The sequence below is a fragment of the Xenopus laevis genome, chromosome 8L (genome assembly GCF_017654675.1).
Source record: "Xenopus laevis strain J_2021 chromosome 8L, Xenopus_laevis_v10.1, whole genome shotgun sequence".
NCBI lineage: Eukaryota > Metazoa > Chordata > Amphibia > Anura > Pipidae > Xenopus > Xenopus laevis.
The window spans coordinates 104,513,748-104,657,926 of record NC_054385.1 but is presented as its reverse complement, the minus strand read 5'-3'; the positions used below and the strand labels follow the sequence as shown (position 1 = coordinate 104,657,926).

Here is a 144,179-nt window from a genome sequence, read left to right as displayed (position 1 = left end):
AAAAACATTGGTGGTCAGAGTCCCCCATAAAAGTTTTTAAAAAAAATTGGTGGTCAGGGTCCCCCAAAAAGTTTTAGAAAATACATTAGTGGTCAGGGCCCAATAAAGGTTTAAAAAAAACATTGGTGGTCAGGGTCCCCCAAAAAGTTTTAAAAAATACATTAGTGGTCAGAGCCCCCCCTAAAGGTTTAAAAAAAACATTGGTGGCCAGGGTCCTCATAAAAGTTAATAAAACCATTGGTGGCCAGGGGTTTGAAAAAAAAAATTGGTGTTTAGTGGAACTTACCTTTAAAGGTCTTCTTCATTCTTCTCTTCTTCGTGTTTATTCGCCGATTTTCGGCAGGTTCTTCTCTTTTCCGGATCCATCCGGCAGATTTCGGCTCCAATTGGTGGCGTTCTCCTCCTTTCATGTCGTTCAGTGACTTCTGGCGGCTTTGGCCGACTTCAGCAACTCAAGGAGGGCCCGGCTATTGTAAGAATTACAGCACAGCCCCCCTTAAACCACCGGACCCAGTACAGTTGTGCCCCCTTTGCCCCCATAATGGCGGGATGATAGGGATGTTCAGGTTGACAAAAAGTCAGCGCACATACAAACCTAACCTGTCACTTCACCACCTGCACCCAACCCTAACCCATTGCTCCTCCATATGGCATCATGTGGTGGCGCTATGGCATCATGGGGTAGGGCCACACAGGGGCAAGTCTATAAAAAGCACTTACTGGAGGTGGAAGCCTACACAATAAGGCAGGGAGAGTGGAATGAAGAGTTTAACCTGAACCCTCAGGCACAGCAATTGGGTGCGGAAGTCACTACTGTATAGTTTTCTACCTGCTTTATAATAACTCTAAATAAATTCCACTACTGATCAGAAGGCTCGCGGCTTGCTGGACAGATTCTATGAGCAGACACTTGATGTCACTTGTTTAATAGATGGAACCCTTTTACTATAACATATAATTCATGTCAGCACATGGATTTGCCATCAGCTGCCCCTGGCTGGAACACCATATCCATGTGAAAGGATAAGAGCTTTGTTGGCTTTCCCTTGTGCTATAACTCACGCCCGTTATGCAGTCAAACAGCTGTTCTGTACTCCTAATCTGGAACCCAGCCACTTGTACACAGAGTTAAAATTCCCACTGTGTGTCACAGAATGGCATGCCGTCCCCAGGCTACCGAAGGGGTGAATGGGAGTGCGCTTGTCGCAGGCATAAAGCCCTATGACTCTATTATCAGAAGACAGCACAAGCAGATTTATATTGTTATACTTTCTATGGAAATTAGCATAGCCTACCTTTAGAAACCCATAACCATTTCAAAGGTACAGGTTATCAGTATTCTTCACTAACTGACGGTGCACATAGGGGGGCATAATCATGGTAAAACATAAAGACATAGGAGTGTATGCCTTCAAGAAAAAAAAAAACCTTAAAAGGCACCTGTTGTGCGGAAAATAAAGCAAAACCACCTCGTAGAAATCCAGACAGACAGGGAATGAAATAATTTTACAGGTGTAGCTATAGTCATGCCTATCTTGCTGGAAATTTCCTCTGAAATATTGGTATTAAACAAAGGATTATGCTTTATATAACAAGGGTCTAATCCTTTTTCTAATCTAGAGGCAGTCACCATATGCCAGATATGCCTGCGTGTGCCCATGCTTCATAAAGGTCATATAAAAAGAAGCATTTGTTAATGTCTAGATTGTGAGCTCACTGAGAGCCCGAGACAGTTTTGATGTTGAACACGGATTAATAAGAAAATAGTTTTTCTTGTGTAAAGTCTGGCTATTGGTGACATAATACTTGGTTTGGTATATGGGACCTGTTATCTAGAATGCCCTGGACCTGGGATTTCCCAGATAATGGATATTTCCATAATTTGGAGCTTCATACTTTGTCTACTAGAAAATCATGTAAACATGAAATAAACCCAATAGGCTGATTTTGCTTCCAGTCAGGATTAATTATATCTTAGTTGGTACTGTTTTATTATTACAGAGAAAAATCATTTTTAAAAAAAAATTGAATTTGGATAAAAAATGGAGTCTATGGGATGTGGTCTTTCCTTAATTCAGAGCTTTCTGGATATTGGGTTTCCGGACAACAGATCCCATATCCAATTACTGTATATCCACACTGTTAACTCCCACCACACACAGAGATTTGGTTTAAAAATAATTACTCATTAGGTCTGGACTGTAAGCTCTTTGGAACAGAGATCGATTTAATATGGCCTGCGTTGTGGCTAACTTTGTTTACTGATTGTGTTTTTTAAACACCCAGGCAATTGCTAATTAATTTTGTAGTGCGCCACTTATACTCTCTCTCTCTCTCTCTCTCTCTCTCTCTCTCTCTCTCTCTCTCTCTCTATATATATATATTTGAAGAGGGATATGTGAAATGCAAACTATGGGATGTTAGCACTCATCTTACAGTCAGATAAACAGGATTCCATAAGATCGTATTCTTGTTCCGGGGCCAACCTTTGCTTCCTTGAAAGATTTTCAGATATCCATTTGCACTTTCCTTTCCAAATCCATCTGTGAAAGAGCACAAAGTTTCTCAGCTTGAGATAGTTCCCCAGCACTAGTTCTCTCCATCTGTATGTGCCGTTTGCTCTCTTCAAAACCCCTTCCTATATCGAGCGCACTACATTCATTTATTAAAATGAAAATTGCAAATATGTGAAATGTTGTATGATTCTTGTGTATGTTGGAATGTGTATGTGTGTCAAAGAGCTCACAGTCTTATGACTGATGTCACACACATATAGGTTGTTCAGCTGAACTTATATCATGCTTATCTGTGGGAGGACAGGTCCATATGATCACAGAATTATTGCTTTGCCAATCAATCGCTTTATGTAAACAAGGTGCTCTTTAACTGTCCGAGAAGTACAATACTGTTTTTTTTGTTTTTTTTTTACAAGGCAGTCATTTGCTGCTACAGGTATGGGGACCTGTTATCCAGAATGTTTGGGACCTGGGGTTTTGCAGATAAGGGGTCTTTCGATAATTTGGATCTCCATATCTTAAATGTTTTAATGAACTGGGAAAATAAATTAATAAAGATGTTAGAGACTTTTTCCATTGACTTCTAAAGGTTCTGAAGAATATTCTCAAGTATATTTGCATTTTTGTGTTTTTTTTTCTCCATGCCATGTATTGGTCTTGCAGTCCTTAGTGCTGCAGTACTTGAGTCTGTAGCATTGATAAATTGGCTTTGTAAGTGTTCATTGAATATAGGAGCAGAGAGTGGAAACATGGACATATTGCAACTGAAGGGGCAAGTTTTTGTCACTTATATATACAGCAATTATTGAAGGGTCCATAGATCCACCAGGGTGCTATATTTATTATTGACATGTTTTAATTGAATTTAGTCACAACACAGATGTGGTACCTGCTGTGCTTTAACCACCCTCATCAATGATTCTCATACCCCCCTGATCAGTGAGTAATCCATTAAACACTGTGAGTGTGCGACAGATGTAAAAATGTCATCAGTATGAGCCATGTGCCCAGTGTACTCCTCTCAATAGCACATCCTTAGATTGTAAGCTCTACAGGCCAGAGACCTCTCTCCTCTTGTCTCTTTAACACTTGAACCTGAATGTACTGTATCCTGCAGTTATTGTATTGTTCTGCATGCACAAGTAGGGCTCTATAATACATACAATAGCAGCAACCCCCAATATAATGTTCTTATATGTATGTATGTGTCTAGGGGGGAGTTGCATTACATAGTTTCCTAAACAGAGTAGGATTTCAGTGGTAGCTGGGATCCCCATTGGATCTAATAAATCCTATTAATAACTTACTGCTGTAGAGCCTGAGCATTTGCTTGTCTGAAGGTGAGGACAGACGTTTTAACTGAATAACATCACGATGTCCACTCCTATATATGCAAATATATATGATACCCATCGTGATATTTTAATAAGTATTCCCAAACTAATAAAAGGGGAACATTAAAATGCACTTTAATGATTAGTACTGAGCCAAAAATGTGATAAGCATAAAGCGCATGCAATCCATTATGGGTTAAATGATTCAGTCCAGGCAGCTAGGACTTCTGGGTAAATCTTACCCCCGAGCATCGTGTCCTTATATCAAGGCAGCCGGCTCTCATTTTGTGCAAATGATAATTGCCAGCTATATGACAATGACTCTCAGCATCTTATTCTCCTCTCGCTCCCTCTTCTTCATTTTCCTGGCTGCCTCTCCCAATGCTGGCATTTCCGCCACTGTGATAATCAATGTATAGGGGAACATTTATCTTTCTTAATGCTCTTCGGAAAGGCACATCACCTTCAAAACCGTGTTTTAAAGCCTGGCACAATCCATAAAAAGCAACTGTTTTTCATTCATGCTTATTACACATCATTGGAAGCCTTTTACATCAGGATGTTAGATCTGTAGCCCTTGAGCTGTTGACACAATGTAATTCCCAGCAAACCTTCCCCTTCCTTCAGTCGCAAATAACTCTTCTTCTGACAGGTTTTGGGCTTGTAGTCCAAGAACATCATGAAGGCCACGGAAAAGTTTTCCCAACTGTAAAAAATTTTTGGGACTAATTTATTGTTATAGGTGCTACATTGCCCCAGGGTAAATATCAGTGGCGTAACTACAGAGGAAGCAGACCCTGCAGCTGCAGTGGGCCCAAGAGGTGTAATAAATATTAGTAAAACAGGTCAACCTCTAAATATTTTGGGGGCCTGAAAAATGAAGTGCTGTGGGGCCCAGTAATATCTAGCTACTCCACTGGCAACTATCCATAGCAACCAACTGAATTGTGCCTTCATTTTATGAAATGTAGGTAGACCCAGTCTGACCCTGGTCATAACCAACCTATATCCAACCTTTTTTCTACCTGTCTATCATATTAGGATTCTAGTCTAGTAATCTTAACTAAGCTTTCTGTTCCAGTTGCTTCTGTTTACTTTATATGAGGCTTTGTCAGCCCCCACAAACATTTCTGTTAGGATGTGTCCTCTGTACATACTGTATAAATAACTTTCATAAGTCACTCCCCTGATTACAGTTGCTATCTCATTATGTTTTTTACTTCATTATATATAGGGTGCTGGTAATTTCATACAGTATAAAAATGAAAAATGTGTTGTGTATTGTCCTAGGGTAGAAATGAATGGGGTAATTTACAAAAATCTTCAGGGCAGTTGCACTTAGCTTTTTGTAAATAGGCCCTACAGCAGGTTAATATATATGGAAGATAACTTCCAGGTATGTATGTTTGTATGTAATGATGTCAACTGTAAACTTGTGTGTGCACAGGGAATTATCTGAAGGACTATAATGTAAAGTCATACACCTGGGATGTAAAAATATCCAAGCCACTTATACCCTTAATGGGACTGCACTAGGCAAATCCATTATGGAAAAGGACCTTGGAGTCCTTGTAGATGATTAACTTGGCTGTAGCAAGCAATGCCAGTCAGCAGCATCAAGGGCAAATAAGGTCTTGAGCTGTATTAAAAGGGGCATAGAGTCACGGGAGGAGGGGGTCATTCTTCCACTGTATAGAGCACTTGTAAGGCCCCATCTAGAATATGCCGTACAGTTTTGGTCTCCAACACTCAAACAGGACATTATTGTATTACATAGTTACATAGTTACATAGTTAAATTAGGTTGAAAAAAGACAAAGTCCATCAAGTTCAACCCCTCCAAATGAAAACCCAGCATCCATACACACACCCCTCCCTACTTTTAATTAAATTCTATATACCCATACCTATACTAACTATAGAGCTTAGTATCACAATAGCCTTTGATATTATGTCTGTCCAAAAAATCATCCAAGCCATTCTTAAAGGCATTAACTGAATCAGCATCACAACATCACCCGGCAGTGCATTCCACAACCTCACTGTCCTGACTGTGAAGAACCCTCTACGTTGCTTCAAAAAGTTCTTTTCTTCTAGTCTAGTGGCCTCTGGTACGGTGATCCACTATTAGAGAGGATACAGAGAAGGGCAACTAAGCTGATAAAAGATATGGAAAATCTTAGCTATGAAGAAAGACTGGCCAAATTGGGGATATTCACGCTGGAGAAGAGGCGCTTAAGGGGTGATATGATAACTATGTATAAATATAAAAGGGGATCATATAAAAATCTCTATAATGCTTTATTTACCATTAGGTCTTTCCAGCTGACACAAGGTCACCCATTCCGATTAGAAGAAAGGAGGTTCCATCCTAACTATTCAGAAGGGCTTTTTTACAGTGAGAGCTGTGAAGATGTTGAATTCTCTGCCTGAATCAATTAACTTTTTGATGTTACTGGTCCTTTAAAAATGGGTTGGATGGCTTTTTAGCAAGTGAAGTAATACAAAGTTATGAAAGCTCATAGTACATGTTGAGGAAGGAATCGTTTCCCCCTCTGAGGCAAATTGGAGAGACTTCAGGGGTTATTTTTGCCGCCATCTGGATCAACTAGTGGTTTGGCAGGTTTTATATAAACATAAAAAGTTGAACTTGATGGACGTGTGTCTTTTTTCACCTAACTAACTTACTAGGTGACTATGGCACATAAGCTTTTGACCAGAGAACAACAGTCATATAAACTCCCCTATCTACCTGTAAGAAATGTAAATCAATTAGCCTTACAGCATCACAGAGTTGGTTACAGGATCACATTCTGTGTGGTTACCTGTCTGTGAACTTCTCACACTGATCCCAATGTTACTGCATAGCCTGTACAAGCATAAAGGGCCACCTCTATAATACATACGAGCACTCACACCAGGAGACCAAGTCTATGTAGCCCAGTCTATCAATGCTGACCTGGTTAACTCATGAGGGATAAACTGGCTCAATATAACATTGTCTCAGAATAACACCTTTTTCAGCCCTACAAGCGCCAATGTTATAGTCTTATTTGTAATTTGGGCAGGTTTCTTTTTCGGCCCACGAGGGGGTAAATTTATCAAAGAGTGAAGTTCCGCCACTAGAGTGAAATTCCACAGCTCTCAATTCATTTATATGGGATTTTTAAAGTGAAAGTTCACCCTTTGATAAATACGCCTGTAAAAATCCCATAGAAATGAATGGAGAGTGGCGGAATTTCACTCTAGTGGCGGAACTTCACTATTAACTTCATAGTTAGTTATAAATATACCCCTAGTTCGGTAACAAGTTGCTCACCAACCCCTGGATGTTGCCCCCAGTGGCCTCAAAGCAGGTGCTTATTTTTGAATTCCAGGCTTGGAGGCAAGTTCTGGTTGTATAAAAACCATGTGTACTGCCAAACAGAGTCTCCTGTACGCTGCAAGTCCACATAGCCAATCATAGCCCTTATTTGGCACCCCAGAGACTTTTTCGTGCTTGTGTTGCTCCCCAACTCTTTTTACATCTGAATGTTGCTCATGGGTAAAAAAAAAGTTGGGGATCCCTGATCTAGGTAGAAATGTTTTCAGTTGGAAAACATTGTGTCGGAGGAAGGTATAACCGCAACGACTCTGCTGCTTCTCCCTTCATTATCCTCACATGGACAAATGTGCATATCGAGCAACTCTGCAATGACAAATAATTCTCTTTCTGGAGAGATATAAGCAAAGCAGTTGTCATTATATATATCTTTTATTGCAGCCCATCAAGGTCCCCTTGTGAAGCCAAAGTAAATACATGCATTCCCCACTTCCTCTCTTCTCAGCAGGCACGTTTGAAGTCACATGTCTAGCCCAGAGCGTGTCGAGCCCTGCAAGGCATTGCCTGTGGCCAGCACACCGCACAGCTATACAAGGGAAGGAGTTTCAAAGCATCTACTCTGCCTTTAATAATGCATCAGCCCTGTCTGCGCCGAACATTTCATACAGAACAGAGTAAACAAAAGGCAACACAGTCGAGAGCCTGTTGCAGCACTGTCGGCCGATGGAGCTTGGCTTTATTAAGAGAAGTGTATTAACCACCATGCTTCCAAGATCTATAACATGGATCCCTTGATGGAAGTAATCACATCAAATTTGCTTTCTTTTTTTGTAACATATTTTTATTAAGTAATTTTTCAGCTATATATTCACACAAAACAGTATGAACTGAAAAAGGAAAAGAAGAAAGCTAAAACAAAAAAAAAAACATAAGCAATTGTTGGTTGTAGAGAAAGCAAAAAAATACTAGCAATTACACATTCTCTACAGAGTTCAATCAGTTATGTCAAATTTGCTTTCTTTGCACAGACGCTTGCATTATTTAAATTGTCTCCATTCGGGAATTATTTTTTTTTTTGGGCAAAAACTCAACATTTTTAGAGGAAAAATCAAAACTCAACATTTTTAGATATTTCTTATACCCTGAAGCTGCAAAAAGTCCAAATCCGAAAAACCTCCATCTCAAACCTGTCGAGGTCATGTATAAGTCAATGGGAGATGTCCCTTTTACAATTTAAAGATATTGTGATCCGCAGTGGGTTTTGTTAGAAAAATTTGGGTTTACAGATGATAACCCCAAAAAAATGAGCGATTCGGGCATCAAATCCGAAAGATTTGTACAATGCGGGTTTTCCACTCAATTTTATTGAGTCTTTTTTTTACCGACCCGACTTTTTTAAGGTATTTTATTGATAAATAAGATGATATCATGGATGAGAGTTTGGCCGAGCTTGGTTAAATAAAAATATGAGATAACGTTTTAGTAAATAACCCCCTTAGTGTAGTGTACACTCTATACTTAGCGCCATATTTAACATAGTGTTCCCTTGTCAGCAATATGCTGTACAACTAAGCTCCATTAAGGGTTATCCAATTCCAACTCAAAAGGGCATTAAAGGCAAACTTGCCAACAGTACAGCAAGTACAGGTATGGGATCCCTTTTCTAGAAACCTATTATCCAGGAAGCTCCAAATTACAGGAAGGCCATCTCCCACTGACTGTATTTTAATCAAATAATTCTTAATTTTAAAACATATTTCCTTTATTTCTATGCAGTACCTTGTAATTTACACCAAATAAGATATAATTAATACCTACTGGAGGCAAAACAATCCTTTTGGGTTTATTTAATGTGTAAATAATTTTTTAGCAGATAAAGTATGGAGATCCAAATTATGTTATTTGAAAAACCCCAGGTCCTGGCACGGATGATCGTTCGTCAGACACCGGCTATAATCTGCACATCTATGGCCAGCTCAAGTTGTAGAAATGTTACTATAGGATTTTATCGTCTGGTTCCATTGTCAGGAAAACAAAGCTTGGATTCGTTGCTTATTATCAGTTATGTGCAGGTATAGGATCCGTTATCCAAAAAGATCGGAATTACAGAAAGCCCTTCTTCCATAGACTCCATTATAATCAAATAATTCATTTTTTTATGTTTTCCTCTAGTAATGAAACTGTACCTTGTACTTGATCCCAATTGAGATATGATAAATCCTAACTGAATGTAAAACATTTCTATTGGGTTTAATTATTGTATAAATGATTTTTAGTAGACTTAAGGTATGGAGATATAAAATTACGGAAATATCCCTTATCTGTAAAATCCCAGGTCCTGAGTATTCTGGATAACAGGTCCCATACCTATATATATAGTGCCTTTTCTGCTTGTACATCTCCCGTGTTTCCTGTCTGTTTTTACCCAAATTCTAGCTCAGCCTTGCTATAAAAAAACCCAGCCAGTGTTAAGAATTCCCTTGGTTTTCTTCTATTACAACACAGCAGCCTAATGATTTGTTTACACTAGAAGAGTGAAAGAGATTAGAAAACAAATAAGAGCATCTGAATATTGTCACAACGTGAGTAACACAAATAATAACGGCACTAAGCACAGAAGGTAGGGACAAACAATTTCTTTTAATTTAATTCCTTATAAACTATAGGAAAAGCATATTAAAGTCCTCCGTTCTATATCCTCATGGAGGAGGAGATGCTAAATCCATAAATGCAAATTTTAACTGCAGGGTACACAGCCTGTTATATTCCACAAGTAGTGAGTCAAACAATATTGTGTATTACTTAACAAAGGTGTTAATCCCCAGTGGCTCATGAGTTACATGTTGCTCACCAACCCCTTGGATGTTGCTTCCAGTGGCCTCAAAGCAGTTTCTTATTGTTGAATTCCTTTGTTCAGGCTTGTGTTGCTCCCTAACTCAGCATTTGAACGTGGCTCACATGTAATAGAAAGAGATAGACACTGTGCAAGTCCTAAGTGTTACAACAGAAATGCCAAGGAACCACAAGGAACACATTCATGAGTTAGTATATTCTCCAAACTGTAGGGCTTATATTATAGATAGTATCTGTGATGGCCTCTGGGATTGCTAAAATGAAACATAACTGTGGTCCAGAAGGGTCAGTACCAGCTAGGGTTACTACCTTTTTAGTGCAATGAAAACGGGCAGGGGGGCGGGGAGGCAAACAATAAACAGCGATGTGGCAATGGCAGAGCTCATCCCATGCACGCCAGCTCCTGCTAAGCCGCAGCTCTCGCGATGTGTCAGCTCCTTCTGACTACTACATCAAACCACTGTTACCGCTGCGGAGCGCTGATCAAAGCATTCTTAGAGTCTGGGGGGCGGGGAGGATGACAAGGAGGGCCAATGGTGTTAGGGGCAGGGCTGATGATGTCAGGGGCGGGACTAAAGATGTGGTGATCAGTGATTTGGAAATCCAGACAACCACTTTACACATGGACAGCCCTTCCTTCCAAAAAACGGGCTGACCGGGTGAAATCCGAACAGGTGGCAACCCTAGTCCCAGCTCAGGGCTGGATTTATTACACAGTTGGGAGGGGTACTGTTTCCCTTATCAGGTTAAAGTGTTCCCTGGAAGTTCTGTAGTTGGCCAGGCATTACCGTTTCCTAGTCTTTAAAATGGGAAGTCACCATGTGCTCTGGCCTCTTTGGATCCTATCTGCTGGAAGTGGTGGATGGTGCTCAGAGCTTCAGGTGGAGGTAGGAGTCAGCAGGAGTAGCTAGTGTGAGGATAGACTCACTCTAGGAATGAGAGTTAGGATCAGAGTAGCTAGTGAGCAGTCTGATGCTCCAACTAGGAGAGAAGAAGGATTATGTTGGGTTTATGGAATGCTAAAGTAGACCAATACCAATCATAAGAATTTCTTTGTTAATGAGACATAGAGAACTGAGCAAAACAGATATAAAGCTCTGAAAAATATCTTTTGAAATCTGTTCAGCGATCATTGTAGTAACCTGCTTGTGTGGACATTTTGTTTAAGGGCATTCCTGCTGTTTTGCCATAGTCTTATGATTCATATTCCCGTTCCTGTTTCCGTCTTCCTGTCTAAGCTGAGAGCAAGTTTGGAGCAGGACAGTCTTAACGGTCATGTTGTCATAAATGTACCGAAGGTTCCTGTGCTTGTCTGACCGCTTCACCTGAACTAACACAGCAGAATCATTTAACCCACTGCTAGCCAAGCAGTTTATAACAACCATGATGTGGGAGTAGGAGAGACACAGAAGAAGGGTTAAAGCTGGGGTGGGTAATTCAGACATAGTAACTCGAGATGAAAATTATGCAGCGTTTACAGAAGAAATCTGCCTATAAAAGCTACTTATTTTCAACATTAATGACCCAAAAAATATGATGCCACTTGTGACTTTTTTCATTTACTGCTGCCTCAACTCCTAAGCATTTTTTTTTTCTTTACAAATTTTCACAAGCGAAAGGAGGCAGCAGATTTCTATTTCATTAAATGTCATTCAATTATTGTCTATAATTGTTTAATGATTTGATGTGTGTTCATTCTACTGTGAGGTAATTAAACTTAATAAAGTTGGTGCAAATCTTAGATATTGTGTATGGGAAATATAATCTTTGTTTTCCATTCCTTCTGCCTCTGCCTGTGTGTGCGTCTATATCTGTGCCATTCAAGAGTATTTCTGACCGAGCAAAGGTGGTGCAGAATAGACTCAGCGCATAAAAGGAGATTGTAGAAAGTGTTGATGTTTAAAGGGGCTGTTCACCATTGAGTTAACTTTAATAGTATGATGTAGAGTGATTTGCAACTGGTTTTCATTTCTGATTATTTGTGGTTTTTGAGTTATTTAACTTTTTAGTCAGCAGCTCTCCAGTTTGCATTTTAAGCAATGTGGTTGCCAGGGTCCAAATTACCCTAGGAGTAATGAAAGGTAGCAATAACAATACTTTTGTAGTTTTACAGAGCATTTTTTTTTAGATGGGGTCGGCGACTCCCATTTTAAAGCTGGAAGGAGTTAGAAGAAAAAGGCAAATAATTCAAAAACTACAAAAATAAATAATGAAGAACAATTGAAAGGTTGCTTAGAATTGGATGATAATAGCCTTTATCCCATTCTCTCATCTGTGTCAAAGAATAGTATTTATGAATATAAAAGGCTTACTGTGAGTATGAAGAAATCTCTACCCTATACTGCAATACCTAGACATTCCAAGAAGACAATTCGTCACAAACTTCTGTGTTTCGCTGGCGGCAAAAATGTTTGAGAAAATTTGCCAAGCACCTCGTTTCGGTTTGCACGACAAAAAAAAAAACGGTGCTACAAAAAAAGACGCAATAAAAAAAAGGCAGGTGCAATAAACACATATGTAATTTTATCCTTCCCCTCTACTTCCATATCAACCAAAGGGATCTGAGCCATCTATATAAGAACATACACATAAATATATTCATTTTTAAAGCACCCAGATATTATGTCTTGGTGGTCAGATTTATTTATATATAGATTATATAGATTAGTTGTATCTGTGTTTGTAAATTAGTAGTAGTAGTAGTAGTAGTATACAGGACCCGAAGGGGGCCCGGCAGTGCTGCACTTTTGAAAGAGTCGGGCCCCCCTTGACAGCGCCGAAACCCTGCGGCCATTTCCGAAGTCCTGAATAGCTGAAATGCGGACACCCGAAGTCCCGAAGTAGCGAAAAGACCTGAAGCCACGAAAACAGCTGAACTCCCGAAGCGGCGAAAAGACCCAAAGTCACGAAAGGAGGCGAAGTTGAAGATCTGAAGTCATGAGTTCAATTCTACTGAACACCAATTTGTGTTTTTTTTTTTTTTTTTTTTTAATCCCCTGGCCACCAATGTATTATTTTAATATGCTATAGGCCCCTGCCACCAATGTTTTTTTTTTAAAAATATTCTTTGTGGCCCCTAATTTTTTTTCACTTGTAAGGGGGGCCCTGGCGCCAATGTTTTTTTAAAAAATATTCTTTGGGGCCCCTAATTTTTTTAAACTTGTAAGAGGGGCCCCTGTGTGTGGGGGGTTACCTTTTTTAGTGCTGATGTCTGTGTGAACTTTTAACAGTTGCGTGGAGTGGGCGGGATCTGGGGTGGGGCTGGGCCAGGCCCAAGGGGCCCTGAAAATTTCTAATGTCAGCCCTGGTAGTATATAAACTATAGTTGGTACTTTTTGCTTAAACAGCAACATAGTGTAGTAGTAGATACCACTTCCAGATGACCAGAGGTAATGACAAAAATCACAGACGTGTTTTTAAGAAATTGGCAACCTGGGAGCCTTTTTTTTCTATTGAAAAAGCCATTGCAGCCTAGTGGAAAGGAGGTCCTCTAACAATATGTGTGTAGCAGTATACTGAGTGAAAATGCATGTGATTTTGCCTTCCCAAATTTTATTGGTAGCCCCAAAGCAGAAACAATGTGTCACGGAAAAAATGCCCATAGACTATAATGTAGTTTGCTACGCAAATTATGCGTGACAATTTTTTTCAAAAAAACGAAAACGTTTCTCTAATCTTTCATTGTTTCATGAATAGTGATGGGCGAATTTGCGCCGTTTCGCTTCGCCGAAAAATTCGCGAATTTCGCGCGAAATTCGCGAAACGGCGAAAAATTCGCGAAACGACGCCGGCGCCCGTTTTTGACGATTTTTTTCGGCGAATTTTCGCGGGCGTTTCGCGAATTTATTCGCTGGACGCAAATCGCGCAAATTCGCCGCGAATTCGCGCCTGGCGAATAAATTCGCCCATCACTATTCATGAATTTTTCAGAAGTTTTGCACATTTTGGACTCCTTAGGACTTCTCGAACAGAGACATTGCCTTAAAAATGTTACTTTTAAATTGAAAATGAATATTAAGGGGCTGATTCACTATGGGTCGAATATCGAGGGTTAATTAACCCTCGATATTCGACTAGAAATTGAAATCCTTCGACTTCGAATATCGAAGTCGAAGGATTTAGCACAGAAAATTCGATCGAACGATCGAAGGATTATTCCTTCGATCAAACGATTAAATCCTTCGAATCAAACGATTCGAAGGATTTCAATCCAACGATCGAAGGAATATCCTTCGATCAAAAAAATTTAGGCAAGCCTATGGGGACCTTCCCCATAGGCTAACATTGACTTCGGTAACTTTTATCTGCCGAACTAGGGGGTCGAAGTTTTTTTAAAAAAAAAAGTACTTCGACTATCGAATGGTCGAATAGTCGAACGATTTTTAGTTCGAATCCTTTGATTCGAAGTCGTAGTCGAAGGTCGAAGTAGCCCATTCGATGGTCGAAGTAGCCCAAAAAACCTTCGAAATTCGAAGTTTTTTTACTTCGAATCCTTCACTCGAATTTAGTGAATCAGCCCCTAAATGTAAGTGCTTTAATACAGTGGCTAGCATCTAGCTAACAACCATGTTGATTTGTACTTCTCAAAACCTAGGCAGACGAATAAAGGGTCATGGAATCTGCTAATAATATCCTGTACTAAAAAACTGATATGGGATCTGTTATCTGAAACTCGTTATCCAGAAGGCTCTGAATTGCTGTAATAAAAAACAGGTATGGGATCTGTTATCTGAAACTCGTTATCCAGAATGCTCTGAATTGCAGGAAGGTCTTCTCCTAAAAAAATTACGTTTTTACAAATGATTCTCTTTTTCTCTGTAATAATAAAACAGTAGCTTATACTTGATCCCAACTAAGATATAATTAATCCTTATTGGAAGCAAAACAGTCTTATTGGTTTTAAATAATGTTTGTGATTTTTAGCAAACATAAGGTATGGAGATTCAAATTACGGAAAGATTCCCTTATATGGAAAACCCCAGGTCCCAAGCATTCTGGATAACAGGTCCTATACCTGTAATTATTCTATCAATTGATATTAGACTAATTATTCTATAGACTGACAGCCCATAGAGTGTGACTTTACTTTCTATTACAGATTTTGCCAAGAAATAACAAAAACCCCACATACATCCAAATTAAAGCAATAGCGTAAAGTGTGATCAGTACAAGCCCTATTCATTCCACTCATGTTAAAAAATGGGGGGTACATTGTGTCTTTAAAGTGAATGCATGTCTTGACCAAACAGTGACACTTACAGAATAGAGTAGAAATGGAAAGGTATAACAAACAAATCCAAAGGCTGATCAGATCAAATAACAATTGCTCATATAGCTTTTTTTTTCTTTAGTTATTTGGCCTTAGATAAAATAGAAATGGAATGTATTTTCCCCATAGGAATTCAGTCAGGTTCAATATTTGTTGTTGAAAACCAGAAATGATTGAATCTGATTCATTTTTTGGGACCTCCATAAAAATGTCTTATCACATCCATTCTGCCACTTTAACGCCAACAGGGAATCAAAAATAAAACAAGACCTTATGGTTCTGAAAGAAAATTGGAATGTATCGGTTAAGCCTTGGTGTATTATTTCCCTACTGTGTTTTAAAGGGGAAGTATACCTTTGTACAGGTATGGGATCCTTTATCCGTAAACCAGTAAAGCTGAGATTTACAGAAGGGCCGTCTCTCATAGACTCCATTTTCTCCAAATAATCCAAAAAATATAAGAATGATTTCCTTTTTCTCTGTAATAATAAAACAGTACCTTGTCCTTGATCCAAACTAAGATATAATTAATCCTTGTTGGAAGTAAAACCAGCCTATTGGTTTATTTAATGTTTACATGATATTCTAGTAGACTTAAGATATGAAGATCCAAATTACTAGGAATGCACCAAATCCACTATTTTGGATTCGGCCGAACCCCCGAATCCTTCAAGAGAGATACGCCCAAATACCGTACCGAATTCGCAAATTAGGGGTGAAAAGGGGAAAACATTTTTTACTTCCATGTTTAGTGACAAAAAGTCACGAGATTTCCCACCCCACCTCTAATTTGTATATGCAAATTAGGATTCAGATTCGGTTCGGCCAGGCAGAAGGATTCGGCCGAATCCGAATCCTGCTGAAAAAGACCGAATCCTGGCCGTATCCTGAACCGATTCATGCAAAATGTCCAGAGGATCTGAAGCTCATCTCTGCTTCATCTGTCACTCTTCATGCACTGACCATTATGACGTTTTCAAACCCGTTGTATTCTCCAACCAACCTATTGTATATGCACAGATATGTATACGTAAATGATATAGTGAATAAAGTACCCCCTATTGTAAAATATAAGGATATTATAAGACACCGAGGGGTTCCATGACCATATAGAAGCACAAAGCCGAAGGTTTAGGGCCTTTATACAGGTCATGGAACTCTGAGGTTACAACTAATATTCTCATATTTTCCAATAAGGGGTACTTTATCTATTATAATACACAAGTTTTAGTGAGTCATGTGACAAAAATGACATTACTACTCACTGTTTATAAATGATGACATCACTAGTCACCGTTTATAAGGATATAATTTACAAGATATTCATGGCTTTTGTATAAGGGCGTATAGTGGCCCTTAAATGCTGACTAGTCTATGCCTCCACTGTAATCTGCTGCTATACTTTACAGTTATGTTGCTGTAGGAATAAATGTTAATAGCAAGGTTTATAAAAACGAATTTAAAACCCTGTACGTTTCACAACACTGCAAGAGCTCATTCAGCATTACAAATCCAGAGCACCGTTAAGATGTTTTATATGTTTTTATATGTGAGTGCTTCCTGCATACTTAGCAGCAGCTATAAAACAAGCCTCGCCGATACCCGGATCCCACGTGTTCTTCTTATCTAGAAGAGAAAAACATTTCACTTTGAAAAGGAATTGTCAGGGTTCCGCTCTCATTTCAGTAAGGAGTGTGGAGAATAGTAGCTCACACATATAAACACTTACATTCTGCTGAAAAAAAATGAATTAGTTACATCGGGCTTCCAATCACATGAAGTGCTTTGAGGCAAGGAGTCTGGCTCATCCTGCAGAACTGAGAAGCCTCAAATGACATTGTATATGACCTCGCAGGGCAATGGCTTTTGCTATTAGAGCTGGGCGGGGGGGGGCACTGAACGAAATGTAGGAAGACAATATCAATAATAACATTTTAATAATAAAGGGAATTTAAATACAAACATACCTGCAAGCAAATGTGCATAGATCCTATCCTAAAATATTTCTGTGTGATTCCCATGGTGGTTTATGTCTCCAAGTAGTCTTCTTTGACACTAAGGGGCAGATTTATCAAGGGTCAAAGTGAATTCGAGGGAATTTTCGAAGTAAAAAAATTCGAAATTCAAAGTAATTTTTTGGATACTTCGACCATCAAATAGGATACTAACTACGTGAAACTCAAGCAGAGCAAACTAAATTAAGAAGTAACCAGGAGCTGGAGTGGCTGGGGTGTCCGCAAACAATTAATGAAGTGTAATTAAGCCAAAATTGGGACTTAACCCCCAAAGACTCCTGCTGCTGGGTAATGCAATATGACAAAAGATATATCAATATAATATTAAAAGGCAATATTTATTCACAACTATCCCATGAAAATATATATAAAATCATGTTAAAAACAAGCAGTAATGCATCTGAAAGGAGGGAATAGGATACTACGACTTCGAATTTACTTAGACTTCGATTCAAAGTAAAAATCGTTAGACTATTAGACCATTCGATAATCAAAGTACTGTCTCTTTAAAAAAACTTTGACTTCAATACTTTGCCAACTCAAACCTGCCGAATTGCTGTTTAGCCTCCTGTGTGTTTTGCTAAGTTTTTTTAAGTCAAAGGATTTTTTAGGAAAATCGTACGATCGTACGATAAAATAGTTTGAATTGTTCGATTCGAAGTACGATCGTACTACAGTCAGAAAACGATCGTACGATGTATAAAATCCTCCGACTTCGAATTCAAATGTCGGAGGACTCTGTTCGATGGTTTTTTCTACTTCGAAATTCAACCCTTGAATAATCTGCCCCTTACTCTGAATATAAAAAACCCCTTCTTCAGGACACTGTCCACAATCCAACAATAAGGTTACAAGTAGAACTAAACGTAGTAGCAGATTCTCCAGCCAATAACAGCTAATCCCCTCCCCAAGATGAATTATTTTTGTACATCGTTTTCAACACCTCTTCCAGTATGTCCCACTATAGTCCAAATTGGTGGAAAAAAACAACAAAATAAAATAAGCACTAATTTAAGAATGCCTTTACTGCCAAACCCTGTGCTATAAAGTATTGTAGTATAGTAAGTTTATACAGTTACATTTTTAAAGTGATTTGACATGATTGAGTCATTTTGGTGGAATATTACATTACAATAATTACATCACATTACATTATTATGATAGGCACCCATCATAGCAAAATGTTTTCTCCCACTGGAGGTGTGGGCTAATAAAGCCTGCACTCCAGTTAGGGAAACAATACTATATTTGGCAGATATACCACTAGTGAGCTGTGCTGTCACATTGAAAGGGAGTTCCCAATTCAGACGGCCATGTTGGATCATGTGCATAATTAGCAAGTCCTCCAGCATGATGCACATGTATAATCACATGCAATAGGCTGGGAAATGTGCTCATTATAAGAATTTATTGTTTCTCCCAACAGGACTGTGGGCTCTGTTAGCTCTTTGGGAGAAAATATTGTTGCTATGATGTCTTTAATATTAAATGGGCCATTTAAATCCTTTTTTGACATGAGATCTCTGAACAGGACTTGTGCAGAATATTCTTTTGCCTGTTGTTTTAATTTGAAAAACTGTATATATGGTTTTGATATTTCTTGCACAAAACCGGGAGAATCTATCTCCGGGTTCTTACAAGCAAGATAAAATAAAAAAGCACCAGTTCACTGAGAAGCCCTCTGTATAATGAGCTGCTCCTTATCTGAAAGCCTAACAAAGGCTGAAGCTGATGGAAGAGAGGGGTTTCTTTAAACGAACAGGCAAAAAGTCCTATTCAATGGACTAATGTTGAAAAGGGGGTGTTAGCAGGAAACCCACATGTAGATTCTACTGAACTGAAAGCAGTCATCTTCCATAAACTCATCCACATTATCCAAATTTTTTAAAACAGTACCTCGTACTTGATTCTAACTAAGATATAATTAATCCTTAGTGGAAGCAAAGTAATCCTATTAGGTGTATTTAATGTTTACATGATTTTCTAGTAGACATAAGGCATGAAGACACAAATTACAGAAATATCTGTTCTTTGGAAAACCCCAGGTCCTGAGCATTCTGGGTAAGAGATCCCATACCTGTATACAGTATGTATTTTCTTGGCCGTTGCGTTATCAGAAACATATCAATGATAAACTATTAAATAGAAAAAATGAAAATATCTTCCATGTCAAAAGCTTATTCAAGTCAAGATCTCAGGCGAAAAAAGATTTGGCAATAGAATGCATGGGGCCAATAACAAAGCCCAAATGGTCTTACTGAGTATCCATTATCCTCCAGTTAAGTCCAACTTGATGTAAAAAGGAGTCTTTGCCCACTTGCCAGAAAAGATCTGCAGTCCCTAGGATTGTGGATACTGATTCTTTTAAGTGTGATTTCATAAAAGACTGCATAAGCAATGTATCTCCCTAGGGTGCTCTTCTTCCTTTTAATAAAGAAAGGAAAAGTCCTGGTGGGAGACAATGAAAGGCAGATAAACATTCCTTTGTAGTTCATCATTCTCAGGGTTGGTTAAAGGGGTAGACTTAACTTGTGGGAGGGGAGGTTCCATGCAAAGAATAGTATTTTATTGTATTATATTTATTTATATACATATCACCATTGCAAGTGTTGCAGGGCTTTACAGGATGTAAAAGGAAACAGGGGCAGAGTGAGAAAAAATGAAACAGTGAGAATACATATACTGTAAGGGCTAGGGGTTGCAAAACACAGAATTAGGTCCCTGCCCAGAAGTAAAATGAGGAGAGGAATAGTGGCATACCGGTAGTTACACAGAGAGTGAAAATAAATGCATTGGGTTCAACCTACTGAAGTTCCAGTTGGATGCCATCAGAAATCTTGGGGCTTCTTGCAAGTTAATTTCAGTGATCCGCCACCAACACATGCGGGTAGTACTAAGAAGACTTAAAAAAAGCATTGTGCATATGTAGATTAAATATAACTACTTCTATGGCACAAAACAAGAACGGATTGTTCCATATTGTGTCCACTTTATCATTCACCAAAGTGATTTTATATTCATTGGGGACTATAACTTGCATAGTATCTGGGTGACCATGGGGGTGGGATTTGGTTACTGTAAGGCACGCCAGGAGATTCCTTCAGAGTCTGGCAAGTCTCTCCTCGTTTGAAGCACAGGCACGCAGCTCCACTGATGTCACCAGCCAAGCGCAAGTGACGCTGGCGTCACCAGCGCTTGACACTTTGGCACCAATTCTTCTTTAAATGGGCATGTCTCCATTTTAACAGTGCCCAAGCTGGCTTCTGTTTACAGACCCTGCTGAAGCGTGATTTTTGATTACTCTGGTTTTTGACTAATTCTTTACCTCTGGTTTTTTACTTTGATTCCTGCCGCCTGCATTGACCCATTTGCCTGATTGACAAATCCTAGCCGGTTCCTCGTTTCAGACTTGCTTCTACCAAAACGCACTTATTTCTCGTTGGTTCCACAGCAGAAAGCCCTGGGCCCCAAAAGGGCGTTGCTGAACTCCGGAATTCTCAGGGGTATCCCTTATGCATCTGAGTGTACCCGCCGTCTCCTAAAGGTTCCTGATTGACAATTACGTGACAGTTACACTTTTGCAAAATTCTTTATAGGTTTGTTGGATTAACCTGCAGTGATGAATAGTTATGAGCAAACACAGCCTTCTGTTACTGCTTTATCTACCTCATCTCAAAAGGGCATTCAGATAACCTTGACCAAAATGTAAAGTCTTCATTTTATTAACATGAGACTCATTTAACCTATTAAGTGGTCAGATTACTTATACAATGAGTATGGTCATTTAATAATGATCTGGCACTCCGTGCAGAGAGCAAGTCAAATGAGCGCTAAGAGGCACACTCCTACACGTGGTTGTAAAGGACGCCTTTTATGCATAAATTAAATAGAATCGCTCAGTCCTGTTTCTAAATAATTAAATATTGCTAAAGCCACTCTGAGGAGATTAAAAAAAAAAAGATGAAGGGATCCTATCATCATATGCAGTGCTTTCCCTATTTTCAGTCATTTAATTTGCCATTAAAAAGTTCTGTATACATCAAGTGATCTTGTTTTCAAAAAAAAAAACTATTTTGTATATTTTTATAGTGTCATTTAACAATACAATAATGGTCTTTTACAAACATTCAAATATTCAAAGGACTTTTAAATGTTTATGTCCTACACAAATCATCAGATTGTTGTGCTGCAAGATAACAAAGGGGTTTCAGGCCACTGTAGCGCTAAAAATGGGAACAGAAATGTTGACCTGTAGCAATTTGCCAATTGTACCTCCAATGGTGTATAAGGTAAAATCTGTACATAACACTTGCCTTGATTAACTGGTAAATATAGGGCTGCTTTGTTGGTTACACCTATAGGTACTCATTGAGCCAGTTGAATCACACAGAAAGTAAATGTATGCCATTATCCCTAATGCCTATTGTCCCTATTCTTGACCACATTTGTTTTATGACGTCTCCTCTAGCATTTTCTATAGCTCTCTCCCCCTAATGCCAAGAAATATACCAGAAAAACATAGGAAGTATTTCCCTAGACCCCGGACAGAGGGTTGCCCCTTACTACTATAATGCACAGAGGCTATAAAGCTTGAAAAATAAAAGTAAACAGCTTTTTCCCCTACGCTACTTCTACTAAACCATGTACAAGCATGATGATGATAATATCTCTATAATGGGAACGGAGAAGAAATGCAATAGAATCTTATAAAGCCAAATAGTTCTGGTATTCAATTAATTAAGTCATCCCTGATATTCAGTTCTTATTTATTCATTTCAGCCCTAACAAAACATACCCAGGTTCTCGTCTTCCTGTAATTGTTTTTGTATATTTTCAGTGACCACCTGCCTGATGAAAAAATTATATTTTCTATTACTATTATTATTATTTGTATAATAATTTCAGTGACCACCTGCCTGATGAAAAAAATCTATTTACTATTCCTATTCTTCTTTTTATTATTTTTTTGTATAATATTTTCAGTGACCAAATGCCTGATGAAAAAATTATATTTTCTATTACTATTATTATTTTTATTTTATTTTTGTATAATATTTTGAATGACCACCTGCCTAATGAAAACATTCTATTCAGTATTCCAATTCTTATTACCCCGTATTTGTAAAGCACCAATAATTTCCATAGCATTGTACAATAACTGAACATACAGATTAAACACAACTAACTGATATGAGGTAAACAGGGCCCTGCCCTAAAGAGCTTACCATCTATTTGGTATTGGAACATTGTATGCTCCATAATAAGAGAGTGAACCGCTTTCAAAGAGAAATATCTCAGTAAGCATTAGTGGGATGGAAGGTATATTTTCCTCTACTTCTAATTAGGAGCGTGCCAAGATTGCCTAGTTCCCCTTGCCAGTAAATCACTTTAAAAATAACATGGAAGGAGGGCCATTCCAAGAAGAACAATTATATTGATTTTTATAAATAAAAAGAACTGAATGTAAAAATTAGTATAATCTAAGTATTTACAAAAAAAATAGTAGCCATTACAAAAAAAATATCAGTTGCCTTCACTTTCCACATGGTTAAGTAAATGCCAGACGGGCTGCTTAATGAAGAAGCCCTATTGATATGGCAGATGGGCTTAACAGAGTAGCACAATGCATTTAAGGACCCAAGGGCAGTGAAAGGGTTTCCTTTTCTGCAAGTGTCAGAAAAAATGCAAAATTCCATGGTATTCACTGAGCCAGCACAATTTGGGAGCTTTATCCTCAGTAATCATTCTGTTTTATGACGTCTCCTCTAGCATTTCTATAGCTCGCTCTCTGAGCAGCTGTCATTAACCTCCATATTTATGGTTCCCACAAAGGCTGCGCTGCTAGTTTTCCTAGCCCATATCAGTGCAGTGTGGATACTTTATGATAAAGATGGACTTCATATCAGAGAAAATATATGCAGGAGGGGGGCAGCAAAGGAATTTGGAGGTTGGGCAGATGATAGTAAGAGATGGGGAGGAAGATGAGAAACAGTAAAATAATAAGAATGAAAAGACAGATGGAAGAGCAACTGGCATAGTGAGAGGAGAAAATACTGCAGCAGGTGGACAGCAAGAAACAGGTTGCAGAAAGATGATAATAGTGGATTGGATAGGAAGAGAGGGCAGTCTACAATGGACACTAGGGAACAAACTGAAGGTTAAATGATAATTGAAGCAGCTCGGTGCATAGGTAGCCGCGGCGCTGAAGAAGCCTATAGACTGATGGCGTGCTCTTTTGTTTTTAGTGTATTCTCTAGGGTGGGGTTCTCATTCTCCCAGGTCTCCTAAGGAGACTGCAGCACTCTGAACATCCATAATGATTTCTGCGCCCGCCAGTGAAATGGTTAGGGCTGGCACCAAAAGCATGTCACGTAACATTACATATGGTCTTTAAATACACCGCATTGTATGCCAGAGAACTTTCCAGGCTCCATTTATTCTCGCTGAGCACTCACATATATTGCTAGAATCCCACAGGCTATTATTAAATGACATGAAAGTGATTACAGTTCTTCAAGCAGCCGACCAGAATATTGCCTTTCATCACCACCTCCTCGCAATTTGTTTAAATAAACCCCTTTCAGATTCTCGGGCACTGAAAGGGCACTTGTGGGTACGGAGCAGAACCACTTTTCACTCGCCGGCTTTAAAGAAACTATTTTTCTGTAAATTAAAAAAAAAAAAAATCTAATATGAAACGAGCTGTGCAGGATCGATGACATACTTACATTTTTCATGTTTGGGATAAAAAAAAACTACAGTTTACTTAGGTCCATCTCAAGAGTCTACAAATTCACTTGCTGTTTAATAGTGCTATAGTTTTCCATGAAGAAACCTTCGTTTCTAAAGGGGAATGATTGAAATTATCTTAAAATACAGGTATGATATCTCTTACCTGGAAACCCGTTATACAGAAAGGTCAGAATTACGGGAAAGCCACCTCCCATAGAGTCCATTTGAATCAAATAATTCTAATTTCTTTAAATTATTTTTCTCTTTAATAGTAAAACAGTAGCTTGTACTTGATGCTAAGTAAGATATAATTAATCTGTGTTGGTGACAATTTTATTTGGTTTATTTCATTTTTAAATGAATTCTAGCAGAATTCTAGGGGGGGTCATTAACTAACAATCAAATTTAGAATTTTTCTACGAATCTCTAAAAATTTGTGGAAAAAAAGTGTAAAAAAAACCACTAATACAAAACTTCGCCATGTAAAAGTTGTCGAGGTCCTATAGGAGTCAAAGGGAGTTGAGCTGATCTTTTTGGACTGCTCTAAATCAATCCGGGCCTTTAAAAAAATCTTTTGCCTGGAATTGTCAACAAAAGTTAGAATTTTTAGAGGTTTTTTAGCACTGAGTTCAGCATAATTTTCCGTTTATACTTTTTTTATTCGGCTTTTGTAATAAATCTCACGACATTTGTAGTTTTAGCGTTTACTCGTGAGTTCAAAAACCATTAAAACCACGAAAGTGAGACTGTTGATAAATAGGTCCCCACAGGGATTGAGATACTCATTATCCAGAAAATCCCAGGTCCCAAGATAACATGCCTGTACCTCTGCTTTGTGTGAAATGGTCATATCAGTAAACAAGGAACTACGTTTGGATTAAAAAATAAATAAACTCATTCATCAAGGTCCAGCACTCGATAATTAAGGCAACGATCATGTACCACATAATTGGCCCATTCAATTCGATGACAAAAAAACCTGTCTCCTTATTCAATTCCAAAAATAGAAATAGATTTCTATTTAAGTTTTTACATACAAATTAAATCTGACCCAGTAGGTGGAAGGGAATGAAAGAGGTAGGTTTCCTGGGTGGTTTAGAGAAGAATACCAGCTTAACACAGAGATCTCTCTCCAACTTTGTTTCATGTACAGGTATAGGAACTTGGGACCTGGGGCTTTACAGATAACGGATCTTTCTGTAATTTAGATTTTCATACCTCAGGTCTATTAAATACAAATTAAATCTGACCCAGTAGGTGGAAGGGAATGAAAGAGGTAGGTTTCCTGGGTGGTTTAGAGAAGAATACCAGCTTAACACAGAGATCTCTCTCAAACTTTGTTTCATGTACAGGTATAGGAACTTGGGACCTGGGGCTTTACAGATAACGGATCTTTCTGTAATTTAGATTTTCATACCTCAGGTCTACCAGAAAATCATGTAAACATTAAATAAACCTAATAGGCTGGTTTTGCTTCCAATAAGGATTAATTATATCTTAGTTAGGATCAAGTACAAGGTACTGGTTTAATATTACAGATAAAAAAAGTCATTAATCTATGGGAGATGGCCTTTCCATAATGGGTTTCCGGCCCCAGTTGAAATGATCCAAACTGCCAGACAAAATCTAGTCATGTCCTACTGGTAAAGGGCCTTATAAAGGCTACCACCTTACCTCCGTATGAACTGTATCATATATATATGTATATTGCACATTTACCTCTTTGTGTGTATGTAGTACTTCAAGATCTAACAGCGGAATAAATTTGTTTTATTTCTGGTAATTTAGAATTCTAGTCCTCTTTCCTGCCTGCATGGGTTACCTTCTTTAAGGTAATTATAAAACTCTCTTCTGCTTCCCACTGATTACAAATCAGCAGTCTGGTGATAGTTTATGGCTGTGCTGTCCCCGTGGAGGCTTGCTGACAATGCTCTCCTTCTTCATCCTTATACTTGATATATTTTGGTCTTGCTCTCAGTCATTTGTAATTAGAGTTTCATTATCCGTTTTTTTCCAATTTGATTGCTATAAAAAAAGACGGTTTGTTGCATTTTTTTTTTCGAGCTTCGAGAATGATTCAGCCTTTCAGTCCAGATTCTTATCATCTCGATTGCATTGCTTACTTATCAGTCTTGCTTTTCTTTTATACATTTTACATTGGTTCTACAAGCTTAACCAATAGTACCAACCATATTGTAGGCTGGAGAATTTCTGTTTTTGCCACAGAAAATCTGCAATTGGAATTATTTTCTTAGGCTCTATAGAGGTTTCTAAGCAGAAAAATTTTTATTTTCAGCCAGGAAACTACAGGTGTCTCCAAAGGGAAAGCTTCTAGAAGGGATAAGAGGAGTGAACATATGGAATACATTTTTGAATCAGATTATTATAAGTCTGTGCCAACGTGGTTATAAGTAAAATGGCTCTTGGCAGAAAAATTTAATAGTCTTAATAGGGGGTGAGTAGGAACTTGGACCTTGGCAGAAATATTTAATAGTCTTAATAGGGGGTGAGTAGGAACTTGGACCTTATTTTTGCTGAAGCACTTGATACAATATCATATTAGACACTACTCGGGAAATACTATACAGTAGCAAAATACAGATGGGCAGACTTCAGCAGTGCCTTTGGATCATGACATCATGTTGAATGACACCCATGTTTTTTTCATTGCAGTAGATGCTTTCATCTGGAAGGTGCTGCACCATACTGTGATTCTGATGTTTGCCCTATCTCTGCTTGGATGCAATAACAAGCTGAAAGATCAAGTACACGTCTGGGATCCGTTATCCGGAAACCCATTATCCAGAATGCTCTGAGTTACTGAAAGGCCATCTCCCATAGTCTCCATTATAATCAAATAATCCAAATTTTTAAAAAGATTTTCTTTTTCTCTGTAATAATAAAACAGTAGCTTGTACTTGATCCCAACTAAGATATAATTCATTGGAAGCAAAACCAGCCTATTGGGTTTATTTAGGGGCAGATTTACATAGGGTCGAATATCGAGGGTTAATAAAGCCTCGATATTCGACTGCCGAATGTAAATCCTTCAACTTCGAATATCGAAGTCGAAGGATTTGCCGCAAATAGTTTGATCGAACGATTTTCTTCGATCAAAAAATTGCTAGGAAGCCTATGGGGACCTTCCCCATAGGCTAACATTGCACCTCGGTAGGTTTTAGGCGGCGAAGTAGGGGGTCGAAGTTTTTTTTAAAGAGACAGTACTTCGATTGGTCGAATAGTCGAACGATTTTTAGTTCAAATCGTTTGATTCGAAGTCGTAGTCGAAGGTCGAAGTAGCCAATTCGATGGTCGAAGTAGCCAAAAAAAACATTTGAAATTCGAAGTATTTTTTATTCTATTCCTTTACTCGAACTAAGTAAATGGGCCCCTTCAAGTTTACATAATCTTCTAGTAGACTTAAGGTATGAAGATCCAAATAATGGAAAGATCCATTATCCGGAAAACCCCAGGTCCTAAGAATTCTGGATAACAGGTCCCACATCATGGTGCTGATAAGGAGATCATTCTCTAGCTGCAAAACAGTTGCTAATGAAGTTCCTTCCTGACAACACGTTTTTTTGATTTATCTATAAATAATATTTATCCTTATAGTAAACCTTTTTTTTGACGTTGGGCCCCCCCCCCACATGATGGTTTTTTTATGCCAGATGTGTATTTTCTATGGTGTGTGTTACTAAAAGTGAAAAAGTGCTTTGTTCATGGTACAAATTTGTGCAAAGTAGCATGTAATTGGAGAGAGTTGTTGTAGCTCTGGGATATACAGTATATGGAGAGCAAACCTTTCTAGCCTCTAATGAATAATCCCTTTACAATTCCTTCCTTTGTTGTTGGAGAAGCATGAAACTATTTAAAGGGAAATGTACTTCATTCCTTTTGCAGCATGTGACTTAAAATAAACATATGAACAATGAGGAACATCTGTGTGAGGGACCTCTATAGGCAACCATTTCTAACAGCAACACAACATGGGGGATGTGTGTAAAGGGGAAGTATAAATAAAAAACCTCTTGACTTCATGATTTGGGGGGGGGGGTGTAATAAAAGGAGGTTCTTGCAGTAACTTCTCTGTGGTCATTATAGTAATTAAACGCCACTTGCTAAGTGTAATGTTTTGTATATGAGCAGTAGTCAGTAAGTCTCACCCCCTATTTAAACAAGACACATATCTACAGTGGAGCACCTTAGTGGAATACTAATTAGCCTTTTGTTTTAAAGGGGTGGTTAACCTTATTTTGTTATAGAATGGCCTGGTCTAAGCAACTTTCCAGTTGGTCTTCATTATTTCTTTTTTTTATATATAGTTTTTTAATTATTTGCTGTCTGGACTCTTTCCATTGCCAGCCTCCCGCCACCGACGACTCCCCCCCCGATCGCTCGCATGAGCAGCCTTCAATTTGATGAGGCATGGGGCGCTTATATCTGAGTGCCCTGTGCAAACGTAAGGTGAGGCTGGGCGCGGCCTTGCCACAAATCTGGGCTTCACTCTTTCTGGCTTTCAAAGGGGTCACTGACTTCATTTGTAAGCTACAAATTTATTGTTATTGCAAATTTTTATAACTCGTTTTTCTATTCAGGCCCTCTCCCTTAATATTCCAGTCTCTTATTCAGATCAATGCATGGTTGCTAGAGAAATTTGGACCTTAGTAACCATATTGTTGAAATTGCAAACTGGAGAGCTGAGCAATAAAAAGCTAAATAACTCAAAAACCACGAATAATAAAAAATGAAAACCAATTGCAATAGGTCTCAGCATATCACTCTTTACATCATAACGGAATGGTGTACTAAAAGTTCATTCAAAGGAGAGAGAAAAAACCCTACCACCCTTCTTCGGTAATCTTCGGAATGAGACCAACGCTTTGGCAATTTTCATGAGTGTCGGCGCATGGGCAGTTGTCGCACAGCAGAAAATCGCTCCAACTGTGCATGCGCCGTTTCACCGGTCTCATTCCGAAGGCAAGAGCCGGAAGATGGCGCCCGTGAACTCCGCTGGACAGAATCTGCACCGAGGGGTAAGTTAAGAGTTAGTGGCTAGGCTGGGGGGGGAGGGAGGGGGTCTATGTAGGGTAGGGGCAGTGTCGGACTGGGACACCAGGGGCCTACCCAAAAACCTTAGACATGGGGCCCACCATAAAACGTTAGACCAGGGGCCCACTCTCAGTACTATTATTCTTCCTCTTTTTACTCTGCCTCTATTCTCCTAGTCTCTTTTCTTTATATACTATAATCTATTATTCCATCTATTTAACCTCTTTGTTCTCATAGAAATTGGGAATGACCATGAAATATGCCAAAAGTTTAGAAGCATGACGGCCCACTGACACCTGGGCCCACCGGGAGTTTTCCTGGTATCCCGGTGGGCCAGTCCGACACTGGGTAGGGGGTATGTTTTTTTTTATTAAGGGTTTGTTTCTCCTTTAAAGGTAAACAACCAAAGGGATGGAGCAGCAAATCAAAGGACACTCCAAAATTATGAAGCGGATAATCCTCAACCACAGGTGCATCAAAAAAAAGTGTAATTTTACTTAGAACCATAGCTCTTAGGGCACACAGAGCAATTCCTAGGCTTTTCTAGGAATAGTAAATCTTGAATGGTAAATGCCTAGACAGACAGGTCAGGTGATGATCGTTCTGGGCATTTCCACCGCTCTGATTTGGGCAATGACCATTCAAGTGAATTGAGGGGTAGTCAACTTAGTGTCCTTAGTACAACTGTGTACAGTTACATGTCAGCTGTCTAACCACAATAATATAATGCACAGTTGCCCCTATAATAACCATTTATCATAATATGGGTCTTGAAAATCTTCTAAAAATCAATACAAAAATATATCATACATTTTATTACATACAAAATCACCGGGCTTATTCTAGTATTCTGTTTGGGGGTTTACAAGGCCCTCAAATCAGGATAAAATCATTAAAAGTGGCAGCACAATACAGGTATGGCATCAGTTATCTGGAAACCCACTATCCAAAAGTTCCAAATTAAGGGAAGGCCATCTCTCATAGGGGCTTGTTTACTAAATTGTGTTTTTGTGATGTATTTTCGATATAAAGACAATTCACCGCGACATTGCCTATTTGCTGACAGTCGAGTAACACACTTCGCTTGCCAATTACCTTGTCGCTGGATAACTTTCACTGCATTTCGCCAGGCAAATTTTCACTCAAGCAAATTTTCACTCAAGCAAATTATCGGAAATCCGTTCATTTATCAAAGTGTGAAAATTTCTAATTGTTACCCTTTTCACCAAAATCTATTTGCCAGGTTTTGACTGCAGAATTAATACAATGAAGCGGCATAGCTACATCCTCAACATTATTATGTCAGTGACATCATATCCTGTATTCCAAAAAAGTCACAAGTCAAATTTTGAAGAATACGCATATTCGTCACAAAATAATGTCTGGCGTAGTTGTGCGAGGTCTGGCAGAGACTTCTGAAGCGAAAATTCATATAAGTAAATGTGCCTACATTTTTTTTAAATTACTCCCTTTTTTTCTGTAATAATAAAACAGAACCTTGTACTAATTCCTTATTGGAGGAAAATCCATCCTCTTGAGTTTAATTAATATGTAAGTGATTTTTTTAGTAGACTTAGGGGAGCATTTATTAAACCTCGATTTTTTTCTGGTCGAGGTTTTTAGGGGGGAAACTCAAATTATTAGTGTAAGAAAAACCTTGAATTTTTACAGATCCATCATATCCTAAAATACGCCTTCTCAAACCTGTTGAAGAAATCAATGGCAGATGTCCTTGAAGTTGTTTCTTGACATCGTGATCTGCGCTGGACAATCTGAAAAAATTAGTTTTCAGACGATAATCCAAAAAAGTTGAGTTTTTGCAGCGAAAACGTAAAAAAATCAAGTTTCCTGAGCGTCAGTCATACGTTTCGAATTGAAGCACGATTTTGTTGTGCTGTTTTGTCGTTTTTATTTTTTCGAGAAAAAATGATTGATTAATGAGTTGAAATCATGGAAGGGAGTTTGGTTGGATTTGTTTTCATAAAATTATTAAATTAATTCGAGTTTTAGTAAATGTGTCCCTATAGGTATGAAGATCCAAATTAAGGATAGACCCCTTATCTGGAAAACCCCAGTTCCCAGGCATTATGGATAACGGGTCCCATACCTGAACAATGAGAGACACACTAGGCATTTTCTCTGCCGTGTCCAACAGGTGGGTACACTGAGAGGCTGATGCCCTACCTGTATATTTGTTATAATGGATAGCATCCATTGAAGACTTCCCGGGAATGAATTACCCACACATACAATGCAATGCTCATGTAAGATACCACACTAATGTCTCATGTTATGTATGAATTGACGGTCAATAAGTTACCTGACTCCAACTGCAGCCTCATAGTCTTGGGGGAGATTCAATAAAGGGCGAATTGTCGCAGCGACCACTTCACACACATCGCACCACTTCACCAGACGCAAATTCGCTACCTCGGCGCTAATTCACTAATGTGCGATGTTGCGTGCCGGCGCTGAACGCTGGCGACTTTTTGCTAGCGTTACTTCGGCAGTGCGAGCGTCTAATATCGAAGATGCCATATCGTTCATTTGTGCCTAATGATAATTGCTAGTGATCTTGCGCTTAGGTCAATTTGCATACAGCATTATATGCCGTATGCAAATGTTGGTGCAAATGCTTGAAGTTACCACTTTTTCTTACAAATGTCCAGGGAACCTTAATAAAGAAGAGAGAGTTAATATAATTAGTGATGTTCGAATAAATTCGCCTGGCAAAATTCGCTGGCATCAATTTCCGACTTTTTGGTGAAAACGTTCGAATTGCTTGATTTTTTGTGAAAACGTTCGAAATTTACGGATTTTTTTTTGTGAAAAAGTTCGAATTGCTTGATTTTTTTTCGTGAAAACTTTCGAATTGCTCGATTTTAGCGAAAACTTTCGAAATTGCTTGATTTTCCCGTGAAAACGTTTGAATTGCTTGATTTGTTTTTCATGAAAACGTTCGAATTGCTCCATTTTTTTTTCGTGAAAACGTTGAAATTGCTCCAGTTTTTTTCAGGAAAACATTTGAATTTCACGATTTTTTCGGAACTTTTTGATCTCTTTATTTTTCGATAATTTTTCTCCATTTCACGTATTTTGCGGGAAATACGTGAATTTTTTTGTGAAACGGGAGAAATGCACCCATCACTAAATAAAATGCCATACACATGAGCCCACTATAAAATGAATGTTCCATATGTAATGAAATCTCTGGAGAAAACCGGTTTCCCAAAAAAAGTTTAAGTCAGGACTTTTGCAGGCAATTCAGCTTCAAAAAAGGAAAAGTCACCATCGTTTTTGGAACTTTAATGCATTTTCGTCAATGTCAACTCTGGCGAAAGAGGTAACGTTCAGTAAAATCCGTACTTTTTTTTTTTCCAAAATAATTTTTATTGTTTTCGCACAAACAATCACATGCATCAACAGAGAAATTGTACTTAAAATTACAGCACAATATGTAATAACAATCACATAGGAGACAAAACATAGGGGGGGTACCGTTTCCCATTACTCTTCCCTAATTCTCTAGATGAGATTACGGTAGTCTACGTCCAATCCTTCCTGTGTTAACCATGGCTCCCAAATCTTTGTAAATTTAGTCATGTTGCCCCTTTTTTCAAATGTTAGCTTATACAATGGAAGTACCGTATTCACCTGTCTCCGCCACTTTTTCATGGTGGGACTAACCCCACCCATCCAGTGCATAAGAATTGTTTTCCTGCCATAATGGTGTAAAATTTTAATCAAAGTACGAGTGCCCTTACTTGTATTCGGGAGATCACCAACGGCATCCAGTAATACCTGCTGTGGGTCTGTCGTCGGTGGTAGTCCCAGATCATAAAATCCGCACTTTACTGAATTTGCAGAGTAACCACCTTTCACCAGAGCACAAAGTCGCCTGGCGGTAAAGTGCAAATGAACGCTATCGACGGTCTCTTTCGCTAGCGAATTGGTGCCTGCGCCTGTTAGTGAATTGGCGATGATGCTGCGGATGGTAACGCTGGTGAAAAGTCACTAGCGCTAGCCACTTCGCCCTTTAGTAAATCTGCCCCTTGGCATCTACTTTATTTAAATTCACATATTATACAGGATAGTAAACGCCTAGATGAAAATTCTAAAGGATGTTAGACCTTCGAAGTTCTGTAACACACATAATTCCACCTCCGGCCATGTCTGGTTGTAGTCAAGGAACTCCGCTAACATCCATTCAGCTTACAGTAGGGGGTACTTTATGCCACATATATTGCACACAGCATTGTCAATTAATGGAACAGAGCAGTTGGTAAATGCGCTTTAAGCAGCTATGCTGAATCTGAAGTAGAAAACGCTGGTTCAATTTATTGTGTAACTTTATTTGCCTGAGCCCCAGGCATCGAAAATTAGAATGCAAACTCCACAGAGCCATAACTTACAGAAAATATCTTTCAGAGGAACACTGGCTGTGGCAGCCTCCCTCTTCTGCCTTGTTTTATCCTAGCGGTTGTTAACGCCGCCTGACTAGACCCCCTTAAAGCACCCACTCTCTCTGACCCTTTAGATATGTTGGGGACCACTTTCATTTTTTTGCTTGGGTGTTAGGTTGTGCAAATTCATTTTATATCACACATTCTCTGTTATAAGCCTGCATTTTCTGCCGAGGCTCTAGTGATACACAGCCCTATTAAGCAGCAGGCAGGCTAGAAAAATATGATTTTACATTTCCAGCAACTGATTAGGTTTTTTTTTTTATGGGAGGGTGGGCATACATACAGACACAAGAGTGAGTTTTCTCTGCTTTAATGACTGATCTAAATTGGAACTTGGAGATAAAAAGAATTTTTTTAGTGATGCCTCAGTTGGCGTTGATTGCTCTGAGCAATTTTGAAGCTATTCAAGGGAAAGAATAGCTAGCGTCATTCTAGATGGGACAGCAGGGGTGGAGAGAAGAGAGCAGGATTACAACAGACACCACCTGAGATAATAGAGGAAAGGTGCACGTTACCTATGACTGTGATAATGGAGCTTCAGCCTGGGGGTGTGTGACTCTACGAATGGATGGGGTAGGCCTGACTAGAAAGTCAAATACCATTTCTAGGAAGAGTAACATTGCATACTGCAGTAGATATAATACTTGTTTATTAAAGCAATTTAACCAGTGGAAAACCAGACCATTCTCTGTCTCAGCCATGGAGCTTAAAGAATAGCATTTTTTTACAGGTGTCCCTTTTGACTCCTTATTTTGGGATCTATCTACTGCATTCCAAGTAACTATGCCCAGTTAAACAGATTTGTTTGTTTTTTAGTTTCTAACAGAAATAATTATTTCATTATTCAGATTTTCCAAATAAAAGGTGCTAATATTTAATACACTTCAAAATATCGTATCACCCCAACTGCATATAGTGTCCATACTTCACCTGCTGACCATTTGTGTTTTGTCTCACAAGCTCAGAAGTGAATTTGAAAATATCTGATAATGAATGATCTGGCCACACTTAGGGCACACAAAGCTGCTGGGGGAGATTAGTTGCCCAACGACACATCTCTTCTTCTTCTTCGGGTGACTAATCTTCCCAAACTGCCTCCCCGCTGGCTAGAATCTAAATCACTGGCAGGATGGCACTCAGAGTGCTTCGTTTTCTGAAGTCGCCAGAAGTTTTGTTGTGAGGCTAGAATCTAAATCGCCGGCGGGGAGGCAGTTCAGGGAGATTAGTCGCCCAAGGAAGATTTGTCGGGGGCTTGAACTCTAATGGGTTGTGTAATAAAAAGCTCTACGTTTACCCAAGTGCAGCAACCTATAGAAACCAGCAGGTAGCATATAGTGGCCACCTGTTTCCAAGAAAACATCTTATTGGTTACTGCTTCTGGGCAAACATAGGGACATGTTTACTAACATTGGAGATAAATATCTTTCGAGATTTCTGGGGATGTTGCCCATAGTTTCCGATCTTTGCTTTTGTTCTCTAACTTGTAGGTGGCTGCTTACATTTAATTGCTTATTGCTTGCCATGGACAACATTTCTGGAGATATTTATAATGTTAGTTAACATGCCTAGTAATCCCTTAAATTACATATGGGGGCTAAACAGTGGCGTAACTAGATGTTACTGGGCCCCACAGCAAACTAATTTTAGGGCCCCAAACATATCCAGAGGTTGTCCTGGTTTACCAAAATGTATTGAAATTGTATATGAATTTGAGCCTCATGGGGCCCCTATACCTCCTGGGCCCCCTGCAGCTGCAGGGTCTGCTTCCTCTGTAGTTACGCCCCTGGGGCTAAAGTTGGAAAAACTCTGCAGATATGTATAGGCTCTTTGAAATCACATAAAATTATAAACTGTGGCTCATTCTCAGCTGAAAGACATAGTGGTGCCCCAAATATTCCCCCGTTTATTGCTAGTTTAAGGATAATGATAAATTTTCCTTGTGTTTTCTTAGCCCCCACCATCACTTGTGCAATTTAAAATTCATAGAACCTACGCTGCCATCTTATTTATAAGAGCCTTCTAGGGATCACTATAAAAGTTCACATTACAATATTTACAGAGTTGTTTATATTAAACCCACGTTGGTTGGTTTGCAAAGCAAGGTATCTTTCCATCATCCTCAAAGGGAATAAACAGCACCTTTTAAGCCGTTAAAAATATTATCTTTAAATGCAATCCAAAATGACTGAGCCATTGACTGCGACACTTGTTCTAATGCAGAGCACTCATTATGGAATCTCAGATAATAAACATTAATGGCTCTGTAAACTATAATCTCTACACCTAAGAGGAACTTTAGATCTATGGTACAGGCTGGAGAGGGCAAGAAAATTACAAATCACTACACATGAAAAAAACAGAGAGCGATCAGAGCAAAGCCAGTTGGGTTTCCCCAGCTTTTTTTGCTACAACTAATATTGTTTATCCATAAAACACCAATAAATACCTGCACTAGATTAAGTTACTAGACTAGTGATGGTCACTTACTGGAATACATGTTAGGGTAACCACCTGGCGATTTGGTGGAGATTTAGTCACCTGGCAACTAGTTACCTCTTCTTTGGGGCGACTAATCTCCCCGAACGGCTTCCCCCTGTCTTCCGCAGGCTAGAATGAAAAATCGACGGTGGCATGGCACACGTGGTGCTTCGTATTCCGAAGTTTCCTCATGAGGCAACTTCAAGTGACTTCGGAAAACAAAATGCCGCGTGTGCCATGCGCAGGTGAGTTTTCATTCTAGCCGCGGAAGACAGGGGGAAGCCGTTTGGGGAGATTAGTTGCCCCAAAGAAGAGGTGATTAGTCGCCAGGGGACTAAATCTCCCTGAATCGCAAGGTGTGCCCTTACCCTTAGATTAGAAGGCTGACCAGTCCTTGCTCTGGCCTCTAGCAACCCCATAGTGTAACATACTATGTGGTCAGAGCCTCAATGGTGGTGCAAAGCTAGACATGTTATACATTATGTACCAGCTTAGCTTCTCAGCAGCTGCTCAGAGCCCAGTTTCTCAGACACTTTCCAAGATGGTGACCCCCCTGTGACAAGTTTGAAGTCCTGGATCATTGCTGCTACTGAGAAGCTGAAATTTTAGGCTGGTGCAATAAATGCAGTATATAAAATATGGCATTTTTGGCCATATTCATTTTTAGAGTTTAGTTCACCTTTAAGTATTCTATGGTAATGTGGTTTTCATCAAAAAAATGTAGTCTTAATAATCTAGTTCAGGCATTTATGTAAAAATCTGGTGAAACTAGCAGCCCTCCAAATAATTGTGCAGTTAAATTTGTATGAAAGTTTGCTTGGGACTACTGGACATCCATTGCTTGGTTGGAAGGCTGACCAATGCTTTCTGTGGCTTCCAGCAGCCCATCCATACTGGGTTATTTAATTAGGGTACTACATCTTATACGGAAAGCTTTAGAATGCAGGGAGTTGCATTTAATTATCTTCACCTTGACCTTCTCCTTACATAAATGCTGAGAAGGAATGGGCCTTGTGAACACTAGCTCTGGTTATAAATGACATATAATTTAAGGCTGCTTAAATCTCCCTGGGTGACCCTTCTGTCAAAGACTGCACAGGGCCCTTCTAAATGTTTAGGCACCCATCTCAAAGGTGATCAGCATATGTTTAGTGAAACGTTGCCATTATGCAAAATTCAGCTGTTAAAAGACAGATGCATTAGTGTGAATATGCCCCTGGGCTAAGAGGAGAGACTACTGGATCCCAATAAGCCTGTGTAGGATGGAAAGAGCTAGACAGGAGCTACTTAATAGTTATCCCTGTGTACCTAGGCTTTAACTTTAACCTGCCTCTGGCTACAAATATAAGCAAGGCATTGCTAAAATGTTTGTAGTCTCATGCTAACAGGGGTTATCCAGATCCAGGTAATGGTATGAGATCCATTATCTGGAAACCCATTATCCAGAAAGTTCCAAATTATGGAAAGGCCATTTCCTATAGACTCCATTTTATCCAAATAATCCAACATTTTTAAAATGATTTCCTTTTCTCTGTAATAATAAAACAGTACCATGTACTTAATCAGAACTAAGATATAATTAATCTTTATTGCAAGCAAAACAAACCTGGAAAAGCAACTTTAGCTCTTAAGCTGGCCATAGACGCAAAGATCCAATTGTACGAATCCTTGATTCGTACGATTTTTGGACCGTGTGTGTAGAGTCCCAACATTTTTAGTCCCATGGAGATTGGTCGTTTGGATGATCGGACAGGTTAAAAGATTTCTGTCGGCTGACTATAATATCTCTGCATGTGTTGCCGACATGACGATTTTCAATGGGAGACTGTCACCAGCTTTTGCCGGACATAAACTTTCGTAGAATTGCTGTCAGGGGCAGAACATCTGCAGATCTTTTCTTTTACTACTTTATTTAAACTGAAGGTTAGTGGCAGGTTGGGAGATGAGGACGTCTGTTTGTTCGTTCGTCCGATATCGCAGGTAATCTGCACGTCTATTGGCACCTTTAGGGTAGTAGAAAATCTATTGAAAATGCCTTCCTATGGCTTAACATTGGATTGCTACATATAAAATGTACCACCTGTAATTCACTTGAAGTGCAATGGTGGTGCTGGTCCTCCGTTGACCCGGCCGGGTCCCTTACCAACATCAATCGTTTGGAAACAGATCCGCACACACACGAGATTATGCAGTTGGGGAGTTGGCCCCTTTTTGCGCATGTGCATGGTGTTTTTGCCGCAGCCCCCAGCCAGCTGGTCGTGGCAGGAAGAGAAAAGAGGGCAGGGTGCGGATCTGGACTGGTGGGTCCCACAAGAGATGAGGGCCCACTGGGTTTTTTGCCAGTGTCCCACCCAGTCCGACCCTGATAGGGGGAAAATAAAAAGGGGGCAATTTCGCAAAACTAATACAGATTTGCACAAGTAATATGATTTACTTGATCCAAAAGTTGAACAATAGGAAGGCATTAGTCTTCTGTAGCACATGACAAGTGTACCGTACGATAGTGTACTGAATGATATCCACCTCAAAGGTGATACACCTTACAGTATTCCAGTAGTCCCCAACTAGTGTCCCAAGAGCAACAGCTCACCAACCTCTTGGATGTTGCTCAAAGCAGGTGCAAAGCAGGTGCTTATTTTCCAATTCCAGGCTTGGAGACAAGTTTTTGTTGCATAAAAACCAGATGTACTGCCAAATAGAGTCTCCGGTAGGCTGCCAGTCCACATAGGGGCTATCAAATAGTCAATCACAGAACTTACTTGGCACCCCAGGAACTTTCTTCATGCTTGCGTTGATCCTCAATTCTTTTCACATTTGAATGTTGCTCATGTTGCTCACGAGTAAAAGAGGTTGGGAAGAAGTAGTATTCCGTCTTACATTTAAGAAAAGGCAAGTGATACATAAAAAAACATTGAACTTTACATCTTTACAATATAGTGCATGAAGGGAGCACATATCAACCAGGATGTAAGCAGCTGAACTGATCGCAAGGGTAGTGACAAGCAGTGGTTCCAACGATGGGGAGCTAAGTTTGAAGGCCAGTTAGGGTGAGCTTTGGGGAGACTTTCTATTTGCTTTCAAAAATATTCAAGAAAGCCCAGCTTGCACATGAATTAGAGTGAGAATTGAGGATGAACAGTTGATGTTATTAATGTTTATTTATAGAATGCTAATATATTCTACAGTGCTTTACACGTCAGTCCCTGCCCCAGCAGCACTGTTCACTCTCATTCCTTTTCTTTTATGTGCCCAAAAAATATATTTTGTGCGCATTTTTAAAAATGTACCTGGAGAAAACTTACAAGGACATGGAAGGAGCATACACACTCTAGACATACCTGGTAATATGACTGAGTTGCTGAAACAGCAACATCTGAAACCTTGAGCTTAAAGGGCACTAACTACAGGTTTAGCTTAAGAGGGGAGCTTGAGCCAAAAAAAAATCAGAAAACTGCTGCTTTCAATAGTGATTACTCCTTTAAGCTGAAAATTCTGTTGTCACTCAGAAAATATAATGTGAGTCAGACAAATAATAGTGGATTATAGACAGGAAAATCTCTGAAGGAAAAAATGATATAAGTAGTAGTACTTTGCATACATATATAAAGGGACTAAGCAATAAACTCTCTGGGAGTGTAATCACAAAAGCATTTCTTGGTATTAGAAGAAAAGATGCTTCATCTTCCAGTAAAAAAAAATATATTTTTCACAATGAGAAAAATTATGTTCTCGAAATGTTCTCACTGGAGTTGCTTTTCCAGATATAATAGAAGTTTCAAGGGCTTCATGTTTTTTTTTAACGAATGAGGAAAATATAATGTTAATGTTAAGTTAAACAGAATTTATTTATGTACTGATCCAATTCTTTTTTTGTAGTGAGTAAATGAACATTTTGCCATCTGAGCTCCACTGAATAGAGTTATAGGTTATAATGCATGCTTCCATAACAGAACTCAGAGCTTGGTGTACCATTTCATGACTTAGATGCACAGACTTTGTATTAATACTTGGTGGGCTTTTTATTCTATACTGTAGTTTCAACCTTGTCTGCTTAGTTAAGTCCACTTTTTCTCATATAAAGCCACATATTAATGTACAGGGACACAGAGCTTCCTACTCCCAGAGGGACTGGTCATTGTACTGATAAGAGGAGCAAGTCAACTGGCATGGTAGAGGTCTGTAGACAAACTAGCAGGTAAATAGTGGCCAGTAGAGTCTTTTAGAGAATTGTTGAATAAGTTGGAATAGACTAAAAGAAGAAACATAACAAGGACTAGATGAACACTGATGTGAACTGGTAAGAGCCTGACAGCTGGATGGTAGAGCAGGATGCTGAGATGGTTACAGGAACTGCCAGTTAGAAAGGCTGGTACAGAGAATACTTCCATGTAGATCAAAATTGAATGGATACTGTATAGCTATATATGGTAGGCTGGGACAGGATGGCATCTAGAAGTTGAAATAAGGTCATTGATACCACAAAAGCAGGACAATGCACAAAAATACAGGAAAAGGTTCCTGAGAGACCAGGAAAGCAATGAATTTATACTATGAATGGGCATAGTATAAATAGGGAGATGATGTATAACTGCAGCAGTATATAATGTTGTGCAATACCTGGAATCATTTCAGAAAAGCCTGAGAGTGGTGGAAATTAACCATTACAAATACAGGCAACTGTAACCTAACTCAAGTGACCAAAATGTCATCATGGTTGGTTTATTTCAAGCCAATGACCAACAGTCAGTAGACAGCAACACAACAGAGACATCTATACATCAGATCAAGGATCTATGGTGTGTACCCTTATGTGGTAGAAGTCCCTTTAGAGATACCATAGAGAAATTATAGATTTCATAGAGAAATTTATCAAATTTAAACTAAATAAAATGAACTTTTTTGTTCCAAAGAAAAACAGATTGCCTCTCTGCATTCTTACCTGCTTTGCTGAAGGGGAGAATTGTTTATAGCTGTTATTATAGGGTTATTGTAAAGCATAGCAAATAATACTGTAAAGAGGCAATGGAAGCCAGCCCCCACCCCTTAAACATTCCTTTATAAAGAGACTTGAAAACTTTTAAGAATTGTTGTAAAATACTCTTTCATGCACAAGCAACATGTACTTCAGCTGTCGTTTGCCTTTAATAATCATCATGCAGTGAATCTTAATTTTATGCAGGCACAGAAAAAAGAAGCCCTTTCCCAGACACCCTAAATAAAATAAAATAAAACGCAGCTTCAAAAAACGATAAAATTCAAATTCAGATTAACTCTGACTGCATAGGGACATTAATGTAGCTAAAAACACCAGGATATAGTCAATAAAAAGTGAATTTAACATTAAATGGGTTCCTGGGTAATTTGCAGAAGAAGGCTCTGGTTTATAGTAAGGAGAAAGTGAATAACTCAGCAAAAAGATATAAACAAAAAGATAAAAAGATAGAAGAAGAAATTACTAGGTCATCAAAAAGATAATGAAGTTGGAAAGAAGCAGAAAATATATGAGGCAGCACGCAGACTGTTGGTCTTCAGCTGAGCAAGGGGAGGAGGCCTTACATGGGGAGGCACAGAGATATGGATGAGGGTGGGTGCACCCTTTATATTCTTTTATTTCCAGATTTGCTGGCTGGGTATTGGTTATTTTGCTTCCATATAAAATGTATGATTATTCTTTTCCTTTAAAAAAAAAATCCAACTTACAGACAATTAATAGGATTCCCCAAAACTTTATGCCACTTTGGATTTGTGGTTTTGATTTTCAGACAGGCAAGAATTCCAAATAACATTGAATGAATTGTAAATGGTACTTGAAGGTCACGCAAGGGTGCATGCATTTACTATGTGAAAGGGGAAAAATCATTGAGAACCATGTTGCTTTGTACAGGCAACCTCATCAGGCATCGTATTTAGTCATTTAATGCAAATTTGAAAATATTCAATTGAACATTTTTAAAAAATAAACCAAATGATTTCACTAATGGAGGGGCATAGGATATTCCCTTAACTCCCTTTAGTTCCACCTACTCCAAGAATCGTGTTTGGCTGTCCTTTACGAAGAAATAAATACAGACCTCTTGATACTTCACATTGTGAAGTCCCATGTTTTTAAGTGTCCATAGTCCAGAATGTAGGTAGTTAGAGCCCAGGAAAAACTGCCACTAAAAGAATATTAATATTAAATAATATTTCATGTCATATTTATTTTGTATTATCTTATTTATAATTAAAAAAAAGGCTTAATGTACATTTTTCCTGTTTTCTCGTTTATATGAATCAGAATGTTGTAATTATTTCATTTTGCATATAATCCTATGCCAGTCTGTTTGTTTTTTGTTTCACTTTTCTTTGTACTACAACACAGTTGGAGGTCTATACACTGTATGTTCCATCTTCTAGCGTTAATGCGCCTGCATTGTTGTCCACTGAAATAGATTTATTGTGAAGAATTACTCTAATCCCGTGAGACCTTCATATTTCTACTGGAAGAAGATTGGATTGTATACCTTTAATGGCTTACTGATATACTGATTGAAAATAATTGTACAGATCGGCTTCTTGCCTGTGCTTCCTAACTAGCAAACTCACCCATCACTTATGTATGTTCCCTTTGTCTTGCCCACATACAGGGTTGCCATCTCCTCCATTAATTCTTTGTGATTTCATTGAACTGAAAGGCCCCAATTGTATTAAAGGCTAAGAAATCAGCTGTAACTGTTTTTTTACAAAAGTGCAATATTGTCTTTCAGTTTTGACTCTTTTTACCAGAGAATTGCCTTTTATAAAGAGTTATAGCGACAAAGGCATGACCAGCCATTTCAATTATAAATAAACGGGTGGTACGGGGGCTCAATGGTTAGTCACAGCAATGGGGACCTTAATTTATGAATTCAATTGGGACAGGGACTCATGGGAATGATTGGAAATTGAACATGTTGGCTGTATACAAATAAAAGATAATACTTACTATATATTGGCTCTCTTAAACAAACTCAAAATCTCTTGCCAACTTACCCATTCTATTTTACTGATTTTATCCACCCTTGATTTTTTATCAATCTATTCTAAACATTTATGCTGTCCATTATAACTGCTCTATGATGAGTATTGTAACCATTCCAAGCTGTGCATTCTATTCATTCTTTCCCACTCATTCTACCCATTTTATCTCGAGGTTCTATTGGATACATTCTAACAATATTATCACAGTCTTTATTTCTTTTTTCTACCGAATTGTACATTTGATCAATATTTTTCTAACAATAAACAACTGTGCTATAGACTAAAAATGTGCAGGTATGGAATTTATTATCCAAAATGCTAGGGACTAGATAAGGGGTCATTCTGCAATTCTGCAATTTGCATCCCCTCACCTTAAGTCTGTTAACAAAACATTTAAACATGAAATAAACCCATAAGGATTGTTTTGCCACCCATATGAATTCATGCAGTTTAGTTACCATCAAGTACAAGGTATTGTTTTATTATAACAGAGAAAAAGTAAGCTTCTGGATATGGGGTTTCCGGATAATGGATCCCATACCTGTACCATTTAATGTATTTGTTCATCAGTCAGGTTACAGGAAACCATATAGGTATCATTTGGTTTGCACAGTGAGACCAATCTGTGCATTTTTATTTTTGCATATACTAATATTACCTCGAAGTGCATATTCTGATGAGTATCTCCTCCATAGACTCTAATGTAAGAATAGGGGCCAGAGTGTAATAATACTTGATTACACCAGTATTATTTACATTTTCGGGGACACGTCTAGAAATCCCAGCTAGTAGGGTTACACTGTTGTAATTTAATTTAAATGCAGTGCAGCCCTGCAACAAGCATTTATTAGTCCCTGAATTTTTTATTAGTCCCTGAATTTTCAAGTGATCTGGTAACCTTATTCTATCCATATCTGGTATGATACCATATTTGTTATGATATATATATATTTAATCTGCTGCTTTGTATCACCCATTTATTGCTTCAGTTGTGCCCGGTAGGTATCTGAATTGGTTATAATAGCAGCTCCATTAAGACAACACCCTACCCCCCCCCCACTAAAATAAAAGTTGTGGAAATGGTCTTATTCACTGAGATACAAAAGGTATTTTCTGAAAAGCTGAATATCATTATGTTACTTTCTCCATAGTATTCAAAGTGTTAGATATTAAAAGTATAACTTGACTACTATGGACTACTACTTATGTTTTATTTCTATCACAGTATCTCCAGTGCTTACTGGTGCATCATACTTTCAAACAATAACACATTATGGTGTCAACACTTAAGCAAATATGGCAATACGAACTTAGATAGAAAAATTCAAGTTCTTAAAAATAAGCTCTTTCCTTAGATTAAATACACCCAAGAGTTAAAAGAACAAGGCCTTATTTACTAATACAGGTGATAATGTGTACATTTGCAGCATCCAATCAGGTCTTTATCTTAAAACAAATTATTGACTGGTTCCTATTGACAACTGCTCTTGCACAATGTAGCGCCTATGTTTATAAATCAGCCTTATTTGTCTGGTAACCTACTCATTAAAATATTCACTGAACTGCTAATTTAAGATGGTCAGCAACCATTCTCCACTTAAATGGATTTGGCAAAACAAAGAGAGGGATTAAAGGGATACCAAGAGCTTTAGAATTCTAAGATTGCTGTAGAGCACAGTGATGGGAATGCAGATGCATTATTGAGATTGTATTGCATGAGAGCATAGGTTAAGGGCTCTTACACATGAGCGTTTTTACCTGCGCTCCCCTGCGTTCCGTTTTTCGGCATTCAGCCGCAGGGGAGCGCAGGAATAGACGCATTTAATTATTTCAAATGGGGCTGTACTCACACAGGCGCATGTAGGCGCCGAACGCAGGTTGAGACGCAACATGCTGCATTTTTCCTGCGTTCGGCGCCTACATGCGCCTGTGTGAGTACAGCCCCATTTGAAATAATTAAATGCGTCTATTCCTGCGCTCCCCTGCGGCTGAACGCCGAAAAACGGAACGCAGGGGAGCGCAGGTAAAAACGCTCATGTGTAAGAGCCCTAAGGTAGAAGTGATGGATTAAGGAACATGTAGATGGTAAGGTAAGAGAAAGGAGGGATGTTTCTGCTTGATTCCTTGCACATGGAGAGTAAAGGTGGCCATACACGGGCCGATAAAAGCGGTCGGCAGCTTATTTGTATGTGTATGGGGCCCTCTCCGATCGATATCTGGCCGAAAATCAGCCAGATGATTATCGGGCAGGAATAAAAACCCAGTCGGATCGTGAACAGCATGTTTTCCTTGATGCTATTAGACCACCCATTCACCCATTGTAATGATCCGATCGTCGGGACATAGGGCCTGATTTTAGCATTAAATCCCACTCTTTCAGCCTTTGATTGGGCCAAATCCAAATCCTGCAGAAAGTGCTGGGATTTCCGTGCAAACACGCGAGCACTCAAGGGGCGGGAAGAGGGGGAAAGGTAAGTTGCAGCTCGTGCCTGGTCCCTTCACAGATTTTTCGCAGGGGGGTCCAGCCCGGTGTTTTTATGCCACTGGCTGGGATTCAGCCAAATCCCAAAAGAGAAACCTGGAGTCGGTGCTTTTTTTTAAAACACATCTAAGTTTTTTTTGTTTTTTTTAAGTTTAAACTACAAGGAGAATTTTCCATCTGACACAATACGCTGCATGCTGAGTCTTCATCCGATGAGATAAAATTTGATGGTGTCTGATTGACATTTTTTTCCATTGAAATACTGTACATTGAATGCCGGATGTAGATACATGAAGAACTACACCATCCGACTTTATCTGATCCGACTTTACATTCTAGCTATAGGATCAGACTTTTAGGACCCTAAAAAATGGAATGAAACACAACTCTGAACGCTCATACGAACAACCAGGCAGAATATAATAGGATCTAGGGATGCACCAAATCCAGGATTGGGTTCGCGATTCGGCCAGGATTCGGCCTTTTTAAGCAGGATTGGGATTTAGGCGAATCCATCTGCCAGGCCGAAACGAATCTGAATTTGCATATGCAAATTAGAGGCGGGAAGAGGGAAATCACGTGATTTTTGTCACAAAACAGGAAAGTAAAAAATGTTTTTCCCCTTCCCACCCCTAATTTGCATATGCAAATTAGGGGTTGGATTCGGTTCGGTATTCGGCCGAATCTTTCAAGAAGGATTCGGGGGTTCGGCCGAATCCAAAATAGTGGATTCAGTGCATCCCTAATAAGATGAATTAGATGATGTGTTATGGTGCACTGAAACCTGTATCTCACACGCATGTCAAACACCTGTGTGTAAGAACTAGGACACATGCAGTGTCTGACTGATGACTCCATACATAAATCTAATTAGATCTCCAGTCATGTGGTGCAGCTGCATCTAGGTTTTTTTTAACCTAATCGCTTGACAGGGGCACATTTACATCAGTTACAGTTCAGTCCAACATGTACCAAAGTGAATAAAATATTGGTTGGCATGGCAAGCTTTAGTTCTGAGCTCATTGTGAGTTTCCCCACACTGCAGCTCATGTGTCTCAGGCTCATAGATTGAGAATTACATTAAATACCCTTTTTCTTCACCCAAAACTGCTTCTAATTCAGCCACATCAGCTGAATTAAGTGTAAAATGAGACTATTCTTAAGGGCTCTTACACACGGCCGTTCCGACCTGCGCTCCCCTGCGTTCCGTTTGTTGGCGTTCAGCCGCAGGGGAGCGCAGGAATAGACGCAAGTAATGATTTGAAATGGGGCTGTACTCACTCAGGCGCGTGTAGGCGCCGAACGCAGGTTCAGACGCAACATGCTGCATTTTTCCTGCGTTCGGCGCCTACACGCGCCTGAGTGAGTACAGTTTGGATCAAGTACAAGCTACTGTTTTATTATTACAGAGAAAATGGAAAACATTTTTAGAAATCTGTATTATTTGGATAAATGGAGTCTTTGGGCGATGGCCTTTCCAGAAAATCAGGATAATGGGTTTCCTGATAATGGATCCGATACCTGTATCCTGATTTTAAGTTTCCCGTGAAAAACATAAAATGCAATATTACAAAAATATATACTGTGACCATGGCACAACCTGGCATATCGGTCCTGTCTTGCTTAAAGGTGGCCATACATGGGCAGATTAAAGATGACGAAATTGGTCCTTTAAGCCAATTCGGCATTTTATCTGCCCGTGTATGGGGGCTTCCGACGGGTCTCCCTGATCGATATATGGCCAAGATGTTAATGGAGGACCCGTTGGCGGATTAACCTGATATTGCCCTGTCGTAGGTGGGCATATCAGGGAAAGATCCGCTTGTTTGGCAACATCGCCTAATAAGCAAATCTTATTGTGTATGGCCACCTTTATGGCAGCACAACACATTGAGAATGATCTTATATCTGAGAGACTTAAGTTGGCCATAGACGCACAGATAATATTGTACAAAAGGAATTTTCGGTGCGCGTATGGTGGGAAAAAAGCCGATATCAGCAAAAGACTGGGATATCGGTCGGCTCGTTGATCGTGCTGGACTGAAAATTTTAATCGGGCTCCTTTGAAGGCACCCAAATATAGCCCTTTGTTAAGGTGGTCATAGACGCACAGATAATATCGTCCAAAATACGATATACGATATTCGGTGTTTGGTGGGAAACGAGCCGAATGATATCGGCAGAAGACTTGGATATCGGTCGGCTCGTCTGTCTGGCGGGATGGAAAATTTTGATTGGGCACCTTTGAAGGCACCCAAATACCGGCCATTGTTAGTGCTTAGTCGTACAAGTAGAATTCTATTGTTTCTACCTTTATATCTTACGATTCAGCTCTACACGTGTGTATTGAAATGAACAATCTTTTCCAAGGAAGATTGTAATTCTTATATCTATGGCCACCTTTATTTACAGTCATTGCTTTGCAGCTAGAGGAGGTCTTTGTGTAAATGAAGCCGGCAGGACAGGTGCTCCAGACTGAGTCGGCAGCATGTTGTCTGGTGTGTGGGTCATGGGAGGATTTATTATAATAAAGTCTTATTGACTGAGCGAAACTTATCTTATGAGAGACCCACTCCCTCCCTGTTACTGATCATGTTTACATTCTACATCACTAAGCGCCGATACAGGCTGCAGAGCCAAGCTCCGCCCAGTTAGTTTTGATTGGCTGCTGTACACGTGACCACTACTAACCAACGGAGTGGGTTGGGCTCAAGACTTGCCGGCAGAGAAGATTGAGTGAATACACGTAGTGATTGTGAGCAGAGGGATAATGATAAAAGAGGGAAACAGCAGGCTGCAGGCTTGCAGGCAGAGTAAGTCGACAGAACTGAGTTTTATAACTGCTGTTAGCTGACCTGCAACCTGCTACTGAGGGCACCTCCCCTAATCTATTCTGCACTGCGTCATTTGCTATGACAGCTCCGGCCAGGGCCCCTGACTATACATAGTGTATTAGGGCGCCCAGATGAGACTGCTTTTTAGTGAAGGAATTCTGTTTTCGTAATTTAGATACATGGAGCCTGCTGCCCCCAGCTGAAGCTTATTAAATATAGGTGCTGTTACATTATGTTTTTGGGTCCATGAAACAGAAAGCGTCCATGTAAAAGTAATATCAAAAAATCAAAAAGTGATTTAAAGGAATGACAATATCATGTACTGTTGCTCTGCACTGGTAAAACTAATGTGTTTGCTATAGAACCACTAGTATAGTTTATATAAACCAGCCGCTGTGTAGCCATGGGGGCAGCCATTCAAGCACAGGACACAGTAGAATCCCATAGTATACTATAGAGTATATCTGTTATCTGCTGTGTATCCTGTGCCTTTTCTCCTTTTTCAGCTTTGAATGGCTGCCCCCATGGCTACACAGCATCTTGTTTATATAAACTATAGTAGTGTTTCTATAGCCAACACACTCGTTTTTACCAGTGCAGCGCAACGGTACATTATATTTGTATTACTTTAAAACACTTTTATCTTTTGGTGTTACTGTGCCTTTCAAATAATAGGCAAAATACATTTCTGTTTTTGGTCAGGCCAAGCCAAAAACAAGTGAGGAGATATTGTCATCGGAAAAGGAAACCTGAACTCAATGTGTAATATTATAAAATATAACGTGACCAAGGGATTTCCTGTCTTGCTTTATGGCAGCATGCTGAGAGCGAAAGTAGTGCATTTCACTTCACAGAAAAACTTGGGAAACCACAGGAAAATCGGCAATGTGTCAAAATGACATTATATTGCATTGGAGTCAATGACAAGGCGAAATGACATTGCGTTAAGGTGTTTTTTTAGCTTTGCAATATCATATACATTGGGCTTGTTGGAGAAGCTCCTACCCACTATGCTAAAGTTGTTCTGCACTGGAAAAAAAGGCTTCCATGTTGCCAATTTTCAAACCTGCTCCTGGAAAGCTCATTAGATAAAACATCCTATTGGTTGAAGTAGAGTCAAGGGGTGGATAATAATGACCTCTGCGTTCTTTTTTTCTGGCACAACAGACCATATTTTTATTCTGCCCTTATACGCATGGTGAAAAAGTTCACTCGTCCCTACTCGCAACACTTAGAAAATCATTGACTCTCCTTTAACTAAGAGGCTTATTTACATGATCTGAAGCCTGGGAGGGCCTCTCAACTAGGCCTGGATTTAGGATTAAAAATAGGCCTTGGTAATTTAATATACTGAGATGGCCCTTACAGGCCCGAAAAATAGTTGTCTATGACATCTTACAGCAGCCCTTTTGGCATTTGACAGAATCCACAGATTGCCAGTGCAGGCCTGCTACCAACAGTCTACCTGATCTATATCTGGCTAAATGTCAGCCTAAAGGTCCCCATAGACGCGACGATTCTTCTTGCTGAACGACCGATTTTAGGGAAGCCCGATCGATCCTTCGAAATTATCGTGCGGTTAGTGGTATTCGAACGATCGTACATCTTACGATTTTTCGGCCGACATCTGTCGTGAAATTGATCGGCCAGGTCAAAAAATCTTTGTCGGTCCCAGTGCAATCTCTCTATGTTTGCAGGGCCAAGCAGGCAGCTCCCCTTTGTTTTCCTGGTAAATTGGTCTTTTTAGTTGATATTAGATTCGTACGATCGTTCTGAGAAGATCGTGGTCTCACGATCAGGATCTGATCTTTTAAAAATCTCAACATCTATGGCCAGCTTTACACAAGGGCAAGATGGGACCGAAATCAGCCTGCTGAAATCCACAGGCTGATTTCAGCCTCTGACCTCTTGCTTAATCCTCTTCTCTGTTCATGTCCAGAAGCCTTGTGATTACTACAGTGCAAACACACTTGGCGGATTTTGCATTTTGTTCCGAAATCCGCCATGCCTGCAGACGTGCTTAGAATGGACTCTATGGGAGATTAAAGGTAATGGGTTTCCAGATTCCGTATCTGTTTATTAAACCTGAAAATATATTTAAAAAAAACCCCAGCAAAGTACAAGTAAAAATTGTTTAAACATGTTTTAAAAGGCATTATAAGAACATACAATTGAACTGTGTAACAAAAGTATTTGTTTAATGGTTAGGGGCACGCCAGATGGTAAGAACTTCAAATCAGGCCGTGAGGAATTCCAAAAGCAAATCATTAACAAAAAATATTCCAAGTTGTTCCCAGGATCTCCAGTCTCCTTTCCTATGGCTGCAGTCCCTTTCCCATGGCTAGCAGAAATGTGAACATGGAAGAGGCCAAATGGCTTGTGTGGACAGATGTGTGCTGACACTGCAAGGCACAAGAAGTGCCCAGAATCAGGAATACTCCGATATTACCTGAAATCTCATTGGTATAATTGTATAGTAGAAACCAGTTTTATCAACCAGACCCTAAATAACATATGGTGACTGTATAAAATCCAAAAATATGCAGTCCTGAATTGGCCCTGTTTCTTTTCATCCAATAAAGCAGGGATTAGCCAATATTGCGTTTCAACTCTGTCTCTTGCAGAATCACAACAAACAAAAGAACATTTTTTGGTGCACTAACATTTTCACATCACAATAAAGTTTTTGTAACTGTTTATATAACCGTTTTTAAAATTTGCCGCTATTACGAAAAATCAATAAAACTTGTAAAATACCGTCTGTGAATTTGCCATACATTTTTACAATTTAGCAACAGGGCTGTGGGGTGGGAACATAAATCCTCCGACTCCCACTCCTCAGTTTATGGTACCTCTGACTCCAACTCCTCTGATTTTAAAGGAACAGTAACACCAAAAGTTGAAAGTGTATCAAAGTAATTAAAATATAATTTACTGTTTTTCAAAGTAATTAAAATACAATGTACTGTTGCTCTACACTGGTAAAACTGATGTGTTTGCTACAGAAAGACTATTATAATTCATATAAACAAGCTGCTGTTTAGCTATGGGGCAGCCATCCAAGCTGGAAAAAGGCACAGGTTACATAGCCGATAACAGATAAAACAACATTGTATTGGACAGGGCTTATCTGTTATCAGCTATGTAACCTGTTGCTTTTTTCCATCTTGAATGGCTGCCCCCATGGCTACACAGCAGCTTATTTATATAAACTATAGTCATCTTTCTGAAGCACACAGCTTTTACTAGTGCATGCTAACAGTAAATTATATGTTAATTACTTTAAACGTTTTCATTTTTTGGTGTTACTGTTCCTTTTATACACTAATGTATTTCTCATGTTGATTAACAGAAGTTAAGTACACAATATACAAGTTAAACCACATAAACCAAAAACAACTGGAAACCCTAAAACAACTTATACATGGTAAAACCTCAATTTTATATCCCATGATTTTAAGTTTTCTCTCATTTTATGTTGTTTTGAGGTCCCACCTATATATTTTTTTTATATATATTCTTTATTTTCCATTTTCAAATTTGAAATACAGACACAAGACATCAGATTTGACAAGGTAAAATTTTATAAATACAAAGCATAGTTCTAACATCATGGATACCATTGGTGTATATTCACATTTGACAGGGTATAAACCTATTTTGCAAATTTCTAATAATTATTTTCGCCTTTGCGTTTATTACATAGTTTTAATCTTATCCTCTTTAACCATGCTTGTGTCCCTTCATAAAAACATCAATAACAGGGGGGACACAGTTCCTAACCACATCCTTTTCTCTCCCTCTCGCCAATGGAGAGGATGAATTGAACCTGTACTTATAACATAGTATAAATTATTACACAGGTCACAACTTTTTATCACAATAGGCAAAAAGAAAAAGATTCCACCATCTGGCTGCAATTTCCCACCTATATATTATGCAAAATACATTTCCTTGATTTTATGTTTCCTGGATTTTACACCATTTTTTTGTGGTCCCCTGAAAAACATAAAATGGGGGTTCTACTGTATTAATTGAACCTGGCAAATAGTTGTTAAATACAATCCATAATAACTAAAGTATTGTTCTTAGAAACCAAATTGCTTCTGTCATATACTCCTTCATAGAAGCTCCTTAATCTGATTTGAATATTTTCAGTGCATGTACTTAAAGTTATTAGGAGTCGGAGTCCAAATCCAGATACCCAAAATTGCTTCCGACTCCACCGCTCTTTAGCAACTGACATTTTAAAGGGATTTTGTCACTATTTTTATGGTTTAGTTTTAATTACTAAATTACACTGTTTAAACTGCAAATAATTCACTCTACAATATAAATTTCATTCCTGAACCAGCAAGTGTTTTTTTTTTAATTTATAATATTTATTTAATAATATAATTTATTTTTTTTAATTTATAATATTGGTGTGTAGGCAGCCATCTCAGTTCATTTGGCCTGGTCATGTGCTTTCAGAAAGAGCCAGCACTTTAGAATGGAATTGCTTTCTGGCAGGCTGTTGTTTCTCCTACTCAATGTAACTGAGTGTGTTACAGTGGGACCTGGATTTTTACTATTGAGTGCTGTTCTTATATCTACCAGGCAACTGTTATCTTGTGTTAGGGAGCTGTTATCTGGTTACCTTCCTTTTGTTCTTTGTTAGGCTGCTAGGGGGGAAGGGAGGGGGTGATATCATTCCAACTTGCAGTAAAGAGTGACTGGAGTTTATCTGAGCACAAGTGAAATGACTGGGGGCAGCTGGGAAACTGACAATATGTCTAGCCCCATGTCAGATTTCAATTAAATATACAAAAATCTGTTTGCTCTTTTGAAAAAAGGATTTCAGTGCAGAAATCTGCTGGAGCAGCACTATTAACTGATGTGTTTTGAAAAAAAAACATGTTTTCCCATGACAGTATCTCTTTAAGGACTGTGTAATTACTGACACGTTTGAGCATAGCAGACATACACAAGGCTATTATGCTGTGTAAAAAGTGGAGGGAAACATTACCGGTGATGTTGCTCATAACAGACCTTTGCTTTTGTTTTAGAACTGTTGAAATCTATTTTCTGATTGGTTGCTTAGGGTAATGCTTCACTCCACTTTTTATACAGCATAAAAAATAATAATAGTTAGTTTTGTTTATTATATACTGTATGTATATTTACTATATGAATACTAGACTTCCACCAACAAGAATGAAGTTGTAACATAACATCTAATGGTGGGCTGCAGTATGGCAATTTACATAATTTAAAATCACCTGAAATAGAGCCTTCTGCTTTCACTGCAGCAGCCTTACAGTGAGGCTAAAGAGTTAAACACCAACAACTAAAACTTGGCACTATGCCCAGGTGGCAAATGTAGGATTACCCTATACATCTCCCAGCTGTTACGTACACTTCCATGTTGTTTTAACTCTTGCCTAGAGGGATGTTCCGCTTCTACTGCACAGACATGAAAAGATCTATTAATATCGGGGAGGATGCTGAGTAGGCTGACAAACCCACTGCACCTAATAATAAAAGACACCCCTAAGGAGAAATACTGCAAGAGCTGTTTAACTGTCTCCCTCGGACATAACTAGAGAGGCCATAATGAACCAATAAAAACACGTTTAGAAAACAACAGCCATTTGCTGAGACTGGACCAAGAGTGCAGCCCTTAATGCTCATTCAGACTGTACTTCTATGTCATGGGGCCCGTTCCGGTCCTTACATAGGACAGGTAGTCAAGATGGGTCCCCTTTGCAGCCTATTATGCTCTATAACTTGTGCTTCTGAATGATATGTAAGCTTTGGGACTGGAGGGTCTCAGGTAATTATGCAGAAACGTCCCCTTCATTTTCAGGTGATTACCAGGGATCGCTGCATGTAATATGTGTGGCAATTCAAATGAATTATTTCCAGCCTAAAGGGCATTCCCTTGCACTTCTGCCCAGGGAAATAGTAAAATACCCCTAACAGCTTTATTAGTACACAGGCAGAAATGTCATCAAGTTACGACACCCTTTTCCCTCATAATTCATTCAGTTCATTGGTTTCATGGTGCAACAAATCTTGACCCGCCTGTACCCAGTTTGGTCAGACGGTCTGCAAGCGGGAAACCCTGCCTTTGTCCGACGCAAAAAAAGGTTAGGTAGTCTCTTGTTATCAAGGCCGACTATCATCATCTCCATGTTGCTATGTCTATATATCGGATGGTTGGTAAACATTCGCACTGACTCTTTTCATTTACGGCAGTGGGCCGACTACTGAATAGTAAGGCACCCCTTATGGAGGCAACAGCATGACAACTATTAGCATCTGAGTACTACAACTAGGCAAAGGCATATGACAGTGATCTAATTAATTGTTGGAAAGGGTCACATGGATTCCCCAAAGCAATTGAGCCTATTAATCATCTAGTGGGGATCAGAGTGGATTGGCCTGGTAATACTAGTTGCCAAATGAAATGTATTTGGGTTCTGTAAGGTTCTGGGCTGGATAGGAGACCAAGATATAAAGTATTTTACTATGGTGGTGCCACATTGTCTCTACATAGCATGCATGCAGGTTTTGTGTTTGTAGCCCATGTTGTTTCTGGTTTGTGGGTGCAAGGCATGGAAGATAGGGTTGATGGCATTCAGGTTGGGCAGTAGACAGACACCCCTGTTCAGGTTGCAAGTATCTCTTGGCCCGGTTCTGAAGTCGTTTTCACTGCATCTTTCATAGGATGCACCAGTATGGGAACAAATTAGAGTGCAAGTTGTGGAGCACACTTTTCACGCTGTATTGTTTGTGAACAAAGCATTGGCTTCCAGTTCACTTGTGGCCATTTATTCAATCTGCTAAGCGAGAACCCTGGAATTGCTGCCAGATCCAGGCTGTTGCTAATTCTAGTTCTTTTGCTTACCACAGATTGAAAATTGTGAATAGGGTCAATGTGTTCTTAGTTTTAGTACTTTGCCTTTGTAAATGAGCCTTCATATGTATTGTATTTCTCCAGAAAGTCCTGTCTTTTGTTTGGGTCTTCGGAATCGTAAAGGAACTTGAAAATCAGGCAACAAAGTAGAGCAATTTGGTTGTGCTCAAAGCAGATATTAAAGGGGTTGTTCACCTTCCAAATGCTTTTTCAGTTGAGTTGTTTTCAGATTGTTCTATAGAAATAAAGACTTTTTTCAGTTGCTTTCCAATTTTTATTTTTTACAGTTTTTCCAAAGTCTAAGTTTAAAGTTGAATGTCCCTGTCTCTGGTGTTTAAGTCTGGCAGCTCAGTAATTCAGGTGCAGATTCTGCGCTGCTACAATTTTGCAACATTGAGTTGATACATTTCTCAGCAGCCTCTCTGGAGTATTAGCAACTATTGTATCAATTCTAACAGCTGCCTTTAATGAAACCGAGGGATTCTGCTCAGCAGAGACAAAGATAAGAAATGTATCAACTAATGGATCAATTTAGAACAGTTTAGAGAGTCGGTGACCCCCTCCCCAGAGCTGCTTTAGAAAGATGAAAAATGTGATTTATATTAGAACGGTCACACATAGAAATGAGAAAGTAATTGGAAAAAGTCTTTATTTCTGGTGAACTATCTGAAACCAATTGAACTGAAAAAAGTGTTGGATGGTGAACAACCCATTTAACCTTTCCTCAGCATCTATGTATATAACATGCATTGGAAATGCCGATCGAGAGCCAATTGCCGTTTTGCAGTAGGTACACAGGTTACCAATGGGTGCCTTTCATTCATTGTGGCCCTCTTGGTGCAAGATAGCAGTGTAATATCTGATATTCTGGTGTTGCACAGATCCATTAAAAAACGGGCAGTTGTCAGACACATGATTGAGACCGCAACATTCCTTTTTCATTGTGAAACGGTTATTTATTCAAGCAGGTGACTGTTCTAAGCTATGGTTGGATTAATAATGCATAATCATAGCTGTTTCAGGCTGTTACCTGTCCTACCTGCCTTTAGGTGCCGACCGTGGAGCAAGAGAATAGAAATGACATCTGCTTCTCACTTTCCCTTTTTTTTTTTAACAAACCCTCTTTGAAAGTGCGTGTGTTATTTATAGTCATTAGAATACACCAGGGTGCGATAGAAATATAAAATGTAATTTTCCAGTGAGCTATTAGCCCAGGTTTGGCATGGATCATGCTAGCACTGTGACCTACATAGCAGGTAGAGTAGAAGTAGGCAGCCTAGAGCCTTTGTGTGGGATGCTGGGTTGGGGATGAGCAATAGCAGCAGCAGCAGCATCCTCTCTATCCACACAGACACTTCAGACCCCAGCCAGGAGAGGACAGAACGCTGGAGCACCAGCAGTCACAAGAGAGCCAGTGTGAGCAGCAGGCAGGGGGATTATTAGGAAACAAAAGAGAGAAGAGGGGGAGGAGAAAAGCAAGGAACCAAGTCAGAGCCTGCAAACCGCACTGCTCCTCTCGCACACACATACACATCTCTCTCTCACTCTTTTCTCTTCCTCCTCTGCCCTTCTTCATCCTCCCTTCCTCCCCATCACTGCACCCTCCCCTCTTCGCTGTGTCTTCCCATCCAGCCTCCTGCTTTATTTTCCGCCTGCCATTTCTGCACTCCTCCCCCTCTCCTCTCTCCCTCTCTCTGTCTCCCTCTCTCTCTCTCCATCCCTTCCTCCCCCTCCTGGCTTGTCTTTTATTTATTTATTTTGGGCTGCTCTCCTGTCTCTCTCTCCCTCTTTCTCTGTTTTCCCCTTCTCCCTTGTATTGCTGTGTCTGTATTTTTTGAGGTGCATCTGGGGGCTCCCTTTTGCAGTGCTTGCAGTGCAGGTAGTGGGGTCCCCCCCTCACTCTCCTCCTGCCTCAGCCTGTACCCCCTGCCCCACACTGTCCCCCTGTGCTCTCAGCCCCGCTGCAGCCTGCAAAGATGATGGCAGCAGTTCCCATCCAGCAAAACGGGACCCACAGCGGTGTCCCCATAGACCTTGATCCCCCAGACTCCAGGAAGCGACCCCTGGAAGCACCCCCAGAGGCTGGAAGCACGAAGAGGACCAATACTGGAGGTAAGTGCACCGGCTGTGAGCTTGCAGAGGCTTCCTTATCTGTAATAATGGAATGCTTCCCCCCCCCGCACATATATGCATGAACCGGCCCGGTAGTCTGCACTGCATGGTTCAGACTTCTCACTGAAGCCTGTCTATTGTAATCTATGGTCAAAATGGCGTCTTCTCTTATTATTGTAGTGATTTTATGGCTCTCATCCTCATCCTTAGTGGTGCTTTCATTGCAATACAGCTGGCATTGCTGCCCTACCTCCCCTTAAGGGATAACGGGTGCAAAGAGACATGGCTTCCTTTTAATCAGTGTGAATTGGGATCAGTGGCATAGGGAAAGATGTCGAGGAAGGAGGGCCCTTTGTGAATTTTGATGTGGTGGCACCCCATTGCTGGTGAAGATGGGTCCACGATGCTGCACTGGCATTCAGCAGCACTCCTGCAACTAAGGGGTTAAACCCCAGTGCTGGAAGATGCACAGAGGAGGCAGGGACCAGAGCAGTCAGCTGCACATCACAGTGGCTGCACCTCTCCGTCCCCCTCTTATTGTTTCTGGGCATCCTTTCCTATGTAACAAGTCTAACGTTTGCCGTTCTACACAGCCCAGATTTTGGAGCAGTACTCTGTGTCTCTTTTTTTATTCACCCCATCATCAATTGTGAGCTGGGGGAGGGGGGAGAGAGTGAGAGGCTCAGCTCACAGGAGCTGGGGGGTGCTTCTTCTGCATCCTGGTGATGTGTCCCAGCATCTTCACGTTCATTCCTATTGGAGGCATAACAATGCAACGATGCAGAGGTGAATGCATTTGCTGAGGATTTGCAAGGAGGATCAGTGGGTTTTTTTTTCTTGGCTTGGATGTATGCTACCAGCACAGGAACCACAAATGGACCTGCACTTTTATCATAAACTGTACAGGGATATATATTTTCTGGAACATGTTGAGGTTATGCAAAGTCAGTGACTTGTTATCTATTAAAAACACCCCACATGCTACATTTTCTCCTCATTTCATTCAGCGTGCAGGCATTATAGCTGTTCATATGTAAACAGAATTCTACATAGATTATTTTTTGGGGTTTGATTTTTTTTTCTTTTTTTTTTGTGTCTTGGGTGCGCATTGCTTTTTGCTTGATGACCTGCACACACACCCAAAACTAACAGTAGCTTAAGCTTTAGATCAGTTAGAAATAAATGGGATAGGGGGGGGGAACGAAATCTTCTTAAACTGCTTTAATTAATAAGCTTATAGGAGGATCACGAGAGATTGAAAGCAGCTAAGGAAATACATTGGGATTAGTAGGGGAAGTGATTCTACATTACACTGAGGTTTTTTTTTCTTTCTTGGCCACCACTTAATACTTACAAATTAAACATGCTGTTCAGAGGTGAGACTTCATAATAGGTTGGTTGGTAACACACATTGCTTGTCAGATATTCCATCTTCACATGCATTCTCCATGTTCCTTCACTTTACATCCAAAAAGGTGTCATTCTGTTTGGGCAGCCTCTGCAATCAGCGAAACTGTTATATTGGGATTATTATTGGCTGCTTCTTTTATTTCATTCTTATTTTTTTGGTAGTCTTTTCATGCCATTATCAGTGAAAAGGGGCAAAATAATGAATGAACGTATTGCCGAATACAAAAGTATTGCGTTTCTATAGGTAAAAAAGGGTTTGCATTCTCACTTTGTACTGCTATTATTTACAGGTTCTTGAAAAAAAAAATTATATAGAAATTGATTCAAGAGGGATATTGAGGCACATCTATGAACTGAGCTTTGGTTTTGCTTCCCCTTTTGAACACTAACTGTTGATCTGCTTTTTCCCCCTCCCTCACCTTTCTGCAGAAGACGGACAGTTTTTCCTGAAGGTCCTCATTCCTAGCTACGCTGCTGGATCTATCATAGGCAAGGGAGGGCAAACCATCGTCCAGTTGCAGAAGGAGACTGGGGCTACCATCAAGCTGTCCAAATCCAAAGATTTTTACCCAGGTAAGAACCAAACTACTATATATATATTTATTTTAATAGCATTTTATAGCATTCTCTATATACTGCACATGGATAATGACATGTCTTACTAGCAGGTTACATCCAAGTGTCTCTTTCCCTTTGGTATTTTGAGAGTATAAGGAGGGAGTGAGTGCCTATAGTGGGGGGGGGTGTTCTCAATTAGAGGATAGCTGTGGGGGTGGATGCATATGGGAATCACACAAGTTTAGTGGAAGCTTATTTTACTGCAGGGAAATGGATTTCCTTGCTGGTAATAAGAAACTATATTGAGTTTGGATGAAAATGCAGCACAATTAGTAATCTAGTTTCTATATTACTTTGTAGATAAAGATTCATAGCATGTTGTAAAATTCATTCACTCTTACCCGTTCTAGAGATCAAGTTGTAGAATTTTTCCAACATTCTTTTTTTTTTTAGAATATAGGCATGTATGGGCAATTATTTGTATCTTCTGCTTTAAAAAAAAAAACGCTCTTCTAGCATATAGAGGGTTCATAGTTCTGATGAGCTGCTGAAGTCAAGGTGTCACCCTGTAGATTACAGTGAGAAAGGTCAGCCTGCTCATTAGATGCTGTTACTTTCTAGGCTCCTGGGCAGAGCCAGGCAATAAGTCAGTAGGCCGAATTTAAATAGGGAAGAGCCATTTTTTTTCTCGGTCCATGGCTCGAAGACATGTGCAAAACCCTTCAAAAATTTAATTACTGGATCTGTTATTTTAATGTGTTTGAAGATCCTTCTATTGGAAATCCAAATGCACACGTTTTCCTGAGTTCGAAGAAACAAAATGTCTTATCTATATTTCACTTACAGCCCTCGCGCTTTACAACTGGCATCGTGACAATGTTTTACTATTCTAATATCTTCTCTTACTACTGGAAAGTATGCACTACAATTTTAACTTCCTTATCGCCAGCCCTTCACCCAATGTTTACAAGTCTTCCATTATGAAAACTATGAGCAGCTCTTACGTCTCTTAATTTGTGATTTTCTGCTAATGAAATCTGGCTGTGGGTAATTATCCAGGTATTTTTGCCTTCATTTTCACAAGTGCTGCGCTGCTTACTTTTAACCCCCTTAGCTGCAGAAGCCCATCTGGAAATACAGTAATTATGGGGTTTTTTTGTGTGTGCAATATAGACGTCTTTGTTAACTTGTCAATCCATCGTATGCAAAATGAACCTCCTGTTGGCACGGTATTCTGGGTCATTTGTTGCACTGTTTTATCTATGGCAGGTTGAAGATTAGCTAGGTTCCCAAAATATATATATATATATATATATATAATATATATATATTAGCAACATACCTTTTACATTAACAGACTCCACTATGGAGGGATTTTTGCAGAGCAGGGATTATTTGCAGAAGAAAAACATAGTTATCAAAACACTGGCTAAAACTGCATTAAATAAAATAAGGGGGGTATAATAAGGTTTATCTATTTGGCAGGCAACTGCTCAGTCAAATTGAATTTGCTGTTTAACAGCTGAAAATGAAATAGCATTTTGTACATTATACATGAGGTTGCCCATCAGATGTACTGAGCTATTGGAGGAAGCTGGAATTTACACAAGATAGCCTAAATTGCTAATTGAAAGGCTTTTTTATTGAGCTAATGCTGTTTAGTTCTGGAGAGGGTACTGAATCCTGACACATTTCAGCATCTCTGTGCTGCTTACTAAGGCTCAGATGAGCACTCATGCCTGTATTCTTTACCTAAATCAAACATATACCTAAATATATATATATATATATATATACAGTACATACCTATAGGTTCTGTTAAATTTTTAATCAAAAAACGGTTTACATTTTTATATTTAAAGGCACTCGGTAGCCGGCGTGAGGTAGCCCAGCCCTTGTCAGTTAAGAAAAAAAAAACAACTGGCAGATTATTAATTTCATGGTTTTCTGATGGTGTGTGCGCTCGCTCTACAACGTGTAAACACTTGACGCATCAATATACAAACCTTAATGAGCAGGAGGCATTTGCCATGTCTTAAGCTTTGGGGCCTAATGTAAAGTAGCAATCGGATCCATTGTACTAACAGTTTTCAATCCATTTTATTTATTTTTTTACTGTTATAGTCTAATGGGTGGGCTTTTTTTTAAGGATTGGGGACACAAAGTATTAGCACAATTAAATCTTATGCTAAAGAGCATAGTCTCAGTAATCAGGTAAGGGCTAAAAACTAAACAATACCATATAAATTCTCCAAAATCCAAGACTCTTTTGACACTTGTTTCCGTTAAATGAAACAACAATTTAACACTGTTAATACTTTGATGTAGTGCGTACTTTAATTTAGCACTAGCATTTAATTTTCAGAATTTGAAAGAATTTTTCATGAAAATGAAAGAATTTCCGGGGGGCTTAAAACGAACTATCGCCACTGCATAGTGCACAGCAATTACTTGTAGGGGTGAAGGGGTGGAATGACAGTATGCTAAAGTAATCATGGTGTACTTAGTTTTGAGGTGACACAGGCTTAATATTTCAATGCACAGCTAATGATAATTCATACAAGTAGTTCTAAAGTGCAATAATATTTCCTGTATATATAAGAGGCCCCTACATTCATATAGCGAAGGCTTAGAGAACTTTATTATTTTTTTTTTTTAATAAATACATGCTTGTTTTTTGATTTAGTTGCACCAAATACCATCCTGTACAGCGAAAGAATATTTAAATAAAATATATAGTCATTTTGGGAACTAGGCGTTCTGTGGACAGCAGTGAAAATCATTTTTTCTTGCATCAAGAAGCGGAATAAAATGTTAAAATTGTTAAAATACTTCAAGTAAATTAGTTCACGTCAGCTTAAAAAACAATTCAAAATGTAAATATTTTAATTCCCCTAATTAACTAATGTATGTTTTGATCCCACTTGGTTAATGTGTGTACACATGCAGCAGTCTGTGTGAATTAGAATGGACGCTGGGAGCAATGCTGTTGCAGATGCTGAAATGAAATGATGTCAGTATATCCATCTCTTTACGCTGACAGCTGGCTAAGGGTTTTCTGCTTTAATTTGACGCCATTGGGTTATTCAGAATTTCTCAGCAGCGCTTTGCTTTAAGATTGTATATGCAATTGCCAGCTCTAGTGTGGAAGGTCAAGCTGGTTTAAATTGAAAACTGTTCTTCCATTTTTCTTATAGCGTCTCAGTGTATGTATAGTATGGTATATGCGTGGAAAATAGAAGACAAAATATCTGCCCTACAATGAGCCCATGGTCAGCTGTCAGAGGCATTATTATTATTAGCAGGTGTCTGACAAAGAAGAGGTTAACAGATTAAATATTTCTTTTAAAGATTAAATATTCCTTTTACAAGACCCACCTACTGGTCATTTCTGTGTAGTAATGTTTCATGCTTTTTAACATCTGCCCCCAAAATGTGTTTATGCATTTATATGGGTTGTGTAGGAAAGATTATAAAGACATGTCATTTTTATTCTGCACAGAAACAACATGACCATTTTCATTATTTTATTGTATACATTTTTCAAAAGATCGCTGTTTCATAACGTAAGGTTAAGCCTCATGAACAATCGTTTCCTGCACTACAGTTTGCAGTCGTGTAGCTTGCACCATTGAAAACAAGGAATCCAATTTTAAGCCTACTACCAGCAACACGTGCATATCATTCATGGGGCTTAGCCCAAAACAGGATATCATCAGAATAAAGGCCACTGTTTGAATGAAGACCTGTTGATTTAATGGAAGTGGAGGTATGGGATCTGTTGTCAGGAAACCCGCTTTCCAGAAAGCTCTGATTTAAGGGAAGGCATCTCCTATGGACTCCATTTATTCAAATAATCCAAATTTTTAAAAATGATTTCCTTTTTCTCTGTAATAATAAAACAGTACCTTGTACTTGATCCCAACTAAGATCTAATTAATGTTCATTTGAGGCAAAACCAACCTGCTGTGTTTATGTAATGTTTAAATAATTTTCAAGTAGACTTAAGGTATGGAGATCCAAATTACAGAAATATCCGTTATTCGGGAAAATCCCAGGTCCCGAGCATTCTGGATATCATGTCCCATGCCTGTATTAAGTTCAGTGCAACTTCACAGCAAATATCTATGTTTTATTTTGACTTTACCTCAGCTTGGGCAGTGAATATATTACATAGCATTTTATAGTACGCAAGGATCTCCTGCTATAGTATTAGTTGTCACTGCAAGGCAATTAAGATTTCAGTAAATATGATTCTTCATATCTTCGTTTAAAGAAATAGTTTCAGAATGCGGATGGGTCTTTTCCCTCCATATGTCTGCAGGATTATGTAGATTCCATCTGAGGCTCTTTGTCAGAGTTCCAGACCAGCTCTCATTATACTGCCTTGTTATAATGCACCTGTTTGTCTAATGGAAGATGTCTTACATTCGCTACATATGGCATATTTGACATAAAAGCCATATTAACGGATGCCATTTTATTAGAATAACATATATATATGCTATCAGGGGCAATCACCCACCAAAATTGACCCGCCTTATAATTCCCAAGATAATTATCTGATTCGGGGTGATTCCATAGGGCTATGTACACCACTTTAAAATAATCTTTCGTTCTCTATAGCCTATGGATTTATCAATCAATCCCGAACAGTGACAAGTCACCATATGTACCTGGCTGCTGAAGGATTACGCATTAATACACATTCGTACTGTTGCGGAATATTGAGTGCCTGCATAGGTGGCGCTCGAGATTTTTATAAATAATTTTTTTTGCATAGCTGGAAATGATATCAGTTTCTGAGGCACCTTGGTCTCTAAAGTCCTACAGCTTTGTACAAGTATGAGGTCCGTTATTTGGAATGCTCAGGACATAGGGGTTCTCAAGATAAGGGGTCTTGCCTTAATTTGGGGCACCGTGCCTTAAAGCTACTGAAACATTTAAACATTCAGTAGCATCAATATGGATTTATGCTAGTTGGTTATGGGTACTGCAGGTTTGTAATGGGCACCGCTGTAAGTTTGGCCATGTTGACCTTTAGGCACGAGTGTTGTATTACAGTTGTGTTATGATGCTTGACCCTATAGAGGGGGCTCATTCTATATAAAAAAAGGTATGCAATCATTTTATGATTTATACAGAACAGCTATTTATTTCCCTGGTCAAAAGGGAGTCTTAATTCAGCAATACCTAGGGGGATAGGTTAACAGGTTTGAAATCCTTGATAGTTATCTATTTATACATTTATATAAAGTATTTCTTTTTTCGAAGGAATTTCAGTCTGGGTCTTATCTGTTGATATGTAGCAACCGCAAAAAAAAAGAAAACATCTCACATAGCTCTTAATTTTCACACTACTGTAATTTTCATCACAAGTTCCCAAAACTGCCATTTTTTTCAATGGGAAATAGAAAAGAGCAACTTTTTGAAAAAAATATTTTACGGTGAAAGGAACAATGATGACTGCAACGAGAGGTTTGTAGGGTTTATTTTGGGGCAACACTTTGTACTGCTAAAGCAAGTGCATATTGTGTATTCCTTGCTCAAACACCATAGAAATGCTAGCTGTGCAAGGAATTAGGAGATCACTATTATCTCCCTTTACGCTGCAGATCAGTGGGAATTTGACTTCCAGCCTGCTTTTCTGTGCGCATGTTAGAAAGAGTTTGTTTCCTTTGCAGTGATTTATGTCCAGACTGGATTCTGTTTATTTGTCAGGGAATTATATGAAGTAAATTGTGGTTTGAAAGCTCAAGATGACCTCAGAGAAAAGCTGTTAAGGATGGCTTCATTTTACAAGTGCCTCTTCTAATGCCTGACACGTGAAAGCATCCCACTACTACAGGCTTCCTATTTGTTTTCTGTACAGGTATGGGATCTATTAGAGAGAAAAGCTCCATAATATGACATTAGCATTTTCTATAGTGTCTTGTTTAAACAAACACTTCTTTATTTTTTTAGGATTTCCTTTTTCTCTGTAATAATAAAACAGTACTTTATACTTGATGGTAATTAAGCTGCACAAATACTTATTGGGTGATCCACTTAATGGAAAGACAACAGGTCCAAAGCATTCCAGACCCCGTACCTGTATTTAACATCCATTTTGGGATGGCTTTTGATACAAATCCAAACTGATCATCACAAAATATCAATGTTTTTGTGTTTGACGTCTCTGCTGTTGATTTTCACTTTAGGTTGGAACTACAGACAGCAATGATTACCCTAATCTCTCCTGCATACATGAAATTCAACCCTCAATCTTCTGAATCCTGATGTGGGGGGGGGGGTTCTGCCAATGACCTACAATAAATTAAAGGAATGCTGAAAAATGCAATGGTGAAAAGTATGTCATATTTTGGCTACCTTTTGCTGCCTGCTGTCTAAGCTGTGTAATTCATATTGTTTTGTCTGTGGTTTACGCAGTTCATGAAAGTGCATCTTATACTTCTTAGTATCCTTTATTCCTAGTATCTATTGCCTAGCTGAGAAATATAGTAAATATATAGTGAAAAAAGTTCCCCCTCTTGTAAAATATAAGGATATTATAAGTTACCGAGGAGTTTCATGACCATATAAAAGCACGAGGCCGAAGGCCGAGTGCTTTTATACAGGTCATGGAACTCCGAGGTAACTTGTAATATCCTCATATTTTGCAACTGGGGGTACTTTATTTATTATAATACACACGTTTCAGTAAATCATGTGAAAGAAATGACATCAGAACTCACCGTTTATAACTGATGACATCAGAACTCACCGTTTATAAGGATATAATTTACAGGATATTAATGGCTTTTGTGTATTATATAGTAATATATTGCACCAACAAATTCTGCATTGCTATACAGAGTTTATACATCTATCACATCAGTCCCAGTTGGAAGTGGAGCGTACAATCTAAGGTCCCTGTCACAATCCCACACACTATGGCTAACTTTATGAGGAGCCAATCAGCATGTCTGTATGTTTTTATAGTGTAGGAGACCTGGGGTAGCTGAAGGAGATCCGCAGAAGTACGGGGGAGAATATGCAAGCTTCTTGCATATAGTGGCCTGGCTGGAATTGAACTTAGGATGCCACTCCTCCAACACAGCAATGCTAACCATTGCACTAATGTTCTGCATTGCAACAGAGAACCACCATCGTTTATTGGTGCACCTAGGATTGTTAGACTATAACAGCATTCCCCTGACAGTAGAAGCCTGGGAATTATAGTCCAGCAACATCTGGAGGGCTAAAGGCTCTTTTGGGCAAGGCTCCCTGGTCTATTCTAGTTTCACTTTTGTTTGCTTTATCATTTCCCATACATTACTATGCTCTGTTAATAAATCATACTAATAATAACAACGAACTAACCCTACAGTGTATATGAACTTTGCCCAAACTTTATTGCAAAACCGTAACTTATTTAACCTTTGAATTCCAGTTCAAACATGAGTCCCACTTGGGTGAGAATGGTAAAATATTTAGTAGCATAATAACACAGCAACACAAAGGCAAGGTAAAAAATTGTGGACATATGTTTGAAGCGCTGCTTGTTTTTAATTCTGATGTCATTCTGAGTAGAGGGTAAGGTTTAGCCCTGGCCAATGGGCATGCTGCTCAGGTCAGCTCTAACTGACAGATGGTGTGCCTATCTCAGTGCACACAAGTAGTTCTTGATCCCTGTTATGGCCAGCATATTGGAAAGCACAAAAAAGATACAGCTACAGAATAAAAAATAGGGTCCCAAACTGGGGGGATGTACCCAAGAGAGCCATAGTTCACCCAATCCAAAGACCAGTTCAGAAAAGCTTTAGGATTTGTACTTTGGAAACAAAAGCAGGGAAATTGTTTAATAAACTTTAACTATGTCCTATTCTTAGCAATTGTTCACTGTTTATGTTTTATAGTTTTTGAATTAATTACCTTCCTCTTCTGCCTTTTTCCAGCTTTCAAATGGGGGGACCCCGGGCAGCCAAACATCTATTGCTGTGCGAGGCTGCAATTTTATTGTTATTGTTACTCTTTATTACTTCTCTTTCTATTCAGGCCCTCTCCTTTTTCATCTTCCAGTCCAGTTCCAGACCAAATAGCTGCTGAGAGTCTAAAGGGAACAAAAAGCCAAATACATAAAAACAACAAAACGATTTACATCATACTAAAAAGTTAATTCAAAGATCAACTACCCCTTTAATGATATCTTCAGATACACTAAGAAATGTGAAACCTCAGGACTCAAGTGACATTGTAATAAAAATGTAGATCCAAGGGAGTGGTAATTCCTTTAGTTATATAAAATCGAATAATGATATTTAGACGATGTTCCCAAAATACCTGGATCAGAATCTTACATGTATGCATTCCCCCTAAAGAAACAAGACCTGAGCAATTGCCTGGTGAGTGCCTAGTGCCACAGTGTAACCATCACTTATGTGACATGTGCCTAGCAGTTCCAGCAATAAATCACACAGCAGCAGATCAATAAGGTGCTTCAATAAAGCAGAGAGAGAGAGGGGGAGCTGGGAGTCAGGAGAGAACGAGAAAGGGAATGGCATTGTGTATATAGTTGGTGGTAGAATAAAGTATTTATTTACAAAAATAAGATTTTCCCAGTAAAAAGAGTAACAGATATGTTAAAAGGGCGAGACAAAGCAAATCGCCTTAATGATACCAAATTTTCTGTTTTTTTTATTTGCCACTGCTCCCCATCGTATCTTTTCATGAAGTCTAATTTGCCTTTATCTTAGCAGGAGCTGGGTGCAAATGCTCTGGGCTCATCTGTCAGTAACAGCTCTCCTGTTGCAGCACAGACTACTTAGTACTTTTCCTGTAACTTGTTACAGATCCCACTGGAAGTAAATATGGGTCAGCATAATATTGCAGGTAATTGGGTGGGGGTCCATGGAGGGAACATAACCGCACAAATCTCTAGTTTCACTGCAGCTGCCATTGGGCTTAATTATTCTGACCTACGGGGCAAGGAAAGCAGAACTGAATAGATTGGGAGAGCAGCAGATGCTTTCTGTGCCGCCTTCCTCGTCTCCACTATCCGCATTGCAATTACATCATGCCAAATTTACATACGTACATGCCTGCCTGCAGATCTTGCACTCCCACAGGCAGGCTTCCTTAGTTCCTTATGGTGTCTAACAAATACCAGGTGTCAGGATTTTCCCACGGAACAGGATGACATACATTTTATGGTTTTAATTTAAGTAAAATCACGCTGTGCTAATTCTTCTCTGAAATGCTAAATAATCGAGGCCTGTTCGGCACACACGCTAGTGGAAAAAAAACGAGCTGTACAATATATAATAAAGAATTTATACTCCGACACACAAGCGAACCCCACCTTTTTAATCCCTGCAGTCCGCTTGTTGGCGTATATACCTGCTCTGTCACTTACTGTAATGTACACTTTTGTGAAACTGTGTCACATGAAATCAATACTTGCTCATTATCTTTAAAGAATGCAGGATTTATTGTGTCTCTTTGATGCGTGATAATGAGGAACCAGTACTGGGATGGGCCCTATAAATAGGATTAATCTCCTATTGCCATAGCCACTCCTAGCATATCTAGCTGTGCAGAATTGGACTATTAAAGAAAATAGGGGCCACTTTTCACACAATATACTCCCGGACAGCAGATTGTATCCATAGTGGTTATAAGTTATAAGTTGCACATATTAGTTGGCATTTAAAGTGGTAGAATATCGTCTGACTTTTGATAACAAGCTTACCGCTTTTTTGGACATGCATATACTGCATAAGTGAGCCTGTAGGCAGCGATGATGAATCACTTATTTTGGAATACATTCCCGAAATAAATTAATACTTCTGCAATGGTAACCGAAAGGAAGCAGAACACATGACTGCCGAACCCAAAGGTGTGCAAACTAGCATTGTGAAGATTTGGCTGAATCCAAATGAAGTTGCACATACAGTATGTGCCCTAAAGCCAATAAAGTGGTTTACTGGATCCAAGTGGCAAATGACCATGTGACATATTGGCTACAATTAAAGAGGAAGAAAGGGGTTGTCACCCCAAATTGTCATTCACATTATATCCAGATAATATTATATCCGTTTATATCCAGATAACTGATAAATTGGCTCCAGACATGCAAAATCTACAATAACCAAAACGCATCACGTGATTAGATTGAATTAACTCTATACACATTGCTATGATAGCTTTATTATAGGCACCAAGCATTATGTTTTGAGAGACATTAAACCAACAATTAACCATTCTAATATGAATATAAAAGATCCCTGGTTCTAACATTTGCACACACAAGATTGCATTTGGCTTTTGGGCCAAAATACAATCTTATAGACGTTGTTAATCAACAAGAGATTGGTCCTCTCTGGTCTAGATTGTTTAATTCATCCCATAATCTGGTGGGTCTGCATTGTGTTACTATAAGCAGTGCTAAATATTATGGCTGAGAAATTATATAATGGATCATGGACATATCTTTTCATGAATGGAGAGATATGAAAGCTGGTGTGGGTAATGAATGCGTTGCTCTGCAGTCACCTTTACTTTGAACTGATCTCTCAGCCTGAAACTGAGAAGTCATGCTGTGTAGTTGTATGGTCTTGGAGTTAAAAGGTAGTCTGTGGTACTTGAAGCCTTGCCATGATTAAGGGAAAGTTAAACCCCCATTGGAAGTGAGAATATTCAAGTAATCTAGCAGTTTGGGTCTCTCAGAGGGTGAGTTACCACCTAAGTATTTGCTCAGTCACGTGCCAACAAGGAGAGACATTCTGTGAATGCCCTCCCAATGTCTTGGAGTCTTTGCTGCTGGAGTTCCAAAAACTGCGTGGGAGAGAGGCAGCAACATCAGATAGAATGTCTTAGCTGGCACAGTCTCTCTTCAACCATTCGGCCTTTTAATGTAACTATCGGTGGCTGCAAATTTCAGTGGCTCACTACTACGTATGGCTTTTTAAATATGCCCTTCTTCCATCTCTGTCCCTTTATCTCCTGCTGAAAAAGTCTTGTCTAAATTACCAATTAAAAAAAAAATAAGGATATGGTCTATCCAGTTAAGGACAGTTGAATCAATTACCAAGTCTTTTAGGATGGTCTTTAAGGCCAGGAGTTAAACACCTTATCACGCTAACATCATATGCTCCATATGGCCTGCATCATCCTTTCCTTTTTCTCCTAACGGCCCTTTTGACCTTTCTCTTGTCTTTATGAAATAACTTTACTATAGCTGCTTCTCTTTAATTCTCCCCTGCTCTCCTGTAATTGCTTCTGACTGAATGACAACTGATTTAGGAGCAGAAGGCTCAGTTGTGGATTTGGTGCTGATTTATATATATATATATATATATATATATGTATATATTTCTGTGTGACTCTGGTGTCTCTGGGTGTAGAGGCATTACGTGCATGAGGTCTAGTTTCCTCAGGAAGCCTGATGATGGGTGGACCCATGCTTTTGTATCTTTGTTTGGAAGGTGTGGGCTCCAACGTTGACTGTGAGAGAGTAATTTCTGGATTTTGGTACAAAGGATAAGGGGGGGGGGCATAAGGGGTAGCTGGGGGATGGAGGGGGGTGAGGTACAGTGAACAGCTGAAGTGACAGCGAGCACCAGCTGGGGGATCTGAAATCAAAATAAGCCGTGTGTGTATTGTATTAATGTGTTGCCAGAATGCACAATAGCGACTGCGGATCAAGGTCAGATTGTCAGTATTGTAGTGAACAGCCCTTCACAACCCTTACTTAGTGCTAGTGCACATTGCCTCTAATCTGTAGCATGAGTAGGAAAATTAATGATAGAACTGTAAGTATTTCTCCTAAGGTGCAGTGCTTTATGCTACATGCTCATTACTGTGTGTAGACACATGTTATATCCTCCTCACACGCAGTTTCAGTAGTCTTTCCTTGCATTGTGCAGCGTACTCCCTCCAGGCAGTGTAAGTACTTCGGTTGTCACTTTACCCTCCCCAAAGCTGACCCGTAGAATTCCCATCTAGTGTGGCTGATTAGCAGTTAAATTACTGTAGAAGCAGGTTGCACTGTGTCTTTGCATCTTCTCAATTGCTGATCAGCTTCTTTATATGTGGAATTTATACATCTGATTTTAAAGAGGTCGAGTTGACAACACTAATATTGTATGTACTCTGTACAACCGACATACAGTAACTAGTGGCCAAAGCACCCAAAAATATATGAAGAATTGGATTTTTACATTAATGCTATAGTCTCTTTTCCGGTATCCAGATTGACTACCCATGACATGCACTTCTGCTCATAGATACATTCAGTGTTCCATTGTGGATCATTCCACTCCATTGGTATATTCCTTTTGTACCCAGATACTTCTCTGAGCAATTTATGGCTGATTCATTCAGGATTACTAAAGAGGTTTAGTGCAGTAACACCCCCACCATTAGAAAAGCACATCATTGCTAGAGTCCTCCAACAAACACATGGAATAAAGGCAGGACTTCTTCATTCCATGATGGACAGACGTAGGAGAGTCAATACATCCCCTTCTGAGATGTTACAAAAAATTTATTAATATTCTTGCCATGTACACAGAAAGGGGTATTGCCAAGGGGAAATGCATTTGAATTATGAGAGAACAATGCATCCTGCACAACTTCTAAACATTCTACATCTGATTCATGCAGATCCCTTCCATTTTCCTCCCTGGAGATCTCTTCCTATATTGTTTAGGCATCTTCAAACAGCTCACAAAAACGCTGATGGCCTCTACTTAGAATTAATGGAGTGTTTTTTTGTTTGTTGTTCTAATGATCTGAACAGTGTGTGCATTCCAGAGGAGCCCAAACATCTCAGGCGCTCTTTGGCTTGCATTAAAATCTCAAACACTATTTTAGCATGTGTCCTTTCATATAGACTAATGGAATCATCAGCTGCCGAAGCCTCATTTTAACAAAGCCTTTCTATGATCCGTAAACATGGTGCTTATGGAAATGTAACGGCAAGTGACACATCCACAGGCGGGGACAGCGAGGCCAGACGAGAGACGCACTTGTCTGTTGTTGAGTACAAGAAATGTGGTATATAACTAATGAGGGGAGCTGGGTGTAGGGAGGAGGAAGGGAAATAACCTACTGTCAAATGGAGATGGAATATATGACATACTTTCATCTTGCAGAAATTCTGCACTGAGCAGCAGCTTTCTGTGCAAAATGCATCATGCTGTATCTACCAATTTGCAGCAAAGGTATCTGTCGCATTTTAGAAATGAGCTTCCCACCTTTCAGAAAATCTATGCAGAATCCAACTGACTGGGCTGTTGCTGTCACTTTTACATAGCACAATGTGCATCATTACATGGGCTTTCTTTCACTTTTTTTCCTATCTTCCGCCCCCCTTTTTACCAACCAACAGTCACTTGCTGTGGCGTTAAAAAAACAGTAACACCAATTAATAAAAAAACATTCATTTTAATGCTGTAGTCTGAATAAAACCCTATCGGGTCTGTGGCACACTTAGTGGTTTTTGGCCATTCTACCCACATTGTTCCTCTCTGAAAATGCAGTGTAATGTAAAAAAAAAAGTCTAAGTAATCCCAAAGGACATTTATTGCTCCATATGTGAATGGCATACAAATACACGTTTAGGATCTGTTATCTGGAAAACCGTTATCCAAAATGCTCCACATTACGGATAGGCCATCTCCCATAGACTCCATTATAATCAAATACAGGTGTGGGATCTGTTGTCCGAAAACCCGTTATCCAGAAAGCTCCAAATTATGGAAAGGCTGTTTCCCATAGACTCCATTTTATCCAAACAAATTTTTAAATATGATTTCCTTTAATAATAATAAAACAGTAGCTTGTACTTGATCCCAACTGCGATGTAATTAATCCTTATTGGAAGCAAAAAATCCTAGTGGTTCTGAATCATGTTTAAATGATTTTTTAGTAGACTTAAGGCATGAAGATCCAAATTATGGAAAGGCCCCTTATCTGGAAAACCCCAGGTCCCGAGCATTCTGGATAACAGGTTCCATACCTGTAATTCAAATGTTTAAAAATGATTTCCTTTTTCTCTGTAGTAATAAAACAATAAATTGTACTTGATCCCAACTAAGATATAATTAATCCTCATTGTATGAAAAACAATCCTATTGTGTTTAATTACTGTTTAAGGAATATTTTAGTAGACTTAATATATGGTATAAGGGATCTTCTCCACATTACGAAAAAAGATTGCTGATCTGAAAAAACCCCAGGTCCTGAGTATTCTGAATAACAGGTCCCCAAACTTGTACCACTAGAGACCATTTGACCAAATTCACATAGGCACTATTTTATCACACATAATATATCACACATACTATATTCATACACAGAGGATATGCAACTTCTAGAAACAAAACAAAATATCTATATAAAGTAATAGGTTTTATCTTAGCAAAAGATGTAAAGTTGAGGATGGAGTATTAAAATGACGGTCTTCAAGTTGGCAAGCTGCAAAGGCTAAGAGTGCATTTCACAATAGCTGGAGGGCCTCCAATGATTCACATCTGTGTATTAAACATGAATTTTGATTTTAACATCTGTATTTCCCCCTTGTACAACTCTCAACATCTTTGCTTACAGTGTAGTGTTTAAATGGTTCCAATTTAAGCACATGAGCACAGCGTTGTTAGGCTAATATAGACCATAGTTATTGGTCTTGAAGCACGTGTGCTCCTTAGGGTGCATGCAATAGAAGTTTGGCGCTCTATGGCATTAGATGACATCACAGTTCTAAAATACTCATTTCATTGTTTCCAGATTTGATGTGGCTTTATAAACTGTAATGCTGGACACATTAAAGGGGAAGTTCACCTACATTATAAAAAATTTTAGCATGTGATATAAAATGGTCTGTGTAGGTAGATAATTGACTATGCAGAAAAATGCAAACATAAACATAACTTAGATAATAAGACCACCCTTAACAGGTTGTGGGAACCCAGTGACATGGCATTTTAGAGGGAAGGAGAGAGAGAGAGGCAGAATACATATATAAAAGAAATAATTTAAGATTACACTTAATGAGGTAATTGTAGTATTTCATATTAATTAGAAAACGCACAAAACAGTCATTTTGCTTTCAACTGTCTACACCAAGCAAGAATATTCTTAATTGAACATTCCCTTTAAGAATGCTTTTTGTAATTGCAGACAGTTGCAAACAATGATCTTTCTCTATTAAAGGAGAAATTGATAAAACATTGGAATGTTTTAGTGCAATGTCTTGTAACAGACTATTAGCTGACTACTAAAGGCTAAAAATAGGTCTCATTGTGTACTCCAGGGCATGTCACACACATCACAATTGTAATGCAGACAGTTCCTATAGGAGACATTTAAAGGTATTTTTTAGCGTGCTACAAGTAGTCGTTGCAAGTGCCTTGTGTAGCAAGGAACATCGTGTAATCGAATAGTAGGTTTAGAAATTTGTCCTCGTCTAGTAACCCATAGCAACCAGCTGGAACTGACCAGTTAATGCTAACTTTAGACTGTAGACCAGTCGGCAGCAGGAATCTAAATTAACTGCAATGGGCATTTCAGCAGCGCATATGTTTGGTTTATAAGAATGCCAAAAGAATGCCAATAATGGAAATAATGTTGCTAATTAGGATTCCCTATCTTTATAATGGGGTGGTAGGGCCCAGATTTGCTTTTTAGAGTGTTGTGGATCTAGAGATTCAATATAAATGGCTTGTAGCCTCCAGCATGAACTGTCATTTCAGGATTCCTGCTCTATAGATTTCTGGTGGCAGAGACAGGGTTACGTCTTTCACTCTAAATCCACTGTAAACGGAACATTAAATAAAGGAAGCGGTTTGGGAAGGAAACAATCAGGATGCCTGTCTGTCTCAGCCATTGTGGTGTGTGTGGCTCTCTTTAATGGTGGGGTTTTCTGTGTTTGGGGTTGCGGCTGTGTAGCCCACAAAACACATGCAGGGAGCAATGCCAGTTTTTCACTAATTCTCTATAGCATGAATTGTCATGTTATAACTCCCCAGCATGCCACAATAGCCAACATGTTCTGGAATAATGATAGCAGGGATTTAGAAACTTGTAAAAAACATATTTTACATATGCTGTTTTCTTTAGACTTTGCTATACTAACCCATTGGACATAAAAATAACCCAGCTGAGCCTAACACATAGATGAACTATAGTGCTGGTAAGTATACCCCACAACTGCCAGAGGGCTCCCTGCTTTACATACCATTCCTAATTCTACAAAAGTCCCTGCTCCTGTTTAGCAGGGTTGTCTGACCTTGTCCTTCCAAAGATTGCTTCACATTGTACATATAAATCCAGCTGAAATCACACTGAGTTATTATAACATGAGTGTTCTCACACAGGTACAAAAAGTCTCCTATGCATTGATGTCATTTTAATACTACAGGCATGGGATCCATTATGTGGAAACCTGTTATCCAGAAAGCTCAGAATTACGGAAAGGCCGTCTCCCATAGACTCTATTATAATCAAATAATCCAAATTTTTAAAAGTGATTTCCTTTTTCTCTGTAGCAATCAAAAAGTACCTTGTACTTGATCCCAACTAAGATATAATGAATCCTTACTGGAAGCAGATCCATCCTATTGGGTTTATTTAATAATTTTCTAGTAGACCTAAGGCATGAAGATTCAAATTACGGAAAATTGTCCCGAGCATTCTGCACAACAGATCCTGTACTACTTATATGAGTCCCATATGCTGATTTGGTTATACCATCATATGTCATAACAGTAATGACCTGCTGTGCAGTTTTTTCAGCCAGCAGAGAAAAGGTAGATACTGGTGAGAACCTCAAGGTGGATTTTAGACAGAAAATACACACTTGAAAAGGGCAGTTTCAGCATGTAAAAGCTTTTTCCGCAACAGCAGATAAAATGCGCTATTATTATCATAAACTTGTATTTGTAAAGTGCCAACATATTTGACAGCACTGAACAATAAGTGAGTGTGTACATTGGACATACAATCTAAAAACAATCTAAAAGCATGGTATGCATTACCCTAAAAGTGTCCATACACTGCCAGATCCTCTTGTTTGACAAGGTCACCAAACCAGCAGATCTGGGCCCAATTTGGCTAAACAGGTGCAGGGCCAAATTATACACTGGGTCTATGGAGGCTCATTTTATGAGGTCTTAATCATCAAGCTGATGCGGCCCTCGTTCGATAGGACTTTCAAACCTGCCTGACTGATTTCTGGCCTATTTTCCATACATGGGTCAATAAGCCCCCTACTTGGTCTGGAGAGACAGAGTTAGCAGATTGTATTGACCCATGTATGACCACCTTGAATTTGTAGTGCATCCAAAGCCTGCAGCAGAGATGTCAGCGAACTCGCTGTCATTAGAGAGAAAGTGATCCACTCTGAGAATTGTTCAGTATAAAAATAAAAACTGGGTAAATAGATAGACTGTGCAAAATAAAAAATGTGTTCAAGACAGTTAGTTAGTCAAAAATGTAATGTATAAAGTCTAGAGTGACTGGATGTCTAACATAATAGCCAGAACACTACTTCCTGCTTTTCAGCTCTCTTGGTTTCCACTGATTGGTTACCAGGCAGTACCCAATCAATGACTTGAGGAGCATGACTGTTTGCTTTTGAATCTGAGCTGCATGCTGAGGATCAATTGCAAACTCATTGAATAGTTATGTCCCATGTGGTCCTCCTTCAAGTCGCTGACTGAGAGTTGGAGAGCTGAAAAGCAGGAAGTTGTGTTCTGTTATGTGAGACATCCACTCACTCCAACCTTTATACATTACATTTTTCCCTGAGTAACTGTATTAGAAACATTTCTTATTTTGCACAGCCTATCTATTTACCCAGTTTTTATTTTTACACTGAACTGTTCCTTTACATACCTCCCAATTGTCCCATTTTTAGAGGGACAGTCCCTCTTTTGACAGCTCGACCCGCAGTCCCTCTTTTGTACTGGAAAGTCCAGTTTTTCTCTGCACTGAACAGCCAGAAAAAGAAACAAAGTTTCTAACTTAATTGGCTTTTGGCAGAGAGCCCAGAACAGTTTTGTAACAATTTCAAGATAAGCAAATAAGTAATTTTAACAATATAAGATAACAGGTCCCTTGGGAGAAGTTTCACAGCTTTAAAGGGCAATTCTCCTTCATTAGCAAAACTGTATTAACTGAAAAAAAAACAGAAATATGTTCCAACTTTCATAACCTGCTAAATTTAGTAAAATGAACATGGTAATTAGGTGGTGTGGCCACAAAAATGGGTGTGGTTAAAAAAAATTACCCCACTACGAGCACCAACTTTTTTGTCCCTCTTTTTATTTCCAAAATTTTGGGAGATATACCTTTAAGACCAAATTTAATGTTCCCAGACTGAAGAGCAATTCAGTTTAAAACAAAAAAAATACAGGACTGGCTCCTAATTAATATCCTAATGACATTGTTGACATCTCTGCAGTGAATAATGGAGAGCGTAGTAGTGCCCATAACACCCAAACAATATTTAGCTTTGATCATGCAAACGAAGTAAAGCTAATGAGAGAAAAACTCTGCTCCGTTGCCAAGGGTTTCTGTTCATGAGTCAAATTTACACCTGTTTTGTGAATTTCCCCTAGAGCTTCGATCTCACTACGACATGCAGCCTGCTAATGGCAAGAATAATGTCAGCAGCCTATTAGCACATGCACAGGGCTTGTTACAATGTCATTCATTTATTAAACAGATAGCATTGGGCGCAAAACTTTTGCCTTTAATTGCATTGTTTTTAACCGGTGTCTTAATTGGATTCTCCAGCACGCAGCGTTGTCAGAAGTGCCTTTTGCGGTCTTGTTTTAAATCCGCGCCACCGCGATGCATCTGTGGTTTTGTTTCAGCCGCAGATTCTAACTTCTTCCTTGGGTTGCCTTAATATAAACTGCCACACAGGCTCCCATTTGATGTTTGGCTGGGAAGCCTGGCACTGTGTACAGGACTTGTTAATTTAAGATTGCTAGCGATGTAGTAGTAATTGCTCAATTAGCTCAAAGTTTATTTTTTCCTTGGCTCATTGGAGACTAGAAATAAAAAAAAGCCCACCAACACTTTGCGCAATGCTGTTAATTAGCTCTTCGTTGAGCCAACTGCTCATTTTGCAAAGGGATGGGAAAGGTGGTAAATATTGGGCTTTCCCACCAGAGTAATCCCCCTGTAGCCTGGCCAGTGCCTGCATGCAGCCTGACTATATCATGTAGATCAAATGATTGTGCCGAGGGAGAGAAATGTGTTTGCAGCTTGTTCACTGCACGGCTACATTATTTTTTTCTGGGATTTAGTTCCTTCTCTCAAACCCTCGCTCATTCCAGTGTCGAAACTCCATCTGCCATGTGACAAATCAAATGTTTGGTTTTGACACAATAATGAATAAATACACACAAACCTCACAGCCCTGCCAATAATTACTGTTTCATCTGATTCTGTGTCGGATGCTTATAGCCATTTTGCTTGCTAATTAAGAGCAGTGCAATTAAGAGCAGAGCTGTGATTGCTGGGAGAAATGCGAAGTGGTACAATGTACAGTAGCCGTGAGTATCTCGCACTGATTTTTATGTATCAAGTTAAAGTGGAGGTGTCGTTTTTAACAGCAGCTGTTGTGAACTACAACTCCCAGAATTCTTTGATAGGAAAGCGCTGAAGAGCTCTAATTCAGATACCTGTTTCCCGTGTATGTAGTTTGGATAAGATTAACCTGTTCAACTGAAATGTGATTTGGAACTCGAATGTCAGGAAGGCGATTAACATCTCCAAATGGCTCAACAGACCTCTGCCATTGACTTGTAAAGGTTTAGGCGGAGAATATTCGAATTAGGACTGTTGCATGGTCGAGTTGTGATCAATCTCACATTCAAATTTACGTTCGAATGTGTGAATTATGACTCTTGAAAATTTGAATTTACTATTTGACCCTTGATAAATCTGCCCCTAAGAGCTGAATCATCAGATATACAAGTAGAAATATTAGAGTTCTACCTCTATCTGACAATTCAGCAGTAAACTCTGGTCAATGTTCGGAATGCCGTCAAAGGCACCCAATGAAAATTTAACGACTTGGCTGATATCCAAGTCTTTTGCCGATTACATTTGGCTCACCTTAAGTTGCATCCTATATAATAAAGTTGAAGTGTCTCTGCGTCCAGTCCCTGTGTCCATGGGATTGCGCTACTGCGCATGTGCCCCACGGACCGTCTCTGGCGAATTTTTTTTAGACTATAACAATTCTGTTTTTATAAATGTTTGACTACATATGTTCTAGCGCCCGTTAATTTAACGGGCTTAATGTCTAGTTTATTATAACTCGCCCAAGATGCCCCAATATGGACACAAAGTAGCAGATTGCAAATTGCTCCCAAGTTGCAATGGAACACAACAGTATTACCATTTAATTCTTTTGGCACAAGCTGGTAGCATCTATTGAACCAACTTGTTAGTGAAACCCAAGCATTTTCTCCAAGTCCAGGCTGGTATTAATTCCATAGTTCCTTCGTGTCAAAGAATTCTCTTGTAGCATTCAGAGGAGGCTGGATGGGTGCTTCGGTGCTCCCCACTTTGTATCCGTTATCTCGATTTGCACATTGTGCCTATGAACATTCACCATGGAACTGCCTGATTATATTATCAGAATTATAAGAATTTTAGTTCTAAGCAAATGTGTGTATAGTTTTGGGGGGGAAATGTCAATTCAGGAATGGGTTTGTATCTTTTACTGGATACAGTGGTGATGTGTGTTTGTGTCACTGTCACAAAACATTTATCCCTGAGTTGCTGTAAAGGCCACATTGGTCATAATAGGGTTCAGCAGCTGCAGCTCTGTCATGGTAATGAGGGACTGGAGAAGAGTTCCGGGGCCATTATACACAGCTTTATGTTTGCAAGCTACACACAGATGTTTTATTGGACTGTAAAAGAATATTGTGTATCTATCCTGTCTCCTGGTGGGATTCACATTGTGTGGAGGGGCGGGGTTAAAGAAAGATGCACCTCCTCCCAGCATGCACAATCACACCCCTAGTTCTGTAGTTCAGTCATAGACTGATACAGTATAGGAATGCTGAGCTTTTGCCTACATATAAGCCTGATCCAGGGATAAGTATGCTGCATTAGCTTACAATGCCTATCATCCTCAGCTAGCTACATTTAATAGCAGCAAAGCAGTAAACTGCTATCAAATGGCTGATTGACGATGATGATGGGAGTTGGAAGGCTGATGCAGCTGTTACTAGCTTGCCTGGCCATTCTGTGACTGGTTGGTTAAAGAAATATTACTCTCCTTCAGGTAAAGCTTTGAATAAAGTGTTATGGCACGTGGGAGCTAATTACCAGCACGGGAAATGTTGGTGATGAATTGTCCTCCGAGCGCTGACAGGCTGATAGGACGCAGTATGCACACTCAGTATCTCTGGCAGTAACTCACTAAAGAATTATGCTGATTTAATTTCATTTATTTGCTGCAGAAACCTTCCAAGGACATCTTTTTTTGATTAAATTGATCAGGCCGCATGAATATTTATAGGTATTTTTGTAAAAGCCGTGTCACGAAAGCGACCCCCCTCTGCGAATCCCGTATGACATTTCTGGCTCAGCTCAGTCTTGGAATGAGGTCGCTGCAATTATGTGTATCACAAAAGGATTGAATTAAAGAAGCACTTTATGAGATGCTGAGAGGGGGCTATTTCCTCTGAGTGTCACGTGCAGGACCATTTATTCAAATTAGTGCTTTTTGGCTATAAAGTAATTTATTTTTACCACTCTTAAGTGTGATGCATGCCTGTTCTATGGCTATAAACATGTTTTTGGCAAAGAATAATACTTATTGTATTACGAATCATGCAGTATAATGACCTTTATACAATAGTGATCTGTATAGTTGGCTATCTTACTCACCATACATTTGGCCAACCCTTCTGTACCGAAACTTTATCATACAAAAAGCTATACACATTTCTGGTCCCTTTTCCATTGTGCCAACCACCTTTACTTTATTGTGGCAAATTATTGGGGCTTAGAAATGCAGGGCCTCAAAGGACTGAGCAGGACAAGTTGTGCTTTACCCATTCGCATTTTATTCCTCTCCCTCGAGCGATAAATTGCTGCAAATCTCCAAATGTGCCCTTACCCTTAATCCGTGCACACGGAAAAAAAATCATATGACGGGGCAGCGTTCATGTGACAGGCCCCTCCAACAACACCATGCTCCTCCCCCTTTTATTGAAGGAACAGTAATGAAAATATAATGTACTGTTGCCCTGCACTGGTAAAACTGATGTGTTTGCTTCAGAAACTCTGCTATAGTTCATATAAACATGCTGCTGTGTAGCAATGGTGGAAATTGAAAAAGGCTATATGGCACAGGTTAAATAGTGGATAACCGATAACACCATTGTGTTCTACAGAGCTTATCTGCTGTGTAACCCGAGCCTTTTCTCCTTTGAATGGCTGCCCCCATTGCTACACAGCAGCTTATTTATATAAACAATAGTTGTGTTGCTGAAGCCAACACAGCAGTTTTTCCATTGCAAGGCAACAGAGCATTATATTTTTATTACTTTAAAACACTTTAATTTTTTGATGTTACTGTTCCTTTAAGATAACATACCAGACTTAAGGAGATTTTGGGTGGAAAAATTTGTTTATTAACAATTTTACATAAATTACAACCAACATATATCAGATATGTGTAGGAAAATGTAAGCAATTACATTTAAATGATATTTAACAGTGAACTCTTTTGCTGCTGAAGGCTGCAAACAATTATAACCAAGAGTGAGGGACACAACTGTTGTCCCCTAGATGTGTCTTTCCTCCGTAACTCACACAACTTCCACGCAGCTACAAAGCAGTCTGATAAAAGGGGCTAGGATATTTACCCAAATGTTGCTACTTTATACCATAGAAGCACCTTTTCAGCAGTTAGTATCAATGGCAGTGAGAATAATGAAAAAAAAATTCTGATTGGTTGCCCAGTTGAATTCCAAAGTAGTTAAACATACTGCTACTTCAATTCAGATCCAAAGTCACAGTTGCTCCACTCCAGTTCTAAAAGAAGCTCAAACTGAGCTGAATTTCAGGCTATCCCTATGTGATTTATTAGCAGATGAGTCATTCTGGCAGGCCCACCTGCTCTTGTGTGAAGATATAATGGAACAGGGCAGGGCTGGAGTTGCATGGGGTAGATGAAAAAACATAGAGCATAGTGTAAAACTAGATATTTAATAAAAAAGAAGGGCGAGAAATGGGGATACAAAAAGGATTATTTATCAGTTTATCTTGTCTAGTGATGGATGACATTACTTTATATAAGGGCTGCATAACCACATACAGTAGCCCATCACTCTATAATTGGGCTGATGGAGAAGGTGTCCTGTTTACATTGTGACTTCTTGGAAAGGAGCACAGCTGGTATTTTAAGCAAGATTGAAGGGGGCATAAGGATTGAGCACAGTATTTAATTGGACCAGGCGCTGCTTACATGAATGTCTTGACTCTATGACTCCAGGAACTCTGATATATTGATGACAACACTGATATATTGATGCCAACAAGCTATAAAGGCAATGGTTCAATTCAACAATAAGAGCAACTCCATAGTGTGCTACCATGGGCCTGTGCTTTCTGCATGTCACTGTTTGACATGGTATCAACGAGATGCAAAAGCATGCCACCGACAAATTCAGCTTCTATCACTTCAAGCCTCTAAAAAGGTGGCACAGGTAGCAGAAGCCCTGAATCTTTGCCAGCATATTAAAGGAAAACTATACCCCCAAAATGAATTCTTAAGCAACGGATAGTTTATATCAAATTAAGTGGCAAATTGAAGAATCTTACCAAACTGGTGCTGTATATATATTTAAGTAAATATTGCCCTTTTACATCTCTTGCCTTGAGCCACCATTTCATGATGGTCTGTATGCTGCCTCAGAGATCACCTGACCAGAAATACTACAACTATAACTGTAACAAGTGTGGAAGCAAAAGACAGAATTCTGTCTAATTGGCTCCTGTGACCTAACATGTATGGTTAGTTTGTGTGCACCAGGAATCATAAGGGATCATAGGGGGCGGACCTTATTTTTTGAAATGGCAGTTTTCTATCTTGGATTACCCAATGGCACATACTACTAAAAAAGTATATTATTTTGAAAATGATGTAGGTTTTACATATGAGCTGTTTTATGCAATATAATTTTATAAATACCTACATTGTTTGGGGGGTATAGTTTTCCTTTAAGAACTGATAGGAAATGCCCAGCGGGACACATGAATTTATTGCTTTTTTTAAAAGGGAAAGCTCACATTTCCATGGCACACGCCAGGGTCAGTGAGGGTGAACAACAGGAGTATGGCACAACTGTGTGCTTGGAATACCTCCCTCTTTGTAGGCTTTCAAAGAATGGCAATCAGTTTTAACCCATGTGCTACAAATGTAGCCAACTACTAAAAGAACAGTATCACATAAGGGTGTTATTTTGTGTCTCTCTTCCAATGGCCTTGCAGGAGCATAGAACTATATGCATAGACATTGGCCTAACTTGATAACTCTATCCTTTGCCCCTCTGTATAGGATTGTGTGTTGACACATTTTACTGCTGCTTTTTGTGAAAGATTTGGTTCATTTAGGAGGGGGTGAACTCGATGGACGTAGTCGATAGTAACTATGTAAGGTGCCCCCCCCAGAGGTTGGTAGAAGTCACAGACATCCCATGCACATTGACTGGTGCACGTTGTACTTTTTGTGAACTGAACAGTTGCATTTGCATCAGCTACTTTTTCGTAGCAGTTTGGGATGTGGGGAAGGATTGGAAGAAAGGCAAACGGCACTGAAGCAATGCAGGCATGTGATCTCCAAGCATGCCACGGAACCTTTCGAGTGGTCTGTTTTTCCCGATGGGTGTAACCAATAAAGATGTAGAACAGTCCCGTATGTTGTTAGCTCATGCTTGGCACGGCGTGGGAGTGACCTCTTGCACATCGGTCACGCGAGGCTATGCCTTCCCCCCTCCTGCGGACTCCGTACACTGTCTCATCCAGCAGAACGACTGAGCAGCAATGAGAGAAAACAATCAGTGCTAATGTAGAACAGGCAGATGTTTGTACCATTGCATAAGGACTGGCAGATACTTGTCATTCCATAACCCTTTCAGTGCCACGTTCCCAACATAATACCCTATGGCCCGTTACCAACTGGAGATGGATTTGTGTTGCATGAACAATCCTACTGCAGAATCAACAAACCCTATCCCCTGGCACCTTTGCTGAAAAATACACTATCAACTCCCTAGCAGCTTAAGTCTGTTAATGTTGGTGTCACAGTGTTGCAGTGCTGTAGTGAATCCTTCATCATGTTTGCAATGCGCAAGTGTGAACCACTCTAGAGACTTCAGTACTGCATATTTGTTATAGACTCTCTGAGTGCACAACACAAATGCACTGTGGTACTGAAGATGCCATCTCCCTAGCCACATGGTTACAGGTACAGGTGTGGGAGCTGCTATCTAGAATGCTCAGGATCTGGGGTTTTCCGGATAACAGATCTTTCTGTAATTTGGATTGTTATTCCTTAAAGAGATACTGACACCCGAAATTAAACTCTTTTTAATCTATCATAACATTGCTTTACATGCTATTTATAATTTTGCTATAAAAGGATTTGCCTGATGCTTTAACATTGCCTATCTCATCCCCATGTTCCTCTATGAGGGGGCTGCCATATTTGTGCAGCAGTAGTCTATTAGAATTAGAAGCTATAACTGACAGGTTGAGAAGGCACGGTCAGGTTGGCAAAAGTCAGGTTTAGGAACTTCAAATAGTAATTAATTACAAAAGCAGCCCTATCAGATGAGTACGAGCAACGTAACCTATAGGTAACTTTTAATGTACATTTATATTTTGAGGAGTCGTTTTTTAGTGTCAGAATCACTTTCAGTCTACTAGAAAATCATGTAAACATTAATTAAAGCCAATAGGCTGGGTTTGTTTCCAATAAGGATTCATTAGATCTTAGTTTGGATCAAGTACAAGTTACTATTGTATTATTACACAGAAAAGGGGAATCATTATTAAAATGGAGTCTATGGGAGATGGCCATTCCATAATTCGGAGCTTTCTGGATAACGGGTTTTTCAGATAACGGATCCCCTACCATGATCAGGTGCTATCTGGCCTCATATGTCACATGCAAATTCATTTCACAACAGGTGCATGTGCACAAACACAGCCGCCGAATATAAAGAGGCACATTCAACTCTCCTGTGCAAAACAAATAACAGCAGCATTTTGGCAAGTGTGTATCCCCAGGCTGCAGGCAGGGAACTGTTTGTGTCCTATGTAAGACAAGTGCACGGGGCCTGTTCCCTCATTCCCTTGGCTCAGACACTGTTGTTTTCCAGGCCCCTTTCCCAGAATCCACCACCCCAAATCCCTAGTGCCAAAATCTTTGTTTCCTGATCCTATCTCTCTCACTTCATCTGGACAGCCGCTTCCTTCCCCCAGCCCCTCTCTATCTCTCTCTCTCTCTCTGGGCTTTATTTTTCCTCTGTGTTTTGTTTTCAGTTTAGTTCTTTTCCTTCTTTGTGTTTGTTCCTACTCAGACTCTTACACTTCATTACTTTTCTCCATGGATGCCATGACTGAATGTCCTTGAAAAGGCATCTCACCCCCCAGCTGTATTGAGCTATCAGAACAAAAGGCTGAGACAAATGGAAAACTTAACAATATACATACAAAGAGAAGTGTATTTAAAGGAGTTTTACAGGAGAGGGAGCTACTGAAGCAGTTTATTGCCAATAGATTAGCCACAATAGTGCATGCTATAACACTATATGTATTCTGTAGAATGCTTTACCATACCTGTGTAAACAGCTCTAGAAGTTTTCTCTGTTTGTTTAGGATAGCAGCTGCCATATTAGCTTGGTGTGACATCACTTCCTGCCTGAGTCTCTTCCTGCTCTCTCATAGCTCTGGGCTCAGATTGCAGCAGGGAGGGGTGGGGAAGGGAGAGAGGGGCAAACTGAGCATGCTCAAGCCCTAGCCCTGGAGGTTTAAGCTGAAAACAGGAAGTCTGATACAGAAGCCCATGTGTACACAATAGAAGGAAAGAAATGCTGTGTTTCTTTTGACAGAGGACTCAGAGCAGCATTACTTTGAGGGTTTACTGGTGTATTTATATAGGCCTTTCTGATAAAGCTTACTTAATTTTAGATTTCCTTCTCCTTTAAGAAATGCACTTTTGTTATAAAGCTAACTACTGTAGTTTTCTAAGACAGTTTGGCAGTCAGGGTGCTATATAGGCCCATACTTACTGCTTGCCTAAGGCACAGGACAGCCTTGCACCCAATTGCACTGTGGAAGTTTAATGTGGCACAAGGTGCACAAGTCATGGCCCCAGGTACAGCAGGTAAATGCATGGACCCTCAGGGAGTGCATATTTGCACATGTTCCTGTAAATAAGCCCTGTATACATTGTATTTTTTTAAATGTAAATCATTTGTTCTCCTGCTGCCGGGTTAACAGATATCTGGTTGCTGAGGCCCGATTACCCTAGCAACCAGGCAGAAATTGGTTGTTAGAATGGAAAATCAATAGGAAAGGGACTCACCAGGGATATAAGAAAATCTTTATTACTTCAGAACTCACCCATAACTGTTAAGCAGCTTTCCTGTCCTATTTCAGCTATATTTTAAAGGGGCAAAGCTATGTATTAGGGAAACTATTTAGACATAAATACACTAGATGACTATAATTTGAATGAGCTTTTACTTGCGCTTGTAAAACTGGCATTGGTGTATCAACTTTCTGTATGTTACACTCGCTGCTAGAGAGGCATTTGTTTCAACAACAATTATATGAATATAAACCATGTCATAAAAAACTTGTTGTTGCTATGTATTTTACTTACTAACACTGAGCAAACAGCTGGTGTGTGTTTCTACTGTAGTGAAAAGGGTGGAAGAGAATGGTTTGCCTCGAGGGGTCTGTGTTTTGGCTATAATCGTCCCTGCGTGAAGCTGACCTCCTCCAATCCCCGCCCACTCTTGTGTTCGGACTCCATATCCACTTCCCAGCATCCTTCATTCTCATGGGCTCCCAGTTCTGACATCATGTGGAAAGTATGCTCACATCGTATGCTGAGATTACAACTGAAAAAAAAAAAATACTAATCTAGCAGAGGCGCCCACTTGCATCCAGCAGAGCACACTGTCCCAGCCAAAGCAAGTGCACCCAGCTGTTGCTGAACTACAACTCCCAGAATCCTATTATAACCAAAAAGCAGTTCAGCGTTCCAGGAGTTGCAGTTCAGCAGATTCTGGAGAAACACAGTTTGCAGATTCCTGGTCTAAACAAAGGATGATTAGGTTACAGGGAGGCAGCCATATGGGCAGCAGGGGTTATTGCAGAGAAATAGTATGTAAAAGGGGTGGTTCACCTCCAATTCGAAGCAACTTTTCAATTGGTCTTCGTTATTTTTTTTTTTGTTATAGTTTTTTCATTATTTGCCTTTTTCTTCTGACTCTTTCCAGCTTTCAAAGGGGGGTCATTGATCCCCATCTAAAAAAACAAATGCTCTGTAAGGCTTCAAATGGATTGTAATTGCTACTTTTTATTGTTCATCTTTCTGTTCAGTCCTCTCCTATTCATATTGCAGTCTCATATGCAAAGCAGTGCATGGTTGCTCGGGTAGTTTGGATCCTAGCAACCAGATTTCTTAAATAGCAATTGGGAGAACTGCTGAATAAAAAGCTAAATAACTCAAAAACCACAAATAATCAAAAATGAAAACTCACTGCAAATTGTCTCAGAATATCCCTCTCCACTTCATGCTCAAAGTTAATTTAAAGGTGGACAACCCCTTTCAGTAGTGTCAGGGCCAATAAAAAGAGCATATTTAGGTTTATATTGAGCAGTGGTATTGCAGAGATGACTAATATGCAGACCTCCAGTTGATGCTGAACTACATTTCTCATGAGGCCTCATTTACTATATGCAGGGCAGGATGCAAAAAAATACACAAACATCCATGTTTTTTGCAGTTTGCACCCATAGGCGTAGGTCTTTGCATTCTGGGACGAAACATTGGACAACCTCTATCTTGCGCATCAGATAATTCTAGAGCCCTATACTAACTACCTGCCTATTGCTGGAGTTATTTAAAGAGATGTTTAATTGGGCACGAGGACTGCAGAAGCCATAGCCCCAGACCCAGTAGGTAAGTACAAGAGCACTTTTAAATAATGTTCTTGCATTTGTGTCTGGGGCAATGGTATATGGACCCTCTGAAATCTGTTGGGGTGCTGCAAGTTAAACATTGCTGAATTATGAAAGTTTAATGGGCCCCCAGAAGTGAAGGAAACTTCATTGCCAAGGGCCCTCTCAAAATCTGTATCTGTGCAGAATAAAAGCTATATTACTAGAAGAACTGAGATCAGATTTGGAAAAGGTATTTCTCAAAAGAGCTTCATTAGAAGCTGTATTGCTTGTTAATCATTGATACATTGCTTTCCGTAGGTCTGCTCTTTCTATATCAGACACATACTGTATTGACTAGTTCCTCAAGTACAAACGCCTAGTGACATGTCTGTGATCCTTTTCCCACTCACTTACCTGTGCTTCTCACTGTCAGCTTTCCAGCCACTCCTGTAATAATAACTAGAATTTGCTGCTCGCTCACAAATCATGGAAACCAACCAAAAAGTTATTTATAGCTCCCTGCGTCTCCTGGGGACCAGGCCAATTTAGCCTCTCAGTGAAAATAGTTGAGGCGGGAGGGGGTTCTTCTCAAATCTCTGAGCATTTCCCTGAGTATGTAGGCCAGAGGCAGAATGTCGCTCTAATTACAAAGTGGCTGCGCATCTTCTGTCTCTTCCTGCACAGCCTGCACCGCACACTGACACTTCGCTCTACTCTGTTTCTGCTAGTAAAAATTTCCTATAAAACAGCAGGCCCATGCCAGAAAAAGCCCTAATTAAATCCTCTCTCGTTAAAACTTGTATGTATATAAGAGAAGTTAGTTATTGTAGGTGCCCAGGTGCAGGCTATACAGTCGAATAAACAGAATAGAGTCCCATTAACAGAACCAAAATAAAACCTCTAAGATTAGATAAAATAAGGTTAGCAATTCCTTCGCATAGAGAATTTTTTTGTGCAGAAAACATTTTATTAGACAGCTTTGCGTACATTTAAATATATTTTTAATATTTTTAATATTTTTTTACAGTTTTGATATATTACCAAGCATATAATATAATTTCCCACCAAATGCACAAAGGTTTTTTCAAGATGAAACAACTAAACGTTAAAACAGCAAATTGTTTTTCATTTTTACTTGTGGCATGAACAAAGTAATTTTCCATATTAGGAATTTTCCATTCCTAATAGTTGAACCTACAGCCTAGCCACCATATGGAAGATGATATTCACATAGGTATAAAAATGGCCAAGCTTCTCTTATGTGTCACAGCTCTGTTTTATAGTAAGGCCCCACTATTACTATTTAAATCAGGCAGATGATTATGTTTGCTCCTCAGAGCATCCAGTTTGGCAGCTCTAATATATATATATATATATATATATATATATATATATATATTCACATAGGTCTCCAAAGAATCAGCACTCACGATTACAGTCTTGTTTCATGCCTGGGTGCACACCACCATCTCAAATCAATACACCTGCTTGAAGAAGCCGCACTCTCAGGACTTATAGCACAACAAATAATTTATTAAGAACCCATCACTAACGTTTCGGCTGTCGCACCAGCCTTTTCTCAAAGTTACAATCTCCCAATACTACCAACTACAAATTTTTACTAATTATTTTAGTTTATGACTTCGAGAAAGGCTGGTGCGACAGAAGAAACGTTAGTGATGGATTCTTAATAAATTATTCGTTATCCTATAAGTATATATATTTAAAATACACAAGAGCCATGAATATCCTGTAAATTATATCATTTTACAGTGCTTAGTGATGTCATTGGTTATAATTGCAGCTAAGTGATGTCATTTCTGTCACATGACTCACAGAAACTTGTGTATTATAATAAATAAAGTACCCCCTGTTGCAAAATACGAGGATATTAGAAGTCACCTCGGAGTTACATGACCTGTGTAAAAACAATAGGCATTCGGCCTTGTGTTTTGACATGGTCCTTGAACTCCTCGGTAACTTATAATACCTTTATATTTTACAAGAGGGAGTACTTATTGTGTATATATATATATATATATATATATATATATATATATATATATATATATATATTGTGAATTATGAAACCCCTATTGTAAAATATATAGTGAATAAAGTACCCCCTCTTGTAAAATATAAGGATATTATTAGTTACCGAGGAGTTTCATGACCATATAAAAACACGAGGCCGAAGGCCGAGTGTTTTTATACAGGTCATGGAACTCCGAGGTAACTTCTAATATCCTCATATTTTACAACTGGGGGTACTTTATTTATTATAATACACAAATTTTAGTGAGTCATGTGACAGAAATGACATCACTACTCACCGTTTATAACTGATGACATCACTACTCACCGTTTATAAGGATATAATTGACAGGATATTCATGGCTTTTGTGTATTATAAAGATATACGTTACAGAGAAGTTGGCTTATCATGAGAGGTGACTTCTAATATCATATTTTAGAAGATATTTACAAATATTATTTCTTATAATTCATAAGTTTCAGTAAGTCATGTGAAAGAGATGACATCACTAAGCACTGATTATAATTGAAAACATCTACACATAACACATATATATATGTTGGCACGGTGGTGGAGGTGACAGCATTGCTGTCTTGCGGTGTTGAGGTCCTACGTGTTATCTGCAATGAGTTCTTGGGTCCGCATGTGTTTCCTCCCATACTCAAATACAAATAGATGAATTGGCTTCTAATAAAATTGCCCATAATGTACAGTATGTATGTGATAGGGACCCTATATTGTAAGCTGCACTGGGGCAGCAACCAATGGAACGAATGGTGAGAATGGTAAGTGAATATATGATGTATAGTCTAGCACTGGTGAATATGTCATTTATAAATAGTAATAATTAAGCTCCTTATTCTAACTATTCTCTTAAACAGTGTTTATTAAATATTTATAGTAAGTTAAATCCTATATAAACCATGTTTGGGGAAAAAAGAGTATACTTTGCCTTTAAGAATCATATTTTATTATATTATGAGGAAGCTACTAAGAGCCTAACCAACATCGGGGAAAGTAGGAGATAAATCAGTGATGAGCAGGTATGTGTTTTACTCCTTTTTGATATATTTCCTTTAAAAGATGAATTTTCAGTAGAGATGAAAAAAAACAGAGAGTGCTTCATAATAATGAGAAGCAGAGAGTTTTACAGTACAGGAAGATGAGATAAAAGGTTTTGAGATGTAAGAAAGCTGTTGAGGTTGGAGGTGAAATGATGGGGCGTCCATTAGTCCTTCCTTAGATATAACTCAGGAATAAGTGCTGTGATGTCTGGAACACTCTAAGAAGTGTTCTCCTGTCTGGCCATGGAAATACTTCATAACCTCTTATTGAGTTAAGATACACCAAGAGACCAACATGGGGACCAACATCTAAAAACATTGCTTATCAAAGGATGACTGATCATCTCCACGTCTACTTTAGCCCAGTGGCAAGCAATAAACTTGAAATGAACTACCCATTTGTACACACCTGAGATAAAGCAACAAAATCAGATCTTCTCCTGAATTCTGTGCCTGACTGGGAAGTAGGACAGAATGTAGGGCACTTCTAATCTGAGATGAAAGGCTTGCAGAGAGGAGCTGAGAGACAGTAGGGGAGACATAACAGATGGAGGCTCGAGAAAGCTCTCAGCCAATAAGGTTAAGCTCAGTGGCAAGGGCACACTTGTTTATCATTGGAGACAGATCGAGGCAGCATTATAAGCTTGACCATACTTAGTTTATTTAGGAATGTGCATATCAAAGGCCATATCTTTTTAATCTGACCACTAAAGTAATTTCAGTGGGCATTGTTCTAAGGACCTTCCTTAAGTAAAAATTATAGTGGCCTCCACAGCATCTGTCTGGGCAATGTCCTAAAAATCTTCATGCCTTCTCTATGAAATGTAGTTACCTCCCACAGCTTCTGCCTGTGGGCAAAGTTCTAAGAACCTTTAATTATGAATTACTAATTAATATATAATGTGACCTGGAAATGAGTTACCACTATGGGAAAGTCTCAGTCGAATGGTGGAACGGTCAATGCAGTGGGACAGCAGAACTACACGCACGTTCAGTTCTAACTTCCAAAATATAGTCTTTCAGTTCTTTTCTATCTAGAGCTGCCCCCCAATGAACATTGGCCATGGAAAGGTGCTGAGGGTAATACTTCATGAACAACCAATAGGTGCTGAAGCTAATACATCAAGAACAACCAATGGGTGCTGATGACAACACTTTAAGAACAACCAAAAGGTGCTAAAGCTAATACTTCAAGAACAACCAATGAGTGCTGAGGGCAACACTTTAAGAACAAAGAATGGGTGCTGAGGGTAACAATTTAAGAACAACCAATAAGTGCTGAAGCTAATACTTCAAGAACAACCAGTGGGTGCTGAGGGCAATACTTTAAGAACAACCAATAGATGCTAAAGCTAATTCTTCAGGGACAACCAATGAGTGCTGAGGGCAATACTTTAAAAAAAAAAAAACAATAGCTGCTAAAGCTAATACTTCAGGGTCAACCAATGAGTGCTGAGGGCAATACATTAAGAACAAGCAATAAGTGCTAAGAGTAATACTTCAAGAACAACCAATGGGACACAGGATAAAGAGCATCTCATGCTTAGGTCTCCTAACTGTGGTGCTGAAATGAATGAATATAAATTTAAGGGACGCCTTAAAGGCAGTGGTGTGATTTGGTGTGTATGTTTATTTGTATATCTGGATTATCATGGAATTATAAAACTGTTATGACAATATTTTTATGTCTGCAATATAAGCATGATCTTACAAAGTTTGGCTTAAACCCAGGAAATCTGAAGACCACTTGTCTCATGTTTAACGTACAAGCAGCGATGGGGGTGTAATGTAAAACCCTTTTGTATTGCTGTCGGTCAGCAGTATACAGTTACCGTTTGTAAGGACCTTTTGAATCCTAATGACATGAAAACGTTTCTTAAATTAGCCCGTGTGACGTCTGTAATTAATTCGCTGTACGATCTGCTGCCGCTTCTTGACAGAAGGCGGCAGTTTCTAAAATGACTATAACTCAGCCAAAATAATGTCACAAAGTGAAAGAATTGCTTTTCCCCAATGTTTTCCCCTAACATGGGAGATATCATTAACTGCAATATGTACGTTCCAGAGTTCAGATCTGCGCCCCTGATCCTCCCACACAAGAGCCAGTAGGAAGCCCTTGCTGTTGTGCCTAAATTACATGCTGTGACACCTCTTTTCTTTTCTGTACTACCTTGATAAATGAATCCCCGGGAATCTGCTGAGCCAGAATCTACCCAAGAACAGCAGTTTCGACCCTTCATTACAGTGTGTAGGAACTGTATATAAGATGTGCCCTAGTTCTACATACTTACTGTTGACACAATCCTTGGACTTCAAATGATGTCATGGATTTCAGAGATGGTGGCACTGCGGCACAAAACGCCCCTGCAGCAGGCCTCATCACAGCTCAGGGGCTCCAGCGCTGGAGGAGTTAAACCTAAGACAATCTAATTGCGATGTTTCATTAGAAGAGCGTCTCAGCTGCTCCAAGCTTTTGTGTTTTATTAATTGGAAAATTGATCTGGTTAAACCCTGGGGAGGGATTCAAGCACTTACCCACAAAGTGCTCTGCTCAACCACTGCTTAGGGCTGCGTAACCTTACTGCACTTCTTGTGTGCACAACCAATTTGTTTTATCCTACAGCAGCTGTTCTGATGCAAGATAGGCACCAGCTACAGATTAGCCAGCTCCCATTGCTCTGTCTTTCAACTGAATACAGTCAAATAAATATATATATATGGAGAGAGAGAGAGAGAGAGAGAGACTTTATATCATGAACACTGGTCACATTGATTTCCATGAGAAAAAGGGTGTGGCTGTGTGTGCCAGTTGCTTCATATAAGCCTGCTGCACCTGGATGCATATTTTTTGGGACACGTATAATGGAACAAATCACAAGCAGGGCTGGTCGGCAGATCACATTCTGACGCCAGGTTTCACTGCAATTAACACATTTTTCGGGGATGAGGTAAAGTGGTAGTGCCTTTACCCAGATTGCACCTACAGCAGGCAGCAGCTAATGCAATTTCTTAGTTCTGACTCGGCCTTGTGGATTTTAATACATATTGCATTCAGAACGAATATGTATTTGTTTGTTCCGTTCTGAGCTGCTGGTTCTGTCTCAAGAAACAATGTTGTGCAGTCAAGACCTCGGTTTCCACAATGTCTTGCATGTTTCTTCACAGGTAGCATAGTAAGTTAGGCTGAAAAAAGACGCACGTCCATCAAGCTTTTATGTATATATACAGTATACATATATCTATATAAAACCTGCCAAACTGCCAGTTGATCCAGAGGAAGGTATAAAACCCCTTCTGAAGCCTCTCCAATTTGTCTCAGAGGGGGAAAAATCCTTTCTGACTCCAAAATGGCAATCAGACTAGTCCCTGGATCAACTTGTACTATGAGCTATCTTCCATAACCCTTTATTCCCTCACTTACTAAAAAGCTATCCAACCCTTTCTTAAAGCTATCTAATGTATCAGCCTGTACCACTGATTCAGGGAGGGAATTCTGCATCTTCACAGCTCTCACTGTAAAAAACCCCTTTCGACTATTTAAGTCTGTTAATCAGCTGGCTTCTGCTGCATGGTTTCAATATTCAGAACCAGTAATGCAAAGAATAGGAAAAGACAAATGTTCCTTATTTAGCAAACATATTGGATAATGTACAATGATAACTGTTTATTAATACACATTGGAAGGTTACTTAGCATTACTTTTTCTATACTAGTTTTGAGTTCCCCTTTAAGCTATTTGTAAATGCCTTATTAAATATGATTAGAATGAAAGATCTCCGTGTATACACAAGCACCAGTACTGCTGATCTCTGTCCCACTGAGAATGCAGTGCTAGTTACTTCTGGGCTAAACAGTTTGGCCTCAAAGAAGCCTTTAAACAATTCCACCACAGATGTTCCATATACATTTATTTCACTCCGATACAGGAAATATCCTTATCTCTAATTAATTTTCATGTCACTGTGAGCACAGTGTGAAGGGATCAGAGGTCAGTGAGGGTCTATTTTTCCCACCACAGATGGACTGAAAAATCAGTAAATGCCTGGCTGAGGCCTGTGCCATGGAGATAAGGAGCAGCCCCATATTTTAATAGCTGTGATGATTGCTTAGGAAAGAACAGCTGCATCTCTCTCTCTGCAGCTTTAACTAAGGCCCCTGAAACTCTCCATGCTCTTACATTCCTTAGCAGGCTACAGAACCTACAAATATAGGATGGAACAGGCAGAGCTAAGAGCAGCACGCTAACCCCCTAATTCAGTCAAGGAGCTCCCATCAATCATGTCTGATGAGCCCATGACGTGTCCGGGCCACTATGGGGTCACTGCTTTCATTAACTCCTGGATAGGATGAATGCTTAGCCTATCCCAGCCAGAGGTGGGGAGAAACTCTGAATAAATATAGGGTTACACTTGGAAAAAATCTGTTCCCCCTACAGTAGACCAAAAGCATTAGTAGAATGTCAACACATGGTTCAGTTCCACTTTTTTACCTGTTGCTGGAAAACCTGGAATTGCTTTTTTATCATTGTTGTATATATATATTATATATATTATGTGCGGGTCAAGAAAAACTCGACCCACACTCGCGGTGCACTCCTATACACCCTCTTGTAAAATATAAGGATATTATAAGTTACAGAGGAATTCCATGACCATATAATAGCACAAGGCTGAATGGCGAGTGTTTTTATACAGGTCATGGAACTCAGAGGTAACGTCTGATATCCTCACGGGGGATGCGTTATATATTATAATACACAAGGTTCAGTGAGTCATGTGACAGAAATTACATCACTAAGTTCCGATGACATCACTATGCATCATTTATAAAGATTTAATTTACAAGATATCCATTGCTCTAGTACATTTATGTATAGCCTATTGTACATCACTACAGAATATCAATTCAAGAGTCAAGTCAAGAGTGAGTTTATCTTCATTTCATCCATATACATTTGTACAGCACACAGTAAAACGAAACAACGTTCCTCTAGGACCATAGTGCTACACACGACATAGATGTACCGGACAACAGACAAAAAGTGCAAGTGAAAAAATATGCAACTCCTGCAAGACCAGTCATCATAGTGCAGGGACAGGACAAGACAATGCACACTCAGCAGATGAAGTAAATAATGCTAAACGTCAGACATGATGGGTGTATCATTGTGAATATGTTGGCACTTTTATGTTTATAAAATGTGTTGTTAATAATATTGGGAATAATGTATCCTCTATTTATTATATATAACTAAGGTTCTATAACCATATAAATGCACAGGGCAAAAGTATAAGGGGCAAAGATCCAAAGTTGCGCCAGCCACAGTTTCGCCGCACTTCGCCAGGCATAGTTTCTCCAGCGCTACGCAAATTCATGAAAATGCGAATTTGCGCACAGGGAGGCAAAGTTGTGCTATCGTTAATTCGTCAAGCAAAGCAAAGTTGCGCTAGCGATGCCTAATTTGCATACAGCACCAAGTTAAAGTACAATGGACGTATATGTAGCAGCAAATATATTACACTACACAAGCCTGGGAAAGCTTCATAAAATAAAACAGAGTTGTTATTTTGCCCTATACATGAGCCCACTGTATAGTTTAGCTGCCATATGTTAGGAAATGTAGGGGGGAAGGAGGGTGCCCCCAAAAAAATTTACGATCTTTTTCAGCCTATCACCCTTAAAAAAGGAGAAGATGCCAGCATTTTTTGTGACTTAGAAAAAATTTCAACTTTTTTTGAAGCAATCGGTAACTACACTATTGCATTTTGCTTGGTCTGAGGTGGCGAAGGCAAGTCTGGCGCAAGTAAGGTTCCGTAAAATGCGCAAGTTAGCGTATTTACATCCCTTCGCCATAGCGCAACTTCGTGGCGTAAGGGTGTGAAGTAGCGCTTGAGTAGGTCCACTTCGCTAGCGAATTTACAACAGCGCCCAGTAAATCGGCAAAGTTACAAAATGACGTCATGCTGGTGAATGTGCGCTAGCGTTAGGCGCTAGGTGCTTTTATACAGGTCATGAAAGTGCCTGTGAGTTCTAATATCCTAATTTTTTACTATATGCGGTAAATTTTTTTTTAGAAGTTTCATTGAGTCACATGGCACAAATTACAGCACGCATCACCAATTTTAACTGGTGACATCTCTAACCAAGGACATAATTTACAGGATATTCCATGGGTTCCTATTGACACAGGTGAACCCTAAAGCTACCGCCACTTTCAAGTTGGTGGCAATTCTAGCTCTCTGTCTGCGGCTGTGACAATAGAAGCAGCTGCCCAATAAAGGTGCAGCACCGGATTCTCCCTGGCGTGGTTTGTCAAAACACCCATCTGCAATTGCATTTGTGTCAAACGAATGATCCTGGCTTTCTGCAGTCCCCGCTGCATTGCAAACTCACTTCTGTAGATTCTATGCATGCTTCGACAGTCTAACCAGGGGCCGCATGTTTAGGTTCAATACAGCATGTCACTAAGGGTTGCTTCCCCCTGCTGCTGAAAAATAGTACTTGCAATGACCTGTCACAGTATCGGTGTGTCTGTATATATATATATATATATATATATATATATATATATATAAATCACTGCAAAATACTTATTTATATAACTACAATGATAAAGATCACCCCAAAATAAACAATTAGAGCAAATAAAACAAACTTAGCAAGGAATTGTTTGGTCCTGTGCCACCAATCCATGATTAAGGTATCAAATTATCTGCAAGTACCTCTTGGTTAATTTAGTTTGTTTACACTACTGTATATCCATACTGTGCTGCTGTTATCCACATACATTATTCTCTTTCCTGATGACATAGTGCTGGGCTTTTGAAGTACTGTGCTGTGACCAGCGCACACGGGGCCCCGGGCGCTCGGGCGCTCGTAGGGGGGGCCTGTCTCTTTCAAAAATGCAGCACTGCCGGGCCCCCCTCCAGGCCCGGGACACTTGTCCCCCCTGTCCCCCCCTGATGGCGGCCCTGGCTGTGACCTAAATAGGAGTGTGGGTGGTAGGTATATTGGGGTATTTTTTTGGCTTGCCCATTCAGTATTAAATTGTCCTTTGCAGTGTTTGTTTAAGACCCAGTCACATCTTGCCCCTGCTTAAAGGTAGGCAGCCATACACTAGAGTCCTGCACGGGTCCATTTTTTTGAAACCCATACCCGCACCGGGGGACATGCGAAACTGGAAGTGACATCACTCCGGTGCTGAATCTTCCCAAAAAATGTAAAAACTTAAAGAACCACAAGGGTAGGAGGGATCAAGCCCCCACCTTTGTTGGGTACCTAGCCGGGTTACCAATGGACTGCCCACACAGCCAAGGAATCAGGGACTTTTTGCTTGAAACCCGACGACTTTGCGGGTATTCTGCGGGTACCCGACTCGATGCACATTCCATAGATTTACAATGTCTCCTGCCCTCCAAATAAATCAAGGTTGATTTAGTACTGTTCAGCATTTATACACAGGTTAGAAGACTACCAGTCTACTCTAGTTCCTGACCTAATTTCTAGGAACCAGAGGGGAGGCGCCTGTGTATAAATCTATATAAAATGTCACAAGTACTTTAGAGGCATGGCTACTTGGCTCCTGGGAATTTTACAGCACTGCCTTGCTAACTCTGCTTTCCTTTGATATCGTCTTGCATTTTGTATGATGGGGGGAAAAAAACCTTTTGCCTCAATGTAAAATTATTCAGTTGTTCTAATTTCTCCTTCCGTCTCACTTCCATAGAGGGGACGGATACGTAAATTAGCTAGCGGTGGTGCAGGGGTTCAGACTGCATCCCGGAGGACCCGAGAGAGTCCTGTCAGCACAAAGAATTAGAGCTTTCATCAGTAAAATTATAATAATGTTGAAAATCCAAACACAGAACCCAACATGGTGCTAGGGTTAGAGGTAGACAGAGGAGGTAGATTATGATAAAGAAACTGGTGGTTTGGAGACCTATAAACTCCCTCGTCAATAAAATAAGCAGCCCAACTCCAATGAAGAATCTGGAAATCAGTAATTAATGTGGTGGCAGAATTAGACATAGTTAGTACTTTCATTTAATGGTATTTATTTTAATAATGGTGGAAAGTTAATTGTCTTGCAAGTGTTAAAGTAGATAATGCCAAACTAGCATTAATTTGGCGTAATTGCCAGTTCCACATGATTTAGGACTTTTAGATAGAAACTGTTTGCTATAGGAGTTTATGTGCTATATTAATTTGTATATCAGTACCATAGTCTGTTATTTTATAGCCATATTTTGTTTACAGCTCCATGAATCGAGAAAACACATAGGGGGGGCTCATTTATAAAACTTGGCAGATTTGCACCTGGGCAGTTATAGCAACCAATCAGTGACCAGCTTTTTACAGGTAGCTTTTGGTTGGACAATGAAAGCAAACATTATATTGGTTGCCATAGGTTACTGCATAGGTGCAAATTTGCCCAGTGTTGATAAATGAGCTCCTGGTTATTAAAAATGATGTTTGATGCCAATGTAATTAATAGGGCAGAAAGATAAAAATATATGAAGGCCAGTATTGTGTTTCCAGAAAAGGTGGCAACCCTAACCTTAGGCAGTACAGGTATGGGACCTGTTATTCAGAATGCTCAGGAACAGGTGTTTTCCAGATAAGGCATCTTTCTGTAATTTGGATCTCCATCCTTTAAGCCTACTAAAAAATCAAAATAAAATATAAAACATTAAATAAACCCAATATCCAGTAAGGATAAATTATATCTATGTTTGGCTCAAGTACAAGGTACTGTTTTATTATTACAGAGAAAAAGGAAATCTTTTTTTTAAAATTTGAAATATTTGCTAAAAAATTTAGTCTATGGAAAGTGTAATGTTAATTAAATAGATAATAATAATAATTAATATTATTATTTAATTATTATTTAATTTAATAATTCATATTAAAATGCTTTAGAGACAGCAAGGCTTTTCCATGTATGTTGCATTTATTTTTTATGTTAACAAACTATTTTTCAAGGGGACTTTCCCTTTGAATAAACCCATTTTAATTTGGATTAGTTTGTCCATTGAAACCATCTGAAAATCTCTAGAATAAGTATGGAGCAAATATATCCACTGGCTCCCTCTGCTGGTAAATAGATCAAATTGCCTTCTAAAAACGCCAGAAAAGAATATATTGAGGGAAAAAAAGGAAGCCAAAATAGATGCAGAAGATCCGCTGCTTTGTGATGAACGCATGTCAGGCATTGGTTAACACTCACTCTTTATCCCAAAGCTGAATTAACCTGTTGGACTGCCCTTTGTGTTTTGCTGTAATCAAGAGATTTGCTACCCAGAACACACTACATGGATAAATTCATCTTTTATAAGCCATTAATATATATCACAACAGCTTCCCTTAATCTGTGTCCCTGCTTTTATGGTTAGTCAATGCTTAATCCTACAGCCACTCTTTCTCCCCCCCCCCCTGGATCTGGGATTAGAGAGTCATTTGGAAGATTATAACAGTGGGGAAGTAAAAGCAAAAGGGGGTTTAAACAGCAGAACTTTAACTCTGAGTTATGTAATGGCTTATCTTTGGATATGTTACAAATGTGTACAGCCTAAAAATAAGGTGATAGTGGATGGTATTCAGCATTCGTATGGGTAAGATGGGTTTTTGTTGCCTTTCTCTGTATCAACTAGCAGTTAGGCAGGTTATATATAGTGAATAAAGTACCCCCTCTTGTAAAATATTAGGATATTAAAAGCTACCGAGGAGTTCCATGACCATATAAAAACACAAGGCAGAAGGCCAATTGTTTTTATACAGGTCATGGAACTCGGAGGTGACTTTTAATACCCTCATATTTTGCAACAGGGGGTACTTTATTTATTGTAATATACAAATTTCAGTGAGTCATGTGACAGAAATGACATCAATAAGCTCCGATTATAACCTATGACATCACTAAGCACCGTTTATAATTATATAATTTACAGGATATTCATTCCTCTTGTGTGTTATACAGACATAAAAGGTTGAACCTGATGGACGTGTGTCTATTTTCTACTTAACTAACTACAGTATGCTACGCTATGGAATTAGAATGTACTGTTGGTACAAATGATGACAGTGAAATAAATCACTGATACCTACCTGCAATTTAAAGTTAAAGGGGATTGTTCAGCTTTAAATTAACTTTTAGTATGATGTAAAGAGTGATATTTTAAAACAATATTCTTGCAACTGGTTTTCATGTTTTATTATTTTTGGTTTTGGAGATTTTGAAGATTTTAATTTAGCAGCTCTCCAGTTTCAGCAATCTGATTATTGGGGCCCAAATTAACCTAACAACCATGCAATGATTTGAACAAGAGACTGGAATATGAACAAGAGAGGGCTTGAATAGAAAGATCTTAGATAGTAGAAAGCAGCAATAACAATTCATTTGTAGCCTTATAAAGCATTTGTTTTTAGATGGGGTCAGTGACCCCCATTTGAAAGCTGGAGAGAGTCAGAAGATGAAGGCACATAATTCAAAACACTAAAAAAAAGAAAAAAAATTAAGGCCAATTTAAAAGTTGCTTAAAATGATTCATTCTATAACATACTGAAAGTTAACGTAAAGGATACTGTGCATGTTTCTATCAATCTGCATCTGATGAGAGGAGAATTGATACTTTAAAATAATAAAGCACTGCATGTGTTTGTGTGTAATTCCAGTACAGTTATCTTTACCATAATAACTGGATAATCTATGTAATAAAATGACAAGGTTTGCACCATTTCTTATAATCCATGGCCTCAATCAGTATGTTTCAAGTGAAATTACCAGTATACCCTGGCATCTCCAATTCAGTATGAAGGGGGAACAGTTACGATGTGTGGGTGGCACATTATACTTGAAGGTAATTCCCAGTCCAATGGAAACTAAACAAAATACGCAATCAGGATTCAGTCGGCATAAAATGACATATTTGGGGGAGGCACCCCACAGTAAACAAGAGGTAACTGCTCAGTCTGAACTTTCACAAGTACTGTAATCAATGATTTCTACCCACTTCTATGAAATCACTGAACCACTATAACTAGATACAATGAGAAACTGTCTGATATATTATATTTCTCCAAATCTGCCACTATTCTTTGCAGCTGCCAATAAGGATTTACTTTCTGTTGTAAATTCTCTGGAGACCAGTTTGTGCTATAGTCTCACTGCTAAAAAAAAAAAGGTCCTTAAAACTTCATGTCCGTGTAGTCCTTAAAGATCCAATTAAGATATTACATCCGGTGAATTCCCAAAAGCAAACTTTTACTTTCCACAGAGCGTGTCTCACATTAGGGGGCTGGCCTGCGACAAATACCGTTTTCACTCAGTGACAGTCACACACCAGCAATTATCCACTCCAAACAATTAGCACATTCTATTCCCTGCTATATATTGCAATTAGGAAGTTCACTCTTATAGTAATTGAGGTTAAAGATGTATTGATGATTTATGTTTAGTTGTTTTTTTCTTTTTTGTAAGGCATGCGTCCACAAATGAAATGCATTATAATTCTGCCACTTATAAGAGTGGTCCTCTGGGATCACATGGACACACATGATGAAGGCTTTCCTATAAATTACAAGCCTGTCAGTTTGCAGTTATGCTGCCCTGTTTATTGTTGTCTCCTTTTAAATATCTGCTACAGTTAAAAAAGTCTCTTCATATATAGTTATATATTTAATTTGGGTTGAGTGAAAAGAACTTTCCATCAAATAGACATGTATATAAATTGATATACCTACACAAAACAAACGGAAGCCTTGAAAATTTTGCCAGACTAAGAAGACACTCAAGTCCCTCTTAGAGATGCTCCTTATCACCCCCATTGTCGGGAGTACTGAAAGGAAATTTAATCTGCCTGTCAGTGCTCACATGGTGTGGATTTCAGACCAAAAATGCTTGGGCGTTTTCAGTCCAAAATCCTCCATTTCAGTCAGGGTCAGACTGGGCTGGCAGGACACCGAGAAGAAACTCTGTGGGCCCAGGCCCTTGTGGCCCAGACCTGATGTGTGCGGGCCCCTGTTGTGGCACCCTCCTGTCCGACACTGATGTCAGTGCTACTGACCACAGATCAGAAAGCAGAGAAGAAAACCTCACATACACCATTAGCCTAAGGGTGGTGGCAGATGTGGAGATTAGTCGTCCAGCAACATATCTTCTCTACAGCGGGCATGTCATCTCCCCAAATGCCTTCCCGCTGGCAAGAATACAAATCGCCCTCAGGATGGCATACATAGCGCTTTCGATTTTCAGAAGTCACCTGAAGTTTCCTTCTGAAATCCAAGCGATACGTATGCCATCCCGCCGGTGATTCTTATTCTTGCCGGGAAAGAGCTCACTTCCGAAGATTTGGAGCTTACTCAAGCGCTTCTCAGGAACATTACACTGCTGCTTAACATCTTGTCACCCTTCTGAGGAAGATGAAGGGTCTTGCTGTTCCTTCCAGACACTAATGAAGCTAAAAGCTTTTGAACATGACAAAAATTTCCCAGAGTTCGTTGATTTATGGTTTTTCATTTTTATTACCAACGGTAACCACAGCCCTGGCAGCGCAGCTGGCATGCCGATCACCGTTGAGAATTTCTGTGCCACTTTATGGAAGTGAAAAGCACTAAAACAGAAGCCTATAATTCCATTTCTACTGGCACATTATTGCACAGGAAAGAATATTGATTGTTTCTGTAAGTTTCATCACCCAACTATCTTAAAAATATCTCAAATATCCATTAATTGGGCACTTTTTCTTGGCAGCCTTAGAGCAAAAAATGGAATAAAAAGTCACTCCCATTAAGTACATTTACAGCAAAAGCAGAATGTGTATATATGAACCGACCCATTTGTCTACAGCAGAAAGCTTTGGTAATAATGTAATTCATTTTCATGAAAGCAATTTAAAGAAGAGATGTGGCACAGTTAATAAACAGCGACCCAACCGGAGCTCTATATTAGCAAAAGTGCTTGAAAGAAGAACACTGAAATCTTTTAAGTGCGGTCTCACATCTGGTTTAAAGTGTTTAGCAGGTACAAGAGCAGCAATATTCTACACAATAAAGCACAGAAATAAGGTACTCAACAGCCTTATGAACTGCTTTGCCATAAACCACTTCAGCAGGCTCGTGAAGGTTATGTTTTCTTCTAAATCATCCCATATTGTATAGCTAACTGGCCAGGAATCCAGGGAATGATTATATTTCAGACGTAGATCTAACCATGCATGGGATTCAAGTGGTAGAATGGAGTTGAGGCTTACTCTATCCTTCGTGCTGACTTCTTCATTCTCATCACAACATTATCTTTGTTTGTGACGTGGACCATTCTTACAGTCCTCACTGGGTTACAAAATACATGAGAAAGTGAAGTTTTTCCAACTGCCTGGCAAACAAATTTTGGTCCTCGTGCTCCTTAGATTGGGCCCTCAAGGCTTCCTTTAATACTAGGGCATTTCCTCCTAGAGCAATGGTCATTAAAATGCAAGCAAATCTCGAGTCCTGAGGCTGAATCTCCCACTCAACATTGGTCCATATAAAAAAGCCACTGGTTTGGCTAGTTGATGTTATAGTTTGTGTATGTTTTTTATATGAGCACAGAGATTTACTCAGTCTCTCACTTAATGCCTCCCTTACAGGAACCACAGAGCGAGTCTGCCTGATTCAAGGCACCGTCGAAGCCCTCAATGCCGTCCATGGATTCATCGCAGAGAAAATACGAGAGATGCCACAGAATGTGGCCAAGACGGAGCCTGTCAGCATCCTGCAGCCACAAACCACAGTCAATCCTGACCGAATCAAACAGGTTTGTGTTACCTCCTCTCAGTGGCCAGAGCCTCAGGCAAAGTCAATGTATGTTACTGTGTATAGTAACAGGTCTAACTCACAATAGGGAATTATATACACCCCAGGTTTTTATTGGTGCCAAGACTTTGCAATATAAAACCATCCTATTAGAACCACTGGCACGTCTGTATTTAGAGTCAATCAGTCTACAGAATTCTGGCAAAATCAGACAAGTGACCAGCAATAATTCCAACCTATAATTCATACTGCAAGTCATATTCTTATTATAAGGCTCTGTGAGCCATGGTTACCAATGCAGAAAATGAAGCATTCTCTATGTAGCTAAAAAAGCCCACTGATTCTTATAGAAAATGTTGAGAACAGACTCATAAGCTGCTTTTGCTTTAGGCACTTATTTCGTGTGACCAAAGGTTCCGCTTAATATGAAATAGTGGGGTGTAGACAGGATTAAGATTTGCCCTTGTATTATAAATATATGTAATTTTCCTTGTGATGTGGGCTATTCTCGGGATTGTATTTATGATTTTGTTTCTTTTGTTTGTTTTTTGTTTTGTTTTGTTTTTTTTTATATTTCCCAACTGAAACCTGTTTTATTTTCTATCACTAATCCAATCTCATTCATCCTCCTCTCCACCTTTGCTGTTCCCAGGAATGCTTTTCTCCTTTATTTTAACCTATTTTCCCCCTTTTTGGTTGAAAGCTCTTCAATGCCAGATAGGTCTGCTGATTCATAGTTGACCTGCAGTCCTCTTCTGGCAGTGAAAGAGTAAATTAATATCTCAAGCTGACTGGATTCTGCTTCTGACCCTGCTTTGTTCTGCAGACATTGTCATCATTACCACCAGCCACCAAGTCCTCTCCATCTGACCCCATGACCATCTCCAGAGCCAGCCAGGTACTGTACCATTCTCCATGTGCCATGTTACTCCACATAGGGCAGTAAAGCTTCATCCACATGCCAGGGGTCTTTCTCGAGGGGGGTTGGGATAGAAGCCTGAACATAGATTTACTTAGATGTGCCTTTGATGGACAGTCTTTACATGATCAATATGCATGCATGCACAAAATCTAAGAGGCCGATTTATCAAAGTCCGAATTTATCTCATTTTATGAAAACGACTCCGACTAAATCTGTACGGGTTTTTTTCACCTTATTTATCTACACATTTTCCCAAAAATTTCCTGTGCGGGAAAAATCCTGAAAAATTAGACTAAAATTTGTATGAGTTTTTCGGATGTTCCGAACAAAAACTCAGACTTTTTCGGGTTATTGCCTGAAAGCCACAAAGTCTTCGGATTATTGCACGAAACCCATCGCAGATCAAGATATCTTCGGGACTTCTCCCATTGACTTATATGCAACCTCGGCAGTTCTAAGATGCCGGATTCGGACTTTTCCCATCCTCGGGGTATAATAAATCCTGAAAATTTAAAAAAAAAAATTTCCACTAAAAAATTTGGATTTCATAGTAAAAAATGAGAATTTTTCGGGTTTTTGGCATTCGGACTTTAATAAATAACCCCCTTAATGTACCCTTAAATAAAATGCTTCTTTTCATTTAGTTAAAGGGTGTGTGTGTTTATATGTGGTGGGAGGTTAACATATATAAGAGAAAAGTTTGAAGTGTAGAACAATGGGTAGGTAGGTGCTTGTTCATCCTGGTGTTAAAATATAGGTCAGAGGTTTTTTTTTAGCAAAGTACTACCCCTGCCCATTCACCCTAGAGAGGTATATGTCACCCCACTCGGCCATAGCAATTGTTATCTTAGATAAGGTGTATGATAGCAAATGAAGTCTGCACTGATCAACCTTTATGACTTAAGACCAATCCCCAATCGGATATCAATAGGAGTGGGGTGGGAGGAAATACATAGACCAGTAGGCTGCCGACTAAGTTCAAAGTTTGACTAAGTTAAATATATTTAAAAGGACACGATAAGGAGCAGTGAATGGTATAGGATCCATTATCTGGAAACCTGTTATCCAGAAAGCTCCAAATGATGGAAAGGCTGTTTCCCATAGACTCCATTTTATCCAAATTTTAAAAAATGATTTCCTTTTTCTCTGTAGTAATATAACAGTACCTTGTACTTGATTCAAACTAAGATATAATTAATGCTTATTAGAAGCAAAACCAGCCTATTGGGTTTATTTAAAGATTACATGATGTTCTACTAGACTTGAAGTATGAAGATCCAAATTGTGGAAAGATACGTTATCCGGAAAGCTCCAGGTCCCGAGCATTTTGGATAACAGGTCCCATACCTGTATATGGTTTTTCTTGAGTAAAGCAATTTTACTGCTGTGCCTTGTTTGAAGGTTATTGCTTAATAAGCATTCCGCAATTTCTTACAATTTGCCCAATGGAGTAATCACTTCCACTAAACTGAAATCTACTGCAGAATAGGACTGATTGTGCCAGATAACCTATTAGAATATGTTTTCCCTAGGCATTTGTATATAAACAAAGGGACTGTTAATCCTATTATAAAGAGTTTTCCCTTCAAATACATATATTATCCTCATATTTATGCGCCTTTGCAAGTACAAAGCTATGTATAATGGAAGAGGAGCTATATGGCATTGTGGGTGGGGAAGCTTTGCATTGCCAGTACAATCTGCCCAAAGGGCATCTCTAGCAGGAGGAGCTTTACATAAATGCAAAAAGAGAGAGAATGCACAGAAAGCCAAGGAATCGGAAAGCTTTCACCCTAAGGAGCAATTCTGCCTGCCAAGTACACCTCCCCCAATATACTGCTTCATGCCTGTACAAATTCACGGTCCTGTAGGCTGAAATTAGGTCACCCTATTCCAGAGCCGGAGGTCAAGGAAATCACCCATAAACCATCATTTAAGACTTCTGAGAATTTTCAGGGATGCCAGCATGTAAATGCAAGGTACAATATACAATAAAGATAAACATAGAAAGACTGTGAAAAGGCCATTTTTCTATAGGAAGATATTTTCAGCCACTGCTGTTCTCTCTTTCACGTGAGGTTTCACAGCTTCTTCTGCTGCACATCGCAACAACACACGATTTTCAGCCACAATTGCCCCTTTGTGTAGTACGTAATCATATCACCTTCTATCAATGCACTCATATAATATCCTCACAAAACATAAGCAGTACTGTGAAGCCTTGAATCCTTTATTGCATACAGTATTTTTTCAGAACAAGACCTAGAACTGCTGTACAGATGCCCAGGCCCAGACTGGTAATGCCAGAGGGGCTGCTGTAAGATGCCAAAGACAGTCACTATTTATTGGGCTGGTAGGGGGGCTGTTTCGGCCATGAAATGCCCGGGTCTATTTTTAATCCTTGTACAGACCTGCAGAAGCTGGCCACATAAAGAAAAGGCACACTCCAGGCTCATTTATTGACTATGTGGAAACCTACAAAGTGCAAAAAAAAAAGTGCAATTTGCCCTGGCTTTGGCACTTTTCATGTTGCCCTGCTGGTTGTTCCCTGAAGAACTTCACTCCTAGAATGGAGCAAAATTATAGGAAGTCAACATATATTTTAAGTTAAGACTTGCTCACACCTTAAAGATACATACTGTCTTCATAACTACAGATAGGAAAAAGGAAAGTAATTTTACTTGGGGGTGCCAAAAGTTAGGCACCCCCAAGTGATTGTATTTACTTACCTGACACCCCGGGCTGGTGCTCCTATCAGCAGAAAACTGCACCGACCCAGGGTTATTCCAGCGAGTACCAGCGAACTTCTTCCTGCTTCTTTGCTCTTTAAATTTCCCGGGGCAGACACATGCGCATTAGAATGAAATAGCCAGCTTTTTCACTCTACTGTGCATGAGAAGAAAGAAGAAGCAGGAAGAGGATTGCTCCATGGTTCTCCCTGGAAGAACCCCGGACCGGTGCAGTTTTCTGCTGATAGGAGCGCCGGACAGTGCTACTTTACATACATTTTGATGCCCCCAAAGCCTGTTTTCCTGTGCATCCCACCAAAAGGACAGTTCTCATATATTCTGGATGAAAATAACATTGCATAGTTTGAGGTCGTATTATCTACCATAGATTGATTTCATTTTTGCAGGATTTTTTTGCTGCTCCAGAGTTCATAATACAATTTTGGTTCTTGGCAAAGTGTGTTCACATTGGTACCTGGTTTCTGATACCTTCCACCTTTATCACCTGTTATAGGCCCTGCATGTAGCACAGATATTCCCCCTGATCCACCCTCACATTGAGGGGACAATTGATAAACAGGCAGAGCTAATTAGATCAATCATTTCATTACAATGTTTCATTACGGTCAATTACTCCCCGTGCTCTTTAGTCCTGCCAGTGCGTGTAATTTACGGGCGTTCTTCTGCCTGCAAGCCACTGTCAGGAGCAGTTATCAGTGCCACCAGCTCCCACCCTGGTGATTGGGGTAGAGGGTGAAAATAAACATTTAACCTATTGCATAACAATGAAAAAAAGGATACAGTAGTCACCAGCATAAAAAGTTATGAATTCAGTTCAGATTAAAAATTAAGAAAGTGTGTCACTCCTTTCTCTGCAGTGTCAGGATTCACAGTATTTGCCCATCATCCTCAATATTCGTGCTTTTATTTATTATTTACATTACATGGTAATATGCGTGAAATTGACCGTGGTTGAGTAACTATGGCAGCCTACTACTTCTACTAATTGGTAGATATAAGTCAATAGACATGGGCCCCTATTACTTTCAACCCCCCAAAATCTTTATACACAAAGGGCCAAATTCAATTCAGTGAGAAAAAGGGGTATCACGTGAAAAGACATGAGATTCAATTTGAGATTCAATGCAGAAGGAGTTATTTTGAGTATTATTACATGAAAACTGTTTTGAAGTCCATGGGCAAAAAACTGGAATTGAATTTGGAGAAAAGTTTTTTCTCCTCGAACTGAATCTCGTACATGAGTTAACACGTGATAAACCATGAGATTTCTCCAAAGTTGCTTATTGTATTTGGCAGGGTTTTAGGGAATGTGTGCTTTAGTGCATTTGGTATTCAGCATGATGTAGGTATGTAAATGAGGGGTTACAACAGCTTCTCTACTAGATACAATTGACTACAATTGTTGCAAAAACTAGAAACTTCCCACTATTTTAGAGTGCAGCATGTTTGGGGCTTAATGTTCCTCATTAGACACGTAACACATAACATTCAGCTTGGTTTGTTTTAATATTCATGTGGTTTCCATCTGTCTTTCTCTTTCTTTGGTTTCTTCTGTTCATCTCTGTTTGACCTCAGGTGAAGATCATTGTTCCGAACAGCACAGCAGGTCTGATTATTGGAAAAGGCGGTGCCACTGTCAAGGCTGTAATGGAGCAATCAGGTGCCTGGGTGCAACTTTCCCAAAAGCCAGATGGCATCAACCTGCAGGAACGCGTAGTGACTGTGAGTGGGGAACCTGAGCAGAACCGCAAGGCAGTAGAGCTGATTGTGCAGAAGATTCAAGAAGACCCACAGAGTGGAAGCTGCCTGAACATCAGTTATGCCAATGTCACAGGACCTGTAGCCAATTCGAACCCAACAGGATCTCCATATGCCAATACAGCTGAGGTCCTCCCTACCGCTGCCGCAGCAGCAGGGCTTCTTGGGCATGCCAACCTTGCTGGGGTGGCAGCATTTCCAACCGTTCTCTCTGGTTTCACTGGCAATGATCTAGTCGCCATCACATCAGCCCTTAACACTTTGGCCAGTTATGGCTACAACCTCAACACTCTGGGGTTAGGATTGAGTCAAGCAGCGGCCACGGGTGCACTTGCAGCTGCTGCTGCCAGCGCTAATCCAGCTGCAGCTGCAGCAGCAAATCTGATAGCTACATATGCAAGTGAAGCAACTGCAGGGGGTGGAACAGCAGCGGGAGCGGCGGGAACGTTTGCTCTGGGAAGCCTAGCTGCTGCCACTGCAGCTACCAATGGATATTTTGGGGCTGCGTCCCCTCTAGCTGCTAGTGCCATCCTGGGGACCGAGAAATCAACGGACGGCTCAAAGGACGTAGTAGAAATTGCAGTCCCAGAAAACCTGGTAGGTGCCATTCTTGGAAAAGGAGGAAAGACATTGGTGGAGTACCAAGAGTTGACTGGCGCTAGGATACAGATTTCCAAAAAGGGGGAATTTGTCCCCGGCACCAGAAACCGAAAGGTAACCATTACAGGCACCCCAGCTGCAACACAAGCCGCACAGTATCTAATCACGCAACGAGTCACTTACGAGCAAGGTGTCCGGGCAGCCAACCCTCAGAAAGTGGGTTAAACGTCACCCACCCACCCCCGCCCCTTTCCCTTACCTGGATGTTAACTTAATTGTCCCCCTCCCCTTCTTCTTTTCATGGATGTACTGTATTTTTGCAGGAGCGATTTATATTTTATATTTTATTTGGATTTTTCTTTTTTGTTTTAGTTTTGTTATTGGCAGGGGAAGTGCGCGTCGGGTTATTAATATATTATTATGCAAATGAACGCAACAGTGTTGACAAAGCGCATCTGTAAATAATACATGTTCTGCAGATGTTTCAGAGAGGGATTTTTTTTAGTGTTTTTTAAATTTTTCTTTTTTTTTTATTTGAACATTTTTGACAAGTTATCTCTCTCTCTCGTTAAGGTTTTATTGTTTACGCGTCAAAAGTAAGTTTTTTTTTTGAAGCCTGCCATTTTACCAGCATCGTTGTAGTTGAATATGAACTGAATGTAAAGATGAAGTGGCGCGTAGGTTTTTAACCCTGTAGGTGCTGAAGAGTCCAGTAGTACATTGCAGAGCCACGTGTTACTGGTCCCATCAGAGCCACAAGGTAATCAGTATTAGTCCTAGGTGACACTCTGAACTACTGTATTGCTGGGAAACAGCAGGGGAATTGGGTGGGTGAGATGCCTATTAAAAAAGGGAGTAAGGAAAAATCAAAAGCACTGTCCAACTTCACTCTCACGTCCTGCCCTGGGGCGGCAGGTTACGAAGGGGGGGGGAGTTTTGGAATAATAAAAAAAAAGAAAAAAATAGTTTTAAATTAAAACAAAAAGATATATAAATATATATTATCAAAAAGCAATATAGTTGCAAAAAAAGCACTGTAAAATATATATTAAAATGGTTAAAACTGTGGAAAAAAAAAGAACCTTTTTGATAAGTTTACAGATCAGTGTCTTCATAACAACCTGTATAATGATGAATATTCCGGCTGGCCAGCCTACAGATCTATAATTTTATAATCTGTGGATCCCATCGGGTTTACCTCTTCTGATGGGTGGCACCTGATTTTTGCATGAAATTGTGATTTCTTTTTTTTTTTTTCTTGTTTTTCCTTCATTGGGTTTTCCTTTTGCCCTTCCACGCTTAAATCCTTAAAATATCCAGTCTCGGCCCCTTGTAGTTTCAAAAATTGTTTCATGCCCCTTTCATTTTGCCGCTTCTTCACTCTGATGACGCTGCTTTTGCCCTTGTCTGGAGAGAGAGGCCAGTTTCACAGTGTAAAGATGGCTCCAGTAACTTACAAGGGCAGGCCAATAGCTTTTGAGATGGCATTCCAATAGATACTTTCCAGGTAATGTACAGGTGAGTGTTAGTGCTAATTTTATTACATTTTTTTTTACTTTAAGCCACTTTAGCTTGTGTGTACTGTATACGTGTACACATTAGAAATACTTTCTACCACTGCCACCAGTAATGTACATATCTGCCAAAGCCTTCACCTCAGCAGTGAGTATCAAGCCTCCTTCCCAGTGAAGTTTGTTATCAGGGTGAAGAAGCAAGTCCCAACTGTAGTACTATGTAATGGCTTCATTTGGGGGTGTATGAGACTGGGGTTTTAACTTGACCCTGCAGTGTCTGGCCAGCCATGCACCAGTTGATCCATTAACATCCTCCCCTTTAGACATAGAGCTGTGCTGTGAGCGTATTGGATATTTTCTAAGCCAAACTACGCACGCACACAAAATTAAAGTGCCAACTGTTAGCTGATGAGGTTTCATTATCTGCAACGACTTAGCGAGGGCGTTGCCTTTTAAAACGCTTCTGATTGTGTATAATTTTAACACTAGCGATCTCTTAGTGTTGTCAATGTAGATTTTACTGTGAACAGTATCTGTGATTTTTAGCTGTTTTTGATCCCTCCGGGGCAAGGCTAAACCAGCCGCCGCAGGCTCCGATAGTCGTTTACCTGCATGTTCTTTTTCCGTGGGGCATCTTTATGTCGGCTTCAGTCAGTACTTCCCTGCATGCTCGTTTAGCTGAGGTAGAGTCCATTTCCGGCGTGTGTCTACCTGTCGCAGCGCAGGTTCCTCCAAAGGCCATTCTTTTCTTTTACTTTTAGAATAAGCCTTTTTATGTTTTGTTTATTTTTATTTTTTTTTGTTCTCCAATTGTCACCTCCTCCATGTTTCCGAGTGCCAACTAGCCAGATCATTATGTTAACCTCTGCATTTGGGCCACCTCAAGCCACTGAAAACGTGGCTGTTCATAAACCCAGCATCTTCTCATGCTATGCATGCAGTCGTAAAAAAAAAATTCAATGGACAAGGAAGTAATTTAAAAAAAAATACACAAAAAACCTAAAAAAATAGTAAATAATAATACTAAAAAAACTAAAATGCTGGCTACCTCTGGATCATCAGGCTGAGAAACCCCAAACAACAGTTTTCCTTCCATCTCAACTTCAACCCATTGATAACGTCCATCATAACCAACTCAGTGACATTTTCCGCTGCTCCTCCTGTGCAACCAATAACTGAACAATGATTGTGATGTCCTCTCGTCTGGCTTCTCGTCCAGCATCTCTCTTTCTGAACTGTGATCCTTTATTATTATTTCGTTCTGTTTACCTTTTTTTTCTGTCCATTGAACTTAAAAATGACCTACATTACCATGTTTGTTTGACAGTCTGTCAACAGTGTCCCCTTTTGGTGGACACTTGGAATTTTGGAGAAATGATTTACCAACTTTACCCGTTCTTTCCTGCGTTTCCTTCATTTCCCAACCCCCCCCCCATTCCCTAGTTTCCCTCTGTCTCCCTTCTTTCTTGTTTTAATTCACTGTTATAAAGCTTTCTGGTGTTCGAGGGGGGGGCTGTTACGCATTGCTGTGTTGAACTTGGGAATGCGTAATAGACCCATCCAGCTGGAAGGCCCTCAGCCATTCCAATCTGATGATCAAGTCAATGATTCTGTTTTCTTCTTTTCCTCCCATTTTCACTTTCTCTTTTGATTACAGAAAACCATTTTCAAGAAGAGAAAACTGATATATATTAAAAAAGGAATGATATTGCTTGTTTTTTTTTTTTTTCAAAAAAATGGAAAAAGCAATTCTGTCGTACAACTGTGTTTTAATTGGTAATGGTTATTTATCGTTAATAGTCTCTGTAGCTCTGTAAGTTTTTATGACAATACAGTGTAACTAGTGGTTAGCCGATGATGCGAATATATTTACTCATATCATTATAAATGTGCTTTGTTCATCCTGTACCATCACTGTCTCCCGTCTCATTATTTTTCCTTGCATGTCACTAGTTTCAATTCATTTATAATACATTAACAGTGAATAATACCTGTCAGATTTATTTTCCCCACTGTCCTGGTGTGAGCAGGTGCACCAACACAAAGCTCCAGCTCATCAGCTTTTCATGTGCAGATTTCTTCCTTTTAAAATGAACATGCTGCATTAGAGAGAATTGCCACCCTCAGTGGATGCCTCCCCGGGTTACAACTGCCAGTTTCTTTATGGCTAGTCCCTGGCACCCACCACCAACAGAGCTCTGCTATCATATTCTCTGTTGTCAGCTGATGGTTGCAGGTCACCAAGCACAATTTCCATGTATATCTAAAGTTATTTTCTGTTCTCTACAGAGAAAAGGGACTGTATAGCACTATTGTTATAGCTCCTCTGTACTGTGCAGCATATTCATTTTCCAAATAAAGCAGGCAGTGCAACTATATCTTGAAATAGGAAATGCTGCTTCTGACTCTAAAGGGGGGAAGATAAAGGCAGGCAGGTGGCTTCGGAGGGGTTGCTTCGTTTTTTCTTGTCCTTTTATCCAGGGTGGAAAAAACCCTTGCAGCTCCTCTGAACCTGTCTTTACTTTCTTACCAATCTTCTGGGGGAGCCATACATTCCACTGACAGACAAAGGCTAGTACCCTCAGGTTCACATCGAGAGCTGGTCAGGATCCGCACAGTCAGCCTCCATTGGGTTTACTTAACATGACTGTTGATATGTTGTACAACGCCTGACAATAAGGAACTTTTACAGTCTAAGGAAGATAAAATGGCAGGGTACATGGGTATCCCATCTCAAGAAACTAGCACTGTTGTTCTGTGTACAGTAGTTGGCAGAAGAGTTTGTACAGGGCATTAAGGATAAAAGATTAGAATTAATGTTTACAGGAATTGTCTTTACTTTGTACTACTAAAACGTCTACATTTATACTTTTGTTGCTTGGTTCTGGATCTACTGGCTTCTACTGTACATGGTACCGAGATGTTCTGTAGAAACACAAACATTTCATTTTTTCCAAGAGTTGTGAAGGTTGTTGATCCATATCTGGCCCTCATATGGAGGGAAAAAATGAAGGAGCAACAACATCTATACAATACATTAAAGAAAAGCCATAATTAAATACAATATAAGGGCAGTTGCTTTACCATATAATGATAAATATGAAGGCTATTCAAAGACAGCGGGGTCAATTCCCAATTGCATGAACCTCCATACTGAAGCCAGTTTAATAACAAAGCAGACACATGCAGTCATTACACATCCTCTTATCCAGGGCATTGTTCGAGGTAGATGGTACCACATACATACAGGAATTTATAATATAATAATATAACTTAGATATATTGTTTAAGGGCCTTATTGTCCTTTTAAGGCCGTACTCCATATCAACAGCAAAAGAACTTTTATATCAGAAGGTTCTTCGACACATTCCATTGAAGTGAGAGGGTTTAAATCCATCTTTAGATTATGGTTATTTCAATGGTTCCATTACCTTCTGCTCAGTCCAGAAAGTCTGGCAGAAAAAAAAAAAACATTGTTCAGACTTCTCCACGAAGAAGGGGTTGGTTCACTGGAAAGGTTTACTTGCCTCTCATTCCGACTCATACCCAGCACCACGTCTCAAAATGGATAAACTACACAAGAACTTGCTTTTGTCTTGTAAAAGAATGCCCGACCCATTCATGTCTTGACACTGTGCTTCCTTACAGCATCACCATTAACTCAGCTTCACTCATAGATTCTTCGCACTCAGCACCTCCTGTACAATCTTATCTTACCCCCTCCATCCCTCAGCACAACAGTATGGAAGTGATGCAAAGTGGCACTCTTCACCTATCACATTCTCCAGTAAAGAGCCATAAAGAATCCTGTGGTTGTTAATATTTCAAAGCAGTCTGGGTTTGGTAGACCTGTCTTTAATGTGGGTTCTTAAGAGGAAACAAGATACTTTTGTTATTAGTGCAATATTTTATTGGAACAACAGGAATTTTTCCATAACTACTGTGAATGAGTCCTAGCCATTTCATCGTAGCAGGCCACCTTTGTTTTTTTTTAATCTGGTGTATTGAACAACAAGGACAAATGTAATTATAAGAAAGAGATGCCATATATTAAAGCCTTAATTTGTAACACTAGGAAAGAAGAAGAAGAAAGCTATAGTTAGTGTTGGGTTATTGTATTGTTTTACCTTAATCAGTCACCCATGTATGCTTTGACACATTATTTCTGTCCAAGCATTAGCTCCAAGATATGGACCTTCAGGATTGACTTGGCATTGCCATGGATACAGAGACCTTGCTGGTCTGCTCAGCTGTCCTTTGGAATACTTAATTCTCCCTTTATGCAAAGAAAAGCTTATTTCAGACCCTGATTGACAAGAAAATAATGCATTCTGCAGCACAAACCTCTTATCTGGTAACAGAGGTCCTCAGTTACAAGATCCTGCAGTTCAGAAGAGCCTATTGTTGATTAGCTATTCCTTTTGGCTGTGATTAAAGTTGTATTCACATCACACAGAACAACCTTTGTGCCCAAGTCTACAACTGTGAAGTGATAGATTCTAGTAAAGAGGTTACAACCAGAGGCTTGAATTTAAGCACAGAGAGATCTTGTGAAATTAACTGACCCAATCATTTGAGGCTGGAATATTATGCACATTTTTAAATTCAAGGATTACTTCCCCCAATCCATGAACTTTAATGCTTAGCATGGGTGAATCAAACGTTTGGAGTGATTTATGTTAAAGGAGAAGTAAACCCTAGAAATTAATATGGCTAAAAATGCCATGTTTTATATACTAAATCAGCTTGTCAATAGCAGCAATGATCCAGGAATTCAAACTTGACACAGTGGGTCACCATCTTGGAAAGTGTCTGCGACACTCACATGCTCAGTGGGCTCTGAGCAGCTGTTGAGAGCAGTTTAGGGGTCGTCACTAATTATCAAGCAGAAAATGAGGTTGATCTGTAATATAAGCTGATGCTACAAGGCTGAACATTAGATTATCATGTAGTAATTATCTGTATAAATTACTAATCAGCCTTATATTGTGACATTTCTATTCTATACTGTACATTGTGAGTGGGTCCCTAAGCTCAGTAAGTGACAGCAGCACAGAGCATGTGCAGTGAATCAGCAGAAAAGAAGATGGGGAGCTACTGGGGCATCTTTGGAGACACGGATCTTCCCTGTTAAAGGGCTGTGGTTGCCTTGGGCTGGTACAGAAGCACAAAACATAATGTACAACATTTCTAGCCTACTTCTTTAGTTCGGTTTAGGTCTCCTTTAAATGCTTCACTTGATGCACAAATGTGGTCAAGGGCAATGGGGAGGTGCCCAGGAGCCTGATTATTTGATGGATTTACCGGAATATAGCAAAATGCAGTCCTAATAAATTGTCAAGAAAAAATGCATAGGCCCAATATAAAGAATGAATAATTGAAGGAACCAGTCACCCTAAACCTACACTAAATACCAGAAGGAGATAGAGATTTAGAGTTTTTGTTGTGTGCCTTGTTCCTTTTACCTTAAGCTTGCAGAATTGATTGAGGGTTCGTCCCTGCATTTATATAAAATAAACTATATAGCCAAAAGCACAATGAATATAGTTTTAGTGGTTGCAATTAAAGCCTTGATTTATAGCCATTGAGATGCATTTGGGAAAACACACACAATACTGTATATATATATATATATATATATATATATATATATATATATATATATATATATATATATATATTTTTTTTTTTTTTTTTTAAGGGGTCACTTTGCTGTCTATTCTCTTTATGGACAAAAAGACCCAACTAAATGCATTTGATTTCCCTGCTTTGTTAAAGATGGGGGAGGGAGCTCTTAAGATGAAGTACACCACGTTTCCCGGTGACTCCTTAATGGCTTTCTCTTTTCAGGGACACTTTCAATCAATATTTCATTTACTTTGCTGTGATTGAATGGGCATTGGGCAGCACAATACCCTTCGCCGTTTTAACTGTTTCAATCACACTGCACAGCTCTTGGCCTTCTATCAAACGCTATAACACGGCTTGCGCCACTGAAGGGTGTACCCTGAAAACAGCTCCTTCTGTGTTGAGCATGGCATTAGGGGATATGATCTTGAAAGTCAAACTGTGGGTTCTATTCCTGCCTCAAACACAGTATATCCCTCAGTTGGGGGCAACTGTATCACTTATATTAATATAGGAGGCATTACTTTATTGTGTCAGATCATTATGGCAGTGGTCTGGAAACTAAGTCCAAGTGATTCCTATTAGTATAACTATTAATAGGTCATTACAAAACGTCAGTTCTTAAAGGGATGAAGGTTTTCTGTAACCTTAATACAGCGCACAGAACCTGAAATTCCATTCCACTTCTCACTTCACTTTCTTCACTCCCTTCAGTCACTATTTTCCTTTCCAAAATTGGAGTGGAATATTTTGTGCTCTCCAGTCCATGGGACTTTTCAAGGCAACCAAACAATAGAAACCAATAAAATCCTCCAGTCTAGCCAGTTTGCAGCTGTTTTACCTTTTTGTCAAATAGTTATTAGAATATTCCATCCATTCCAGTTCATGGGGGGAGCTGAACTCATAGTTTAATGTCCACACATAAACATTTGTCTTTTTTTCCTCAAAGGTTATAATGGTCTGTGGAACTTACATCACAACAGAAGGGCTATAGCCCCGTTTCTGCTCTTCCCACAAACCTGTTTCTCATTGCATTTGTAATGAATGGTTTTTAAACGCTACCATGCCCAAATCTTCTCAGCGTATCCTAAAATATTTCATCCCATTACTGTGGCTAACACACAGTCGCCAAACTCTTTCAATTTCTTTCCTCTCTCTCTCTCTTTTTCTCTTTATATATTTATATTTAAAATATATCACGATGAATATATTCTGGTCTCGCTTTCTAAGAAAGTGCTCAGGATGTTTACGTTAAAGAATGTATCGATATGGTGCTATCGGAAAAGTGCAAAAGAAAATCAATGAAGAAGTCTAGAACAAAAAAAAAAAAAATAATAATCCCACTCATTTTCTTTTGTGTACCACTTTGAATGTATGAGAAATATTTTTCTACTTGAAAACAAAAAATAAACTGTGTGAAAGCATTAAAACGGGTACATTTAAGTAATTTGGATGTCTAGTTTAAGCCCGCCTGTGTGACAGATGCTGCTAGGCACAGTTGCTGAACTGGGAACTAAAATTCAAGGAATCCAAAGCTCACTTTTTCATGGTTCTACATGTAAGCCAATTTCATAATAGTCCATAGAGAAATTTCATAGCTTCTATAAAGAGCAAGTAGCTGCTAAATTGAAACATTTTTAAACAATTTTGGGTGTCTTCTTGGATTATGGACTTGGGTTATACTTCTGGGGTTTCTGGAGGCAAGTGGGCAAGAACAGACACAGTCATCAGTCTTAAACTAGAACAACACATCCACCTTAGTGTAGGCTTTCCAGAAAGCCAAAAAACAATGCATGTAATGGAAAATATAGCCATGAAATAAACAGATTTTAGAGCTTGTTGGATTTTGACATCAGAGAGGTTTATTTGTTTCCTTTAATTCTGGAGTCTGCATATTTTCATGCCCTTATAGTTAGCTCTGACCCAAAGGGTCAAAAGACTTCAAGAGAGACCAGTGAAGACATAAATAATGAAAATACCAACACTAGAATCTAGAATATTTAACTTATACAGTCCATCAGTGATAAACCGTTTGAAACGATGTGCTTAAAAACACTGCTATAAGGTGGAAAAGGAAATAGTGGTCTTCTTCCATTTAGGGTTACCACTGGGAATTAGGATAGACCATTTTGGTTGGTGTGTATAGACGGCATAGTAGGAAAGAAAACCATTCTGGTTGGTTAAGAGGTTTATTCTCCCCGGCAAACATTTTCTTGGGCTTCAGCCCTCTGTTAGGTATGCGAGAATGAAACTGATTTCATATTAAATTGTCCAATACTATCCCCCAAAAAAACAAAGATTATGGAGCCTTTTCCAACTTTTTATTGGCCACTGTATTGTGACATTTATTGAAGGAATATACTGCATACAAAATGGTATCTACCATAACCTAGTCTTCTAATTAGGACATTTCCTAATTATAGGGACACCAATGCTAAAGCACAGTTTGTTTCTGTACCAAAGAGTATATGGTAGAATAATAATAATTTACAGGCTTTTCACCAAAAAGAGAGCAATACACACAATCATATGAACTGGCCAGAACTTTTTATGCTTGAGCTCAAATATAGACTGTGGAGTCCATTCTGATAAGAAATACCAATTATTAATCTCAGATGTTTAGCAAATTCAAGGAAGTCTGAAGTGGTTCCATTGTGATGCAATGCATGTCAGCTTCAAAATTCTTCTGATTACTGTCAATTACCAAATAATTAAGGCCTAGCATGCAATTTGCTGTTTCTAAGATTCTTAGGAAAAGAATCATTAAATAAAAAGACAGTTGAGAGCCATGACTTAGATGCATTGGATGCCATTTTCTAAGGGCCCATTACCTTATGTACTGAGCTGTGGAGAAAATAAATTTAAAGGCAAAAACTCATGGTAAACTGTGTCCAGTTATGTTGTTATTGGGCTATAAAAGCCATTTTCTTCCATTGGATATTCATTTAGCTAAACTTTTAAAATATGCATACAGTAAACTGCAAAGGAATGATAGGAAACTGCTGCACACAAGTGGAGTGGAGCAGTGAAATGTAACAATTATTTTGTAGGATAATTGGGTAGAGTGGCCAATGCAAGCTATGAGTATAGGTACAAGTAACAATCTAAGAGATGCAGTGTTCTTGAAGCTAGAAACTAAAAATTCTGAAAAGGCTCTTGATAGGAATAGGAACTATTAAAGACTGACAAGTTTGGGGTTGTTTTTTCTGGAGAAAAGGTGCTTGCAAGGGGATATACATTAGAGGACATTATAGACAGATAGATATATGTAGATAGATATACGTATAGATGATAGATAGATAGATAGATAGATAGATAGATAGATAGATGATAGATAGATAGATAGATAGATAGATAGATAGATAGATAGATAGATAGATAGATAGATAGAAAATTCTTCAATTTACTAACAATCGCTGGCGTAACTAGCGAAGGAGACTCTACTTCGCACTCTTACGCCAGGTGAAGTTTCGCTCTGTGAAAGAGCGTTAACTTGCAAATTCACTAAGATACGGAATTTAACTGAACGTTACGCCTTCGCCACCTCAGACCAGGCGCAGTGCAATAGATTAGATAGATTAGATAGGACTTCCCTAAAAAATTGTTGAAAATTTTTCTAAGTCCCAAAAAACGCTGGCGGCTTTTCATTTTCAGGGTGATAGGCTGCAAAAGATCGTAAATTTTTTCTGCGGTACCCGGCTTCCCCCCTACATTTCCTAACATATGGCACATAAACTATACACTGGGCTCATGTGTAGGGCAATATAACAACTTTCATTTATTTAATCCCGGGCTTGTGTAGTGTAATGTATTTGCTGCAACATATACGTCCATTCAACTTTAACTTCCCGCCGTATGCAAATTAGCCAACGCTAGTGCAACTTTGCATTGCTTGCCGCAGTAACATTAGCGCAACTTCGCCTGCGTTAGGCGCCCTGCACGCAACTTCGCATGTTAGTGAATTAGCGTTGTCCTGGCGAATCTACGCCTGGCGAAGTGTTGCGATGTGAGTGAAGCCGTCGCTGGCGAATTTTCGGAGGTTAGTGAATTTGCCCCATAGATAGATAGATAATGCCTTTAAGGGGCTTCAATGACTTAGCATAATATCGAAGGCTACCATGATCTCAAGATCTTACGGTTAATGTCAGGAGGCTGGATGCTTGGGACCATGTAAAAAAAAACTCTTGGAAGGTCGGCATTCAGCCTACAGGCCACTTAGACAGCCTGGCTTTAGAATAAACTGTGTCAATATGTTTTATTTAAAATATCATAAACATTGCCCTGTCAAGCCTTTAGTAGGTTGGCAAATCATAAAAACATTAGACAGATTTCAGAGAAGAGAAAAACAGATATGCATATACTGACTGCATATCGCTGAAGAGTGGGACAATGGAATGTTACCGTGATCTCTTAAGTGGTGAGTACTGGTAACTTTGTATCATATTCAGTATAAGGTCATTTTGGTGCCTATAAATGTAAAGACAATTGGAACTATTGTCCTTTATAAAGTCAGACCATGACCAGTAACACTGTTAATGATCCCCCACCTAATCCCATGATTGGTAAAGAGGAAACTGACCCATACAACGAATCTATTTGTAAGAGACAGTTGCAGTCGTAGTAATTGAGTGATGTGCATCTGTCTTCAGCACCATGGACAGAGCTGGTCATCTTAATGCAGTGCTGGATTCTAACATTATAACAGTTATTCCCAAACTGTGGGGTTGGCTCAGCTAGGGGGGCTGGCACAGTGTCATAGCTTGAACATTATTAAGGATAAGATATGGGGTAAAGGTTTCTTTGCTGTCAAATATTCGGAAAAGTTTGGGCAGGCAAAAAGGAAATCCATTATGTTGTTGCTACAAATAGAAAATATACCTAATGCATATCTGAATACAATCTTGAACTGAACTGAAGACATAAAATAATAAGACATAATCTATACATTAAATATAAACCCTATCTGTTCTTCCATTATTTAGAGGCTGTAGCTTCTAATGTAATTTAGCAGTAGTAATAACCCTTAGCATTGCATGTCAAGAATCAAGACGATCATTTTACAGCCGTGCTACAGATGCTTCAACCCAGAGCTGAGCTTACACATAGGTGCACATTTACCAAAAGGCGAATTGTGGATGTATAGAGAATATTCGCAAAAAAAGACAATTCACCATGACATAGCCTATTTACTAAATGGCAAAGAGGACAATTCACTTGCGGAAAACCTCAGTGCTAGAGAAATTTTGCACTGTTCAGCCAGTGAATTTTCACCAGCAACAATTCTCTAGCAAAATCCAGTAATTTAACCTTTTCATTAAACTATATCGCACAAGGTTCAGGCTGGCGAACTCCCATTATAAAGATAAAAGAACAGCCACTTTTAAATCGTAATCAGCGATTTCCATTGCTACTATTCTCCATGGTGAAAATTCATCAGAGAAAATACTCTAAAGAATTTACCCTACTACTATTGGATGGGGAAATGCGAATTTTCGCAGAGAATTTTCGCCAGGAGAAAATTCACCACAATTCTCTTGAAAAAGTTTACTTATGCTTTTTAGTAAATATACAGGTGTGTTGTGAAAATACACCTGGTGAAGTGAGGTGAACTGTGGTGAAGTTAGGTGAAGAGAAAATTCATACTTTAGTACTGTAAATGTGCCCAAAATTCTTTTCAATTGGACTTTCCTCATTGGGTGTTAGCCCCATACAAAGGGCTGGAATCAATGTCACACTAGTGAAAATAGCAACTACAAGTGTTACAGTAGGGCACAAACAACTCAGTTGCTTCACTTAGACAAAAGGAGTAATTTAAAGGAGAAGGAAAGCTACTGAGGCAGTTTATTGCCAATAGATTAGCCACAATAGTGCATGCTATAAGACTATATTCATTCTGCAGAATGCTTTACCATAACTGAGTAAACAGCTCTAGAAGCTCTCTCTGTTTCTTTAAGATAGCAGCTGCCATATTAGCTTGGTGTGACCACTTCCTGCCTGATTCTCTCCTTGTGCACTCATAACTCTGGGCTCAGATAACAGCAGGGATGGGAGGAGGGAGGGGGAGAGATGAGCAAACTGAGCATGCTCAAGCCCTAGCCCCTGAGGTTTAAGCTGAAGGCAGGAAGTGTGATACAGAAGCCCATGTGTACACAATAGAAGGACAGAAATGCTCTGTTTCTTTTGACAGAGGACTCAGAACAGCATTACTTTGAGGGTTTACTGGTGTATTTATATAGACCTTTCTGATAAAGCTTACTTAATTTTAACCTTTCCTTCTCCTTTAACATCACCCTATAGCACACAAAGTTCTACAACAACTACAGTAATACAAAAGAACAACTGTACACATATTTTAAGTTCTTTCGTGGAATAACAGTAACACTGTGACATGAAAAACCACCCTCCAACATTTACTAAGGGCTCCCTGGGTGTATAAAAGTTACATACTCACATATACACACAGACACACACACACACAAACATATATATATATATATATATATATACACTGTTACAGTATATATATCAATCATACCTCCCAGCTGTCCCATTTTTCATGGAACAGTCCTGAATTTGAATGTTCAGCACGCATTTCAGGATTGTTACTGAAATGTCCCGAGTTCCTCTTGAGAAAGGACTCAAAGAGGACTGAAACGATGATGTTTCAATAAAGAAAGTTTTTTTTTACAGTACATAATAACAATAACTCACATCTTAATCTTTCTGGCCATGACAGCCAGGTTCCTTGGTAGCCTGCTCAAATAGGTCTTACTCTTCTGTAAAGCTCTAATAACTATTAGGAAAGTTGTTTTTTGTTTTGTACAGTTCCAAACAATACAATAAACAATATTTACACATAACAAATGATACATTATTACACTATGACATTCTACAGTATTTTATATTCGACTACATGCATTTCAATTTTACCAACCGGTACATAGGGGGTCATTTATTAAAATCTAGAAAAAATCTAGGTTTTTTACTAGAAAATTTTTAGAGGAAAGTTTTTTGAGATTTATTATAGCCCAATGCTGTAAAAAGCCTAAATCCCAAATCCGCCATCTCAGACCTGTTGAGGTCCTGTATAAGTCAATGGGAGAGGCACCTATCTCAATTTGAAGTTTTCGTGGTCTAAAAATTCGAGCAAATAGGGAAAAAAGCCAGACAAGTTCAAGCAATTCAGGTTTTCGCTTGATTTTATTAAATTTTCCTGTGATCTGATTAAATCGGCTTTTTTTATAATAAATAAGGTAAAATCGGGCATGGGAGTTTGGTCATTGTTTTTTTTTAAAAAAATATGAGATAAATTTGGATTTTAGTAAATAACCCCCATAATGTAGCAAAATAATATTCAATAAATTATATTTTATACCAATTATACAATTATATGTGGTACAGGTATGGGATCGGTTATCCAGAAACCCGTTATCCAAAAAGCTCCTGATTATGGAAAGGTCATCTCCCGTAGACTCCATTATAATCATTTAATCCAATTTTTTTTAAATTATTTCCCTTTTCTCTGTAATATTAAAACAGTACCGTGTACTTGATTCTAACTGGGATATTATGAATCCTTATTGGAAGCCAACTAGCCTTTTGGGTTTATGTATTGTTTACATGAGTTTCTAGTGGCCCTAAGGTATGAAGATCCAAATTATGGAAAGATCCATTCTCCGGAAAACCCTAAATCCTGAGCATACTGGATAACAGGTCCTATACCTGTACTGGGACATATTCCTCACTCATAGGTATCCTATCCTAGCCTCGAAAGGCCCAACCCTAAATTATTCTTTCCATATTGCCATAAATTCTTCTGGTTGGCCCTTCAACTCAAGTGATCTTTTGTACATACAGTAGGTAACAGCTTACCCAATAACTCCAACCACTGTATTAGTGCAATACAAGATTGTTACAAGCATAAAAATGGAAATGTTTTTAATAAGACTTCTATTTTTGGAGGGAGTATCAAAATCCATAACAAAAAGACCTTTTGCCAATCTAACTGTCATTTTCTTAATTTCAGAAATATACTTAACTACATCCCTCCAATAGATCCTAACTCTACCATAACAGAAAACTAAGTAAATCATTTTCAGTATATTTACTATATCTGGGACTAGCATAACTCCTGGATTGATACATCTTAGCAAGTAGAGAAGGTGAGTAATAGTACTGATACTAAGAATGATACATTTTAAACGTATCAATTTGTCTCTATTAGTCCGTTGTTTAGAGAACTAATAGAAGCTTCCCAGGTCTCTTCATCTAATGATAGGATATGCAATTGTCATTTCGACAGTAATCTTCTAAATGGGGCATCCTGAAATTTTACTAATGACTTTTACAACCAATTTGGTCTTCTTGGAATCCAAATGTATTTCCTCAAATTCATACTGTATACTCATTTCTGTTTCATGACCAAATTGAGCTCTACTTGCACGACTAAGCTGGTTTTCCCAAAATACTTCCAAGGGGTACTATTACAAATCGGAGATCTCTGACTCCAGCCTACTAGACCCATTACTGTCCAAACTCCCCTTGCAATCCAATATCTAGAATCCAATCAATAGTTTCTAAAATATAGATTACTTCACAATGGTGCATTGCCAGATATATAAGGATAAGTAAATTTCCCAATTTTTACTGCTCTTTGCCATGCTTATATTGGAGACCTCATTGTCATAGGTAGCCCTTGGAAATCAGATAGCTCTGTATACTGGCCCCCCTTCAGTATCTCTAAGGATCCAAGTACCTGGACCTGAATCTGCAATACTGGTTCCTCCCTCTCACAGTGGAACCATAACAGCAGATAGGACAATTAAGAGGCAATATAATAAGTTTGTACATATGACAGGCCTAGGCCACCGGCCCGACTGGCGAGGTTAACATTCTACAGGAGAATTTTGATTGGGAGTCTGCCCAAGGAAGAAGGTAAATGTTTGCTGATAAATCATTTTGAACAAATTAACTCTGCCCCAAATAGATAAAGGTAACTTCTTCCAGGCATCCCCTGCTTTAGTAAACTGACAGCTATATTCAATTCAACATATGTAACACGTTCTATAGACTGCCAACCCCAAATATTTATAGCAGTCTGATCACAGTAGAGGAGACACATTTGGACGAACCCCCGAATCATTCTTGAAAGATTCGGCCGAATACCGAACCGAATCCTAATTTTCATATGAAAATTAGGGGTGTGAAGGGAAAAACATTTTTCACTTCCTTGTTTTGTGTCAAAAAGTCACGCGATTTCCCTCCCCTAATTTTCATATGCAAATTAGGATTCGGTTTGGCCGGGCAGAAGGATTCGGCCGAATCCTTGCTGAATCCCGAACCAAATCCTGGATTCGGTGCATCCCTAATTGCCACCACAAATAGAAGTGGTGAGAGGGGGCAGCCTTGCCTTGTACCACAGCCTGACTTAAAGCACTGTGACAACTGATTATTAATTCTGACCCATGCTATTTGGGCTTTGTACAACAACTTTACTCATGTTATAAAATTATCCCCAAAACCAAGCGCTGCCCATTAATAAGCCCACACTATGGTGTCAAATGCCACTCAACCATTAGTCCATGAGTCCAATGCCAAGCAGATTTCTTTTAATGTAATTGTTTAGATAGCTTGGGTAATGCCAAGTTCCTAGCTATTAGGAAAGTTTACTCCATACAAAATATAGTTTTTGAGCTTTTGTCATTACACGTGCACCTCCTCAACACTTACTTCCTGCTTCCTCCTCTAACCTGCCACCTGTCCAGTTTTGACCTAGACAACCCAAATTCAAGGGGCTTTCAAGTTCAAAACCTCCTGTCTGATTTATACCTTTTGTAAAACCGGACAATTCCCAACAAATGGCGAAGTTGGAGACATCACAACCCAGCCCCCAACATTACAACCCCATCCCAATGCCACACCTACCCCAAACATCACTGGCCTGCCCCTTTGTCTGGATTTGGTTGCTGACAAATGCGGCAACTAGGGTTTCCTATATTTTTAACTTCTTCCCCTATTACTAACATTGGCATCAAGTTTCATTTTTACCAGCCAGGCTGATAAAATATCAGGCAGGTGGCAACCCTAGTGGCAACCCAAGCTCCACATAGTTGAGGTCCATGCCAGTGCATCTCTCCCGCCTCCTGTTCTACATTATGCAGGCCTATTGATCCTTTGGCCTGTTATGGAAGGGCAGAAAATACATTAAGCCTAATTTTATCAAAACTGGATTTCAACCCTCTCCCTATGCCATAGCTTTGGGTCCACAAAGGAGTTGCACTGGTGCACATGCAGTTTCTGTACTACATTTGGTGTCATATTAGTGCACATTCATTTATTTTTCTTATTATTATACTGTGATGCAAATAAAAATCCCAGTCTAGTGTCACCCAAGTTCCCATACAATTTTTTCTCTAACTGTTTAGATGCATATGGTGCCACTCTCATTCAATGACGTCAGAGGAACATCTATTGGCGAGAGGAACAACTATTGCAAGGACTTGTTATGTCCAGGGGGACACTCTGTGCAAGACACTCTTCAGAGGCTTAGAGCATCATAGATTCAAGCTTCTTCCATATGGTAACTGCCTTTTAGATTATGCATTATTCTGTATTTATATGCAGAATATTTATCATACCCATAACCGGACAATCCTGTTCTAGATTATCTACAGTATCTTTAATTATTGTCTACATAGACCTCTCAGAAATAAAGTGATCTATAGAAGGCACAGTTACTACACTGGAAAGCCCACCCCTTCTAGCAGGAAAATATGTTCCATGATAAACATGTCATCTTAATAAATACACAAACATTTACCCCATGTCACATATTTCACAGAAATACAATGTTTTTTCTTTTAAAATAATCTAGTGCTTGATTTCAATCTGGAGAAGCATCAATGACCAGTATGGCTTCCAGTATGGGACCCCTTATCCGGAACGCGTTATCCAGAAAGCTCCAAATTATGGAAAGGCCTTCTCCCACTGAGTCCATTTTAAGCAAATAATTGTCATTTTTAAAAATTATTTCCTTTTTCTCTACAATAATAAAACAGTGCTGTGTACTTCATGGTAAAAAAGCTAAACCCATATGGATGGCAAAATAGTTCTGTTGGGTTTAAATGATATTTTGCAGAATTAGGGTATGGGGATTCAAATTATGGAAAGATCTCTTGTCCAGAAAACCCCAAGCATTCTGTATACTAGTTCCACTTCCTCAACTGTAGACAAATGTTGACATTCTAGATACACCAGGTTCCAAATAGAGAAGAAGCACACCAACTCAGCCAGGCAATGTCTTTATCACATTTAATGCAGAAGTATTAAAAGCAAAGCTTTCAGGGACCAACCCCTTCCTCAGGTGCAACCTGGTTGGCATATTAGGCTTGGAAGTGGCTCGGGATATGAATGCACCCTGCAATAAGAAGTAAGTGGTGTGCTGCAAATGAAAAGGTGGAATTGAACTTTAATGTGATTCCAGATACACCCACATAAGCTTCTATATTATGTGCTCCAGTTGTGCTCAAAGTATAGTACAGTCCACACGTAGGGCCTACATTCGGTTTGTAAGAAAGACACATTAAGCCACATGCAAGGGGTATATATATATATATATATATATATATAGTAATAGAATGCTGATGCACACCAGGATTTTCTTTTCAAAGTTACTTTATTTAGGATTAAATAAAGTAACTTTGAAAAGAAAATCCTGGTGTGCATCAGCATTCTATTACTATATAAGTCATTCTGTCTTTGCACCCAGGTGAAGTTTTTTCTAAGTGTGTGCTCAAGCCTTCATATATATATATATATATATATATATATATATATATATATATATATATATATATATATATATATATATATATATATATATATATATATTATAGTAAGTTTATTATATTAAATGTGGCTAGTTAGGGGATCCATTTGCAGAGGTTCTCCTCAGTGGCACTTAGAGGGAAGAGACTATAAAAGGGGGAGAGCAGTGTGCCACTTCTTCTCTGGTTGATGTGAGGAGACGAGTGAATGTTGTGAGGGGCCTGAGGCTGACAGCCTCATTGATGCACTAAAGTAAGTCAATAGTTTGGGCAGATAGTTAGCTTTGTATGGATTTTTGGAGCTCACTGTAGGTGGTGAGAGATAATGTAGGCCAGCTATTAAGCAGCTGAAGCTCCAACCAGGAGTAAAGAAGGGGCCAGTGCCCCAGAGGTACCTCACCAGACAGGGACCCAGTGAAATTAGAAACTAGGACTAGATAGGTCCTTGCACCCTAGGAGTTAAAGGAGAACTAATCCCCCCCAATAAGAAAAGCCCCACCTACTACCCTAGATAGCCCCCCTCTCTGCTCCCCCCCACATAGTTGATTACCCCTGAAAGTGCCCCTCAGACAGAACTCATGTATCAGTGCAGAGTAAGTGCAGCCGAGCTCATGGGCACATCTTCCGGCTCTTCTGTATTCTTCTGGTCCTTTAACTTCTCTTTGGCAATTTATGGCACTTTTGGCGCATATGCAGATGCTACAAACTGGAAGACTGCTCCAACTGTGCAGGTGCCATTACGGTATTCACTTAAGGAAGAATACTGGAGAGCAAGAAGATGGTACCCATTAGCTCTTCTGCGCTTACTCTACGTTTCGTGAGTACTGTGTTAGGGGCAGTTTTAGGGGTAATAAACTTGCTAAGGGGGAGCAGAGGGAGGACTATCTAGGGTAGTAGGTAGGGGCTATTCTTATTGGGGGGTTTAGTTCTCCTTTAAAATACAGGTGGCTGTAGTCTGTGAAGTACAGAACCCCTGGCCTAAAGGGGCCTGGGGACATTTGTTCTGTTCTACTGAAAGTTGCTTGGGATTCATGTAAGAACAATTATTGGAGAAGCTGTACTGATGGCCATGACTAAAGTTGTTCCTGTGTTCAATTGCAAGGTGGTGACCCGTCCATTTTATTCTAGTGTGCATGTGCAAGTTAAGTGACCGTGATGCATAGGATTTACTAAATTAATACTAAAACTTATTGTGCACCACACTACACCCAGATGGACCGATTGTTTGGCACAATGCAGTGAATTTTTAAATTACTTATATTGAGTGCAGCACATACATAGTATTCTGTGAAACCATTTTTTGGATGAGAATGTCAAGTTCAGAGAAAGCCTGAGCAAAATGTGATAGAAAGGGAGACAGAGATGACTGATGGGTGTGGAGTAGAAAAAGACAATGGGGCCATTAGAGCAGAGTTGGGACCTGCCATATTGGAAACAGGATGCAATTATGTTACTAACTAGATAGTACCTACCAGGAACAGTGATATGGAGGGGGAAAAGCCAAGAAAGTAGCAGTATATGCAAACCTATTGAAAGGATACCATTATGTAGACATGAAACCTGATGTAAAATGAGTGTATTACTGCAGTTGCTGATACTGTGTGTTAATGTGGCACAGATTTAGCTGAATAAATGCCTGCTGCAGTAACACTGTACCAAATTCCAGCTGAGTGCACTAATGCAATTATATTTACAGTTATGAGTGTGTTACATTAATTCTATTACCAAGACAGCAATCGCTGTGTGCTACACTAATGTAATTACACTGACTGCTATTAATGTGTGTTACACTAATGTAATTATATCAGTGGCTACCCTGGTGTGATATGAAAGCATTTATATTTAGCACTGTGGCCGTGCACAATGCCGCACAGAATCCAGAGGCCTTAAAAATCGAACCCTTGCTGCCTGTTGTGAAAGCAGATAACATGTCAAGCAAAGAGATACCATGTCGATCAAACATTGGTATCACAAGGAGCACACCTGGGAATCTGTGAAATCTGGGTTGTACTGTATATAGGTGCAGAGACTCAGTTTGGAAATGGATTTGTCTTTGGTTAGAATATATACTATAACACACTGATCTGTGGCCCATTGAGTTGCTCTCTAGTTGTACTGGTATTGATAATATGCATTTCAGGGGCACTCAGATTAACAGTCTAGGGTTTGTAATGCCATTAGCATGGAGAATCTGTACCTGTGTGTTTACTGACTGCTAAAAGCTCCTATGCATTTTCCTTAGCATCAGCATAAAGAATTGGGCAGAAACTTTACTCTAATTCTAAAACAAGAGAGATATTTTAGATATTTTTACACCACTTCCACTAGATCAGTCATTATAGCCTTACTACCATGCAGGGGCAGACATACAATTTGTGGGGTTGCATAGGGGTCCTGTCAATCAGGGGTTCCTAGAGAAGCCACCTACCTTGTTTTCAAAAAGAAGAAGGGGCCCAAACCCTAATTCAGCACAGGGACACTAGACTTTTCTTTTTTATTTTGCATAGATAAAGTCAAATTAATTCAAATAAGCATTGTTTGGGAGCTGCAAATACTGGACAATCCCTAGTCTGCAGGAATATTAAGGCACATAGTACAATATTTTTAGAATCCTGAGACATTTGAAGAAATAACAGTAAACAAATAAACAATTACAACTGGATATTGTGGGTACTGTCTTTTTTCGGCGAATTGCATCGGTGTGGGCTAACTATGGGTTATAGATGGGTTAAATAAGGGTTAAATATGGTGTCAGATTGGGAGAGGGAGGAGCAAGTGGGATTTCTTGTCCCAATTATTCACAAAATATTCTAGTTCTTTGTATTGACTAGGAGTAATGATGGGAAATTAGCCCTGTGTCAGGTTCCTGTTTGTCAGCCAGGAATTCCACACTTTGTAGAAAGTTTTCCGCAAGTAATTTTTCTGGCTGGTTAGTTTCTTCAAAACTAAGACATTGTCTATCCTTGACTTAACTAAGTGAAAGTCTAGAATAGGGTATTTCCAAGCAGCAGCTATAACTTGTCTTAAGGCTGAGAAAATATGTATTTTCCTGAGATATTTATTGCCTCCCAAAATTCTCTCTTGAATTCTGCTGAGTTAGGCCAGTAACAATTGTAATTAATGTGTAGATGCAAATCCAAAACCGGACAGCTTTAGGACAGTCCCACCAGATGTGCATGAAGGTTTCTTGCTGGCCGCAGTTTCTAAAGCATAAAGGGGAACATGTGGGGTACCATTTTGCAAGTCTTGTGGGTACTTGTTTCTATTTGTTAATAAGCCCTATATAAAATGGAAGGCTTTGATTTAAAGACCCGAAAGTACAAGGCTTACCAGTAAGTAGGTGAAGTTTGGGTGAACTGAGGTATGACTTGGTTTAATTGGGTGTTACTATATTAATATAATAATATTATAGCAAGTCTGTGGAGTATCTAAGCCATCTGGAAGCCACAAAAATGCCTCAGCCTAAGGGCCTCCAACTAGACAGCCCAGCTCTAATGGAAGCATGCCCATGTGGAAAATGGTAGAATTCTTGCCTGACTTGATTGGTTAAGCATTATGTTCATGTTGGCATATTTCAGGGGCTCCCAGTGATACACATTCAAATGTTAAAAAGTCTGGAGAGGAAAATAAGTATAAAAAAAAGTGCCTGGGTGCCAAATATGGGCTGTGGTTTATTATTGATATCCTCTATGTGGATTGGCAGGCTACAGGGGGTTTTGTTTGGCAGTACACATGGTTTCCTTAAATGAGAAGGATCTTGGGGTTTTTGTAGATAACAAGTTGTCTAATTCTGGGCAGTGTCATTCTGTGGCTACTAAAGCAAATAAAGTTCTGTTTTGCATAAAAAATGGCATTAACTCAAGGGATGAAAACATTATGTCTCTTTATAGGTCCCTGGTGAGGCCTCATCTGGAGTATGCAGTGCAGTTTTGGACTCCAGTCCTTAAGAGGGATATAAATGAGCTGGAGAGAGTGCAGAGACTAAGTGCAACTAAACTGGTTAGAGGGATGGAAGTCTTAAATTATGAGGGGAGACTGTCAAGGTTGGGGTTGTTTTCTCTGGAAAAAATGGCTTGCGAGGGGACATGATTACACTTTACAAGTACATTAGAGAACATTATAGACAAATAGCAGGGGACCTTTTTACCCATAAAGTGGATCACCGTACCAGAGGCCTCCCCTTTAGACTAGAAGAAAAGAACTTTCATTTGAAGCAACGTAGGGGGTTATTCACAGTCAGGACAGTGAGGCTGTGATAATAAATTCTATAGTTAGCATAGATATGGGTATATATAATTTATGTGAGAGTAGGGAGGGGTGTGTTTATGGACACTGGGTTTTCATTTGGAGGGGTTGAACTTGATGGACTTTGTCTTTTTTCAACCCGATTTAACTATATAACTAAACTTGCATTCAAGGAAGGAATTCAAAAATAAGCACCTGCTATGAGGCCACTTGGAGCAACATCCAATGGGTTGGTGAGAAACATGCTGCTCATGAGCCACTGGTTGGGGATCACTGGCATATTTATTTTTGTGCACTTACTTTTGAAATTGTTTTATTGAGTCTGCTTGACTATGGCATTGGAGCACTTACATGAGCACCAATGATGGTACTGATTTACAAGTGCCAAGTAGGGCCCTCCCTGTGCTAGTTACAACCAATGCTTGCCATAAGATGGTACCAACTAGAGACATAATTGGCCAGGAAACATTTCTCCCTGGCTTTGCACTATATTCTTAGACAGCCAGTAACACCAGAAAATGTAGATATAATGTTACAATGTACTGGCAAATACTGTTTATTTTCTACTACTGCAGTTGTAGCCATGTAACCATAAGGGCAGCCATTCAAGTTGAAGTTGGACTGTAGCGCACATATTCACATAGCAGGTAACAGATAAGTCATCCACAATGGCTTTAGTCCTCACGCTGGAAGATAAACAGGGATCAAATGTAATTCATGAATCTTTACAGAGCCATACAATCAAAACCTTTCTCATACACAATAGCCAGTTTGTTGCCATGGAGAAGTTTTTTCGTAGGACCTGGATAAATAGATGCAAACTTAACATGTAAAAGAAATATTTTCACTTTATGGCATTAGCAGACTTTTGATTCTCAAGGGCAAGATCCCCGTGTTACTGTGATATAGCCATGCATTGGCTTTGCACGCTGGAGCCCTAAACAGCCCCCCCCCCCCGTGTTATTAAATGGAATTTGTATTTGCCTGCAGCTGCAAGTGGAAAAGGTATTGACAGAACCATAAGAACAAGTAGCACAGTTATATTTAGCAAGCCTTATTCTTGTCTTCTGATGCCAATCCCAGTGATGGAGATAGAGAAGAGGGAGCCTCTTTTTAAGCAGAGAGATAACATATATTAGGAATTACTAGCAATCCTCCAGAACTACTCCATTTCAACAACAGATTAAGAGCTACAGGCTGAGCAATATATGTTCCTCCAAATGGCCACCTGATCCTGAGGCCTAGAGCAATCACCCTTATACAGGCCCATACCTTTCCTTCTATTAGATTCAGTGAGAAAAAGTTATCTCGTGGTTTATCACATGAAAACTCATGGATAGGATTCAATTTAAGGAGAAAAAACTTTTCACGAATTCAGTTCCAGTTTTTCCCCATAGACTTTATTAGAGTTTTCACATGATAAACAGCAAGATACGTTTTTCTGAATTGCAACTGAAATTGAATCTCGTCCATGACTTTTCACATGGTAAACTTTTTTCTCAACGAATTGAATCTGGCCCAAAGTAACATCAAGTACTTCCAAAAGTTTTGATAATGAGACAATTAAAGCCATACTCACACTTCTAAAATACTGGTCTCATTAGATCCCTGATATAAAAATTCTTACAGGTTGTGCATTAAAGATTCCTGCATTGTGTACTTTCTGCTCTGTATTGAGACAGAGAATGTGCAACCGAGTACTGACCGCAGCCTGTTCCACCACTGTGACACCCTACAGAGTATAAATCACATGTACATATGTGCAGCTTGTAGATACCTGAGGGTGTCCTATCCAACAGCTCTTGAGGGTTCTGCTACTGTTACTCCTCACTAGTAGTAGTGATGTTAAAGGAAGGGTCTCCAGAATGCACTTTCACTCTTAATATTCACTTTCATCAAGAAACATGGGTGCCAGCAGTTCTTAACCAAGAAATGTTGTTTTACTGAAGAAAGAACACAACAGAAGGTACTTCCTTTGTAAACAAAATGTTTATGGCACAATATCACATCACCAAGTTCTCAAAGTTCTACTACTCTTACCAGAGATGTCTGCGCCAAGAATACCAGAAATTTTCACATGTGTGTGTTTCAAAAGATATTCACTCTCTATCACTCTCAGTCCTACTCACTTGGGCCCATGCAGCCCAGCAGGTGTCGCTTATGGAACTACCCCACACTACATTTACTTGGTGGAGCACAAAGTTGCTTTTACTAGCTTACACTGTGTATCTTACTATTCTAGAATGTATAAGATGAGCTACCTGCCACCAACCTCAATTAACAAGAGAGCTGAGAGAAAGCAAACGAAGAGGCAGAACTTGCTGCTAAGTGCTCTTTATTGCACACAACATGTTTCGGGCCCAGAGCCCTTTATCAAGTGTTGATAAAGGGCTCTGGGCCCGAAACATGTTGTGTGCAATAAAGAGCACTTAGCAGCAAGTTCTGCCTCTTCGTTTGCTTTCTCTCAGCTCTCTTGTTAATTGACTTCATTTCCTACACCTGGAGCGGGGGTGCCTTGCTGAGATTGAGAGCATAGCTGCCAGTCCCCCAGTCACACTGTTACACCATCTTTGCCTCATTCATGGGGTCCTTTATTTTACAAAGGCCTGTGTTACCTTAGGGCTCAAAGAGACAACACCATGGTCCCTTCCCCTTATGTAGACTAGGGAACATGAACTAAGCTGACTATTATTTGAGACAATTAGTGCAGGTACAATCCCAGGTCCCTAATAATTTGCAAAAATGGGGGATGCTCCATACCCAATAAATATATATTGGGTGTGCTGGGCACACTAATACCAAAAACTTTTCACTGTTAAACTGTTTTAAAGTCCATTTATTGTGATATTTTATTTGGCAATACCTGACACAGCATTATAATATTAGCCAATTTAAAATCCTCTATCACAAGGGGCGTCCCCCTTAATTAAAATGTACCCTGCATGTAACCGGCATAAGTAACACTTACTGTTAATACTGTATCTGTGACTTATTTGCACTGCTATGTAAAAGAAATGCAGCTTTGCCTATGCATTATTTTAATGGTGACAGTACCAGGGCTTCAATGATATCATCTAAAGTGTCACAGTACAAAGTGTTCTCTCTGGCCAATATCTGCAGCATCTTTGGCTGTGTAAGCTGTCTTTATGTTCCACCATGTTCCACCCCAGGCAGCCGGCAATGTTCCAACCACTGATATGATTCCTTGATCAAACTGAATTGATTTCTCATCATAAAATGCCCAGCCAAGCTGCAATTTATCATTATTCCATTAACTGCTGCTGGAAACCCCATTGCCTGTAGGAAGCCAATAGCTTTAATAACGCTTTAAATTAAAACCTGCAATATCTCAGAAGCCACATTTCAATGGTGCCCCCTCCTGCTTACTATTATATTCATACGGGACAGAACCGAGGCACATGCACACTAGTACAGTGAAGTAAGATGGTGGTGGTCTGCTTTTCATTAACAGGGGCAGGTGATCTTTTTAAAATAGAAGATAGAATGAATAGTGCAAAATACAAGTAAATACTACAATGCAATATTAAAGTTAATCTGCAGGACAATGATCCCAAAGTAGAGGCCAAGATCAGAAAGATAAATGTCCTTCAGTGGTCCAAACAAAGCCCTTATCTCAACCTAAATTAAAACACTGGCATTATTTGAAACTGAATAGAATAGATCACAATCTTCTTTGTGGGTAAAAAAGGGGTAAGCATATATGATTTGTTTACTTTATATACAGTATAGGGTTTATTTTCGATCAATGATGATGATCAGCACCATAGATGGAGCCAGTAGGGTTCAGGAATATGAAAAAGTCCATTTGTATTGGTTGGAAAGGTGAAAGAAGCATAAGGGTTTGTTAAGCAATGGATTTGCATCATACCTTGTATAACAAATAAGTGCCCCCCCCCAAAGGGCAAACATAATTAGATCTTATGAAACTGCTCAATTAGAGACCAATTGACATTCCATACGGAGGGTATGAAGGGTGTAGGTAGACAGATAATATATTTTCATTGGAGATTGAGATCTTTTTCAGCAATATAGAGCATCTATATTATATTGGGTCCATTAGCTCACCCTAGATTGGTAACTGCAGTCAAATCAAATCAATGCGTATGGTACAAACTTTGGGGGATCAGATGATACAATTGATTCAGAACGTATGCCATGAAAGCCTGATACTTTTAATAAGAGGAAAAAAGGATCAGCATAAGTTTGATACTTAAATTCGGCAAATGTAGCTGTTTCGGGTGCTGTACTTCTAAGGCAGCGTCAAGTATAAATGAACTCTTATAGCTTGTACCTGGTCCCTTCCCTTGCTGTTCTATTTAAAGGAGCAACATGTTTGGAAAAAATCAGACACTTGTCAGAATAAATCTGTAGTCAAGTAAAATGTATTTGAAAAAAAAAACCTCTGCTTCCCAATCTACCCCTTCATACTTAATAACAAGTAACTGCGAGAGAAGATTTGGGGCTAAATCCATTCCGTGAAGGTAAAGTTCATTTCTAGATGAAAAGCACAGGACAAGTATTTCAGTATAACAGACGAGAATCCTGCTGCTTTATACAATATTGTGTTTAATCTAGCAGGAGACCTTATCCGCCTTAACAGCAGTTCATCCTTCTCCATCTAAAGAACCAACACTCCCTTCTCATCATTTTAGCGATATCTTTATCCAATTAGATTTAGGAGGAGAGAGGAAGAAGAGTGGGATATTAAAAACTAAGCACCATCTGAGCAAGAAATGAGTAAAATGTGATCCTTTCATTGTATGTCTTCATAACCTGATGCCATGCTCCCTAAGATTCCAGAAAGAACCAGTAAACAGGGAATTAAATTTAGGGCCTCTGACCACTGTGGTCAAAATGCTGTGTGATAAAGACTGCTAGAAATTCAGCCATCAAGCATGCCAGAACTGCCGCTTTGTATGAACACACACAGAGCAATGGCTGTTCTCTGAACTTTGTGCCAACACAAGGTGCACAGTGCTGTTGGGGACATGGCTGCCGAGGCCTCTGGTGCTTCTTAGCCTGTCCTTTTAAATCCTGTCCTGTTCCTGGGGATGTCCATGTACCTCTCAGCCCCTCTGAATGCAACACTATATTTAGAGCAATGAGCTTCTAAGAGCGCAAAGAGCTGCAGCCAAGGGTGCCAGAAACGATGCTGTTGCCTGGCTTTATAAATGAGGTCTTATGCCTGCCGGGGCAATGCTATGTATCTGTCATCCTCTTGGGTAAACTGAAAACACATACTTATGGTACATTTCAGTTTTCCACCCATATTAAATTTAGTCACTTCTCCCATCTGGGAATTGTTTGCCTCTTGAATGCTGTAAAAGGAGTTGTTAACCTTCAAATGAATATTTAGGGGCAGATTTATCACAGGTCAAGGTGAAGTTTCGAAGTGAAAAACTTCGAATTTCAAGCTATTTTTTGTGTACTTCGACTAGGGAATAGTCATACTTTTGAAAAAACTTCGAAATTCTAAGGTCGAATTTTTTTTGAAGTACTCTCTCTTTAAAACTTCGACCTCGACCATTCGCCAGCTAAAAGCTGCCGAAGTGCTGTTTTAGCCTATGGGGGACCTCCTGCAACCTGTATGGAGGCAATTGGGGGAGTTTGGGAGATCAAAGGTCGAAGTTAAAAAAAACCTCATACGATTCGAAGTAGGCTGAATTCGGCCCACTTGGACCCCCAAAAAACGTCTACCTCCATTCGATTGGTCTTTTTAAATTCAATGTTTTTTTAACTTCGACCTTTGCTAAATATGCCCCTTAGTATGATGTAGAGCAGGGGTCCCCAACCTTTTCTACCTGTGAGCCACATTCAAATGTAAATAGAAGTTGAAGAGCAACACAAGAATGACAAATATGGTCTGTGATTGACTATTGGCAGTCGCTATGTGGACTGATATCCTACATGCGCCTCTGTTTGGCAGTGCACCTGGTTTTAATACAACCAAAACTTGCTTTCAAGCCTGGAATTCAAATATAAGCACCTGCTTTGAAGCCACTGGGAGCAACATCCAAGGGGTTGGCAAGTAACATGCTGCTCATGAGCTACTGGTTAGGGATCACTGATGTAGAGACTGATATTCGGAGACAATTTGCAATTGGTTTTAATTTTTTATAATTTGTGGTGTTTCAGCCATCTGGTTGTTAGGGTCCAAATTACCCTAGCAACCATACATTGATTTGAATAAGAGACTGGAATATGAATAGGAGAGGCCTTAATAGAAAGAAGAGTAATAAAAAATAGCAGTAACAATAAACGTGTAGCCTTACAGAACATTTGTTTAGTAGATGAGGTCAGTGACCCCCATTTGAAAGCTGGAAAGAGACAGAAGAAGAAGGCAAATAATCCAAAAACTATAGTGAAAGAATAAATGAAGACCAATTGAAAAGTTTAGCCCTTCTATAACATACTAAAAGTTAACTTAAAGGCAAACCACCCCTTTAATGCCTGGGATATACATACATTTTCATATCATCATGTTGTGGGCTTGAAGTCTTTCCTGCTGTGCTTTGTCTTTCTGCCTGTATTGTTTTTTGTAGACAATTTCTGCACATATGGCATACGACTGAAGTAGCCTTCCCATCAGTAATAACCAGCTTCACGCCTGCTTATGGGAATTATAAAAGTGCCTTTATCCAGCAGAAACTTATAGCCACATTACATGAGTCTCTGTGTGAGGGGCTGATACAGGAGAAAGGGGACCTCAGTATAAAGTCTAGGGTTTCTATTGACCCTTAATCTACCTGCAGTTCCTGGAAACCCCTCACAGTATCTGCTCTTTACCATGGGTAGGGCTGCAGGCATAAATGCTATGAATATCTAACAACTATTACATACTATAACATGTTCTTAGTACTTAGTACTTATTGTTATCCCCCAAGGAGCCATTGTGATGCTAGGGGCCCTCTATTCCTCATCCATTAGTCTGACTTGCCCTTCCTTACTGCTTTTTTCCAGTTAATCTAAAATAATGATTTATAGGTCCCTCCCCACTTTCATCAATGGGCACAAATGACTATTCCCTCATTATCTCTCATTTATCCTTCTCAGCTCTATACAGTATGTATTTTTTTTTTACTTTCTTGCATAGAACTAAATATCTCAAACACAAACAATGTCCATAAATCATTTTTCCTGTATGATGTTCATTTAGGTAAATCATTCTCCCAGATGTTCTGAAAGTATGAAGGCTGGGTGTTGACTATAGTGATGGGCGAATAAATTCGCCAGGTACTAATTTGCGGTGAATTTCCCTGTTATGTCACAGCGAATAAATTTGCGAAAGTGTGACGGAAATTCAATGGCAAAAAAATCCACCATGAGAAAAAAAAATTATTCGAACACCCATTGACTTTAACGCACTTGGAACAAATAGTTGCACGTCAAATTTGATGTGCGTCAAAATTATTTTGATGTCCATTGACTTCTATGCATTTCATGATTTTTCACCATTTTGTGAATTTTTCGGTAAATTTGCAAATTTTTCGGCGAAACGGCACAGATTCGCCCATCACTAGTTGACTATGATAAGCATGTGAGACCTTGGTGAAACAAAAGTTTTAGCACCTCAGCCCTATGCCTTTGATATACAACGTACAACCTAATCAGCAGATAACAATGAATAGTATAGGTATGGGATACCTTATTTGGAAACCCGTTATCCAGAAAGCTCCAAATTACAGGAAGGCCATCTCCCAAAGACTCCATTTTATCCAAATATTCCCAATTATTAAAAATGATTTCTTTTTTCTCTGTAGTAATAAAACAGAAGCTTGTACTTGATTCAAACTAAGATATAATTAATCCTTATTGGAAGCAAAAAATGGAGAGCAAGGACCTGCATTCGCCCCATGAATACAGTGCTGCCTGCGTATGGGAGAAAAGTATTCATGAGGGACAGGGGGTTCATAAGCAGACATGGTTGTACTAAATTACCCATATGGTTAAGGCATACCACTCTGAGGGCCACTCCAAAGAAACAGAGGATTAAGGGTAGAAGGAATGAGGTATACAAGTAAGGGATCCTTTATCCGTTATCCGTTATCCAGAAAGCTGTCTCCCAGAGACTCAATTTTATCCAAATAATCCAAATGTTTAAAAATGATTTCGCTTTTCTCTGTAATAATAAAACAGTATCTTGTGCTTGATCCAAACTCAGATATAATTAATCCTTATTGGAAGCAAAACCAGCCTATTGGCTTTATTTCATGTTTACATGATTTTCAAGAAGACTTAAGGTATGAAGATCCAAATTATGGAAAGATTATGGGTAGCAGGCCCCATACCTGTATATGTATAGTGTTGACCTTTATTTGCCGTATCTTGATGGACAATGCCAAAAATTTTGTATTTAATCAATGCCAACAATATTTTCTTTACCTGGTGAAAATGGAGCAATCCCTCAAATGTATTCAGCTGAATGGCATACGTACTGTATCATAACATAACAAACAAAGAGGCTTTGTGCCCCATTATTCTTTTTTTATTTTTCTTTAGCTGACATGTCAAGCACACGTGCATTTTTCTGGACAGAGTAATCATGATCAGTGATAGAAAATATGCTACAAGAGGAAATCTTGTGAGAAGCCAGAGGTCAAGTAAAGTATCAGTTAAGCAATATTCCATGAATAGAACAAGGTACAAATACTATTAACTAGCGCAAATAGACAATGAGAAGGCACAGCACCCGACTTTTTCCAAGCAAGGACTTAATATAAAATATAGTCCTGGGAGGGTTATACATAAGACTCATATAGTCTGCAATATAGATATATATATTTTGTGGGTGGCTTGTTCTTCTTCAGTTCTAGAAAGCTAAAGCTATGGATGTACTCTGACCATACACAGGAGCCTCTGTGCTGTTACTCCATTTCTCGTGACCAAGAAATGAACCTCTGCTTCTTGACACTTACATTCAATTTGAGTGAAATCAGTTTGAAGCTGTTACCTGGAGCCCAATACACAGTCTGCGTCATGAATGCATGAACAAAATGTGAACCGCAGGCCCTGATAATAGGATCTCTCCATGGCAACGTGTATTCTTAATCCCCATGAATAAAGGCTGCTAGCCTTAATTTACAATGTGAAGTAGCGTCCCTATGAATAGACACCCACAACACAGCCAACTGTTCCACCTGTAACTCCTTCACTGCTACAGTATTTGTCTACAAGTGTATTGCATTGTCATGTGCTGCCAGGAATTCTAACTGTGATCTCTCTCTCTCTCTCTCTCTCTCTCTCTCTCTCTCTCTCCCTCTCTCTCTCTCTCTCTCTCTCTCTATTTATCTCTCTATCATCTATCAATATATCTAAATATGCAGGCAGGGTGATTGGCTCCTAGTGACTGTTGTGTGAATGTGTGAACTTAAATGGGACAGGGGCAGACAAGCAATGATTTAATAGTAGTAGTATCAGCCTCTAGTGCCACTTTCCCATGGATACTTATACACTGTGTGGGTGTGTAATCCCATTAATAACTGCTCTCTGCCCCTT

General features: G+C 39.3%; 1 protein-coding gene across 7 annotated transcripts; it reads left to right on the top strand.

Annotated features, from left to right (window-relative positions):
- Positions 1 to 48,238: 48,238 nt before the first annotated feature.
- Positions 48,239 to 130,206, top strand: nova1.L (neuro-oncological ventral antigen 1 L homeolog). Of its 7 annotated transcripts, XM_041572038.1 has the most exons (6): positions 56,618 to 57,364; positions 59,204 to 59,347; positions 105,256 to 105,422; positions 106,248 to 106,319; positions 129,018 to 129,172; positions 129,467 to 130,206. In XM_041572038.1, exons 1-5 carry the CDS (start codon positions 57,229 to 57,231, stop codon positions 129,150 to 129,152), a joined length of 654 nt encoding a protein of 217 aa, XP_041427972.1. In that variant the 5' UTR covers positions 56,618 to 57,228; the 3' UTR covers positions 129,153 to 129,172; positions 129,467 to 130,206.
- The last annotated feature ends 13,973 nt before the right edge of the window (positions 130,207 to 144,179 follow it).

What these genes read in the sequence shown, in the direction of transcription:
- nova1.L (XM_018228932.2), top strand. Translation starts at nt 57,229, where the DNA reads ATGATGGCAGCAGTTCCCATCCAGCAAAACGGGACCCACAGCGGTGTC. An exon ending in GAAGAGGACCAATACTGGAG is followed by an intron (nt 57,365 to 59,203) that starts GTAAGTGCACCG and finishes ACCTTTCTGCAG; the next exon opens with AAGACGGACAGTTTTTCCTG. An exon ending in ATCCAAAGATTTTTACCCAG is followed by an intron (nt 59,348 to 105,255) that starts GTAAGAACCAAA and finishes CCTCCCTTACAG; the next exon opens with GAACCACAGAGCGAGTCTGC.